Raw genomic sequence first — 144,179 nt, forward strand, 5'->3', positions numbered from 1 at the left:
GTTATTGTGGTTAAACTTCTCTCTGTCTCTCTGTCTCTTTCTGTCTCTCTCTCTCTGTGTCTGTCTGTCTCTGTCTCTATCTGTCTGTCTGTCTCTCTCTCTCTCTGACTCTCTGTCTCTGTCTCTCTCTCACTCTCTCTTTCATCTTTTGAGATAGAGTTTCCTTATGTAGCTCTCACTGTCTTACAACACCCTCTGTAGACCAAGCTAGCCTTGAACTTAGAGATCTTCCTGCCTCTGCCCCCATGAGTGCTAGGATTAAAGGCGTGCACCACCACTACTTGGCTTATTTCCTCTCTTAACAATCATTTTTTTTCTTGTAGAGAATTTTTTAATTTAATTCCTGTGGTGGTTTTAACAGGAATGGCTCCCATAGGCTCATAGATTTGAAAGCTTGATCGCCAGGGAGTGACACTATTAGGAGGTGTAGCTGTTTTGGAGGAAGCGTGTCACTGGAATGAGTTTTGAGGTGTTCAATGCTCAAGCGTCTCTCAATGCCCAGTGTCTCTCTCTTCCTGTTGTCTACTGGTCCAGATGTGGAACTCTCAGCTTCCTCTCCAGCCCCATGTCTGTCTGTATACTACCACGTTTCCTGACATGACAATAAAGGGATAAACCTCTGAAAGTAAGCTAGCACCTAATAAATGATTTCTTCTCTAAGAGTTGCTATGGTTATAGCATCTCTTCATGGCAATATGACACTGACTAAGACAATTTTATTTAAACTTTTAATTTTCTATGTGGGTAAATTTTCTGAATCTCGTATAAAGAGGCCTGAGGGTAGATAAACAAATATTAACTGTCCTTACTTCTGAGAAAAACATAATCTGGTCAGTGAAATCGACTTAAAAAGTTCAGGCATGACATGCAGTCAATTTAGCCTCAGTAATTAAGGTTTAACCTCTGTGAAAATCCTAGAACTCTGTATATGCAATTGAAGGCCAACTCCTGAGAAAAATGAGGTAGAAAACCAAGCAGCAATGAAGAGCAGTCAGTGTTTGAGGCAGGCAGTCCTGAGACCAACTTGGTCTACAAGCAAATAGAGTGCTGGATGATCATGGGTGACGTCACAAGCCTATGTGACAAGAAAACACATCAAGAAAGACTTGTGAGTAGCAGTGATGGTCCCACAACAACAGGAAAGTACTTAAGACAGGGAGGTAAAAAGAGGGAGACCAGAGACCTTTACCAAATCCCACGCCAATAGGAACAGGCAAGGGTCTGAATTTACTATACTTCATTCCTAAGACACTGAGAAGTTTTCCTTTAAAGGAAAACAACAAAAGTGCAGATGAATTGAAGGTGCTCTAAGTGAGGAAGAGAGGCCAAGCTTTTACATAAACACCTGTTAAAGTCCTGTTGTCATCTAGCTAGGCTTTGTGATTTCTGTTTCTCTTCAAGCTTGTTATACTACTGGTCCTGACCACAAAAGATGATGCTTGTTCAATTTCACCAGTTTTTTTTTTTGTTTGTTTGTTGTTGTTTTGTTTTGGTACTTGAAACCTTCTGACAAAGGAATTCCATACTTACTGAGGACTTTTCATATTTGTGATGCACTCAACCATTCTCTTCCAACTTTCAACTAGAATGGCTAATGATGTTTTTTTTAATTGTTGGTTTCTCTTTGCAAATCGTAATTCCTCCGTGAGTCACCCAACTTCCTTCCATAGCAACCAGTTAAGAGATAACAAACAGTGCATTGTCTTATGTCAGAGGAGGATATGGCAGGTAGCCAGAGCTATACCTTCACTAAACAACTTCAAAGGGAGGGACAAAAAGTGGAACTGTATTTAACTTCAAAGTCACTTATAACCCAAAGATTTTGTTGATACTCAAACACTTTTATTCAGATCAATTTTGAGTCATTAACACTCACATCTACCTCTCTAGAGGTGTGACTGACACACATTATAGTTTCTATTTTGTTATGATTGTCTGCTTGGTTGATTTTTTTTTTTACCTCTGACACTAACAAATATGATTTTTTTTGTGCAATTTATTTTTCCTCTGGAGTCTTATTTATCACATAGATAGCAAAACCAGGTTGGGTGTTACAACTACATTGTCGTTTATTCTCCTTTATTCTCCAAAAACCGCATAGTTTTTGTTGCCCCAATTATGCTTCAGTAGGTTGCAGATGAAAAGAAATCCTAGCCTGGTGTGGTGGCGCAAGGCTTTAATCCCAGCAGAGGCAGGTAGATCTCTGGGGGTTCAAGGTCAGCCTGGTCTAGTTCCAAGCTAGACAGGGTTACATAGTGGAACCTGGGAGAAGGGAGGGAAGAGAGAGAGGAGAGAGAGAGAGAGAGAGAGAGAGAGAGAGAGAGAGAGAGAGAGAGAGAGAGAGAGAGAGAGGACTGAAACCATCTAATTCTATAGTAAAGAAACCCAGGACTAGTTTTATAATGTATGGGGCTTATTAAAAATGAAAATGTTGGATTCTATATCTTAAAATTAAAGATGTCAAGGGGATGGGAGCTGAGCAGTAACCTAAGCCATGATTACTTTTTGCAGATGAATCAACAATATATCCACAAGACCAGACTTGGAAAAAACAGATGCTTTTCTTTAACTTAGATGGTCAGTTGCTGTTTAGAGAAATTTGGGTAGGACAGTAGCATGAATTGTGAAATGAAAGTGACAGTGGAAACATAACTGCTTTTAGAAAGCCACTACTCTATGGAAGCTGAAAGCTTTCCCACTATTTGCAAAATTCACCCAAGGTCAACAGGAACTGGTGGTTTCTAAAGAAACTCCCAGAGAACAGTGCCTGCTGGTATCGCCTCATGTGTCATGCCCATCCCATATAGGTTCCTCCTACACTGAAATTTGGCTCACCAACTCTTCACTTGCCTCAACCAGTAGAATGTGGCAGAAACTTTGTGTCTTTACTCCTGGCCTAGACTTTAAAAGGAAGGGTGATCTCTCCTTCCTAGCATTTGAGTATTTGCCTAGAGCCACCTGAACGAACCATCACATATAAAGCCCACCTACTCCCTGGAGATATCGAGTTGGAAGACTGAATGTAGAAGTCATATAGTGGGGATTGGAGCTGAGACAATGTTAAGGGAACCCCCTCTCCATCTCTGCATCCACACAAATCCTTCTAGGAATCTAGTTGAGGCCATGGTTTTGTTATAACTACACAAGTAACACCAAATAAAGCCAACAATGAAACCATCCAGCTCAGCCCGGTGAACCCACAGCACCATGAAAGACAGTGAGTGTGCTGTTGTTTCTGCAATTAAAATTTTAATCTAGAAAAATTGTACTCATGGTATATAATGATATTTTGATATACGTACACACTGTAAAATGACCACCTATCTTACCACCTCATATATAATTTGCACAATTCTTGCTTACGTTTTGGGGTAGATTCCTTCTAGTTGAGGCCATGGTTTTGACTATCTATCTGAATAACTCTCGTGTGTACGAAGTGTCCATCCCCAGTGACTTCATAGATGTTGAAAGGCTCCACAGACTGGCAAGCAGGGCGGCGGCACCAAATTCCAAGTTTTCAGAGAAAAGAATGCCAACAGGAGAAGCTTCTGGACGAGGCAAGGCAAGTAAGAAGGGCACAGAGGGAACTCTTCACCCACTTGCCACTTTAGCCTGGAGCAGTTCTAACAGGAAGAGCTACACTTGGGCCAACAGTCCCAGTGCTCACCTTTTCAGCGAAGTGCCTTCCCTTAGGTGAACTCAAGTTGTGAAACAGTATGCCCCACAGTGCCAGCTTTTGACCAAGCCAGGGCACGTGACCAGTTCTTCCAAGGTTGTTGTTGTTGTTCCTGCTGTTGCTGTTATCATCATCACCATCATCATCATCATCATCATCATCATCATCATCATCATCATTATAGTCTGATGGGTGGGTACTCTAGCTACTTGCCCTAAACAAGACCAACACAGATTCACAAGTCCAACTGGAAAGTGAGAAACATGCTTGATTGTTTTTGCTTTTTGTTTTTGTTTTTGTTTTTGTTTGTTTGTTTGTTTGTTTGTTTTTTTGCTCATGAAGAATCAGAGGACTCAGGATGACACAGAAGATGGGCTTTAAAAACCTTTCATTTACTCTTAGTGCTTGCATGTGAGCACGGCTGTACACACGTGCCGCAGCTGCATGGAGAAATCAGAGGACAGCTTTCTGGAATACGTTCTGTCCTTCCACCACGGGCTTTAGGATGTGAACTCAGGCCACCAGTTTTGTTTGTTTTTTTTTTTTGCAGCAAGCACTTTTGCCCACTGTGCCAGCCCAACATAGGGTATTTTTAGTTCTTACTTCATTATAACAAGGTATTTTTTCTCTATTATAAAAACCTAAAGCATTTCAGTTTTCATTGTTTACAAATTATAGTTTGTTTTTAAAAGAAAAATACAAGAATGAAAGTTTTCTAGATCTATGAAGAGTTCCCAAAAGTAATACCTCTCTTATTAATGTTGACAGGATCTAAAAGGGCCACAGTGAACCATATTGTTCCATTATATAACTATTACCTTATATAATGTCTTTAATCAGAGTGAAAGATAGTCATATTCTTGCTGGTTCTTAATATTTTCCCATCTCTACTCAAATTGTGAGGAAATACTAGCCACCACCTCACTTAATGGCAGCAATGTGTTAATATCGTAAAAGCTTCTAATATAAACTTTATTCTCTATTAGAAAAAATAGTAGAAAATTTAACACTTAAAACAGCCATTCTACATTGCCTGCTCTGAGGAATTTCTTCAGTTCTTATTCTTTTCCTTTCCTCCCCAGTCAACTCTAGTAAACATTACAGCCAAAGAGTTCCAAGCGAAGTGCAATGCTTTGATTCCATGTTTTAGGAATGATACGGATAAATCTGGAAACAATGGGTGGGTTGAAAAAATTCTTCATATGTCCTTTGGTATTACTATTTCCTTCAAAAATCTAAAAGGAAAACATGATTAAAATGGTTAATATTTGCATCATGGGTATTAATGTCATCTTTTTTTTTTTTTTTTTTTTTTTTTACAATTTTCAGCATATTATGAAATCACAAGCCAGATAAATGTCCTCCTAAAGATGCTCATTTCTCAATGACATGTGCCAAATTAGGAAAAATAAATAAAGCAGACATGAGCGTTTGCAAAACGATGTCTTCACTACTTCTTCGTCGTCCTGTGACACTGAAGAAGGCATTATGTTCCTTTGTACTCTGCTGCCTCATCCTCAGAGTGGCAATAATAAAAGCTTCGCCTCACACAAGTTGTACATACAGATTTGAAAGTGTGTGTAAACTCATGGCAAGGGCCTAGCAAGGGCCAAGTAGTGGATGCCAATAAGTAACTTGCTATTATTGACACTTAAAATAAATATGACCTTGCGGTTTTCTTTATTTCTCCTTTTTGATGTGTGCTTCTCCTCCCCAACTGCTTGTGTTTGTTCTCGTTTTCACCCTCAGGAAGTTCCCCGAAATTTACACAGACAGCAGAAGTGAGCCATTATTTCTTTTTAATAGCAGGGTTCCCCGGTGTGAGAACCGCTTGCTATAAAAAGATAAAACACTCTGCTGCCAGAGGGTTAAAAAATAGAAAAGGACACAAATATATTCAGTGCTGAGCATTTGATTATAATTCAGTAAATGTCAGTTCCCCTCTTGATGTTTTTTTGTTTGTTTGTTTGTTTTTTCCTACTAGTTTTAGCCCAGTTCTCATTCCTGGGTTCCTTGGCATGCTTCCTTGGCTTAGCTTCTCACAGCATTATTGAATCACCATGTGGGAGGTAGAGGGATTTAGGAATGCAATGGAGTAGCTCATTTTGTGAGCAGAGTTGTCTTCCCGGATGTTTTCTGTTTAGTAACAATGTGTCCTAAAGAAGCTTGTGGTCTTGGGCATCTGATTTGTACAAGCAGCAAGTCTATCTCTGCAGCAATGGTTTTTTTGTTTGTTTGGTTGGTTTGTTTGTTTCTGAGACAGGGTTTCTCTGTGTAGCCTTGGCTGTCCTAGACTCGCTTTGTAGACCGGGCTGGCCTTGAACTCACATCAATCTGCCTGTGTCTGCCTCTGCTGGGATTAAAGGCGTGAGCCACCATGCTTGGCCTGCAGCAATGGTTTTTGTTTGGGGGGGGGTTGTTTTGTTTTGTTTTGTTTTAATTTTTTATCATTGTAGAGAAAGTTTTTCTTCTGGATAGATACACTATCTTTCTCAGTCAGAGATAATGAAAGCCTCACAGCACTGCACCGCCTGGCATTTTGTCCTCCCTATTTCACAAGTGATTAAGTCAAAAAAAGGGATACAAATGTTCCCTCTGTTAAGACCAGCGTGCCTGTAGAACAGGGGTCTTTGAGAAGGCTCTGGGGAGTGGTTCACAATCAGCACTGGCAGACGCAAGATGCTGCCGTTTCTCACCAGGAAACACTCTCCAGACAGCCTTCCCCCTACCAACATAGCATCCTGTACCTTGTCCACCATGGAGGATTTCTGCCTGTACGGTTTCCATTCGATGCCCTCATCGCTGTACAGGATGCTGTAGCTCTTCACGTACATCTCAGAGGACAGAGACTTACAGCCCTGTGTGACAATGGCAGTTATCTTCTTCACTTCAAGCAGATCAACTTGTAACCACTGCTTGTTGTTGTTTGCCTAGGAAAGTGATAAAAACAAAACACTGAAATGGGGGAGACGTCAAGTGTTTCTTTTTGTACAAGGGAGATGTTTAGAAATGCACAAAGCTTTCTGTCTCCTCCCTTGGGAGTCACTGTTTTTTAGAAAACTTCCCTGTGGTTTCTTGCTTATTGTTATGAGGGGGGAGGGAAATTAAAGAGAGATTAATAGACTATGTATGACAGAGGAAAACAATGCTGAAGGGTAATGATTAAGAACAAAATGCCACAGCTAAACCTATTACTTTGTATGCCAACTTAAAAATTTTAATTTCTACCAATGTGTGATTATTTGCTTGCTTAGGTCCTTTGCTGTTCTGGTGTGAAGGCTTATTTAGATTTTTCCCCTGGTATTCATAACAATACAAGGTATACAGTTGACATGTAATAATTAGCCACTGGATAAATGTATAAATGAATTTTACTGTGAGCAAAATGAATAAAATTTCAAATTATTTGAAAGTATTAACTTTTTGAAAGTGCTATAATGATACTGCTTCAGGGATGTCTGATAAAGAACCAGGCATCTTCCTGAAAAAATGTCACAGTAATGTCCTACGTCCAGCCTTACAAAAGGTTTCATCGTGTTTGATGACATGCACCTGAAGAAAGGTCAGAAAGACTAATGTTTTTACCTTTGGGAGACACATCATGCCCTACTGTTCTCGTGCAACTCTGTATGAAACATAACCTGTTTCATATCCTCAAAGGCATTTGTATTCATGTGGATATATGTGTGTCTGTGTATGTGAATATATATCTACATATTTATATGATGGAGGTTATTTTTTAAAAGCAAATTGATTGAATTAAAGGATTAGAAATTTACTAACTTTGTGAGGTCCTCTGTGTGGCATTGTAGAGTGACTTAAAATCAAGGTTATATCAACGATACAGGATACAGGTGGATAATTTTTGTACATATCACATAGACACATACTCGGCAATGAATAGATTGACTGTGCACAACAGTATGTATTGGCTTTGATCTTCAGCACTTCCTTAGTATCATGTAAAGACATTTTATGCTAAGAGAAGGTTAGATCAAGCAGAATTTTCTAACTGAGAAATTCAGATTAAAATGACATTATTAAAAACTAAATGTAGCATTTCGTTTGGTAGGGTCTTAATTGCAATCCCAAAGACTAAAAGTTAACTAAATAGAAAGGATTTTTTAAAAAAAGATTATAGAATAGAGGGACGGGTGACAAGATTTACCATGTACAAGTCTAAAGGGCTGTCTGGGAAATAACTATATTTTTATTTTTTATTTATTATTTACATTTTGCATAAGGATGTAATGTAATATTATTATTTTAATTGTTTTGGCTTCTCTGGGTAATGGTTTTCTTCTGCAAAATTGCAGAATAAAATGTTTGGGCTGTTTCCCACAGAGGACGATGACTTGAGTCCTGGGAGAGAGGGATTCTAGCCAGGATTCCTCATTAGCACTAAGCTGAGTCGATTTACTCTGCTGTGCACTTAGACTTGGACAGAGATATGGACCAGATGCTTCACTATAAACTCCTGCTGCTCCAGCGTTCTGTGCTTCCATGATAGCCTAGAATGGGTTTCACAGCACAGGTCTTGGCTCCTAAGACACTATGTGGGGCTCACACATTTTTCTCTTCTTTCTAGTGGCCCCCTGTGAGATTAAAATCAGGACGTCTTCAGAGTCTAGGAATTGGGATGTATTTACATATATATATATTATTTGCATACTTACATATATTAATATATATACCTTAGAAGAAGGAGATGGGAAAAGACTAAGTAATGAACTTGGATTGCCTTGTTTGAAGGCATCATAAAATTATCACGCTATTGTGATCCACTATAAAGTGATGGATGAAATAAAAATGAATCAGTTATTAACAGCTATCCTGAAAGCAAATAACCTGAAAATGCTTAGTGGAGTAATATCAAAGGCAGCTTTCTGGAAAGTGTTTTTTTTTTTTAACTCACATCAGTGACATACTCCTGGTTTTATTTAGTTTTAAAAATAATTTTTTAAAATTTTATTTTATAGGTGGGAAGTTGTCAGATCCCAGGAGCTAGACAGTTACAGACAGTTGTGAGCTGCCATGTGGGTGGTGGGAATTGAGCCTGCGTCCTCTGGAAAAGCAGCCAGTGCTCTTATGCACAGAGCCATCTCTCCAGCCCCTGCTCCTGGTTTTATAACTGTGCCTCCTCCAACTGTCTTGAGGAAAGTCACAAAGCTCATAAAGAAAGGGTACAAAAAAGTGGCAAATTATGAGAAAATGTTATCAATTCTAATTATTTGTTTGTTATTAATGTTAAAGTGTCTCAGCCAGGAACTGGTAAGCGACTGCTGCTCTCATTCACTTACATGTTGACTTTCTTGTTGCCATGGGGAAAATGTACCGAGCACTGATTCTAAAGCAGGGGTTCTCAGCCTGTGGGTTGTGACCCGCCTCGGGGGGAGGAGCCAAACAACCCTTTCACATATCAGATATCCTGCATATCAGTTATTTACATTATTATTTATAACAGTAGCAAAGTTACAGTTATGAAGCAGCCACAAAAATAAATTTACAGTTGGGATAAGTCAGCACAACCAGAGGAACGGTATTAAAAGGGTGCAAACATCAGGAAGGTTGAGAGCCAGTGGCCTAAAATATTTGCTATCTAGCTCTTTGCAAACTGTTTGTCCTTTCCTGTTTTAAATCAAAGCTAGATCAAGACCTAACGGGAAGATGCGTGTCTTTTCTCAGAGTCATGGTTGGAGTTGAAAGCTGTTGATTCTGCAAGTCATTTAGAATCTCAGTCCTGGGACTTCAGAAGCTAAGACTCCTGCCCCCAGCTACCGTCATATCCCCTGTGGTGGTGGTATTGTTTGTTTCTGGAAAGTGAGAGAACTCCATTTAAATGGTTGCTGTCACCTTGGCTTGCCAGGCGTTCACACGGCCGTGGGCATTCAGGCGGGCACGGGAGGGTTCCCAGTAGTCTCCCCACCACGACTTTTTAAATGAAGATGCAGTGATTTGCTTGTTTTCTATCCTTCCATCTTCCAGGCCCAGCGGCATGGAGCATCCTGTCAAGAGGAAAGTGATGTGATTAATTACACAGCACGAATAGTCCCTGTGCTGCAGTTTGCAACCGAGGAGGCAAGACATAGCACTCCCAGGGAACAGCAGAACAATGGAAACAAAGAGCGCTTGTTCAATTCAAGTGCAAACATCACGCTGCTGCTACTAATATACTATTCAGTGCTCACACCCACGTCTATTTGACAGGAGCGGACACAGAGTACAGCGATACTCAATAGCTTGCCCAACACATGGCAGTCACAAGAACAGGAAACTGAACTTAGAGGCAGTACCCTACCCAATACCATATCCTAAGTACAGGCACTCTGTTCTTCATGCAACCCTCAGTCTGTGCTTTAAGGTAGATGGTGGCTCCGAACAAGCTATGTATCATCTGTGCCACAAAATGACATCTCAGTTAATAACAGGCCACATCAATAATAGTGGTCCCATTAGACTGTGGTTCCTGTTAGACTGGTGTGATATCACAGTTGCCATAAGTAACATATACCCTCTGTGGCTGTGATGGTGCCCACATATATCAACCTACTGTGCCGCTACATGTGTAGAAATAGAGTGCATACGATTACATACAATTCATAATATTCAATGAGAAGCTACAATGTAACTGCTTTGTGTGCCTACTACATTTTCATCACTACTTTTGAATGTGTGCCTTCTACTTATAAGAAATTGGCTTACTGTGAAACGGTCATGCTGTACTCACTCACTGTGTTTCCTGATTGTATCAAGAGACCACATTGAGTTTCTGGCCTGTACTGTCTAGGTTTGTGTAAACACAATCTATGATGTTTGCACGGTAACAGAACAGCCTAAAGACGCATTTCTAGGAACTGATTTCCGCATGATTACAGCAATGCATGGCTGTAAATAAAAACTAATTTCTTCCAGCAGAAGCCGCTGAGACGATGTTGTGGGCCTTGGCCGTCACCTTTCGTGTTTTCCTTTTCAATGTTTTGAATACATGTGCTCTTTGGGATTTTGCCAAGGCATAGTTAGAGCATTCTACGCAGCAAAGCTGACCTGTCAGTGCAGGGAACCTAGCCAGGCAGTGAGGCTAGCCGGCAACTTATCTCAGCATTGCATTGTTTTTCCTTGAAAGACACATTTTCTTCATGCGAGAGAGTGCCTTTTCTATGTGGAAAAAAATCCTAAAGGGAGCACGTACTGATCATTATGTGAGTGCCAAAAAGTGAAGAAAAAAAAAAAGTAATGCTTATACTATGCAGAAAAAGAATGTCTTCAGTAAGTGAACGGAATAGCATCTTACAGTTTAGGTTACTTAGACTGTGTGGTTGAACAAAGCTATCATTTATATTGTAATCATGGAAACAAAACCTCATGGCTTATGAATCTGTTTCACGGAGTAACCCTGCCTACACATTTGCCTTTTGTGTGGGCGCTTTTGTACACGGCTAGTGTCTAGGTGCTGGCGAGCATCCATTTCCGTATCTCTCATAAGTGCCGAGCGCAGCCTTGTCTGCTTTGGTAAGAAACTGATTCCGAAGCTCAGGTACTTTTTTTCAGAGGGAGTCAGGGGCTCTTTCCCCATCTCAGGAGATGATAATGCAGCTTCCAAGAGCATGACACAACACATGACTCAAGTCTTGTCACCCACTTAGTTCTTTAGCAGTCAGCTGTGGCCCGCCTCAGCCAAGCCCTGGGCCAGTTGTTTTTGTCTTTTACCCCACAATGCCTGGACGGTGATAGTATTTTATACATATGCCTGGAAGTTAAAAACAATGGAAAGCAGGCTTGGAGAGATGGCTCAGTGGTTAAGAGCACTGATTGTTCTTCCAGACGACCTGTGTTCAATTCCCAGCATCTACACGTCAGCTCATAACTGTCTGTAACTCCAGGCCCCAACATGTTCATGCGAGCAGGCAAAACCACCAGTGTGCGTAAAATAAAAATAAATAAAGTATTAAAAATATACTGGAAGCCTGTCACAGTGGTATATGCCTGTAATTCCAGCTCTTGGGGAGGCAAAGGCAGAGGCAGAGGCAGAGGCAGAAGAATCTCTGTCTACAAAGCAAGTCCAGGACAGTCAAGGCTACACAGAGAAATCCTGTCTCAAAAAAAAAAAAAAAAAAAAAAAAAAAAAAAAAAAAAGCAAAACAAAAAATTTTGGAAAGTCTTGCTTCAAAATCAGACAACAGTCAGTAGACTATTATTATGATTGTTTATTATGACCCAGATTTTATTAGGTCACAGGCCAAATAGAAGCTTGAAAAAAAGAGTACTTACGCAGAGTCCAAAACAAAACACAGAGCACACTCATGGTTTCAGAAATTGAAAACCAGGTTCCGACTCAAAACTACCCACTGATATGCCAGTGATGTGGCTCCTTCATTAAAATCTGAGTGGCCTGGGAAACTTTGAGAGTCAGGTAGCTCTCACTGAAAATGGGCTGATGGTGACAGTTCCAACCTAGACCGTTTTCTTGAATGGTCCTGATGATGCTCACAGCATCCAGACATCTTTTAGCGAGGTGCTGCCTACCTCCTGACTACTGGAACCAGGTTCCATCTCTGTTTAGATCACATCGAGAATATTTCTGATTGGAGCTTGCCTTGCAAAGATCCCCCCAGCCCGGCCCCGAGCCTGAGTCATTGAAGGTGTCTAAGAATTCTAGTCTCCCACGCTGCCCAAATCTTGAGTCTTGGAGCGTCCCTTACCATCCACTTCGCAGCCTTGCAGCTCCAGCCGAAGGGCGGGTCTGTTATAAGACTTGGTTGGATGTATCCTAATGTATCTAGCCACAATAGGAGGGTCAAACCGATTCTCTTTTATTGTAGAGGCATCTGAATTGCCATCAAAGTACTAGCGGGAAAGAAGAAAGCATTAGTAACAACTCTCTGAAAATTGGCTGAGTTTTAAAATTCTTATCTAACGAGTTGTGTAAGGTCCTAGCATGGGAACCGAACCGATAGGATTCGGTTTGGAAAAACTAAGTGTGGATACTTCTGCTAAGAGGAAGTTGGTGCCGATGCACTTTCCCCTGATCCTCCTGCTACATAGAAATCCGGGACTATAAAAAAATATGCAAATGAAGATGGAAAGGTGGCGTGGAGAAAACAGACCAGCTAAGCCTTTCCGGGGGACCAAGGGATAACACGGCTTTCTTTTTACTTCATATGTTCCAGGCTTAGAGGCGAAGAAGGCAGCGATCTCACTAGATAACTGCTATAAACCATCCAACTATCACAGGAAAACAGTCCAAGCACAGAAGCAATGGCTGCAGTGAAGGAATAGACTTGTGGGCTCCTGGGCTTAAAGCAGTACTAGAAACATCTGACGGTATTGGCGAAGGCTAAGGTAGGAGGAGCTTAGGAGGACTTCTACTAAGGATCCCTCAGCGACGTCAGGAGACAGTGTAGACCTCTACTTCTACGTAACAGCAGCCCGAGAAACGAGGCCTCGTCAGGTGCCCGGTGAGAACCCGGACTCTGACCTGCACCTGGCAGGCACCAGGCTGTGCCTCACCTCCCTTTCCCTCACAGAAAAGTATCAGGAAACGCCCAGCTAGAACAGAAGCCGAGAGGAGGCATCAGCAAGACTGAGCACAATTGAACAGTAGAAAGAAATCAGTAAAGAAGCCAGCACTTGGAGAAGACGAAAGACGAACTGACAGATCCACAGCAGGCCTGGCCCAAAGGCAGAAGAAGAGAAAACTTATGATTTCAGAGATGAAATAGGCAGTGTGGCTGCAGACCCTGCAGACAGCAGGAGAGTATCAGAGGACAAGCGAGACTGGACTCTACACACATGGCCAGCAGGAATAGAGAATTCATATTTTAAACGCCACACAAAGGATCACAACTCACCTAATATAAATATAAATATAAATTGACTATTCAAATGACCTTCAAACATAAACTATAAATAGACGCAGCCTCAAGGTGGTTGGTGTACTCATGGCAGACACGCTCTCTGCACTTGGACATGTGTCTTTGGAAATGAGGGAGCTATCCAGGAACTGTGACCAGGCTCATGGGGCACCAGGCAGAAGTCTATCAGTCCTCAGGCATGCCCTCTAAGACAGCCTGAGACTCAAGTCCCTCAGAGCATCACTGGGTAATCACACTCGCCATACATTAAGGTAAGTGAGATGAAGAACAAAATAAAATATGATAGTAAAGTCAAAAGTCCTCTGCGGGCAGTCTCTAGCATGGGTCCTGTGTTGAACATGGGTGGACGCTCTGCTATATACTATCTGGCAATCTGTTTCAGAGGGGTGCTTGGTTAAATGCACCCTCTCAAGTTCTGTGGCGATTTGAAGTTTTAGTGGCTCCACGTATCGTTTTAATTTGTAATATACAGCTCATCATAATATTAGCATTTTTTGCTCCCTAGGATGCTTAAAAAAAAACCCATTCATATTTCTAACTCCCTGAAACGTAATTTTAAAGGATACTACAATGGGCACCACAGGGTAAGTCTTGAGATTAAGCTAGAAACACGTGCTCAAACCATCGCATTCTTCATGCTGTTCCCTCTGAAGATCTGCCAGTTGTTTTGGTCGGAGCTGTAAGCCACTTGGAATTCCGTGATAAAGCAGGACTTCAGGTAGTGTTTAGCGCCTTGGGTCTGTATCCCGGTGACCACAACTTCTTTCTGCATATCCACCTGCAGTACAGCCAGTAAACAGAACCATCCTTGTTAGTGAGTCACACCTTACCATAGCTCAGGGTATAATCAGCTTTCTTTAGCGCTGGACGATGCCCAAGATCTTAGCAAGCTCATAAAATGGCAAGGTACGGTCTGTAGTTGAGCAAAGGACACCTGACTTGAGTGTCGGTTCAGGTACTGGCCAGCTGTGCTTTATTTTGGGAAAACAGTTAACATGTTTGTCTGGTTTTTCTTCTTCTTCTTAGATTGAAAATTACTAGAGCCACTTCTCAGGGTGAGTTATGGAGAAGCAGACAGCTGAGGGCAGTCTCTGCCACCACTTGCTGCTATTTCCTTTAATGCCATTTCAAGAATCTACCAAATCCACTGCCAGTTTTTTTCATAAAATTATCAGGTTAGTAGTAAGACATACCTGGATCCAAGTTTTAAGAGGAAATTCTAATGCAGATTTTTCTATACTCCAAGCATTATATGAACCACCATTGTTTAACCGGGCTAATTTGGGCTCCCAATAACCTAAATTCAAAAGGAAAAAAAATCGAATTTATTTATGTTTGAGAGACGGTCTTTATATAGCCCAGGCTAAACTAGATCCCACAATCTTTCTGTGACAACCATGTACTACCACATCTGGCTTGAAGTGCTCTTTTTTAAAAAGAAAAAAAAAAAAAAGAAGAAAAGAAAAGAAAACTACCAATTTCTCAAGTAAGTTTAATCCAGCAGAGACCACAGATCCTTGGAGGGTCTGTGCTACAGTTAGGAGACCAGGCAGGTGCCATGGGCATTGGCTGCTTAACCAGCCCTTAATGATGAAACCTTGGCTTCAGGCCATGTTCAGTCAGCTGTAAACCATCATCCGCCCTTTCTTGCACACAGGTCATGCTTGTTTTTTCTTGCTTACGTTGACATAGCTACTGCCTACCAGTCAGGATGATTTGGTAGAGACATGCGGGGAGTCTCATTATTCTCTGACGATGGCCTCTAGATCTTAGGAAGGTATTTGAAAATGAATAAATTTTTTGGGCAATGAATACATTTAAGAGAGGTTTTGAGCATAGCATTTCTTGACTAGATGAATGGCTGGCATAAACATTGGGACCATCCTTCCTGGACAACGGAGCTCTGTGAATGTGCCTGAAGGTTCCGTGTGTGAACCAATCTAGGCAAGATAAATGGCATTTGGAAAATTATTACAAGGTCGTAAGATTAAGCTGTTTACTTCCTGCCAAGTCCCTGTAGAGCTACTGGGCTGCCTAGGTAGAGATATCAGCAAAGCTGAGTTCTTGGTTTTTCCTAAAAAAAAAAGACCCTTTGGCGCCAACACACATCAAAAGAAGTGGAAATGATAAGTTTGTTCATAGGATTTTAGCTCCTGAAATATTTCTTCTTCCTCTACCTGAGGAGCACCACAAACAGAGCTGGTTTTTTTTGTTTTGTTTTGTTTGTTTGTTTTGTTTTGTTTTGTTTTTGTTTTTTGTTTTGTTGTTGTTGTTGTTTTTAAGCTATGGCAGATGAAAGCCTGGAGAAAGGAACTGGCCCATGCATGGGTCACTGTGTTTGGCTTCATCAGCTGCACACTGCACGACTCTACGTAGGCATCACTAGTCACAGGCTATGATGTCATTACTTACTCAGATGTTCCGAAGCCTTGATCTGTGAATCAGATATGCTACCAGTGCTTAGTCCCATTGGCATCTTGCACTCTATGAGAGACAGAAACAAAAATAAATACTTTTTGTTTGGAAAATACATATAAGCAAGTAAAACCTCTATGGCTATTGATTGCTTTCATTCACCTTTCACCACAATGACTTCCGTATGCCTGGTTAGAAAGTGACAAGGCTGGTGCTTCCTGAAATAGTAACTACTACAGAAGAAAACAACTGGAGTCTTGTTTTTTTGTTTTTCAAGACAAGGTTTCTCTATGCAGGCTTGGCTGTCCTAGACTCACTTTGTAGACCAGGCTGGCCTTGAACTCACAGCGATCCACTTGCCTCTGCCTCGTAAGTGCTGGAATCTTACAAATAGTTTTAAGCTGATTTTCATCTGGTTGGATTTTCAAACAAAGTACTTATATTAAGTACTATTAACTGTAAGACTGCACTCTTGGCTACTGACCTTGAGAGTACAAGATTATTTATATTTTACACAAGGAAGGCGATACCTGGGTGGGAACACAGTGTTGAATAGATGATTGACAGATTACTATCTATTACTGCAGAACTCTGTTCACTCTTTTGATCTACCCTAGAAACCTAGAGAGTTTCTTATGTATATTTTCCCATGGATCACAAGTCAGGAGGAGGACACTTTTGTTGTTGTTTGTTTTGTTTTTTGAGACAGGGTTTCTCTGTGTGTAGCCTTGGCTGTTCTGGACTCACTTTGTAGACCAGGCTGGCCTCGAAATCACAACAATCCATCTGCCTCTGCCTGCTGAATGCTGGTATTAAAGGTGTGCACCACCATTGGTCCCCCAGTCGTGGCATACTTGACCCATTTGTTAGGATGCTATAGATAATTCTTATGTTTTTAATGGCCAGGGCGGGGGCGGGGGGAAGCCCATTTTGACATTTGACAACAGAATGGTGAGGACCAGACAGTTGCCATCCGCAAGTTGGAAATAGTCTATTATCAGGCGCTCCCTCTCCAACAACTACGGCATGAGTGATACCCGCCCTGACCAGCAACTATGACATGACTGATACCTTTGTCTATGATGAGAAATGGTGTCTGCATGCCGGCGATCTGGTTCTCTCCAACCTCTGTGTCCAAGAGCCACCAGCCAGGCTTTGACGCCTTCATTTCAAGAGTTTTAAACGAACCTAAGACAGAGAGTGAGGGACAAAAGTACAAACTCAGTGATTAACAAGTTAATGTTGTGGTGCAGCTAAGGATCCTGAAGTCCCTGTATCACAGGAAGCTGCAGAGGAGACTTTAAAAGTGACTCATTCCTCTTGAGGCCATTGCAGATGAAAGTGAATCCAATATCAGCCACAACACCAGCACCCGCAAATTACCAAAACTAAGTGTGCGGAGGGACTCAGTCAGAAGAGTGCTTGCCTAGATTTCACAAAGCCTTGCGTTTGACCAAGAACCCTATACACTGGGCGCCTCCGAGCATGCCTCTAACCAAAGCACTCAGAAGTGGGAGGCAGGAGGATCAGGAGGTCAAGGCCGTCTGTCACTGAGTGGGTATACACAAGACTATTTTGAGCAAACAAACCATTGAACAGACAAGTAACACAAATGTGGCTCAAAATAAATCACTCAGACATGAAAAATAAAATACGAGCCTGACCCAAAGGCGTCTTCATTTATCTAAATATACTGTTACAAGTATACACTTTCAAGTTTCAAGATGACTTTGAATGACTCATTACCCAGCTTTATAGCTCTACAGCTTATTTTTTTATAGTTTACATATACAAATATTGTCTACTTCATATATATATATGGAATAAAATATCATTTCCCTTATGGTTTCAAATTCTTTTGCGAGTGTACCGACTTGGATAAAAACGTACATGAATTGTTTCACAAAAATGAAAAGGTTTCCAAAGCTTTCGTTCATTCTTGCTGGTACTTGGTGTCTACTCTGACAATTGACCCTATACTTAGATTCTGTTGACTATAATTTATGACCATGAGCCTGATTGTGAGTAAAAATTAACAGCTGATATCTATTCATCTCAAACTCGGTTAGCAAGGTCTCTCATGTTCTTTTCTGAAATGTTTTATTTGGGTTTGAAGACTTATGTGGGCTGCTCAACCTTTGCTTCTTAGGCCATCTCAGGTGCTCACACAAAGGACCACTCATTAGCTAACACTTGGTGAAAACATGGGCTGTATCTGGCCTGGTCTATCCTCTCTCTCTGAAGTCAAAGCATCATTTTCTACATCTCTCATGAAGAAGCCATTTCTCCCTCTCCTTTGTAAAACAGACCCATCTGGACCACCATGTCCATATATGAGACCAATTCACACAACGACTTCCTCACCCCAACTCCTGTGAAGAGACTGCCTCTCACTAGTTCCTCAGGCCTTAGAAGAGCTGCAGAACCCTGGGTCTCCTCCACAAAATCTATGCCCATTCCAAGTCTCAGAGACGAAAGTCTCAGTAGGCGCACATCCTAACTAGTGTCCTGGGTCTTCAGTGGCATCTCGCCCTCATAGCTCCTTTCACTAGCAGATCTCCCTGCAAACAACTCAGTGACAGGACAAAATCCTCCCCGATGAGTACAGCTTGTCTAGATCTGCATGAATCAGCACGTTTTCACACGAAAAGCTCTAACTGCCTCGGTTAGCTTTTCCAACCACCAAATGATCTTGTTCTCCAAACAGAGGCATGGATCTGGTCAGCACTATGATCCCCAGAGTCAGTTACTCAGAAAGCTCAGAGGGAAGGTTTCAGAAGTGGAATTCAAGAATCCAGAAAAGCCCAATTCATGTTTCTAATCAACCTCCCAACTGCAATGGTTTCTCTTTTCCTGTGCCTTGGTGACTTATTTTTGTCATGTACCGAGATCGGATTCTTATGACACACTGACACCCAGGAGAAACTGCACAAGACACAGAATCTCTGAAAAACCAAGTGGGGTCACAAGTCTGTCCTGTGAGATGGGAAACCTGTTGTGTGCTTGGTATACAGCATGGAAACAGCTTTGTCTTGGGATCTAGATCTGAATCATCTCATCTGATTCCCTAAATAGTAGAGGTCCAAGGAGAGAAAGAGAGGCAGTTATGGGTGCCCCGTCTTGCTATTTCTTAGCAGGGCCATCTTCCCTTGCAAAGATCTTTACCAGGCAGAAGGGGCCAGACCCCTAACTGGTGCTGTTTGGTGCTATTATCCAGCAGGGTCTGGCCATGGAAGTGAACCACATGAATATCCTGGGAGCCGCCCATGTTCAGCAGGTGTAGCCTCACCCACTCTTGCTCATACATTCTCAGGCCAGGCAGGTTGTAGATCATCCCATTAATGGCTGAAAGGAAAGAGAGTTGTAATCAATTAAAAACTTGTATACACAAGGAAGAGCCAGGTATGCTGCCCACTCACCACCTGTCTTCCTCAGTACTGGGCATCCCTAGGCCTACCCAGGTATAGAAAGGGCCCTTGGCGGGTTGGCTTCATAGAAACAATAAGGGACTGATGCAGAACTTCCAAATTCTTGGGAGATGTCACAAACACCTACAAAGGTGTGGATCAGCTCCATTTCAAAACAGTTTTCCTCTCTTTCCCCCAGATTTTGTCCCACTCCTGCTTAAGGGTTTACCCATTTGTCCTTCACATTGATAGAATAAATGTCCCTTTGCTATAGAAAAATGGAAAAGGGAAGATAATACAGTGCCCAAGTGTGACATAAATAACAGGCTCGTGTGTCATACTGTCCTTCTTGTGGTTGCTCCTCTACTCATCTCTCCGCTTAGAGTCTACCATTGCCATGTTGTGTCTACCTTCCCATTAGTGAATGGATTCTTTTGTTTGTCTGTCTGTTTTGTCTTGAGGTGGCATCTTGCTATACAGCCCAGGCCAGGCTGGAACTCACTCTTTATCCCAAGGTGACCTTGAACATACCGTCTTCCTGTCTCATCCTTGGGCACACTACCACTGTGTGTGAGAGTGTATGTGTATGTGTGTGTATGTGTGTGTGTGTGTGTGGTGTATCTGTGTGTCTGTGCATGTGTTTAAAACAGTTGATAACTGTATTCACCTTAAAAACATAATGCAAAAAGGTTAATGATAAAGCTTGGCGCTACCAAATACTTCCCTGAAACAGAAGCAAGGGCAGAATTCTCCTCTTCAAGGGGTTGCTGTAGGATTTTGGAAACCAGTGAAGAAAACTTTAGGAGGGGAAGGAGTTGAAAGTACTTGGGCACTTGTGAAATCATCCTGAGGATGGAACACCTCCACACATATCTGAACACCAGCTCTCTGCCCGTGCTTCAGTTTCTGTTAAAGAAGTAGATGGCGCAAGAGGGAAGGGCACAGGGGGTGCTCACTGTGGAATAGGGAAGGAAGGGCACAAGGGGTGCTCACTGTGGAAAAAGGAAGGGCACAGGGGGTGCTCACTGTGGGAGAAGGAAGGGCACAGGGGGTGCTCACTGTGGAAGCATTGTTCTGCGGCTGCACCAGGATGTGGGAGTGAGGACTTTCAACACTGGTACTCAATGATCATTTGTTACAGGGAGCTGAGCAGTGACGAGGTTAGCTCATTCATTCACCACTTCATACACATCCTGAGCACATGCTTTAGGAGCCAGGCACCACACTAGGGCCTGGGGACCCCTCCCATAAAATACTAAATGTTGGGATGGCCAAATGTCCACGGAGCGGGCAGCGACGTATTTAGTAGTGAAGCTATACTAAATGCATTTGGCTTTTTGAAGAAACCAGGAAGTGTTTTGAGGAGGGCACTCCTCAAGCAAAGGGCACAGCCAAGAGACAAGCCTGTTTGACTCTGCAGCCTGTGTACTGTTCTTGCTAGGCTAAGGGGATTTCTAAAGGGTGTTACTTCCTGTTCCTGGGAGCAAGCTCCAGGAATGAGAGGCTGAGGCGAGAGAGGGGAAAGTAGGGAAAGGAAGGGAGGGGGAGCTCTGTTTGCAGTCTGTCTGACAGTTGTCTGAATCAACTGTACTCTATGTAACATTTTTTTACACATTTAAATTTCTGAATCTTTAAATGCTTTTATGAAGGACAGATTCCATCCTTACCAGGTAGAATATTTACAACAAATTTTAAATCGTTGTTTGCATACTTGTATCACAAAATATTTTTCCAGGTGATGTTATTGAACTTCTAGAAGTAAGGTCAAATAAGGAAGAAGTGTGTCTTGTGTGTGTCTATGTAACAAGGAGGACTAAATCTACCTAGTCTCGATGGCTGGCAAGAGGTGGCATGTAACAGCACATTATAAAAATATCTTGAGCTATAATATTTATTCATTTATTTTATTTATTCTTTGAGACAAGGTCTCACTGTGCAGCTCAGGCTTGTGTCCACCTTTTAGTCCTCCTGCCTCAGCCTCCATAGTGCGAGGATTTCAGGCGTGTGCAACTTTCTCCGCCCCCGGAATTCTGACAGATTCAGTAGCTAAAGCAAAGGTCCTCGGAGACAGAAGTGTCAGAACGGCCACCTCCACTTCCAGTGCTGAAGACCTGTAATCTGTGTGTGGAGGCTAGACGGCGCCTGTGGGAACCTCTTCTTTCCACCCACCATGCAGGTTTGAGGGAGTGGTCCTCAAGTGCTCTTACCTGCTGAGCCACCTTCCTGCACATCGGTCTTTATTTTCTTCTCGTTTCTAATTACCATCGTTGTTTTGCCTGTGCACTACACCGTTGATTCTGCCTTTTTCTAAAACTGTTTTGTAATTTATCTGCCAACTTATAGGCCATGTTCCTTAAGGGACCTCAGAACGGAGATGCTTTCCCCAGTGCGACCTCCTAAGTGTGGGCTGTCTTGCCAGTATCTGGTCACCTGACTGCTTAGCAGTTGCTGAGACATGGAACTGCTAGAGCCACTGTGATGTCAGAAGAGACACGTGCATGGGCATTTCTTAGTGTAAAACCTCACTATTTTAGGTGACGAGAAGCAGGGTCATTAGTGTCATAAAAAACAGAGTGATTCCATGCCCAGTCCAATGTACGCTGTACCCAGATGGGTATGTGCTGTCCTGCAAGCTCTCTGTCCTGCAGGCTCTCTATGCTCTTTAGTTGTTTCCTACCAGCAGATCCTTTCCCTAGGATGCTGAGGAGCCAGGCTTAGTTGAGGTCCTGACTCCTCAGGAACACCTAAGGGCTAATCACGTGAAGGCTTAAGGGCAGGAACCACTGTGACCTGCTACCGCGTAAATAGAGTAGATCAAAGATAGTGGAAAAATACCGTAAAACTCATGGGAAACTTTCATTTCTGGAGATTCGATTCTCCATGACCTTTTGGACTTTTCATAGTACCAGCTCTTCTTTTCATCAAAGACCATAAAGAGTAAGACAAATTCTCTCATGTCCATAGGCAGGTTGCTCTCCCTGTGAAGTGTGCCTTTCCGGCAGATCAGAAGAGGACCGATCAAGCCCGAGTGGATGTCTCTCTCCTGGAGGACAAGAAAAGCAAATTGCAAACACTTTCCTTTCACTGAGATTCCCCCACCCCACCCCCACCTCTTCTGACAATCACAGCTCTTGCAGAAAAGAAAATCTTATCTTAGAGGCTCTAAACTTGAAGATCGGTAATGAATAAGCCTGGGAGGTTATCCGTTATCTGAATAATAAAAATAAAATTGACAACCAAAAAGATGTCATTTATTGAGCACCTACAGTGTGTTAAAGACTTTGCCTGTAGTATCTAATCCTGACAACTATCCTAAATGGCAAACATAAGAATATTCACTGAATGTGTGTCTACTAATCTCTCTCTTTCTCCCCCTACCTCTCTCTCCCTCCTCCTCTCTCTCCCTCCCTATTTTGGTACTGGGAACTGAACTGATTTCCACCCCCAGCCTCTTTCTAATTTTTAAAGATACGATCTCACTAAATTGCTCACACCATCCCTGAACACTCTCTGAGCCAGTTCCACAGCCTCCTGCGTGGGGGGAACCACAGATCGTTGCCACCATGCACAGCTCCTTCTTGGTTTTGTCTGTCTGTCTGGTTTTAAATTTTAGTACCCCAGGTTAAAAGAGGGGGGTGGGGCAAGTTGTTTTCCTAGTGCCCCCGCAGCATCAGAATGCTTACATCTAAGCCTAGAAGCACGTGCAGGCAGCAGGTCTGGGGTGGGATGATGCTCAATGGTAGAGTATCTGCTGAGCATCTTGAGGCCTTGGGTTTGGTGCTCAGCATTGGGAAAAAAACCACTAAACACCAACAAATAAGTAAGAAACTGAATCTGCACTCTTTCTATTACCCAAAAAAATGAAGCATTCCCCCCAACCCTTCATTGAAAAAACATGTCTGTTTACTCCAAGCACCACGTTGTTTTGAACAATGCATCTATTGTGGAATGATAAATGAAGGATCCTTGACTTTTCAGGGAACAGTGTATAAAAGCTTATAAATACTGTTCGAAGAGAATTTCAAGAGCCAAAGCATTCAGCTGCACCCCAAGGGCCGGCTCGGTGGGTGTGTGGTACAGTAAGCAGGAGACTGCATCCTCCATGACAGGGTGGTACAGGGGTGGGTGGTCAGGTCTGGTTCCCTTTACCCTTGCCCATGAGGCTAACTCTATCTGGGTGTCTGGTCCCAGAGTGGCTCGGGTAGGAACAAGATACCCACGTGGTAGCCCTGGATAGTCCATGTTTGAGTCCTTTTCTCTGGGATCATCACCAACATTCAAGGGGGGGGGGTCCAGATGGCCAGAGACAAGCATGGCATTTCTTGCAGCACTGAGTTCAGGAGGCCTCCTGGGAAGCTCTCTGCCCTTGATATAGCCTCCTTGTTACTTGAGAGGCATTTCGCATGAACTGGGGTCATCACTAGGCCTCTGATGGCTTGACCTCTTCACCTGCTTCCAAAGAGTATAGGAGATCTCCAGGCATCCATGACCATGATAGAAATTAGCCTAAGCCGCTTGTCCAGGGACGAAGAGGACTCCCACTCTCACCCCCAGGAAACTGTCTCAGTACCTTAGCCTAGCAAAAAACAAAACAAAACAAACAAAAACAAAACCTATCTTTAGTGCAAATCTGCACCCTGGCTGCCCTTTGCCAGGCGGAGGGCTAAAAGAGGCCTCTGTGTTTTGTTGGCTGTGAACCTGGGCAGAGCCCTTGGCCAACTCTTGTCTGGGTGTCTCACTGAGCAGGGGCCTCTCTGTCTCAGGCTCAGGTCAGGAGGAATAAAGGAGCTGAGTGTGCAGTAGGCACGGCATGGATGCTGGCTTCCCCCTAGGCTGCCTAGGTGCCTAAGGCCAGCCTAGAAGCCAAGGGCTGGCATAACTTGTCATGGTCAAGACAGTTGCTAGTTTGTGCGGAGAAGCTACTTGTTCCTACCTTCCTGTGGACACTGGATGGGGTGGAATGTGCCTGCATTCTTCCTCTGGGGACGCCACAGCCTCCTCCCCTTGTCCTTATTTAACTCAGAACAGGCTTGAGTTCTTATCACACTGTTCATTATTAGCAAAAACTAATTCATCAAGTAGCAAAATTAATCTCTTCATGGCTTAAGTGGAGCAGGGGGAAAAAAAACTTTCCTCCTTAAACTCCCAAGCCCAGCATGTGATCTGTAACTGCACTGTTGGCTCAGTCCTTCCCTTGTGCCCTCTCAACTCCCTGGGGTCCCCCAAAGCCTGGCGTAAGACTATACTACTTTTATGATTGCAAATCAGCATGTTTCTCTGTGAGCACACTTGGACTCCTCGCTTATGTAACCCCCTACTGTCCGTTGAACGGATGCTCTTCTCTTTGCCACATCTGATGAACTGTGTGGAGAAACCTCTGCTATTCACAGTATTGCTGCCCTTTCATGTACCCCATGAAAGAGACCAGGAGAGGTTTTGGGGGGCAGGGTTAAGTTTCGAGACAGGGTTTCTTTGTGTAGCCCTAGTTGTCCTGCAATGCACTCTGTAGACCAGGCTAGCCTCTGCCTCTTGAGTGCTGGGATTAAAGGTGTGTGCCACCATTGCCCAGCCTGCTGCAGAGGCTTTTTAGCGAGAAATGATGAACTGTGCCCATATTGTGAGGGGAGGAATCAGAATGCAAAACCTACCACATTGACTGCAGAGTAGTAGGCCCAAGCCCGGCAGGCGGAGCCAGGGTTCTCTGGCCCCGAGCGCTGGGTGGCATGCCATACATACGTATAGCTGCTATTGGGCTGGACAGCATTATCTTCCTGAAACCACTCGGGAGAGTCATCTTCATAAGTCTTTCCCTCTGAGGACTTTTCATAGGAGAGTCCATGGGCATGGAGAGAAAATGGTCTGGATGCCAAATTTTTAAAGCGAACCTGGGGAGAACAAAAAGAGTGACCCACAGGTGTATTACCAGACCAAACCACAGCACGATAGGCTGTGACAAGCAGTTATGATGTCAGAGCTAAGGAGCACTGGGTGTTTATAATTGCAAATTAACTTGTGCATACTACTTGACCTAATTTACCAATCACTATGTGACTCAGGACCCAAACAACACACTCTGGAAACACCAAAATATGTTCTTAGGCTCAGGCTAAAGTACCTGTTTAAGTGGCTACCGTAATGGTTTGACGTGTTGACTCCAGACTCAGTTATGAAGAGCTCGTCACCCAGGGCAACGTTTGGTAGCAAGACATTAGGGAGAGGACTAGATCATCTAATCCTGATGCTCTGGCCAACAGATAAACAGGCTGATCCTATTTGATCCTATTACCGGAAGGTAGTGGGAATGAGGCGATTAGACAGGGATGGGGGAAGAAGCTCTTTGGGGCGTACCTTTGTTGTGTACATCATCTTCTCGGCCCCTTTCTTTTATCGTCTATTTCTAGCCCTCCACTAGGCAAGCAGCTGTGTCTTACCACATGCTCCCCACCAGGATACTCTGCCTTAACACAACCCCACAGAGATGGAGAGGGAGGTTCTGGTGACTATAGCCCCAAACCGCCAAACCCAGTAACCAAAATAAATTTCCCCTTTTAAAATCTTCCCCTTGTATATTTTGTCATGGCAACAGAGACCTAGAATGCCCACAACTGAGATCTGAAGCTGAACGAGGCATGGTTCTTGTTCATAATAAGCTTATAGGTGACTGGCGAAGAGAGACATGTGTGAATCCGAAGCACAGATCTGGCTAGAACAGGTGCTGTTCTGAGAGTGCGAATGTGTTTGGGCGAGCCTGCCCTGGACGTAGTTGCTGGCTGAATGGTTAGGAGAATTTGGAAGGACAATGGAAAAGTTCTCAGGGAAAATGGGATCCGCCTTTGTAGAATGAACAAATCAGAAGAGACTCATTTCTGGCTTCCAGAAGAGCAGAAAAAAATGTCTGCAGGGCCTGGGTGTGGGTAGGTTGGGAAATACAGAGGTGTACTAAAAGCCCTGGTGACAAATGAGGTTATAAAATGACAATTGGGACTAGACATAAGGTCATCAGACTCGTGGAGGAGTCTCCTTCTGGTCCCCTTCCTCTGTGACCATCTAGTGACTAGTCACATGACAGAAAGCCATTGTTTCCTGGAACCATTAAGAGGCTTACTTCCTGTTATTGTTTTGTGCCCCCAATGCCATGTGTTGACGGCTTAGTTGCCAACCTGTGACACCTCAGAAGGTGAAACCTTTAGGAGATGAGGCCAAGTGCTTAGCAGAAGGAAGATAGAGCACCTCCTTTTCTTTCTGTTTGCATCCCAGGCACCATGGGATGAGACACCACTGTGTGTCCAGCCTTATTGTGGGACACAAGGCAAGAGGGTCAAGCAACCACGGATGAAGTCATGGCCTGAAAGAAGTTCTTTCCTCCTTTGGGTTGTTATCTCTGCTGTTTTAACAAAGCAACAGAAAGCTGACTAACACAGGTTTACATTGGCTTTATGATTGATTGATTGGTTGGTTGGTTGGTTTTGCTGTGTTGGAGTTCAAGGCCAGAGTCTTGCATATCACATGCTGAGTGTTTGCTCTTTGTCCACTGAGCTATCTCCCCACCCCGTGTGTCTTCTGAAAAAGAGCAAATGGTCATTGACAAATTGGCAAATATTTGCACAGGTAAAAGGTTATGTTTTGGGACAGAGAAAGGTTTACTTTAGATCCTGGGCATTTTCCCATGTGTTTTGTCTGTTTAGAGTTGTTACTGTTTGATATGAGAGGTGAGGAGGGAGGGGGAGATAAACTCTGTCACAATATAATGGGGTAAAAGTTTCTTCTTCTTGTCACAGCAGAAGCCATCTTTAACTTCTCCCACCTGCTCTGAAAAGTCCAGTAGGAAAGCACCCAACCCTGCTCTAGGGATAAAATGCCGTAGCTAACTGCATGTTTTTTTGGCTTCTGTCAAACTGCTGGCTTGCTTCCCCTACAACTGCTAATTGGGATGTGGTTGTTTTTTGCTCTTTGTCTTTAAAAATCAAGGAACTCCCTATAATATGCATTCTATGGGGCTGCTCCATGAAAAGTGTTTCTCTCCAGTCAGTCTCTGGCCTCTTAATACAGACTCTCAATCCAAATTCTGATTCTGCTGCAGAGATCTCTGGGCTTTTACTCCATAACAAGAAAAGCAAGTAATTTAGCTGGGAACTGGATGCAAGAGTTTGAAAGCCATCAATGACTAAGTCTGGTAAAATACTTAAGAAACCACCTCACTCGTTTAGGGCAGAGGGACATCTCTGCTTTCATTTCACTATCTTATCTCTTAAGAAAACACCAGGACATATTTATGAATGAATACTATTGCTCTCCCTACCTCTACCATGGAACACCGTTGACTCGTTTTCCATGTTAGCTCAAAACAGGCTGGCCAGCTAGAAATCTCAGTGTTATCTCTTCCAGATTAAATCATTTTCACTGCTAAAAAAGTGTAAGATCTTTTCTGTAGCTCAAAAATTGTCAAATAGCCAAGTAGTCTTGGGGTGGAGGTGGGCGTCTGGGAATGCAGTTATTTGTTCATTCTGGGAAGTAAATCACCAATCTCTTTGGTACCTCCAACTTAAGAACTTTTGGTGCTTGTGGAAAATCCCTTGAAGATTTATTGGGTGTGATGACTTACTTGGATCACATCATCCACCTCAGCTCTGATAACAGGACCAAGAATGCCGAGGTGCTCCTCGTATTCCCCAAGAGGAGCACGTTTGGTGAAAGTACTATCAAGGTATTTCCTGAAAATGACTTTCTTGTATGTGGTGTCCTTAGGAACGTGGTCAGTGTCTTCATTGTCCATTTCACTAAAATGACAGCAAAACAACAACAACAACAACATTCATTTAAAAGAAGAAAATAAAGACTGTTGAACAATTTAGGAGAGATGGTTCAGTGGTTACGAGCCCCTGCTGTCCTTCCAGAGAGGCTAGGTCTGGTTCCCAGCACTCACTTTGGTACCACTTGTACAAGCCCTTGTAACTCCAGATCTAGGGGATATTCTGCCCTTTGAGGGTGTTAGGTACACACATGGCTCACATACATGCATGCAGGCATTCACACCCAAACAAAATTAAAATAAAAATGTTAAAAAGAATTTATAAATAATCAATTTGGTAATTAATGTAGCATATTTAATAACCACTTCATGGACATCTTAATAAATATATGTAAGTGAAAACACAGGTGACTACATATGTTTTAATTCTGAGTTCAAATGTAATTTGTTAGGCAAGACTTCCTGGGATCTTTCGGACTATGTCATCTCATTTCTTAGATACATAGTATTATTATAGTCAACATGGAAATTCCTGTAGTAGTTCTACAGTATTTCTACAGGATGTATAACAATTCAACGGATAAATGTCTTTTACTATAAGAGTGATCATTCTTAGCTTTGATTTTGTTAAAGCATTAATTATCACCAATCTTTCAGACAGTGTCTGGGCAAGGATTTTCATGATAAGACTCTTGAGATACAGGTAACAACACACACACACACACACACACATACACACACATACACACCCATAGTCACACAATGGAATACTATACAGCCTTTACAAAGAAGGAATTTTTGTCATGTTGCTAAATGAAATGAGCCGAACACAGGAAAATAAAAAAAACACGGCACAGTTTCATTCATATGGGGGGGCAAGGTGGGATCTAAAAACATTGAATTCATAGAAACAGAGTAAAACAGTGGTTTACAGGGACTCTGAGGTAAGAGAGCTGGGAAGATGTTGGTCAAAGGATACCAAATTCCATTACATAGCAAGAGTACCTTCAGGAGGTCTACTATCTGACATTGCAGCTATAATTGATCATTGTGTATAGTCATTATGTAACATAGCCTTGATAAATTGTCAAGAGTAAGTTTTAAGGTTTCTCTCACAGGAAATAAGTGTGTGTGTGTGTGTGTGTGTGTGTGTGTAGAAGGAAATGTACGTGTTCGTTAGCTCGGGCTCCTTACATGCATAATGAAACCCCTTGTGCTGGCACCATCAATACATAGAGAAAACAACAACAAAGCTTGCAGTACATTCATATGAAACCCCCCTGAGCAACAGAAGGAACTGATGGTTAAATCATGTAATAACCAGGTGTGGCGTGGCGGCACACACCTGTTATCCCAGCACTTGGGAGGCAGGGGTAGGGGGATCTCTGTGACTTCGAGGCCAGCCTGGTCTACAAAATGAGTCCAGGACAGCCAGGGCTACACCGAGAAACCCTCCTTTGAAAAACAAAACAAAACAAAATCATGCGATAATCTGCATGAATCTCTGGAGAACTACGTTTAGTTGTGAAAACATGCCAATCCCTCAAGATCACATGTTGTGTGACGCCATTTACACAAGGGTCATGAAGTGATAAAATGACAGAAATAGAGATCTGATCAGTGACTGCAGGGTTAAGGAGGGGTGTGGTGGGAGCGAAGTGGATGATACACATGAAGGTAGTATGAAGTGTGTGTGTGTGTGTGTGTGTGTGTGTGTGTGTGTGTGTGTGTGTGTATGTATGTAGAAGAAAATGTCCTCTCTAATGACAGCAGCAGGGTCCATATACTGCCTTTAGTACACTGCAGTTTGATGAGAGACTAGCACAGGGGAAAACCAGGCAAAGCATACAGGAAATATTTTGCTATTTTTTACAACTGTGTGTGACTCCGCAATTATCTCAAAATAAAAAGCTTAATTAAAGTGAAAATTTAACACATTATTTCCCGTGGATCTCATTAACTGAGTATGAGGTCAAAGGACATGAAATTCTCTCATAGATTTAAATTTCCCAGGTCTATGGAAATAAGGCAAAAACTCATTCTTTAAACCCCTAATGGTCACTGTGTCCACAAAACTACCAAATGGAGAACCTTACTTGTGTTTCTTCCTTGTTGACCTCATCTTTCCACACAGCCTCATGGAACACATGGGGCAGGCAAAACAAACAAACAAACAAACAAACAACTCTGCCAGCAAGAAGAGCCAGTTTTAGGCATGAGACGTAAGATTTGGAAGGAATTGCTTCCTCTATTTCTATTCTATGTAAAGATGTAAAGACTATATCCTGTTTCCCTGAGGCTCGGCTAAGAAATATTCAGATTAACTAGTTTATTCCTATGTAATAATGGACACTGCACTTAAGTGAGAAACCGTGATTATGGAAAAAAGCATTTTAAAGAAATCTAAAGAGGAATGCCAGGCATCGTATGCATAATCCAAAGTGGATCAAATTGTGTTGACCTACTATAACTACACTTTAAAAATATTAGGTTGGCAGCGTTTTAAAACCACTAGAAGCTGTTTATTGCACACAGTAACATAGATATATTCTCATGAATCTGTTGTTGACGAGAGATTCTTGCTCCACTCTTCTCTCTGTCTTCATTCCAGGACACAGGGCCCAGCCCAGTATGCCTTTCTATCCCTTAGCAACACTGAATTGAAAATGATATTAAGAAAAGAAGAGTAAATGGATCTCTTAGAAACTGTTATAAATGCAAATGGAGATTTCTATGTTAATGTTTAGATTTGAATCTGACCTCAATTAAACCATGCTGGCTAGCAGATAGCTATGCATAGGTAAAGGTCTGTATTAGAACAAGAAAGGGGTAGAGCATGCGTGGTAAGTGGATATGGGCTACGAGGGGAGATTGATTTACCCATAGGATGCCCTAGACTTTCACAGTAATGGTTCTTATTTTGCCTAGGTGTCATCTAGAGCATAGAAGCTAATACTGGAAATGACATAAGAAATATCACAGGTCCAGTCAAAAACAGGGGACTCAGACTACATAAAGTATAATTTGTTCAAAATCATCTCTGAAGAACTGTTGTGGGTGATTTTCATAGAGTTGGTGGGAAAAAAATGAGAATATAAAGAGAGAAAACTAGCCAAACCTTTGTGCAAATTTGGAGTAATCCCAGGATATTTCTTCAGCAGCAATAAAATAGAATTTTTTGTTTCCACCGTAGCCGCGGATGTACCACGCTGCAATAGTGTCAGGATTTCTGGAGGAGTTGACATCTGTCCTGGTGTCTGTTTTGTAGGGGTCATTATAGCTTACATAATCATCTTCAGCATAATCTTCATCGATGCTCTCTAGCTCCTCACTTGCAACAATCTCAATGTCGCCTCCGTCAACTTTACTGAGGCCTACTTCAACAAGAGGGTTAAACATCTTTGGCGTAGAAGTGCTGTTGAGTGAAGGGGATGGAGAAGGAGACGGCATGAGATCCGGATGGGGAAGAGTCTGATTCTGTTCCAGAAGAGGTGAAGACCGATCAGAATCTGAAGGGTAGGGTGCCTGCCCAGGGTCTACAGAGGCTGTTTTGTGAGTAAGAGGAGGGCTCGTCTGGATGAGATCTGGAGAGAGGGTCACCTGATCGAGGTCTGGGGATAGGGTTATCTCATCAATATCTGAAGAGAGAGTCAAGAGCTTGAGGTCTGGGGAAAGGGTCACCTGACTGTTGTCTGAAGAGAAGGGGATCTGGTCCAAGTCTGGGGAAAGGAATGTCTGATCAAAACCTGGGGAGGTAATGAGTAGGCTACGGTCTGTGGAGGAGGTCTCCTGGTTTGGGTCTGAGAAAAGAGGCACCTGACCCAGATCTTGGGGAGAAGTCTTTTGATTGTCTTCAGGAGAAAGGGGCACCTGACCCAAGTCTTGGGGGATGGTCTTCTGATTGTCATCTGGAGGAAGGGGCACCTGACCCAGGTCTTGGAAGGAGGTCTTCTCGTTGTCATCTGGAGAAAGAGGCATCTGGGCCAGGTCTTCAGAGGAGGTCTCCAGGTTGTCTTCAGAAAAAAGGGGCACCTGACCTAGTTCTTGGGGGGAGGTCTTCTGGTTGTCATCAGGAGAAAGGGGCACCTGACCCAGGTCCTGTGGGGAAGTCTCTAAGTTGTCATCTGGAGAAAGGAGCACCTGACCCAGGTCTTGGGGAGAGGTCTTCTGATTGTCATCGGGAGAAAGGAGCACCTGACCCAGGTATTCGGAGGTCTCCAGGTTGTCTTCAGGAAAAAGGGGCACCTGACCTAGGTCTTGGGGGGAGGTCTTCTGGTTGTCATCGGGAGAAAGGGGCACCTGACTCAGGTCCTGTGGGGAAGTCTCTAAGTTGTCATCTGGAGAAAGGGGCACCTGACTCAGGTCCTGTGGGGAAGTCTCTAAGTTGTCATCTGGAGAAAGGGGCACCTGACCCAGGTCTGGGGAAATAATTGTCTGATCCAATTTTGTAGAGATGGTAAAAAGGGTTAAATCTGAGGCTGGGATTGTTTGGTTATTGTCTGAAGAGAGAGATGACTTTTGACTTTGGCCTGGAAAGAAAGGAGTTTGACCAGTGTCATCAGGGTAGGATTCATGGCTTAGGTCATAATCAGGCTCCTCGCTTGGCTCTGAAGGAGGGGATCTGGGGCTAGGGTCTGTGGTAGGGTATATTTGATCAGGGTCTTGGGAAGGCAATGTTCGAGAGTGTTCCTCTGAGGGCATTGACTGATAAAGATATACAGGGGGGCTCATCTGCTCAGTGTCATTTGAGGGGTTCTGATTACGGCCAGGAAGTGACTTGTCAATACTCATTGGAGGGGAGGTCTGATTCAAGTCTCTGGAAAGAGCTGTTTCATTGGGCTTGTGGAGTAATGGTGAGTGATTAACTCTCCTGTCCAAAAATGGGGTGTGGGCATCTCCTCTTAGGGGGTGAAAGCTCCTTGGAGATAGACGACTGTGGGGACCAAGTTTCCTATGCTTCTTCTTCCGTGTCCTGATTAACAACTGTCTTTTCTTCAAGCCACTGTCTCTTTCCTCTTGCCTTACTTGTGGAGATGCATGTCTGACTCCAGAAGGCATTGGAAGGTCACTTGGCTTTCCTGTTGTGTTTGTATGAGAGGTTCTATCTCCCCAAGGCATTGAGGTGTTCTGATTTCGAGGGCTGTTTGGCAGTTTACCAACAGCCGTGTCTTCATCATTTGCTGGAATTATTTCATAATTACCCTTCTCAGAAGCCACATGCCATTCTCTACTCAAAAATTTGGATGTGCCCTTTTGCTTTAAGAGAAGCAAATCACTGGGAATGCTCTCCCCAGACCTTCTTCTGGAATAAGTATTCCTTGGGTTTGAATGCCTCCCTGTTTTATGGGCTGCTGCTTTCATCCGGGTGAACCTGTGCTTCATCATGTAGGGTCCTTTTGTCTTGGTTGTTTTATATTTAGTCTGTTCATGGCTCCCTGATCCTTTTGCACCAAGAGGGAGTAGGTGTACCACTGTGATGTCTGACTGTGGACCTTCCATATCACTTTCATAATATGAGCTGGAATGATGTTCTGTGGCAGGGTTGAGAACTGAGTTCTCATCTAAACCAGTGAGGGGCTTCAGGAAGGTACCAGATCCTGAGCCAAGAAGTGTTCCTTGAGATTCTTTGAAGCTATTATCGGTGATTCTGCTAAGGTTCTTTGGAGATCTTGAGTCCATGACTCTGTCTGTGCTTGGAGGTATGAACTCGGAGCTGTCCTCCAGAGCCAGGGCAGTGAGATTGAACTCATCATCTTCCTGATTCCATGATGCGTTTCTGAATGACCTAATCCCCAGCTCTGCGGCCAATCTATCATTGTAATCATAATCTTCATCTTGGATACCAGGCTCATTTTCTGAAGAGTCATGAATTCTCCGAGTTGTCATGGATGTAGGTGCAACAGGTTTATAAATAGTATGTGCGTCTTCGTCGTCGTCATTCCGAATACACTTAACATCCCTGAATTTCAGTCTTAGGTTTTTGCGTCTTGGATTAGAACTCATGGAGGTTAACATCCAAGTTCCTTCATAAGAAAGACAGAGAAGAGCATACTCAGGAAAAGTTTCCAAAACACTAGGATCTGGTAGGGAAACAATTTCTAGTGCATTTTAACCAGAGGTAGCCACACACGAACTATTGACCTGGCTGGTCTATGAATGGTGAGTTACTGAGCCACAGTGACATAAGGAGAAAATCCAAGAATAAGGTGTTTAGAAATTTCAAAAAAAAGTATCAACATTATGATGGTATCTAACCATAAGATCAGTGTATTTATAAGCTAGGGTATAAGCATTGATCAGTGGAGATTAGGGGGAAAAAACCAGACCTTCAGTTTGGATTGTTCAAGAGTTGCTGTTTTAGAATATATCAAGAAAAATGGTGGGGAGCCGGGTGGATGATAAAATGGACCTTGAAAATCATTAACATCTTCTTAGCTGCACATTCCTGTCTGAGACTTGGAGTTTGGGAGATGGTGATGAGGTTGTCTTCCCACAGAAAATGAATGTTTAGGTATTTCTAGGAAATGTGGAGACAGGGTGAGTTTGAGTCACTTTGACAGGAATTGCTGGCACACTAAGGATGACCTGGGACATCTCCAGTAGTGACCATGTGTTATGTGCTAACACCTAGAAGCTGAAGCAACTGTGTAAAGCGCTGTCCCGCTTTTCATACAAGTGACTTCAGGCTTCGTGAGGGGAAGGAACTTGTCTAAAAGTTGCAAAACACTGAGTGCCAGAGTAGGATTTGAATGTGGGTCTTATATGCCAATGCTGTCTTTGAGACAGCCTCCAAAGTTCATCTAATGATTACTTACCTGTGGGTGGGATGCTTTCTACTAAGAAGAGGGAAAAAAGTGGGTCTGGGGAGATAGTTCAGCTAGCAAAAGGACCTAAGTTTGATCTCCAGAGTCCATGTGAAAAAAAAAAAAAAAAGCCAGGCACGGCATCCCATGATTGGAACACCAGCTCTAGGGAAGTCATTGGGACCCACTGGACAGTTACTATAGCCTATTTGGTAAATTCCATGCCAGTGTTTCATAGAAAGGTAGATAACGTTTGAAGGATGGCATCAAGGGTTGTTTTCATGGCTAATGTCTTTATGCTGCTTCTTCCTGGTTACAGTTATCTTCCTGCCATGGTACATCCTTACTGTCCAGTTGCCCCAGAGATACGTGAATGGAACCGACACACTACTGGTTCTATTTAAGCCCTTAATTTCCCACCTATAAACCATGAGGTCCTGGACACATGCCAGGAGTGGTGGCAATGGAGAGGTCAACAGACGTTCTCCACGTGAGAGTCATCAGCTTCCTCTCCAAGCACTCACACTCTCACTCACCAGTGTTATCCATTGTGACAGTCACAGATTCACCACGCATGGGGAACAGGGTCAAGGTGTCCTCATGCCTCTTGCCGTAGATGAACGAGTGCCCCGTGAAGTGGATGGTCAAAATCTCATCGTGAGTCCCCACACTGCAGAAGTGCCACTGGACAGTGTCATCATAACAGAATCCTAGCTTGGGTATGCTCTCAGGCACATAGCCATTGATAGCTGAAAGAGTAGAAGCCGTCAAATGCCAGTCCTGTGCAGCAAGAGGACCCATGTCTAATTATAACCGAGATGAATGGCCCTAGGTTCATCTGGCTGCATTAACGTGGTGATTATTAAAGATACATTTTATAAGGTCTAATGTGAGGATCAGTCACCTTCAGCTTTCCAAGTGATGGCTGATGTTCCCAAATTAGCTGAGGGAGAAATGTCAGGATACAGACAGAGCCTTTCATTCACATTGATTTAGGCATTCATCCACCAAGCAAATAGAAACTGTTATTTTATACTCTGCCATAAATACACCCTCATAATAGGTTCAGATTGTCCAGGAAGCCTCTGCTGGGAAGACAGGTCTCCATACAAGAGCTTTATCTTCTTGACATAGTAGTTGTGAGTAAAATGAATGTCACAAAAAGCTTGTTTAGCACATTTGTCATTGAGACCTATTATCTGTAGCCTACATTTCACCGAACAGCTTCCATTCAAGTGTTGAGTTCATATATTTTAATTATCTTTTAGGGAACACTAGTTCAGGCAACCTGTTTATTTACGTATTACTGAGTGTGGTCATCCAATTAAGATATGATTTATGTGAGGGCACAATCTATACACCCAGGTCACCACTGTGAACACAGTCCTAGTATGGTGCTGGGTACTAAAAATCTTTTTCAGTGACTATGTTACTGAACACATGTTGAGTTGCTGAAGGTGTGTGTTCCATGTGTCACATGTTGAGTTGCTGAAGGTGTGTGTTCCATGTGTCACATGTTGAGTTGCTGAAGGTGTGTGTTCCATGTGTCACATGTTGAGTTGCTGAAGGTGTGTGTTCCATGTGTCACATGTTGAGTTGCTGAAGGTGTGTGTTCCATGTGTCACATGTTGAGCTGCTGAAGGTGTGTGTTCCATGTGTCACATGTTGAGCTGCTGAAGGTGTGTGTTCCATGTGTCACATGTTGAGTTGCTGAAGGTGTGTGTTCCATGTGTCACATGTTGAGTTGCTGAAGGTGTGTGTTCCATGTGTCACATGTTGAGCTGCTGAAGGTGTGTGTTCCATGTGTCACATGTTGAGTTGCTGAAGGTGTGTGTTCCATGTGTCACATGTTGAGTTGCTGAAGGTGTGTGTTCCATGTGTCACATGTTGAGTTGCTGAAGGTGTGTGTTCCATGTGTCACATGTTGAGCTGCTGAAGGTGTGTGTTCCATGTGTCACATGTTGAGTTGCTGAAGGTGTGTGTTCCATGTGTCACATGTTGAGTTGCTGAAGGTGTGTGTTCCATGTGTCACATGTTGAGCTGCTGAAGGTGTGTGTTCCATGTGTCACATGTTGAGTTGCTGAAGGTGTGTGTTCCATGTGTCACATGTTGAGTTGCTGAAGGTGTGTGTTCCATGTGTCACATGTTGAGTTGCTGAAGGTGTGTGTTCCATGTGTCACATGTTGAGTTGCTGAAGGTGTGTGTTCCATGTGTCACATGTTGAGTTGCTGAAGGTGTGTGTTCCATGTGTCACATGTTGAGTTGCTGATGGTGTGTGTTACTATTTTCTACATCATTCCACAGGCTTTCCTAAATGGTCTAATGTGGCAGACAGTGACTACTAGTGGCAACTGAAAATGTAGATGGATTCCATTGACATGAGCTTTACACACTGTGCCACAAAGACAATAATAAAACAAATCTAATTTTCTATTACATTTAAAAATTATATTATCTTTATATAGTCAGATCTTGTCTCAAAACAACAACAACAACAACAAAAGTAGTATCTGGAATATACTGAACTGAGTAAAACATGCTCATTAGTTTTACTTATTTCTCTTTCCTTTTCAATTTTGCCAGAAAAATTTAAATTACATGAGGGACTCATATGTAATTTTTGTTTGTCTAGAATTACCCCAGCTCCACTGCTGAAAGGAAATTATGTGAAGAAAGTTGAATGTGGCACTTGTCAGTCCTGAAGCTATGTGCACAGACCGTGGGGAAGCTGACATGGAGGTAATTACACATGGAGGTTTGATACATCACACACACACACACACACACACACACACACACACACACACACATACACACACACACTTTGGAAGCAGGAGACCACTCTGACTTAAAGGATCACCAGATTTGAGTCATTTATTAACAGACCAGAGTCTTTGGCTGTGGTCTTGTCAGGGATGCTGTCACCAAGACCTTCGTCTGTGAGTGAGGAGAGGGTAGGATAATGTCACCACAGTTATTGCTATCATCATCATCATCATCATCATCATCATCATCATCATCATCATCACAGTTTTGCCTCTAGGCACAGACACGCTGCAACCACCCAGGTGGCAAAGACGGATGGAAACAGGGGGGGCTCTGACTTACTGCTCATGATGTTTGATTCATAAAACTTGGGGTCGTCCCGCTTCACCTCGTTTGGATTTTCACAAAACTTGTTAATGTTGTCCTCGATGTACCAGCTCTTGTTCTCATCAAACACCGCAAACACAACCTGCTGCTCGATGTCTGCCGCCCTCTGCAGGGTCAAAGGGCAACAGTTACAGCTCCTTGGCTGCCTATTTCTCCACTGTCCTGGTTGAGCCCAGAGATGCCACCTGTCAGGCACCTATGAGAGCCCATCACATGCCAAGTACTTGTCAGAGATAAAGCTAACACATTAAAAACAAGTGGAATGGGTCAGAGAATTCAGTTAAAACCACCCGGGGGTGGGGTGGGGTGGGGAGTCCCATGTTAGTCCAGCATCTGTAAGAACGTGCATGCTTGTAATTGAACATTTTTAAATGAATGACTGAATGTGTTCCAGATGGGTGAAAAAATGAGCAGAAGGATGCAACAGGAAAGGCCCACACCCTTCCTTCCCTGTGCCCTTTACTGCTTCAATCAGTCAGGAGCTTGCAAATATTTTGATTTTTCTAGGCATCCACCTATTTTGCCTACCTTTGGATAAGACCTCTTTCACTAGTACATAGCCTAATGGAAGTTTTAGGTGACTATTATGAGGCCTTTAATTGTCAATAAAGATACTGAAGATGTAGTTCAGTTGGTAAAGTATTTGCCTAGCATGCATAAAGTCCTGAGTTCAGTCCCCAGCACCACATAAACCAGGTATGGTGGCATGTGTCTCTAATCTTGGGACTCTGAAGGCACCAAAGTTCAAAGTTATCCTCCGTTACATAACCAGTTTGAGGCCTGCCTGAATTATAAGAGGAAACCTGTCTTAAAACAAAAACAAACAACAACAAGAGAATAAATCAAGGGGTGGGCTGGAAAGATGGCTCAAATGGTTAAGAGTACTGGCTGATCTCCCAGAGGGCCCAGCTATACACATGGTATGTAGACATGCATGCAGGCAAGACACAAAATAAGATAAAATAGAATAACCTAAAACTTAAAAAGAAAGGAAAAAGAAAGAAAGAAAGAAAAACAATTTTAAAAAGTCCAAGGCTATCCTGGGCTATATAGCAAATTAGAGGCCAAGCTGGGCTACATGAAAACGTGTCTCAAAATGGAAGTTAAGAGCATTGGCTGCTCTTCCAGAGGTCCCAAGTTCAATTCCCAGTAACCACATGGTTGCTCTCAACCATCTATAATGAGATCTGGTGTTTTCTTCTGCCGGCAGGCACACATGCAGGCAGAGCATGTATACATAATAACTGCATCTTAAATATATAAATAAATAAAAACTCAGAAATCCAGTCTCTTTGATCACATTCTTTGCTATAACTTAGTCCCACCAAGGAAAGATTTTTGACAGGCTCCAGCTTTGCGAAAGACCATGGTTCCAGCTGTGCTTGCTCTCAGGCACTCTCCTGTCTCTGTTGCTTGCCTCTGCAGACAGCAAAGATCGGTACGAAGCTCTCCCTGAGCTCCTAGGCCACGCTGCAAACATGTCTCTAGGAGGAATATTGTTACTTATTTGATCAGAGGAGACAATTAAAGGAGCCTGGATGGTGTCTTCATCACTCATTCAGTACCAATAAGCCTGGGTCCTGAATCTAAAAATAGATCCCAGCATCATACTCAAGATGTGTTTTTTTGCAGCCAGAGTCCAGAGAAAGAGACAGAGCAACACTATACAAGATGGTCCCCAGTGATAAACATCCTGACACTGTGCTAAAGAGTAATGCTTGGTGTGTTTTAGAAGGGAAACTCTCTTATTCAACTGTGAGGTCTAATCTATGCCAGACCATTCTAAAGGTTGCTTTAAGGATAAAATACCTGTATGCCTCTCTGGTCCAGGGACCTGCTCTTACAAATTAGAAGCAGCCCTATTAAGCCAGAAGCAATGTCCCTGGTAACGTCCACATCACTGTAGTATGGCCTTGTTAGGCACTGTGCGTCATTTTCTGTGGGCTCGTCAAACTCTAGAATGTTCCATTTGTAGGTGTAGGTTTCCCCTGGTTGAACTGGTCTGATCATGGTGTGATTGCCTGAAAGAAAATAGACACTGTCACTATTGATGAAAATTATTTCGCCATAATAACTATCTGCCTTAGCTTTTAGTTATGGTAGCTAACGTAAAGAAAGAAATGTTCCTTTTGAATTAAGCTCTTGACTACAGATAGCACGGAGCTGTTCAGTAATTCTCCACTAGATGCCGCCAACCACACTCCAAGAGGAGAGAGTCCCCTTCTGTCACCACTACAAACTGCACTTGCTATAACCACTGAGCGAAAAGGACAAGAAAAAAACAAAACAAAACTATGGAATCCTTTTGGGGTCTATAGTCTCCGAGAAGTGAAAAGCTCCTACCTGAAGTGGAGGAAGAGTTGCTGTCATCTTCGTACGGAGAGAAGGTCACCCCTTGAGGGTAAATACTGTAGGGCCGGCTGGCCATATTTCTGAACACAATCTACAAAGTTAAGTCATATTTATGATTTCATTATTTAAGATCTCGTGAGAACTATGAGACAAGAGGACGGGCAGCTTCCTGTGTGTGTGTGGGGGGGGGGGGGGAGGAGCAGGGGGCGGTAGCTGTACATGTGACTTGTACCCGTACATGCAGGTCTGTATTCAAGCAGTGAGAACATCAGCTCTGTTTATCCCCCCTTACCCGGAGTGAAGGAGCCTTTGGGAGAATTTTACTCACATATAAAAATGAGAAACAGAAGTTTGTCCCTGGAGGACAAGGTTAGGAGAAATTAGGTTTCCCTCGTGGCACCTCGCCCTCTCCCAGCTGGTCCTCACACCCTTCCCTTGGGTCACATCTACCCCCTTTCTTCTCTAGACCATGGCAGGCTTGTCAGGCTCCCTGAGATTTTTGTCACTGAAGTTACCTTCCTGAAGGGGTCCTGAGTTCCGAATAGACTATGCTTACACCAAAACCTAAAGCATCACTGTGGAGGCAAAAATGAGGGAAGGAAGGCACGAATCAGAGGGCAGGGAGGCTCAGCCTATTTTTAAGTGAACAAAATGGGTTTTGTCTGGGGCATGATTTTCACAAAAGCCCCTAATTAGCCTGTTAGTCTTCAGCAGACAACCTTAACCTTATCTTCTACTTGGTTTGCTGCCAAAGCCTTTGAATCATCCGCAGTCTGTAGATCGTCTACATCATAGTGTCTTGCCAATCAAAGTAACCTTCAACTTCTTGGTCCTTACCTAGCTCTGTGAGGTGATATGATGTTCAAGCAAATTGACTAAAGAAAACTTCAGGCTTAAAAAAAAAAAAGGATTACATTTAGTGGGGGTAGGGGTCATGCATGTTGCAGTGTGCATGTAAAGCCAGAAGACAATCTGTGGGAGTTGATTTTCTCTTCCCACCACAGGCCCCGGGTAATGAACTCAGGTACTCAGGCTTGGTATGAAATGCCTTTATGCACTGAGCCATCTGGCTAGCCCAAGGGTCTTGTGGCACGTATAAACACAGCTGTAATCGGAGACCAGCCTTTAGCGCCACATACTTAGACTGCAGTGAAGAAATATTCCTGTGCCACTATACTGTCTCAGATGTTCGCACTGCTGATGAGCAATGTTTCTTTTCAAAAGGTACTCAAGTCTGTGGTTTTGAGACAGATGTAGGGGTTTTGTCAAGGACACTGATTTGAAAACTCAGGGGGAAAAAGGGTCTCCTGGCTCTCAACAGTAAACTAGTTGTATTGTGTTCACAGGCATGTAAATCTTGCTCGGGCATATTTCCTTTTTACTTTGCTATAAGGTTGAGACAAACTTTGCAGACAATCTTGAGACTGTACACGTATGTTTCATCGCACTTACTTGCGGCCTCGTGCTCTTTGTTTTATTTTTTTGGTTTTTGAGACAGGGTTTCTCAGTGTATCCTTGGCTGTCTTGGGCTCGGTTTGTAGGCCAGGTTGGCCTCGAACTCACAGCAATCCGCCTGCCTCTGCCTCCCTGAGTGCTGGGATTAAAGGTGTGCACCACCACGCCTGGCTATGTCCTTTGCTCCCATATTCTTCTTCCTTCCTTCAATGCCATTAAGTCTGTTTTATTTCCTTCTGGTTTGATTATCTCTCTCAGATCCTTTGTATTATTATGCAAGCTATAAATGAATAAAATACTAAAATACTAAATAAAACTAGACCCCTTGCTCAGATATAGCTAATGGACGACTCGTTATCCATGGTTATGGGTGGAGTGGGGACTGTCTCTGACGTGAACTCTAGTGGCCCCGATTTGATCACTTCCCTATGGTGGGGAGATCATGCGAACACACAGAGGGAGGGGGATGCAGGCTATCTGGATGAGACCTGGTAGGCTGTGGTCATATGGTGGGGGGGAGGAGGGTCCCTTCTGTCAGAGGTCTAAGGGAGGGAAATAGGGCAGAAGCAGGAGGAAAGGTGGGAATGGGAAGATACAAGTGAGGAGCTAACAATCGGGATTGTAATACGAATACATAAAGATGTATTAATACTAATAATAAGTGAAAAGAAAGAAAGGAAATACTTGAATGTATTTTAAAACATTGAAATTGCCAATACCCTGATCTGTCTTTCACTGTTTGACTCTTCTCCTGCTTTCATATTCCTGGAACTTACCTTGAGGGTGTCTCTGACCTGACCTCTAATAATCGGGCCCAAAATTCCACTTTGTTTGATACTGGGATTCTCTGTGCGTTTGGTGAAGGTCTCTTCTTCATACTGCCTGTAGATAACTTTCTTATACTGTTTTCCAATTTGGTTGGAGAAATTGTCCAAGTGTAGGGACCTGTATTTTCTTAAAGTGAAATGAAATAATAATAATTTTTAAAAAAAATTTTAACTGCTTCAAGTTGCGAGTCCAACACGATGTGGTGTGGGGAAACCCATGTGCATGTAAGTTCTGCTTTGGGGACACCCAAAAGGCTACTTCTGGGGACATTCTTAGTGTAGTCTGCAACATTCTGGTGTCCTCAGTGTAGCCAACAATGAGCAATCAAGAGTCATCTCCTCCACCACTGACTAAGCCGTACATAGCTGAAGAGAAGCAGCTGCAGGGTCAGCACGTGTCTGCTTCCTCCCCCCTCGCTTTCTGATTCATAGTATTTCATTGTATAAATGTGCTATAATTGTGCTTTTCTCATTGAAGGACTTTTGGAGTTAATTCTAGTCTTTGCTTCCTGGTAACATAGCAGCAGTGAGCACCCTCTTTACACAGCAAGAATACTTTTATGCAATTAAATTCCAAGAGCACAGTGCCTGGGGTAAAGAGGATGTGTGCTCACAATTCTAACATAATTGTCAAATTATCCCACAGAATGGCTTTAGCCGCACAACGGGTCACCAGACTGCGTGACAGGTTTTTGTTTTCCTCAGCCTTGGCAGCAGACGGTCTGATAGCTACAGAGCAGTATTCCAGTAAAAATCCACTTTTGGTTTTCTCATTATGAATGTCATATGAAGAGCTACTAGAACTTTGTTTTTCCGGCGCCTTCCCTCAGCTGTGGGAACACATGAGTAGCACCGAACTTGTAGAGCTGACGGGAAACCCCGTAGCAAACATCTCCTACACGGGCTCACAGTAGCAAGCATTTAACACGCTCCGGTTTGCTGTAGCTCCTGTTACTGTCATCAGGCTACACCCCTGTGGGGAGTTAAGGGTAATTAAGTGCCAATATAGATAAGAATGCCTAGGTGGAACCAAAAACTCTCTCTTGAGAGCTGGCCACTCATGACATCCCATTTTGCCCCCCCCCAACTCTAAGGACCACTTGCCGTCTGCCTCTAATCTCTGCATGGTGGTCTGAACCCCGACTCACTTGTCTATATCCACAGGTATTACAGGTGCGTAGTTCCAAATGACTTCCTCGGCTGCAATGTAGTATTCCCACCTTTTTATGTGTCGCCTCTGCTCTCGAGTGAGAGTCTTGAGATTCCTGGTTTTCTTAGGGCAGTTTTTAATATCTATGTAAGCCTGCATCCCAGCTGGATTAGGATATAAAGAACAGCGGTAGAATTTGAGAGAGAGAGAGAGAGAGACAGAGAGAGAGAGAGAGAGAGAGAGAGAGAGAGAGAGAGAGAGAAATTTATCAAAATGTGTATTTAGAAAAAATCAATTTGCGGAAGACAAATAGTAACAGCAAAGAGCAGCATTCAGACAATTTTCAGCTGTTTTGAGTCTAGCACTCTTTTTTAAATGGGTCGCAGAAGGAGGCAAGAGTGGAAAGCCGCGTGAGGAGAAACGGTCAGAGGACAAGGTTGAAAAGGTGTTTCCTCTGTGATCAGAACAAACTTAAAACCCTGCAGCTAGCCTTGGGATATGGCTCTGTGGTGAAGTGTGGGCTCAGCATGTAGACAGCCCTCGGTTTGATCCTTAGCACAGCGCTCTCTCTCTCTCGCTCTCTCTCTCTCTCTTCTCCCTCCCTCTCTCCCTCTCATAAATAAATAAATATAAAACAAGAAAGCTCTTTAATTTTTCTTTTCCTGTTATTTGTCGCTTTGTTAAGTGAAGACTTCCATAGTGTATACTCAATATGATTATGAATTAAATAAAAATTTATACTAGTAATTGTCCTTAATTTTAGTTTTATTTCTATTAGTAACTATACTAAAGCGATAGTTTATCAGGGTCACTGGTCATCACTTCAACATCATTTTAATTGCTCATATGAAAACAAAATGATCTCATACAGTGCTTATTCCTAAAATACCTACACACCTGGGGGTGACAAATGGCTTCCTGTGGTAACAGAATTTGCTTAGATTTTTATCTCTGGCAACATGAATGTTCCTTTCAATAGTCTAAAAGCAAAAGTGTGTGATATGACAGCCAACTGTTTCATTTACATGGTACCCACATGACTCCTGCTGGCATCCCCTTGCCCCCCTAGAATTCATGGATGCTCCCTCAAGTCCACTTCTAGCGGGTATGGAGCCGCGTGCCTATAATCCCCACATTGGGAAGGTGGAGACAGGAGAGTTGACATGATTTCAAGGTCAGCTTAGAACATGAGTGAGCTTCAGGCCATTTTGGCTTACAGTATAAGACCCTATCTCAATAAAACAAACATGTCATTCATGGTCCGTTCAACACACATGGACTGAGGTCTTTTCTGTGCCAGGCTATTGTGCTCACTCCATTGCAGGGAGCCATATTCCCATCTTTGGCCTTGTCAGTCTTGGTGACTCTGTACTTCTGTACATTTGTGTATGTTTACCCTGTTCGATCTGGTCTCTAGGTCCTTTTCTTTGGCTACATATGAAAGACACCCCAAAATACATCTAAAGAGGTATTAGTTTTTCTCCTTCTTTTGTGGAAGTAGAGACCTCTTAAACCTCTGCTTTATTTTAAAAGGTCTTTGTCAATGCCTGCACCTCCTTCATCCCCAGTCAGTGGGTGACAGATAACTCTAAAAGCACAGTGTCTGATGGTGTTTTTAGGAACCAGGATGTGTGTGTCTGGGAAGGGTTGACTACAAGGTTAAAGGAGAAGAAATAAGTTAGTAGCCTGGGAAGAAGTGGTGCCCACACGACACAAGACTGTCAGAAAGGTTTCTTGCCTTGATAATGCTTTGGGGTGAGAGAAGACACAATCCACCTTCCTTCTGGGCTCACTGTCATGTTTGCGGTCGTAGACGTCGCGCTGACCAGACTGATGGTGGACACCTTCTGCTGGTTCTGCTCTAGGACTTGGCCGTTGAAGTGAATAGAGAACATCTCCGGCCCCGAGCTCATTGCAATCAGATGCCAACTGACTTGCTCGTAGGCACACAGCGTTATATCTGAGAGGAAGAGTCAACACCCAAACACACAGAGACGGGGAAACAAAGAGTCACAAGCAAGTAACAGCACAGAGCAGGGGGCAGAGCTCAGGATGGAGGCCACTCCGTCAGAGCTGCAGAGGCAGCTGAAGGACAAAGGCTAAGGGGCAGCTAAGCACGTGATGAACCACCCCAGCTTGTCCAGGATGGAGAGGTCTCTTAGGACACAGAGTTTTCAGGGTATGAATTGAAAAAGTCCTGGGAAAAATAAGGTGAAAGGTCACAGCAATCAAGGCAGCCTTACTCGGAAGAAGTCACCAGCACCTGCAATAGGCCAGAGTGTCGGCACCTAATCCTCTGGCAAAGATAGGGGTCCAGCGCTGTCAAAGTGGGAGAAAGCGTGAGGGTGTGGGGAGGAATCGTCTATTGTGTCTTTGCTGCCTTTTACATTATTTTAGCAACAACGGATTGTTGCCCGTGTGACTGGTACCCTCCCTATAAGGACACCGAGAGCTTTTCACGAACAGACTGCTAACAACCGAGGAAGAAAGAGCCACGGAGAAAGCCCAGTTTTGGCTTTCTTTGTTGTCACAGTGATTGAGAAATTGCTCATTTGATCTGGGAGAGCCAGTCTTGGCTCCTTCCCAGATCTATAACCACTAGACATAAGAGGACGGTCTGGGAATTGGCTTCTCATCCATAGAGGCACTTGTCCTTCGGGAAAGCATTGCAGACAGGAAGCTGGGAGGTAGCTAGAAGGTGTGCGTGTCTTTGTGGGTGCGTTTATCCCACTCAGAAGCAGCTCACACTGAGTCCAGCAATGGACACATTTATAGTAGTATTGTCATGTCCATTCAGTGCACGTTACCCCTGAAGACATTGTATCTACCAATGATTCCCCGCCTTTTTTTCTCTTTTGCATTTATTTGAAATTATTCTTTTTTTCCAAAATACAAATTTATAATCTCTCTGTCCTGTTCAAGTCATTTCTATTTTTTGCACATACCGTCCACTATATGAGTTTTTATATATTGAAGTGGATTACTCTCCCTGTCAGGACACAGACAATGGGATCAACGATCTGGGATCAGCATGTTGAGACTACTAGTTAGTTAGGACAACACACAGGCAGAGAAATGAATGAGGTGCCAGTTCAGATCCTCCAGGGTAGAGGTCAGTTAGTGCAGTCTTGGGTTTGGAAGAAGAGCCTGGCTTTGGAAGCCAGAATCAATGCCCAGAACTGCATGAGGCAGGCAGAAGATGGCGCCAAGTGAAATAGCATAGAAACTGAAAGCATCACCAGGTCCCGACTCTTAACGACATTCGTTTTCCCGTAAGAGAAGCCATTTGTGATACTGATACATAATGAGGTTTTTGTTTTTGTTTTGTGTACGCACATGGGCTTGAATGGCATGATTCAAGTGTGGAGGGTCAGGGGAGGACCTGTGAAAGTTGCTTTTCTCTAGAGCAAATGCAGATCATCAGACCTGGGAGAAAACACCTTTACCAGGTGAGCCATCCCTAGGGAGATAATTTTCATTTTTTCCTAAACTGAAAATATAACTAACACACACACACACACACACACACACACACACTTTCTCTCTCTCTCTCTCTCTCTCTCTCTCTCTCTCTCTCTCTCTCTCTCTCTCTCTTAGCCTATTATTTTGTATTTGGTGATTGTAAATTTGAAATGTGAGGTCTGGGATAGAAGCCAAGGCTAGACTCTCCCACAGAGCAAGTGAACAGTTTTCCAGTCACCATGGGAACAAGGAGAGAGTGAATCTAGGCTTTCTTCCTTCTGGGAGACAAACCATAGAAACCACCTATACCACTTCTTCTGTGCCCTTCTAGTGGAACTGGATTTTTCATTCTAAGTCAGTTCTACTAGAGAGGCACAGAAGAAGTGGAGTAAGTAGGTGGTTGCTATGGTTATGGCATGTCCCCTGAAAGGCTCGTACACCAGAAGCCTGGCTCCGTGAGATGAATTTCAGGGGGCAGAACCTAGAAACACGAAGCCTAGTGGACAGCACTTAGGCCACTGGAGGAGATTGATGTAGTTCTCGTGGGGCCTCGGGTAATTCCCACGAGGATGAGTTACTATAAAGCAAGGCCATCCCTGTTCTTGGCTTCCTCTATATGCAGTCATTTGCTCTTTTTGTTTCTTTGTCCCACTGTGACACAGACAAGTGGTCCCTCACCAAAAGCTGAGCCGATGAAGCTGCCAGTCTTGATCTTTCTGCTTCTAAAACCGAATCCTTTTTAAAACATCTTTTCTTTATATAGTAGTTAACCTTCAGTATTTTGTATAGCAACTTAATATTGATTAATACTGTGGCCGTCAGAGGTCCCCCATTTAACAGTTGGTACGATTTTACTTCTTACAAAACCCTATCTTCAGATAGGAAGGGAAAACTTCTACATGCCACCGACTATAGTTCATCAATAGACTTTTGAATGGCTAATAATGCATTTGAATGGTAGAGCATCTTCCTGTTCATCCTTCCTACAACTACGTTTATTTTATTATTTCTGTTGATCATTCATATTAGAGACCTTAGGAGACTCTGTACTTGAGTAAAAGTTGATATGTTCAGAACACTATGACTAGCAAGCCATATCAAATAAGATTCCTTGTTGCCTTCTGATTTATCTGTAGTATTTCTTTGATAAGACAAAAAAATGATGATAGTGATGATGGTGATAAAAATCATGAGACTCACTGGATCATGGCACAAGACTGTGATACTTTGCCACTAGGCACTGGAAACCAGTGACTGTGGTAGCTTCTACCTTAAGGAAACCGTGGGACCAAGGTAGGACAAGTGGGACACTGTCATTGCTGAATGGTGCACGGCCCCTGTGTTACCTGGCATCGTCCTATTCACAAAGCCATTGACTGTGTACATCAGGGACGGTGACTGGCTCCAGCTCTTGCTCTCATCAAACACAGCGAACAGTAGCACTTGCTGCTTGTCAAACATCTTCTGCATCCCATCCTCAGTTAGGGTGCCTGAGGAAGAAAAGGCATGCTTCCAGCACATTGCAGATGGAAGAGTACCTTTAGTGCTCCCACACATGCAAATTTGGGGCCAGAAAAAGTAATATTGATATTAATTTGAAGCATACATTTGCAGCCAGGTCTTAAAATGTATTCCTATAATCTCAGTACTCAGGAAGCTGAGGCAGGAGGATCATGAGTTTGAGGACAGCTTGGGCTACATAGGGAGTTCAAGTCCACTATGGACTATGCACTAAAACTCTACCTCAAAAGACTAAAAACTAGCAACATCAACGATGAAAGAACACCCACTTATCCAGTCTTCTAGGCCAGATCGTGCACCCCAAAGTTGAATAAAGCTTACTCATTTGTACGTAAATGGGACGTGCAACTAGAGAAATGTTTGTATCAAGATAAAGTCATCTTTATATGAGCAAAAATGGCAATAAAATAAAAATGCTTTTTATATAATTAACAGGTTTTTTTTTTACAATGCAATGCCAGGAAATTTATAAATGTATTTGTGTGATGAATAAGTGAGCTGGGATGGTACAGTTCACTGTGGTCCTTTGATTGTTTTAATGAAAGATGGGCTGAAGACTCTTAACGAAAGCAAGAAAGGAGAAAGTCGAGCGCATCTCTGAGAAGCATAGCTAATGAAATCCCTTGCTGTTGGAACACGGGGAAAGGAATGACCTATGGTGAATAATGCCTTTGAGGATTCTGGGAGAGGCTCCAGGGGGAAATGTAGGTATGTTTTATTTCCTGGATTGTTCTTAGATGTGATTTCATGCCCCTAGTGACAAAAATTTATATTCAGTTTATAAGATATGCTTATTCTTGTTGGATATTGGAAAAGAGCTATAGAGCCCAATCTTGTCCGTGACCCTGATTCTGGATATGGCCTTGTGTCTTGCCTTCGTGTTCTCCCAGATATAATCTATAGTATATGCCAGACAATCATATTTAGATTGGTCTGTCCTGAGAAAGTTCTGGGAAAGAGCTGCTCCGTCAATATTTAGTATGGGCTTAATGATGTGTATTTACATGGTTCTCTGAACACAGACAACCTTCCTCGGATCATTGCTTTGTTTCATTCATGTATAAAAATACACTGAAATGCTATTAAAAACAAGGAAATCCTGACATTTGCAGGCAAATGGATGGAACTAGAAATGCTCATAGTGAGTGAGTTAACTCAGACCCAGAAAGACTCACATGGTATATACTCACTTATAATTGGACACTAGCCCAAAAGGGATGTCCAGTGAAAGTCTTCACTAACCAGGAGATTGGGATAGATGTGGGGACTTCCTATTGGGACTCTAGGTGAGAGAAGTATGGGAGAAGGGGGGAAATAGAAGGATCTAGAGGGTCCTAGAAACCTACAAGAAGATCGTCATGACGGGCGGATCTGGACCCAGGGGGGTCTGTTCAAACTATGGCACCAACCAAGGACAATACATGCAGTAAACATTAAACTCCTATTCAGATCTAGCCAATAGACAGGACATTCTTCACAGTTGTGTGGAGAGCAGGGACTGACTCTGACATGAACTCTGGTGCCCCATATTTGACCACTTCCCCTTGGTGGGAAGGCCTGCTGGCACTCAGAGAAAGGATAAGCAGGCTACCAGGATGAGACTTGATAGGCTGTGACCATATGGTGGGGGAGGAGGTCCCTTTCTGTCACAGACCTAGGGGAGAGGAATAGGGTGAAAGAGGGAGGGGGAGGAACAGGAGGATACAAGTGAGGAGATAACAATGGAGATGTAATCTGAATAAGTTAATTAAATTTTTTTTTAAAAAATCCCCATACCTGATATTGTGGCAATAGATCCTAAAACACACCAGTATGTATAACTTGATTTTCAAAAAAAACAAAACAAAACAAAACAAAAAAAAACACTGAAACTGAAGTAAACCTGTCTACAGCATTAGACTGTAGTCCACCCATTCTTTAATCCCTCAAATTCCAGGTCTTACAGATACAGATTTGCATAGAATGGCAAAAGTCAATACTCACAAAATCTGTGAACTACACCTAAAGTGTTCAGCTTGTTTTTAGAAAGCAAGCTGATCTGGGAATCAGTATATGGTTCCTGTAATGGTACCTGTAATAATACCACTAGGGACTAGGGGAGCTAGGGGAGAAATATCACTGCAAGTTCATGGCCCTTTCTACTAAAACAAACAAACAAACAAACAAACAAACAAACAAACAAACAAACCCACTAACCAACCCACCCTCAACCAGATAACAGCAAAAAGAAAGCTGGAGTTACACATGCTTATAAACCAAATCACCAGCACAAACCTTAGCTATGTCGGTTGCACTGTTCTTTCTAGGAACTCTCTCAGTGTATAGGGTGCTAGGGTGTTGTACACTTTAAAATAAGTAGACTAGGCTCTGAGGTAAATATTACTGATCACACAAGCGCACAGGCACGATGTCAGAATAGACTTGAAGGAAGTTGCCGTGACTGAGATGAAGGAAGGTTCACAAAGGAATGGGGAAAGCCAGTAGCGGGTGCCATTTTCCCTCATCCAGGATCTAGCCTCCGCTCCCTTCTCCTGCCTCACCTACAAGAAGGTACCAAGGTTCTCCCAAGCCTCTCCCCAGTACAGTCTCCCAGCCACCCAAGCACCTGTGCTGTGGTTGAATCTGGTATTCTTGTGTTTACCTTTCTTACAGATAAGCAGAGGTCCGATCAGACCCGAGTTGAAATCCTGGGTCAGGTTTTCATAGGAGTAGTAGATGTGGGTGAGGCACGGAGGGTCATCAGGGGTGGGCCCACTGTCCTCACTGATGACCCACTGGTAGATGTATTCTTCCCCAGGAACCACAGCATCATCCATCCTCTCATCAGGGAATGTGTGGTCAGGGTAGGAAGCCCCTGCAGAAGCAACAGCGACAGAGACATCCAGATTTTTCCATCACTCTCCAGTGTGGGGAAACCAAGAGGAGCCCTCTGCAGATGGTCTGCCTTTCATAGCGACTTTTATAATCAAAGAGTCGCATGCACCTATGTCTATCCCTACACCTAGGCAAGACCATGATGACTCGAAAAATGACTGTTACCAGCAAAGATTAGTTAAGACTGACCAAGTGAGTTTTCAGGGTATCAGAGCAACGGCTTAGCTGTAAACTGAGACCCAAATCACATTTCATCAATAAACCACCTCATAAGACGAGAAATAGTATGCTTTCTTCAGAGTTCTTTACAAGTTATGCCAGCTTACTGTTAGCGTGGGATGTGTGCTGTTTACCATACATATTGTTTCGTTTAGCTCTGGAAATATCATATCATCTTTCCCACTGAAGTCATGATCAGTCTTGGTTTTGTTTTTGTTTTTGTTGTTGTTGTTGTTGTTTTTTGTCTTAGCTGCATCTTGCCACTGGACCATTCTGATCTTCTCTACCTGCTAGGGTCTCAGCATCCGGCTCCTGCAGGCAGTCTATAATTTGCACATATGCAGCCAGTCTTACGCAGAAGTGAAGATGCCTCACTTGGTTGTGCAAAGACCCACTGATAACCTATGCACACTGGGTGTTCCCTCCAGCAGCAGGGAGGCGATGTAGAAGCTAGAGTTCCGTTTTTAAAGAAGATCTTAGATTAAAAGGAGTACAGAGGGTTGAGCTATGGTGGAGATGGAGTAAGCGGGAGCAGGAAGGGCAGTGGTCAGGGTCCTAGGCTTCCTCTTTGTCAGCATCACTCCTCATTTAATCAAGTGAAGTTTTCACTGTCATCAACTGATGCTGTGATTCCTCTTTGGGATAAAGTTACCTTTGTTTGGTAGAAGGTAAGACTTACAGAGTATAGGGGCTCAATCCTGAAGTGTTCTGTATTCCGGGCAAAGGGCCAGTGGAAACTATTTTCTTAAAGTGATTTCACTTTTCAGAAGAGAAATGCTTGGTTTCTTCCCAGCCTTGTTTTCCTTTTCTCTCTTTCATCATCCCGATCCTTCTCTGTCTCCCATTTGTCATTGCATTTGATATATAATAAAGCTCACCAAATTTAAATATGATACTTGGTGAGTTTTAACCAATGTGTACAGTGTTACAGCTAATAATAGTGAATTCAGAGAATTCTTCTATTGCTCAAAGTATCTTTATGCTACCTGTAACCAATGCTCTCTCCTACCCAGGCGCAAGAAATTGTTTATCTGCTTTCTTTCACTAAAACTTTGTTTTTATATAATGTCATATAAATAAGATGATACATTATTTATGCCTTTGTGTTTGGCAGGAGTCTTATTAGGGTTTCTAATGCTGTGATGAAGTACCATACGCAACTTGCCAAAGGAAGTCAGGGCAGGACCTCAAACAGGGCAGAAACCTGAAGGCAGGGTCTTATGCGGAAACTATGGAGGAGTGCTGCTTACTAGCTTGCTCTCCATGCCTTGTACATCCTGCTTTCTTATAGCACCCAAGACCACTTGCCCAGGGGCACCACTGCTCACAACGGACTGGGCCCTCTCACATCAATCATCAATCAAGACAAGACATCACAGGCTATTATTGCAGTTCCCAGAGTTCATAGCTGGGTAAGCAGATTGCTTTCATTCCCCAGCAGTATGCATAGAACCTTCCAGTACTGTGAAAGCTAGCCAATAGAGAAGGAGCTCCTCGGTCAGCCGCAGCTTGGTTTCCTCATGTCCTATAAGTCAAGTATATCTCACCACAGCAGCTTAAGGATTCCCCTCACTGTCACTTTCACTGACACCAGAATGAAAGGTCTGCTACCATTTCTTCATTTTGCCCCTCTCTGTATGTACTTTGTACTTTTAATAGCTTTGCCTTATCATTAGTTTTTAGCTATTTGGTCATGATATGCTCTGGTGTGGTTTTCTTCTTGTCCCTACTTCTCAGCTTTGTCGATTCTTTTTCTTTTTAAAACATTTTCACACTATGTTTTAAACATATTCTTCCTTCCCCTTCAACTACTCCTATATCCTACTCACCTCCCTAACCACACAGCTTTGTCCTCTCTCTCTCCTTCTCTCTCTCTCTCTCTCTCTCTCAAAAACAACCAGGAAATAAAAAAAAATTAAAAATAAAAACTGAAAAATTGACTAATAAAAAGAAAAGTCAATAAAAAATCAAAACCAAAGAGTATACATACATACATACACACACACACACACACACACACTCACACACTCACACATCACATTTCAAAACAAAAGACTCACCCCAAAGCATAGACTTCACTTGGCCAACTGCTCACAGGCATGGGGCCTGCCCTGTAGTATGATTGATACACACAGTGTCACTCCATTGGAGAAAAATTAACTCCTCTTCCCCAGGAGGTATCAACTGTAAACACCTTCTTCATGAAGGGTGGGACCTTGTCATCATTTCTCCCTCTCAGTGCTGGAATTGAACTTGTGCAGGTCTTGTGCACTCTGTCACAGGCTCTGTGAGTTCATATGTGTATCAGTTTTGTGTCTGGAAAACTGTTTCCCTGGAGTCATCCAACACCTCTGGCTCTATAATCTATCCTTGTTCTGTTTCAGGTAAATCCCTAAGCCCTGAGGGGAGGAGCTTGATAAAGACATTTCATTTGGGACTGAGTGATCTGAAGTCAATCTCTCTCTCTCTCTCTCTCTCTCTCTCTCTCTCTCTCTCTCTCTCTCTCTCTCTCTCTCACACACACACACACACACACACACACACACACTCACACACACTCACACTCTCTCTCTCCCCCCCCCTTTGTCTCCCCACATGTCTAGTTGTGACTCTCTATGTTAATTGCCATCTACTGCAGGAAGACGCCTTCTGGAGATGCCTAGACAAGGCACTCATCCGTGCATACAACAGTATATCAAGAGCAGGCGTTTTATTGCTCTGTTCCTTTGGCAGAATAAGAGCAGAATTTCCCCTGGAGTCCATGATCCATCTAGCCTCAGGTTCTTGGCCATTTCAAATCAAGAAGTGATTGGATATTACCATAACATTTGTGCCCCTGTTGCAGCAGTTTATCTTGTGGGCAGATCAAGTCTCTGTTGTAGTTTGCAGGGTTGATAATGATTTCTCTTCTAGTAGTGTTCAGGATCATGAATGCCAGTCAGTAAGGGTGAATGCTAGTCTATATGGGGATCAGCTCAACCTCTCCATGTTCAATACCATGAGTAAGTTGTATCTTCAGCAATATGGCCTTATCATTGGGTATGTAGAATTAGCCAATAGCCTTGGCAATAGCCTATGATATTGGGGGCAGGGTGAGATCGTGTCAGAACTTTCTTCATCTGCAGGTCTGCAGTCTACACCACATCTGAACAGTTTTAAGTGATTCTTTCCTTCAAGCTTTTTTTTTCTGTCCCCATCACTTGTGAGACCCAGCTGTACACGCTACATTACTTGATAATGTACCACAGTTCACCAGCACTCTGTTCATCTTCAGTCTTTTAAAATCTTTTTTTTTGTTTTAAGTAATTTTTAAAAAATAGATTAATAATCCAGATGTGGTGCACACACCTATAATCCTAGCACTCAGGGAGGCAGAGGCAGAAGAATTTCGGTGAGTTTGAGGCTAGCCTGGTCTACAAAGTGAGTCCAGGACAGCCAAGGCTACACAGAGAAACTTTGTCTCAAAAAAAAAACAAACAAACAAAAATAATATTCTCTAATAATTTCCTCACACCGTCTAAGGGGTTGTTAATATCACTTGATATTCTTTTCATTCCATTTACTCTGTTCACATACAGAAGTTACATTCAGGTATTTTCTAATCTTGTCTCTCTCCTGACCATGCTCATACTTAGCTCTACTTCACAGAACATAATGGAAAGACTCAAAAACAGTGCCTTAAGATTTTATATTGCACCAGTGTCAGCCTCCCTAACTGTACCTCACCTCAAACCATCTTCAGAACATCTGCCCACTCAAAATGTGGCAAGAGTTTCCACAGCAGCAGCATGCACCTGTATTCTCCGGGTAAGACTGGGAAACAAGGCCCCTGTCAACAGTGCTGGGGGTTCGGGGCTGTGGTGGGGTATACTGATGTACTGTGTAGGGTTCTAAGTGTGGAAGCCACATAAAGGAAGGATTGAGAAGCCCTAGAATTACTTATTTGACAAATCTCTAACATTGATCACAGTACCACATATGATGGGTGGACCCAACTCCTCTCTGGCCTCATCATATGTGAGTCTTGCCATTTACTATGTATCACTCACCCATGCCTCCTCCATGTTCCCCAGACATGCCCAATGCTATTCTACTTGGACTCTTCGCAGATACGGTTCCTTCTGTTTAGAATATTCTTGCTCCATTTCATACCTTAGACAAATGCATGCTCATCTTTCTGAAGCCAACACAAATACCGGTTACTTCTTCTCTCAGCTCTGATTCTGTTACATGTATTTTCTTTTATAGTACTCATCACAATTTATAGTTAAATATTTGTGGTATATTCTTTCCTCCGGGGTTACAGTTATTGGCATCTGCACATTTTGATTGCTGGACTGTGGACTCCCTAAGGGCCATGCATGCTCAGCATTTCTGGTGTCTTCCATAGCACATAGGAAACATGGACTATATGCTCAACCACAGTTTCTGTAAGGTCACCACGTCATAGCTAAAAGATGTAGTCTGGCAGGATTACATGATATCAAAGTAAAGTAAATGCCACCATTAGAGAACCTAGACGTATGGTTTACATGCATCCTACATCACCGATTGCTTTAAAAAAAAAAACCCAAACAAACAAAATGCACATCTCAGAGATCTGGTAACAGCCAAACTCTGACATAAAATGTAGCTGATCCAGAGTCTTAGCTATGGATTTTTTTTTTTTAAGTTTCTGCTCACTAGTGTCCATTGTAAGCATTTTTCGTCTAACTACCCACCTGGCTATCATAGACAAGGGAGACTATGGTCCCTGTCCCAGTGTCAAGATTATCAATTGAGTGTATTTACATTGAGTGTATTACAACTATCTCACCGTGAGAGGCTTAACACTAATAAGCTAATATGGACCATCAGATAAACTCCCACCTCAGTGATAAACAGGATTTGAGTGCTAACAACAGTTAGGAGCTGGGGAAAGAGAAAAGCTTAAATAACTTCCTGTGAGTTATAACATTAACTCTTGGTCTATGAGGAAAGGCCTCAAAGGACAAACAGGGAGCTTTATCTCTGGAATCTCTGAGGCAAAAACAAAACTGATAAGGAGGGCCACCCTCCCCGGTCAGGCTTTGTGCAACCACTGGTAGGCATGTGGTTCCTTGAGCTGCTTTACATGAGGCGTGCATGCTGGTCCTTGCTGAGTGACTCTTCTCCATGGCTTCACGGGTTAAGACGTGGTGTTTCCTGATGTGATGCTCCCACTGTTTTAGCTGCTAAGACCCCATGGGGATTCCTATAGTGGGAAGCTGCATCTTCCCAACACCTTAGCAGGCTCTCCAAAAATCAGGAAGTGGTTCTCTTTGCAGGGTAGGAAGTTGTCTGAGAAGATGTCTGCCTATCTTTTAGATGTCTGATTTTACACAGCTCACTTCTCTGACTCCATGCTACAGAGTGGTGATGTTCTTTATTTAAAAATTATTTGATTGTTTTTGTATGTGCATATGTGATATGTAGATGTATACATACGAGTCTATGTATGTTCAGGTGCACATACACCTGTGTACATGTGCATGTCAAGGCTGAGGTTGGCGTGAAGCATCTTCCTCAATGATCTCCATCGTATATGTTGAGGCAGGCTCTCTTACTCGAAGGCAGAACTCACTGATTCAGTAATCTATGTAGTCTTCTTGATCCAAGGATCCCTGTGGCTACCTACTAAATCCTGGGACCTACAGGAGGGCTGCCATGGCTACATCCCCTGCTGGGCATCCAAACTGCTGTCCTCACACTTGCAGAATAAGTATTTTGCCACTGAGACCATTCCTGTCACACTTTATGGTGACGTATTTGTTAGATTATAGGACTCATGATACCTTTTCCTGTCAGGTTGAAGGAGAAGGCTTATGAACCTTGACATCAAAGTCAGAACTTGTGTACCCCTGTTAATTTGGAAACTCCTCCTCACATCCCTTTAAAGCCCTTTACTTTTAAATTAAGATGAAGTAATTCCTTTTCTAGAGATACTGCTTTTGATGGGTTTTAAGAACACAACTCTCTCTCTCTTTCTCTCTCTCTCTCTCTCTCTCTCTCTCTCTCTCTCTCTCTCTCTCTCTCTCTCTCTAACTTGTGCTTCTGATACAGGAAGAGTCACCAGGACCTTGCTCCATAGCCCAAGCCGTTCTGTCACTCACAATCCTTCTATCTCAACTGCTTGAGTGCAGACATCACAGAGCTGTGACACCCAATGGTCCCACCCCTAATACGGCCTCAGCGAGGCCCTGCAGGCCTTCAGTCTCCATCCCCTGTGCCTCAGCACAGAATGCTTTTATGGGAGTCCTGGAAATGTGAGCTCAGGTCCTCATGCTTGCTCAGTAAGCACTTTTTACCTGCTGAGCTGTCTTCCCAGACATGACTCAAAGTTTAACAAACCCAATATCATTAGAAAGGAGCTGTATTTCCCCGAAACCAGTTTGTGTGTTCTGTCAAACAAGGGAGCCCAGCCTCAACCTACTTATAGCTACAGCTTCTCAACCCTATGCTTCCTATCTCTGTCTCCACTGTTCATCGACTGAGCATTTACTGCTGAGGTAAAGATCTCGGACTCTAACAGAGCTGGGGTACCCAACTACAGAGGTAAACTATAGGCGAGGGTGAGTGCTAGACACAGAAGGGGAGACGCCCGTGTTCGGACATGGAAGGGCATGATACCATAGACAGGCGACTTGCCTGTCCAGTAGGGAAACTATGGACTACGTTCACATCTTGTTTCCTGGGGACTTTTTCACTTTTGCTACTTACCTGCGTTTACTGTGTTTCTGGGACCACAGGCACTCATACACAGTGATAGGAAGATGCAAAGACACGTGCTGGGGGCAGTTTCAGTGATATCATTTCACAAATGCTCACCGACTGAGTAACAGAAGGTCAAATAAACACGAAAGGAAGACGAATGGGGTTGCAAGGTCCATTCCGTCTGCAAACAGCTGAACTGAGGGGCAGAGTCCACAGCTTGAAGGAGTGGCCTGGCCATGCTGTTGCTCCCTTCTCCTGTTTTGCACTGCTGAACTCTGGTTTAGAAACCTGATCGGAAGACTCATCACTGTGTGAATTTGGGGAGCCTAACAGAGACTCCTGTGCACACCTCTCACCCAGGAACCTGCCACGTGTTCCAATCTGTTTCTTTGTTGCTGTGATAAAACACTGACCAAAAGCAACCTAGGGACGGGGAGAATTCCCCGGATGACAGGTTAGAGTCTGTCATGGAGGGAAGGCGAGGCAGGAACGGAAGCTCAGACCACTCAGAGCTCTGCTCATGAGTTTGCTCCCCTGGCTTGTTCAGCTACCCTTCCTGTTCACAGCCCAGGCTCACCACTCGGGGACCGCACCATTCACAGTGGGCTGGGACCACCCCCTACCAACTAACAGTCAGAAAAATGTTGCACAGACATGGCCACGAGCAAATGTAATGGAGGCACCTTGTCAATTGAAACCCTCTCTTTCCAGGGCGGCATTAATCTTAATGCCTGCAAAGCTAATGTATTTAGTTAGTAGCTGGCTTATTTACAAAATGTTTGCTCAGGCTGCCTTCCCGTGGGGTTTGTTTGTGCTGGTTAGAACTCACAGAAGCAGGGGAGGGATGCAGAGAAGCCATGGAGTTCAAGCAGATGCATTTGCCCTGCATTTGTCCGTGTGGATACATGGACTCAGTTCTGCCTTAAGCCATCCTGGAATGTACTGCTATTTCCATCTGAAGATTAACACATGGAATTCAGAGAGATGAGGTGATTTCCCCACCCACCTTATTAGGAAACCGGAACCTAACAAAATTCTGATGTTCAGGTGATGCTAAAACCATTTGTTTTCATCTCTGAAAATGAAAGTATGATCAATTTTTAGAGTTTTAATTTTCAAAAAAGAAATTTCACTAAGAGAACATAGTTAACAATACCAGTTTTTAAAGCAATGATATTTAGCAATGATATTAAAGAGTTGTACCTTTTATCTTGTCCGAGGGATAATGCATTTGTCTTACCTTCTGAAAACTTGCTGTATTTAATTCCTTGAGGATGGATGCTTACTGGCTTGTCTGCTTTATTTTTAAAGTGAACTTTCACGATGTCTCCAATCTCAGCATATAAAGTAGGTCCAAGAAGTCCTAAGGAAGGATAAGTTTGAAATTGTTCATATCCAAGATCATCAAAGATAGAGCAGCTAAGCAAGAGCAGTGTGTAGAAAGCCCCCAAGATGATCTCAATCGCTGTCACTTCTGATCCTGAGATTGTTTGTCTTGCTTCTCTTGAGCTTGACTTAAGCCGCCTTCTGCTCTTTATATCTTCGTCACCCCATCAACTCCATTATGGCTCATGACCTAACAAAAGAAAGGTGAGTCCTGGGCCCCAAGCCCCCAACGCAACTACAAAGAGGTGGAGAGAGAGTTGCTACCCACTGTCACGGGCTGTCTTTCCTTACACGCTTTAATTCTTCCCCTACTCCTGGAGGGAGAGGGGCAGATAAATCACACCGTTCTCTGGCACTCACACAAGTTCAAAACTCCCCGAATCCCTGTGACTTGAATCGAGAGCAACCTTGGTGTAGTTAAGGGAAGCCTTTGTGTCAGTCCTCACAGTACCGAGTTTGCAGTACCGAGGGAAAGATGAGCAGAGCAGAAGTGAGTGGGGGTGAGGTGGGAGGGCCTATGGGCCATGGCTGGAATTTGGACTCCTTCCACATGGAATGGCAAATTATCTGAACTTTGCGTAGGAGAGACAAGGCCTAACATGTTTTAAAAACTCATCCTCGTTAGAAAAAAAGATCATGGCAGCTGCTGTGTATGGAAAAGAGGGAGGCAGTGTAGTGAAGAGACAGTGCTGTATTGAGCCAGTGTGCGCAGCAGGGCAGTGGTGGGTCTCTGGACACATCTGGATGTCAAGCTAACAAGATTTTCTTACAGATGGAATGTAGCATGTAGGAGACGCCAGGAAAGATTCGCGTGGCGTTTGATCTGAGCCACAGGCTAAATAACACTATCAGTTACCGTGACAGGGAAGAAGTGGGGAGCTGTCCAGAGATACAGACATCAAGGCGAAGGCTTTGCTTGCTACTGCAGGCACAGTGTGAAGTTTTGAGCCACACAGATGAATAAGGACCCAGTCCTTGACCCCCAGGAGATCACAAGGTAGTGTGTATGTAGAGCACAGTAGGGGCTACTCCTGGGAGACGGACGAGATGGTCACGGGAGCAGAGAGGTTGCAGAGCCAGCTCCTTCTGGTTCCTTAGCAGAGAGCTTATGTATGAGGCCGAGCTCTGGAGACTCATACACCAGAATTCCCAAAGTGTAGTCCTGGAGGTCTCCATTTCACAGTAACCTGGTTGTCTCACTAAAAGAAAGATTCCTGAGAGACCCCCTCAGCCTCAGCCTCAGCCTGGAGGCAGAGCTTGTGACTCTGCATTTAATGCATTCTCACAAAGGAGTCCATGATTCCAGCACCGGGACCCATCAGCTCTTACTACAGTGCGGTCACGTGGCAGCAACAGCTGCTCTCACGTCCAAGCCACCAATGCTCTCACAGGATTTGTTTCTGTCCAGAATCACAGAAGCAGCAGAAGTTACCGCGTGGTTGTGAAGTTTACCCAGCATCCATTTACAGTGGATCACATTTGCGGTGTGATAATCAGGACAGGACTTCCGCCTATTGTCCCTTCCTTATGTCTAGGAACTGTGAGTCCTTATTACTAATCTTCATAATAAAACTTTAAGATAGCTACTAGCTCTTCATAGCACATGGTAGGAAAGTGAGCCTCTAAATCACACAACCAACAAAAGGCAAAGCTATGGCTCCAGGCATTGAGTTGTAAGCCACCTCTATACACCTTGCATTCATTCATTCATTCATTCATTCATTCATTCATTCATCAGATACTGAGTACTCAGACTATCTTAGGTGTCATACTGTGCTCGCCACATTGAAAAGTAGGCACTCTCTGACTTCTTAGAGCTCACAGAAACATTGTAACAAATAATCACATAGATATTTGACTACAAACTGGAGGCACATAAAAGAAGATTTCACTCAGAAGAATGAAGGTGGAGAAAGGGGGGAAAGGCATCAATAAACACGGGCAGCTCTAGCTGACAAGAAAGGCACAGACTATGCCAACAAGCACTGTAGAGAGAAGTCTGTTGGTCCAGGCTTGTGAGTAGGGAGAGGCTCAGGGCTGGCAGACACTTTCCTAAGGAAGTGATGCTTTCTATGAGGTGCAAACGCAGGGAGACAGAGAGACAGCCAAGGAGGACCAGCAAGTGCAAAAGGTCTTGGCCTACTCAGGGAGCAATTGACGGTCACTGGAGGCCTTATCAGGTAAAAGAGCAAGGCATTGAAGGTACCGTGGAGGGCACCATCTTGTGCCCAAACGTTGCCCAGGGCTGAGAAAGACACGTGGCACTTTGCTTTTCATCTGATAATAGTCAGAAGCTCTTAAGTTTTTTCAGCAAGATACAATATGACCCAGACTTAATTTTTCTGTTACTTTCCATTTAAGTTCTCTCTCTCTCTCTCTCTCTCTCTCTCTCTCTCTCTCTCTCTCTCTCTCTCTCTCTCCCCTGCCACCGACTTTGGATTAGATTTTGATTTTAAATTTTGTCTATTTCTTGAGAATGATCTGGAGAGAAACAGGGCTAGAGTCTGAGAGAAAGCTCTGTAAGAGGCATTGGTAAGATTAAGGGCACAGTGGGGGTCTTCAGCAAATATATTAGATATGTATGCTGAAGATGAAACTTTTGAATTTTAGAATTGACTGGGTATAGAATAGAGGGCTAGGGCCAACAATGTTTTATGGTGCCAATAAGGTTCCATTTTGGGACCTGGGTGAGCAAAGGTGGCATGCTTTAGGATGGAGGATGGTGTGGGATGATTCCATTCGGTGTGCGTGCTGGGCAGAGCAATGCCTTCTCTCTTCTGAACTGTAATGCCGAGGATTTGGAAGGGTGCTGCCTTGTCTGATAAAAGGTTCTGTGCATATGATTAAGCTAATGGTTAACTGTGGAAGTCAGAGACCTTCCCACGTTACCATAGAGGTCTTAAGTAGCCACAAGGGTACGCATTTAAGGGCTACAAGAGAAGCTTGAGACAGAATTTAGAAGGTGCCACTGTGCTCTGAAGATGAAGGGACGGCACGTCAGTAAACAAACACAGGCAGCTCTAATTCATGGAAAAAGTGAGAAAGTGACCTCCCGAGAGTCTCCATAAGGGACAAGTCTCTGCCAACACCTTTATTTAAACCCAGTGAAGCCTACTTTGACCCTCCACATGCAGAACTGTAGCGGTAACAGAAGAAAAACACTAACTCATGTTTTGAGGCAGGGTCTTGCCACGTAGCCCAAGCCAGGTCTTATTGTACTCATGGTTTTCTTATCCTGCCCCCTCCTGCTGGAATTATAGTCTTGTGCCAGGACATCTGGCTGAGTCATGCTTTTCCAAGGCACTAAATGTGTGGCGATTTGTCACAGCTCAGCGGAGGTCCCGCCTTCCTTGCTGTTCCATCATTCTCCTCACTCTTGTCCTGTGCCTGCCTTCCCTGCTCCTATCTAACCACTGTCATCCTGTGCCTGCCTTCCCCGCTCCTATCTTTCTAACCACTGTCATCCTGTGCCTGCCTTCCCCGCTCCTATCTTTCTGACCACTGCCATCCTGTCCGTGTTGTTTGCTCCTATCTTCCTAGCCACTCCTGTCCTGTTCCCTTTCTTGGAGCACCCATCTTGGAATTCATGATGCCTTTATGCCAGGAGCTTTTTGTTTGTGTTTCTGTTTGCTCTGAACAGGATCAAGGAGGCTGAATTCTTCATGCCTCAATTTAGAGATGGTTGACAAAGCCTGGGGAGAGTGTGTGTGCAGGAAAGGGATAGAGAGGGTGGGGCTTGGCTTGCCCAAGATTGGTCAATGGCTCCCTGGCATCGCTGAGCCTAGAATGCAGGTCTTGGAGCTCCCAAGAAAAATCTTTCCCTTATTCTTTCTTTGGAGCAAGTTAAGGCCATTCCTAGGATAGTCCAGACAGGTTCCTCTTTCTGACTCATGACTTCATCGGGCTCTCCTTGTCTTCTGAATGCTACCTTTTATCCTGGGTTATTATGAAAGGACAACCTGCCCAGGACACACACCATCTAGTACTGAGGGCCAGTACCACCCCAGTGGGCACTGTATTTCCTTGCCACGCATGGTTATTTGTTTATTGGTATCACATGGCTACAAATGCCAGTTGCCAAGAAAAACTTTCCTAGGTTATTTGATCCAGCAGGACGTCTTACTTCAGTGGGCATTTCTGACAGTTTTGGGTGTTTGTTCAACCTCCCTTCCGGCTTCTTTATAATTAAGGCCCAACTGGGGGATGTTTTTATAACTGTGACTCAAATCCCTCAGCACATGTAGCAGACTCAAGGCTAAGTATTTCCTCCTTTCTCAGACACTGATGGTTTTTTATGGGAGAGAAGGAAGGCTGCGGGAAGGAGTGATGCATCTTGGGGCTTGCGGAGACTGTATAGCATGTAGCCAATCTCAGGCGGTTCAAGAATTGGGAAGCCTGTAGGGATGAGCTAATTAGATCCACTGCTCTCTCTCAGCTGAACAAAGTCACATCACATGAGACAGGCCGCAGTTAGCAATTCAAGCTCATTTGGGGAAAAGAATTTCATAATCTCCGCTAAAAAAAATAAAAATAAAAATGTGGAGACTCAAAACTTTGAAGCCCAAGTCAGACTCCTGAAACTGCATCTGGCCTCTCCAACTGTCCACAAACCTCATCAGAATGTCACCTCTAGGCTATAACCCCAATGACTAGCCTCTGCTTTCGATTTGGTGAACTAGTCTGGGCTGCTGCAGAGATGAAGAATCGTGACTCGCTAGTGGCTCAGCTAGAGCCACACCCACCAAATGTTTGGAAAAGGAAACACAGCAAAGGTACAAATAACACAGGGCTAGAGGTGGGCGGTACTGACTAGACCTCAGCCAGATCAGAGGCTTTTTTTTTTTTCTCACCAGTTCTGTGTCCTTGGGACACAAAGATGAACACAACAGCTCTTCTATCCTTCAGGGGTTCATAGTAAGCAACTTGGGGAGTTTAAGAAGGGGCAGCATAAAAATGGATGTGTCAGTTCCCTAGTCCCCCCCAGTTAAATATATTCTGCAATACATCGGTGCTGATGGGAAAACTAACGTTTAAAGTCAAATGGCTTAAACATGATCCGGCGGGCTATGCACACCAGCTTTCAAGGTCTACTTCTGACTAACAAGGCCATATCAGGAACACACTACAAAAGACCTTCTTCTGATGGGATGTCCGTAACGGTGGTCTCCCTCTTGGAAAACCACTGGTGCCTCCTTCTATGAGTTCAAAGGTCTCCAGCCCGGCCATGGCCCTTTCTGTCACTGTGCACTCATCACAATGCATTGCCAAGCAATGGCATCAATATTTGGTGAGCCTGGCAGAAGCCACAGAGCTTTGAATAATTGCCTTCTCTTCTTGGCCTAGCGAATATGTTCCCATTAACTCACAACTTAAATTGTTCTCATAAATCTACTGAACATGCTCAGCTCTGTGCTGGAGTACGAAAACAGACTCTGCAGGAGAGGACAGGTGATCTTTTGGTTTCTTGCCCACGACCACAAAAGTAACTTTATAGGTGGCCTTAATGCCCCACCCCAGGCACTCCCAGTGAGGGCAGTAGCCTTTCTACCCAAGGCTGAAGCAGCCACAGCGTTTAATGCCAGCAGTTCCTGCTTCTCCTCTGTCTAGATGCATTAATTATTCCCCAAGTAGCTTTTCTACTGCATTAGCAAATATTACATTCCTGTGCTGTTCCTAAATATCCTGAACCTCTCATTGATCTCCAGAACTCCCCTGACTCCTCCCCATTGGGAGCCACATTTCAGGAAGAAGTATACTTTCCGTCTGCCTCTGTTTCTTTTCTTCTTCTGCCATTTGCTCCCCAAGCACCTGTCACCCCACTGCGCCAGCGCCCCAGCAGAAACCAAGTCTTGTTGCCTCTTCTATTAGTACTAAGCACCTTTGGTGCTGTTTGACTCTGCTGCTGGTGAATCTCTCTCTCTAGCTCTCCTCTCTAGGAAGACTGTCTCAAGCTTTTCAGTGTCCACTGCTTTCTTGGCTCATCCCTTGGACTCTGTTGCCCCCTTGAGCTCTGTCTGTAGCCTTCTCTTCTCATTATACCTTCCTTGGGTGATCTTGTGCCCCACTTCAGAGCTTCATTTATGACCTGGTTGTGATGTCTCCTGAATATTTGTATCTAGCTAGCTCAGTTCTCCCACCTAAAAGCAGAACTCCTACACCCACCTGCTCCTTTGATGGCACTAGGTAGATATTCTTCAGACGCCTCAGACTCCAAGTCTGGCCTCATTTTCTTCCCAAGCAAAGGTCTTTCTTTTCTTACATTTCCTTTCTTATTGAGTGGCGCATTACATTATTTATTCTACCATTCAGTCCAGAACCCTTGAAGTCAGACATAATCCCCTTCTCTTGTTTTCATCCAATTAACCACCTGTTTAGTTGATTTTAGCTCCTAAGTATCTTTGGAATCTATTTAATTTTCTCCACCTCAGCTTCCCTGCTGTCTTGTTTCCTGGATTGGCACTAAAGCCCCATTACTATTTTCTCAGGCTGTGGTCTTGCTATTCTATAATCCATTTTCCAGATTTTAACAGAACAATCTTTTCTTTTCTAATTAATTTTTAGTTAGCATAGGGAGTGATGGCATTCATTATGGCATTTTTTTTTTTTTTTTTTTTTTTTTGGTGGTTGGTTTTATGAAACAGGGTTTCTCTGTGTAGCCTTGGCTGTCCTGGAACTCATTCTGTAGACCAGACTGGCCTTGACCCCAGAGATCAACTGGCCTCTGCATCCTGAGTGCTGGGGTTAAAGGCCTGGGCCACCACTGCCCAGCCCTTACTATGGCATTTTTGTACACGTGTGGCATTGTACTTTGTTCACAATTATAGACCAATACTGGAACCAGTACCTAAAGTGCAAATCTGGGTCTGTGTCTCTCCCACTTAAATTATCTTAGTGTCTCTCTGCTCCCCTCAAGACAAAACTCCCTGACCTGGCCAAGTCTGTCTAGTCCAGTGGTTCTCAACCCCCTAACGCTGCAACTCTTTAATACAGTTCCTCATCTTGTGCTCACTGCTAACCATAAGATTACTTCCTGGCTACTTCATAACTGTAATTGTGCTACTGTTATGAATTGTAATGCATTTGTGTTTTCCCATGGTCTTAGGTGGCCCTTGTGAAGGGTCATTCACCACTCACAGGGTTGAGACCCACAGGCTGAGAACCATCGATCTAAACCCTCATGTCCTCCGTCCTTTTTCTTCTAATCTCCCCCTACCACACCCATTGCTTGGCTTTCCAATCCGCCCTTTTTCTCTTTCCTCAAAACTAAGCTGGAGAACTTTCAGCATTGCTCTTCCTTGTCACTGTGCTATAATGTTCTAATATCAGCCATCTCTAACAGAGGGCTGATGGTTGGGAGTCAGAACTTACTTTTATGTCCCCAGAGCCTTGAATGTGGTGCCCTTAGGTTTTGATTATTAAGAGAAAAGAATATTTAACTGTATTTATTTAAAGGCAAACAAATATATAAATTATAATGCACAAAAATATAAAATGAGCGAAAACAGTGCTGCATTGATGTATCTACAATATTATGCTGTATATGCCTCTAATGGAGGCATAATTCATGCCATCAATAGCAGCAATAACAACAACGTAGCTAACTCTTGTTATGCACTTATCATGTGTGGGCATTTGGTGGAAGACCCTGCTATTAAGGTTGTGGTCCACCATGCCAGATAGCTCTCCCGGCTCAGTGCAAAATGGAGGATTCCCTTTCTCATGGGGCTTCCTCTTCTCTGCCTGCCCTTATCTGAAGAGCTTCTCTAGTAGGTTGGCTCATGGTGCTGGGAGTATCCGGAAGAGAGAAGCTGTACTGACGTTAGTGAGGGGAGGGACCCATGCAGTGTCCCAAGGGATATGGCTTCCGGGGAGTAGCTGTAAAAGCCACAGTTGTGGCTGAGTTTGCAGTCTTGGAGAAGAACAAGGGTGGAGAAATTGAGAAGAAATGGGTAAAGGAACTCAGAGGAAAAACAGGGGGAAAAGTCATGAGGAAACCAAGACAAAGAGTTTAAAGGGGAGAGTGTCAAGCAGCCTAGAGATGGCCAAAGAACGAGAAAGAAATGAGGGGTACTGCCACCCTGGAGGCAGCGCTTGACAGTGACAGAGCTTAGGGAAGAGATGGAGAGAATGGCATGGCCTTCTTATGCAGGGAGCTGGGGAGGAAGGAATGGGGAGAAAAGAAAGGGTAGGGAGGGGCACGGTGAGATAGTCTCCTTTTTCTAGATAGGATTTACCTGAAAATTGCTCTGTTGTTGATTTTTTTTTTTTAACTGAAGGAAAGACTCAGAAGCATTGAAGAGTAAAAGAGACCAGAGGCGGCAGGGCGGAGCTGGGGGTGGGGTGGGGGTGGGGCAGAAGAGACAGGACGGAGCTGGGGTGGGGTGGGGGTGGGGCAGAGGCGGCAGGGCGGAGCTGGGGTGGGGTGGGGGTGGGGCAGAGGCGGCAGGGCGGAGCTGGGGGTGGGGTGGGGGTGGGGCAGAAGAGACAGGGCGGAGCTGGGGGTGGGGTGGGGGTGGGGCAGAAGAGACAGGGCGGAGCTGGAGTGGGGTGGGGGTGGGGCAGAAGAGACAGGGCGGAGCTGGGGTGGTGTGGGGGTGGGGCAGAGGAGGCAGGGCAGAGCTGGGGGTGGTGTCGGGGTGGGGCAGAGGAGGCAGGGCAGAGCTGGGGGTGGGGTGCAGGTCGGGCCGAGGAGGTAGAAGGTGAGCCTAGGAAAGACAGCAGCTCATCACCAGGGTGGGGGAAGGTGGGTGAACTGATGAGGGGACCAACTGGAAAATGTTCTCCCTGGATAGCCTCTGTGATTCCTGTAAAATATGTTTCTATAATTAAAGTCCCAGAGGGCCCCCCCCGATAAATTAGTCTTTGATTAATCAAACACTGAAGAAAAATAGAAGAGACATTTTCTTCAAATGTTGTAGAAATCGGAAAAGCTAACCATACGTAGCTCCTTTGAGTGGGTGTAGGAAGCTGGATAGAAGCCGTAACAAATTCACTCAGTTAGCGCACACATATGAGACAGCAAGCCCCAGGAAAGTCTGAGTTCACTTTGTCTACACTTGTATTCACAGTGACTAACTCAATGTCAAGTCCACAGGAGGTGCTCTCGGCTGTGCTTTGTTAGATGAATAAATACAAATTCAAACACTGAAACTTTTTGTTTGGCTTTCTTGACCAAGGTTAAAGACATGGCTGGCTGTGGCTGTGTAGGCATGTGACCTGTGCAATTCCACAGGGACCCATGCTCAGAAGAACGCCAGCTTTAAGTTTTACTGTCTCTGAAATTCTCAATAAACTGAACAAGAAGCCTCATATTCTCACTGGGTCTGGGCATACATATAATATAGCTAGTGTTTGGTAAAAACATCACACATCTTAACGGAAGATAACTAAGTGAATATTTAAGTGATTTTACAATTGTTTATTTTGGTGTGTGTGGCTTGTCCCCGTGCTATGGTACCTATGTGGAAATCAGAGGTCACCCTGAGAGACTCAGTTCTCCCCTTCTACCACGTGGGGCCTGTGCACAGAACTCAGGTCCTCAGCTTGGCAGCAGGTACCTTTAGCTACTGAGCCATCTGGTCAGTTCATAATGTGAATATTTTAGGTATATTAAAGAATATAATATCCCAGCACTCGGGAAGCAGAGGCAGGTGGATCACTGTGAGTTCGAGGCCAACCTGGTCTACAAAGTGAGTCTAGGACAGCCAAGACTACAAAGAGCAACCCTGTCTCAAAAAACAAAAAACAAAACTATATATATACATATATATATACACATATATATGTATATGTATATATAATATTATCCACAAAAATTATATTTAAAATTAAAAGAAACACAAGCTGTGCCTGGTGGCACAAGCTTATCATTCCAGCTACTTAGGAAGCTGAGACAGAAAGAAAAAAAAATCACAATTCAAACAATCCCTGAGTTATAAATCAAATTCAAAACCTGGAGACCTTTACATATAGCCCAGGGGTATAGATCAGTGGTAGAGATTTGTTTTTGTTTTTGTTTTGTTTTGTTTTTCTTCCTAGCACACATTAGATTGTAGGTTCAAACCCCAATACAAAAAAAAATTTTTTTAAATATATTTCAGGCTTACCTGAGGTGCTAGAGCGTGGTTTCTCTTTCTTGAAATATGGCTCATACTCTCTGTAGACAATTTTCTTGAAGGAAGGTTTAGAATTCAAACTAGAAATAAAATATAGAAACTAACTTGAAAGCTGTATGTGATACCTGTTTCCTTTCCATAAAAGAAGGCGTCCACATGCTCAGATTTTGTATTTGAGTAGTATGACAGTATTTTTATTGTATTTCCAAAGGGTTCATATATTTGGATAACAAGTGAAGTCAATGGAATAATCGTTGGTCTTTTCAAAGATAGTCTGTCTCAACGTGCATGCTTATGAAGTAAGCTTAACATTGCTCTAATTCTGCTTTTCTAAATCTTTTTTTTTCTATTAAAAATAGTTAAGCTTATTGTGCAGACTCAAAACTTCAGATCTAAGTTAAAAATACAAGTCAATGAGAGGAATATATGTAAATTGTTTTCCAATAATTGGACGTAACTTAGAATCTTTTTATACAATTTTGAACTATTTTAGACAATCAGATGTAATTTAGAATTTTTTTTTCACTTTCATTATACAATTTTAAACTACTGGAAAATATGGTAAGTTGGTATCCACTTGTTGGAGCTTGTTTCTAGTTGAGAGAACTGGGACAGCAATAAGGCAAAACTCTGGGGTTCCTACTGGAAATAAACCAAAAAACCTGCGCTGAGAAGATTAAGTAGCTTCCCAAAAAGATGCAGATGATGCACATCATAGCCAAGATCCAAGAGGGTTAAACCATCTCCTTGGCTTTATCCAGACCCAAGAGGCTTTGGCTCCATTCTCTATTTTTAGAGTCAAGCATCTTGATAACTATGGTACCATATTTCACAGGAGAGACGGGGACCCTGAAGGAAGAGCATCCTGTAGTAGTCTTCCCTACCATTTGTCTTTCCTTAGCAGGGGAAGACCTGCCCATATCATACACCACTGTTAGCTAGAGTCTTCAAGCTGTACATTTGATCTGAATATGTTTGTTCCCAGCCTTGAGTCCTCTGAATTATACCTACCTGTGCGGTGTCCCAGGCATAGTCACTAACTTTGCATTCTAACCCTAAGCAGAAAAATTGGTGCTGGAAATAATGTTATTTTCTTTGTGTGTGTGTTGGGGGGCATCACACACCCCAATGACAGTTTCCTAAGACTATGGGCATGACTTAGATCATCACTTTGAAAATGCAATCCTTAAAATCATTTTAATGTGATACTTCTTATTAGCATAACGCCAAGATAGAATTAATGCCTTCCCAAATAACCCAGTTACAACAACAAAATCAAAGGCTTGTTATGCATTTATACTAAAATGTTACACATTGCTTTCAAAATATTACATTATTTTCTGGCTGCTTGCTTTGGTTTTGCAATTGTAAAAGAGGAACACATCTTTCACAATCGCTTAAACTTTGATGTCAAGTAAAAGAAAAAATGAGTCAACTGGAAGGCTAGGGCTACTATCTAAAATAAAAACACAAGCAGCTGTTAATGCTGAGCAGAATCTATGGTTTGGGTAACTCCAGGAAAGCTAGCATTTAACCTTCCAAAATCAGCAAACTATACTTTGCCACTCCAGGGTAGATTTGAATAATAGTTAAACCTCCTCTTACTTACACATACATTTGAATGTCCACTTTACCTGATCTCTAACACGGGTAATATTCAGGGCAGACCAAACTATCCAGGCTAAACCATATTCCAGGAAGTAATCCAAAGTGAGAGAGGGGTAAATGAAGCCACCTTAGGTAGCCAGGAATAAGTCAATAAAAAATGAAAATACAAGTGTGTCCTCTTTCCATGAACCAGTGTTTGAAAGTCATTTATAGGAAGGCAAGGGTCATTAAATTATCTCCTTAGAATGAAGTACATAGCGGCATCTTTTTCTTTAGAAGTTAAGCCTGTGTCTACAAGGAATAATTATTATGTAACTTTTTGATTTTGAGTTTTTTGTTTATTTGTTTAAAAACAGGCTGCTAAAAGGTAAATAAATAAAGGCTGGAACACTCTCTCTCTCTCTCTCTCTCTCTCTCTCTCTCTCTCTCTCTCTCTCTCTCTCTCTCTCTCTCTCTCTCTCTCTCTCTCTCCCCCCCAGAAGCCCACCTGGACTCCACCCGAGTTACCTTTGGTCTGTGGGCTCAGGATGGTAGCTCCAGAGGATTCCCTGGGCGGCCACGTAGAACTGCCTTACTCGTGCGGCTTCTGCCCCGTGGCTGCCCCAGCCCGCCCAGCTAGTGCCCAGGACCAGCAGGAGAAAAAGGCGCGGGCAGGCTAGGAGCATGGCCCTTGTCCTGTCCGCCGCCGCCGCCGACAGTGCTCGGTCCCTGCGGTGCGCTATGTGTCCTGGCTCCCTGGAGGACTAGGAGGCTGCAGGACGCGGTGTCCCTGTCCCCTGTGGTGGCTGGCTCACCCTACCTCTCTTCCCTGCTGTGCCTCATGTAGGCAGGGGCTTGTTGAGGTCACTCCCCCCTGTGGCCAGAGGCATTTATTAGAAAGAACACTGGGGGGTGTGTACTACAGGGAAAGAAAGGACAACCCTACTGGCGGTTGTGGCACAGGAACTGTACCCAAGGATCTCTGCCCGCCCCAGCACAAAACAGCATCCCACCCCCCACCCCCACCCCGCCCCCAACCCTCCCCCACCCCCGCGGCCCCGCTCTGCCATAGGTGGGAACAGTAATCTCACCCATCCACCTTTAGGGGAGGTGGGGGGGGGGGTGATCAAAGTTTAGGTTTGCCAGATGGTTTCTGCAAGCCTCAGTAAGACCAAACTACCATCGTCTAATTCCAGGAAAACGTTACTGCTCTTTTACTAGGCCCAGAAGACTGCTCGAGGCCAAGTCCACCAGCAGGCTAGCGTTCTAAGTCGCCTTCTAAACCCAAGCGCAGACCACCAGGTAAGGGCTTGTCACCAGCTCAAGCGTAGGGGAGAACAGGCCTTAAATAACTCATTTGAGATGCTCGCTCAGTAGCTGTTTAGCCTTGGACCAATTGCTTTCTGTCTCCAGAGGACTTTTAACATCGGCAAAGGAAGGATGGCAATTCTAATTTTCCTTGATCTGATTACTGGGAGGAGAACTGTTGTAAACGGAATGGTCCTCCGAGTGCCTAGGCAGCTACGGACTGCGATCTTAACTACATTACGCTCTCTTTCTCCGTGATGCCATGTTTTTGAAGGATCCTTCGCATGCTGTTTTAGATTTTATTTTTCTGTTTGTGGAGAAACTGGGAATTATAATATCTGAATCAGCAGGATGACTTGTCCTGAGTTCCCCAGAACTCTGTTTCTGCCCATGCTTTAATAAGCTTCCTGGATGGGTAAATTATAATCTGGCTTCACCCAGGCTCCTCAGCAGCCTCCGGACTCCGACCCTTGCTTCTATTCCTCTACTGATATTATTCTGGCGATTTAGAAGGCCCGTCCCAGAGTCAGGCTTGATGGCACACGCCTGTAATCCCAGCATACAAGGGGCTGAAGCAGAAGTTGAGTTTAGGGTTTGAGATCCGCCTAAGTTCCGCAATGAGACCCTGTACCAAAAAGCAATTATTAACAGCACATGCACACATAACTACATTAAAATGAATGTCCATATCCATCTTCTTACCTCTCCGCTTTCCCGTTCTCTAAAGTCATGCGGTCTGTCCTTGATTCTGATTCTGGGTTCAAATTGACTTTTCTGTTTTATGAACTTAATCTGTACAGATCATACACACCTTTCGATGACCTTAGTTCTTCAAGATTCTCTTGTAATCACAGCTAGATTGCAATCTATTGAAGAGCACGACAATGCCGTACACTCCAGCCCCACAGTACCAGAGGCTCCCAGTGGCTGTCAGAATCCTCTGAATGCTTTTCCAAAATGCAAGTTCTGACATGGGAGACAGGGTTGAGAGGTTGAGGTCTGTGTTCCTATAACACCGAGCCTAGTGTCCGTCTATCAGTCTTTGGTCTGTCTGTCTTTCTGTCTCTTTCTCTTTCCTTTCACATACACAAATTAGATGTGGTTTGACCATGTAGCTGAGGGAAAAAAATTAAAGCAGCAAGTCTCTAAATTACCTTCACTCTTTTGCTTGTCTACCTGCTTGTGTGTACCTGGGTTACAGGGTGACCACTGAATTTCATTAAACTACACCAAGACAACTGAATTGTTTGATCCCCTAATGTTCGCATCAATTACAGATAAGCCATTGTAATTTTCAGTGACTTTTTTTATTAAATATGTGAATTAAATTACATATAAAACATGTCTGTTTTCTTCCTGCAGAACAGCAATGCAATGAAGACCTTTTCTGCTCCTTTGATTTTTTTCCTCTGTGGACAGGTCACATATGACATATATTTGCTGGCATACTGGAAGGTCCAATTGTTATCTGAACAACTATGACTGTGACCACATTGGTGACAGACAACATGAAACACACAGACCTTATTGAACAAAACATGAAGAGCATGGCTTTGTAGGGAAATTGAATTATACATTCAAACATTGGCCTTTGGAGGGGAGGTCTGCAAACAGATGTGGCATCCTGGCTCTGTTCTCAATCTTCAGTGGCCTCTGGTACCATCTAAAAGTTTCCGTGAGAGTCTCAGCAGCAGAGGTATAAACAACCTCACAGATATGAAACATGGAAGACCCAGGAGATCTTACACAGGCGTTCCCTTAAGCCAGAAGTTTGTCTGCCCTCCAGCATCAGGGAGTGGCACTCTTCAATCCCAAGAGAAAGCAGATCTTTGTTTCTCCAGAACTGGGTAGCCGGGTGATTCAGATGCCCCAGTGCCTTAGACTAAGTCCCGTTTTCAGTGACAGCAAGGTCGAAGCCACGGACTACAGCAGAAACTTTTGCTCCTGTTTCTGTGGCTGCATTGGAGGAAGATGAGGGGCAGAGCAGGAAGAAGTGGGTGGAGAGGTGGGAATGTACATAGTCCTTTCCCAATTATTTACAGAGAACCACAGCAAATGCTGAGGAGTTAAGGTCAAGTCTGACAGGAAACTTGATATCTGCGTGCAGAATCCTGAGAGATTGAATGAGGCGACAGGAGACCAAGTCTCTGAAAATGAAACAAAACTAATTAAACTCTTCTTTCCTTAAAAGATGAAGAGATCTCCACCACGCTGGACGGTGGTGGCGCACACCTTTGTTTGTTTTTCAAGACAGGGTTTCTCTGTGTATCCTTGGCTATCCTGGAACTCTCTTTGAAGACCAGGCTAGCCTTGAACTCACAGTGATCCTCTTGCCTCTGTCTCCCGGTCGCTGGGATTAAAGGCATGTGTCACTATGCGCAGCCTATCCCCAGCACTCGGGAGGGAGAGGCAGAGGCAGAGGTAAGCCTGGTCTACAGAGTGAGTTCCAGGACAGCCAAGGCTACACAAAGAAGAAGGGGAGGGAGGGAGGGAGGGAGGGAGGGAGGGAGAGGGGGGGGAAGGAGGGAGGGAGGGAGAGAGGGGGGGAAGGAGGGAGGGAGAGGGAGAGGGAGAGGGAGAGATCTGTCATCCTGCTTATCCTCTGATCTTCGAGATGGTTGCTTTCCAGGTTCTAGACTGTCTACCAGCAGGAAAAGGGAACTTCTCATTCCACTATTTGAAAAGACGGCCTCACACGATTTCTGTTCAGGTAGCACAAGGGATTTTGAGGCAAGCCCACACTGCTGACACCACTTGGCTGCCAATAATGAGATCTCAGCCATGCTGGAACAAGTTCTACACTGCTACAAGGGCATGGGAGGCCCTGGGTAAACGCTATTGTCCCTCCACTGTCACACATACTTGCTGCCAATATAGTTTCTGTCCACGCTTAAAAGTTAATGCCTATGGTATAAAGAAAGTTCCAGCTTTATAGTCTTGCCTTTCCCCCTACTGTTGTATTTTCGTCAATAATATCCTCCGAGGGAACTCACCTCAAGGGGTTGGGTCGAATGCAGCGTTGGTGAAGACTCCATACGTTCCTAGGTGGCTGAATAACAGAAACACAAGGGTGCTTCCATGAAACAAATGCTTAGTTCTCCAAACAGCCCAGCTCACAGTATCTCTAGAATAGCGAATTGTCACCTACCCTGGAATTCTGTCTATCTGAATAAGAAAAGTAATTAATTAAAAAAAAAAAAGTAATGGGGAAGCAACCTTCAAGGTCTCACTCAGAGCTCTGGGTAGTATGATTTGCACTCGACACTCACACTTTTTCACGGAACTGGGACTGGAACCCAGGGCTTCATGACGGGCAAGTGCTCTACCACCATGTCACGTTCCCAGCCCTACCTACTGCTGCTGTTGCTGCTGTTGGCTTCTATGCAGAAAACACAGTGTTTTCCAGGAGACAACCCACTGTCTCTCCCTGAGCCATTGCTCATGGATATTTACAAACCTCTGGTGGCCTCCAAACACTTACTACTGTAACACTCGAGCTTTCCCACTTGGTTCCTGTTATAAAAATCACTTGCTGCTTTATTTCCATTTTTTTTTATACTATAGCAAGGGTATCTATTGAGTAGTTGGTTTTAGCCAAAAAGTGAAGGAAAAGTGCACATACAGCAAGCCCTCAGAGACAAAGACCCTCTGAAAAGTGGAGGGGACAGTCCAGAGCCTAAAATGCTTGTGTGTTAGTTTTAGCCGACATATATTACCCACATGCTTTTTCTCAGAACAGGAAAGACACGGCATCGCGCGTTCCCTCTGATAGAGCAAGCTAGAGGGACAGACTGACTGACAACGTTTGTCCTTGCCCAGAGCATTCCAGCTTACCTGTGAGGGCTCAAGGGGGATTTTCCGTCATCTGAAATAAGTGAGAAACCATGAGTACAGGAAAACAATGAGGTGAAAAGTCACTCGTGTCAGAAATTATTGAAGAAAGCTAGGAGTCTCGTCTTCAGATATGTTGGTTATATGCAGTCTTAGGAGCCATTTGACCCAAAAAGTATTTAATTCCAAAATACTCTTGTCTTTTTTCTTTTTAACTTTCAAAAACACCCATGAAAACAAAACACCCCTCCCCCCCCCCCAAAAAAAAAACCCAACCCAAACCAAACAAACAAAACTCCCCTGTCCTCCGTGTCTCTGAGGCTTCTGTTGCTGCATCCAGCCTTTTTAGTCCCTTGGTCCTCAACTAGCATGCTAATTTTATAAGTCAACCCATAACAACACTACAGGGGATGCTTTCACTTTCCCTCCCCCATACTGTATGTGATCAGATGTCTCCTGTCTTAATCTAAACAACAGATTCTGATAGTTAAATCTTTAGGCATGGCTACGGCACTGCCCTGTTACTTGACAATAGGCCATTTTGACATCGGAAACCAAACTGGGATGATCCTAGAAACACCCCCCCCCCCCACCCCAGCTCATATACTTATTTATTGTTAGAGATTTAGAAAAATGAAAGGCTATTGGCATTTCTCTAGCCTTGAATGTGTGTGGGAACTGAGAAACAGTTTGGCAGTGGTTTGTAGGGTCAGTAGACTGGCAGAGGGTCGGGGAGGAGGTGGAAGCAGGAGGAAATGACGCAATTCTTTAGGTGAGCACACATTTCAGTGGAGGAATTCTTCATAATATTCGGCACAGCTCTCCCATCAGCAGGAAATTACCCTTCGCTATCACCAGTCTTCCACTCACGGGAGAGTGCGTGCGGAAGAGTCTGGGCAGTGGTGGCTTTGTGCGGATAGCGGATAGCATAAGAGGAGGGCACAGGACAATCTGTGCCACGAGCAACCAGGAATAGTTATCTGACTGCCTCAGTGAAATGAGAGGTCTGGAATAGTTTAACACAGCTCCTCGCAGTTATCTGGATTTGAGCTCCACTTGGTTCTCGGTACCCTACTTACTTTCTATGACTAACAGTAAGAGCCTCATTAGTTTACAGAAAAATCTTCGCAAAGCCAGCAAACCCTTGGCAGGCTGCAAGCCACAGCAGATTGAGAAAAGATGTTTGTGACTTTAAGAACTGGCCATTTCTTTTCTTTCATCCCCGGCCTGAGTTCTCTTCCTGACAACAGGCTGGTGACGTTCCCCTGATAGAGGCTTCATCCCTCTACGCACTCACAGGAGAGGATTTTGAAGTATGTTTTCAGGACACCAGTGCAGTAGCGGCTCCTTCTGCCCCAGCATCTCCTCCTGACTGGGCTGCGAGTCCGGTAGGTCTCAGCTGCTAAACACGCCACGTCAGCCAGCTGTCTAATGCGCTCCTCAAGGTTTTCATTTTTAATTTTCCTTTCTCTGCTAGAACTCTACATCTCCCCATCTTGGCCGGGTCCCTTAACTTCAGAGCTAAGCTTGAGGAAGCCTTTGTGATGTGCCAGTCAGACCTAAGAACCATTCATTACCCTATGTTCTGGTAGTATCTATACTGTACTTAGGTTCTATCAGACATCCCACACGTCAGTATGTATACTGTTTAACTTGTCTCTCCCACAGCACTGTAGCTTCCTCAGCCTTGGGTACTGTCACTATTGGCCCCGCTGACTGAAAAGGCTTATTTGCAAATGTTTATTGTATGGAGTGCTGGAGGAAAAGAAGCACAGTATGTTTACACTTCATTTTGGTTGGTCCAGAGACCCTAAGGTGCTCCATCAGAATTTTAAGGGAAGGCTTTGGAAAATTTTATATAATGGATGGTGCCACAGCTCAGTGGTAGAGCACTGGCTTAGTATGCAAAAGGCAAGCGTGCGCGCGCGCGCGCGCACACACACACACACACACACACACACACACACACACACACTCACACAAAGGGGGAAAAAAAGAAAAATGTAGAATTTCTCTATTTTCCTAAGTTCCTACAGGTGATTCTGATAGACAGGCTCAAGATCACAAATATCAGTATTATTTTCGTTAACAAGCTGTTTCTAAACAGAAACTACTGACTTTATCACTTCGCTCCAAAATCATGAACAAGAAAGAAGGATCCCTCATATTTACCTTTTTTTCTGAGACGCTTTCTTAGCAGAACTAGAAGTGTCCCGCCTGTCGCCAGACCGGCTGTAGAAGCCACTGCACCACCCAAGTAAGTCAGAGCTTGCTGGATTGTCAATGGCTCTGCTAACAAATAAACACACACGCAGGATGTAAGAATAGTGTGCACAGATCGGCCATCCTTCCTGGGGCACCCCAAGAACTGAGATAGGGCTGCAAGCAGAGTCCTCAAAGGCCCTGCCAGTGCCAATAACATGGTAGGGAAGATCTCCAAGTCAGAAGCCCATGGCACCAGACCAGGAACCCAGGCCTGATTGCATCCCAAGGCATTATTATCTTGATTAAAAAATCATGATTTCTAAAGTGGACATGGTAAAGATCCCCTGAAAGGAATTCATTAGCAGATACAAACAGCTGTGCATGATATTTGGGTAAATGAAATATATGATCAGATAATTTATCTTTATCAATCAAAGATTTGGATATGTAACAAAAAAATCATAACTGCTAAGGGAAAGTGAGGGGGAAGTCGGGAGCTGAGATAAAGCTTGCCAACAATGGAATATAAGTAAAGGATGAGAGGTGATGTCAGAGGTAGGTGGAAAATAAAGGTCTGAGGTAACAAATTAGGACTCTGTGTGAAGCTCCCTGAGTAGTTTATTTTGAAGTGCCACGGTCTGTTAAGCAAGGCTTATAAGAAGTGGAGGAATTGGTTTTACAAATCTAAACAATGAAAAGAAATGGCAGGGACTGGACGCACACAGTCTCCAGCTTCACCCTGGGGGCTCTGAATAAAACCAAAGGGATCCTTTGTGGCTCATCGTGAAATATTCATCAAGTGTAGGGGAAGGGAGTAGTGGAGGGAGCAGAAGCCACTGTGAAAGGTGTGCAGGAAAGAAACGGGGGATCCTGTTCTCCCTCTCCACTTCAAGGTGATATTCTAAACTGTATGAGGAATGCACCTTGGCAGGTTGGCATGGTGGCTGACCAGTGGCCGTTCTCTTGGCATGTTGCCCTTGCAGAGCCATTCAGCAACTGTCCCTCTGGACACTGGAAGGTGCAGGTTGATCCGTAGCTAAACTTTCCCCAGGGATTGGAACAGTTCATCACTCCTGTGTCCACGTGCAGTTCTGAGCACTTGACGGCTGTAAGGGGGACAGGGAAGGGATGTATGAGAAGCAGACATTGGGGAAGGAAGGCAAGTAGGACTGTGGAATTGTCACTAGATAAAATAGATGTGAAATGTCATAAAGGAGGTCAGCCCCACCCAAGAGTCATAGCAGCTCTTCAAATAACACCTCATCAAAAATATTTACTGAAATAATACTAGCCAAGGTACCAGGATGACACATAGCATCCTATAACACACATCTGCGAATGCACTGACCTGGTCTCCAAAAAGTCTCTTTACAAAATTTGCTCTTCAAAAAATGCTCTTGAATATGAATCTGTGTGTTATTATTAATACATTGTGATTGACTGGCCATGCCAGCATAGGATTAACAAAATACTTAGTTTGTCTCCCTCACGGCTGGACAGAAGAAGTTGGAAGGAGAGACCACAATCCTCTTTAAACTATATTTCAGGCAACTGCAGATGAACCTTGGGAAATCAGATTTAATTCAAATAAGTGCCATAGAGCAGTGGCGGCATTTGTAAAGCTCAGTGCTGTGCTTTGTGGGAGATATCAAGACAAAGAAGACTTGGCGGGGGGTGGGTCCCACGCTTTGTGAACAGTGTTGTAGCTCCTTAAGAAATGTCACTCCGGGCTGACATCTTAGATTCCAATCGTTACAAACGCACTGCAGGTTTTTCCTGTCACCTAATAGTAACTTGCAATTTATACTTCACAACTCATTGGGCTGGCTTTACGGTCGCACGCTTTTAGCTTTGACACATGTAGGCGTAAGGACCAGGGCGCTTGGAAGTGGTTTAGGGAAGGGCAAAGCTGGAGCAGGTGCAGCACATTTCTTGGGCTTGGGCTTGCTGTGGAAGTCACGGAGGAGTGAATGCTTGCTTGCCCTGGTTGTTAGGGCCTGGGGTAATTTACACAGGCAGGAAGATAGCGTCAGAATCCCCTGCTCCTGTGTACTCACCTCTGCATGTGGGCATTGCTGCTGTCCATTGTCCCGAAGGCCCGCATCGTAGTGAGTTGGTGCCTCTAAGTGTAAATCCAGTTTTGCACCCAAAGTAACAAGCCGTGTTCGGACCAAAGCTCCCCAGGTGGTGTTTGCAGGACATTGTTCCTTGTTCAGGAGTCGTGAGTGCAGGACATTTTACCTCTGGGATAGGAAGTGATGTTACCCCTGTCACGAGAAAAAAAAAATTTTTTTTTCCAATTTAAAGTATTCAGTATGTTTGCAGGCAAAAGGATCACACCGGAATTAAAGTTGTCATGAAGGAACTGTCTCCCACTTTTCCCTTAACAAGATATCTCTGTCAATTTATACAAAGGAGCTCTGAAAAAAAATCTATTAATCTCAGTTATGGAAAATGCAATGAGGAAAATTATCGAAGGGCTGGGGAGATGGCTCGGTGGCTGAGAATGCTTGTTTTGAAAGCAAGAGGACCTCAGTTCAACCATAGGGTCCACACAAAAGGCAAGGATGACTGAGTGTGTACCTCAAACCTCAGTGTTGGCAGGCGGAGACAGGTCGATCCTGGGAACTTGCTAGCCAGTCAGCCCAGCCGAGAAGGTGAACTTCTGGCTCAGTGAGAGACCTTGTCTCAGAAACTAAGGTGGGTGTAATTAACAGAGGGGAGACACCTGCTGGCCTCCTCTGGCTTCTGCACACATGCACATGGGCACTCACACCGGCTCATGCGTGTGCACACACACACCACACACAGGTAAATAAAGGATTTAGAAGAAATGGCATTAAACAGTGCCCACGAAAAACCATTGTCCGGGACATAAGAAGAGGCAGAGTCGATATTACTGATAGTGTTTAAAAGGGGGCAGCAGGAAATCTAGCAAGTCAAGAGAAGGCCACAGTAAGCACAAGCAACTGCCTGTGCTCCCAGCTGTGTTGGAAGATACGTTATCCCGTGGCCCACGGTCAGCATGAAAGATGAAACGGAAACGATGTCACTGGCTTGATCAAAAGATTGCCATGTGATAAGATGAAAATGCTTGAAGTCTCTGTGTCTTGATCCCTTGGTTCAAGCAGCTGGGCCCATAACTGCCACCCAGCATTCTGAGCACTGTAGCTCTGCTCACTAAAGACCTTTGAAATAAATAGGCTTAAAAGGCATGAACAAAATTTTCTTCATAAGAATCAGTGCGTCTTTTATTCGTGAACAGAAAAGTTCTGTTGCATCTTAGAAAGATTTCTGTTTTGTCTTATTTTATAAAGGTTTAAAACCTATGACTGCATTGAGTGCGCTCCACTAATAGTGTAATACGTACTTGTCACATAATCTGTGTGTCATCATTGTGGGAAAAGTGCAACTTATCATTACCTTTGCAGGTCGGTGGGGAGGCTGACCATCCTCCAGAAACGGTGCATTCCACATTTCTTGAACCCTCTAGCTCAAAGTCCTCGTTACAGGAGAAGTGGCAGGTGGAGCCAACACTGAAATCTCCGTGAGCGTGATAGCAATCCAGGCTGCCTTGTTCTGGGGCGAAGATTTCTGGACACTTGATTGCTAGAGTATCGAACGAGAACATCCCAATACCCATGCTTATTCAGACATTCCGTATTTCACAAAGTTTATTCACTCAGTAGTTGAATAACAGTTAATTGACTTCCTACTGTATCTCAGGCCTGTTGCTAATCAGTGCTAATCCCGCGATGTTTAAACCACTTTTACCTCAGGAAGGAAGGGAGGATGGGCTTGCAGAAAGGAGTATAGGGAGAGGTCATGAAGAAACGGAAGTCAAGCACTCAGTCTCGCGAAGGCAGTTGGCAGGGCTGGAAGACTGCCCAATGGGAAACGAGCTTGCTCTTGAAGCACAGGGTCTGAGTTTGGATCTCAGCACCAGTGTGACAGCTGGGCAGGTGCTCCTAAACCAGCGGCACCTGGGGACAGGAAGCCGGTCCCAGCGCTCAGCTGCCAGCCCATCTAGCAGAAATGGTGAACGCTGGCTTTAGTGAGAGACCTTGGTTCAGGAAGGTGGGAAGTGATTGAGGAAGACACCTGAAGTTGGCTTCTAGCCTACACACACACACACACACACACACACACACACACACATGGGAGGGGGCTCCGTTTCCTCATCTCCGCCCTCCGTTTGAGTGGCCTTGTAGCCTCATTCAGTTCTTACTATCTCCTCAACCAGACACAATCCCGAGCTTTCCTTTCTGCCCTCCTTCCTGTGTGTGTTGGACTACTTTTAAGACATCCTCCCATCTCCTCAGATCCTACACATCTGAAACTATACCAACTCCTTCCATCTAAAACATTTCCTCAATTTGGACTCCCAAGCCTATTAAAAAAAAAAAAAACTATCATAGTTCCATGCCAGCAAAAACCTCAAATCTCCCAGCCAAGGCAAATGCCTAGCTGACCCTGTGCGGTTCTGCCTCCGCCTCTTGGCTCACAGTGCCTTGTTCCTTTCCATTTCTCATGACTGAATCCCACGCATTCTCCAGGATGTGAATGCAGCGCGGCCTCTCTGGTGCTGTTGGCAGTCACCACAGGTGGAACAGCTTTCTGTGAGCTTGTTGTCGGAACTTGTTGTCGGAACTCATACACTGCATCTCTAACAACTGTATATAAAGCTTCTACCACCCCCCCCACCATTCATTTTGTCTGACATGATTCCCACTGTAGGGATCTCTGGGTGTGGGGGCGACACCCCACTAGTGCAGGCCAGAGAGCAGGACAAAGGGACCCTTCTAACTGACTCACCGCAATTCCCCCTGAAATTGCTCCAGCGAATGATTGAAGATACAAATATATCTTACACTTACATCTTTTTTTATGATTAAATTATCTGATATATGACTGTCATTTATCAGTAATTATTCATAGCAGAGTGGCTCTTGTTTCTTCAAACCCAATGCCATTCTGAAGGCAGCCGTTTTGATTCTTGAGGCTCTTTAACTTTTATGTACTACCTCATGCAAGAGTACGTTGGCATATTGGCACAGGTGTTTGTAGTAATAGGCTGTGTGTAGGTGTTTCACAGATCCTTGCATCCGTCCATTGAAATAGTCAAAGAAATGAAGGAAAACAGAGAAGTGAACCATCCTAGGATTCAGAGGGCACATGCCCACTGTGTTTTAGTACCTGGATTTAGATAGACAGACAAAGCAGAAGGGCGGAGCTGCAGGGGCATGTAAAACCAGGTCTCTGTGTCCTAAGAAGATTCAGCCAGGCATCAGGGGCTGAACCTGGTGGCCAGAGGAACAGTGAGTGAGGAACCTTGTTAGTGATGAGGAGAGTCTGTGTCAGGGAGGTGGCCTACAGGTGTGTGTGTGGGGGGGGGGGGGACACAGCAACTGGATATAAGCAATCCAGTTCGTAGACAGCATCGTGAAAATTAGGTTCATCTAAGTCATTGCTAGACTCATGGAGACAATTTAACAGCCTGAAGGATAAAGGCAGGAGGAGACAGGAAACATAGGCAGATCACAAGTCCCAAGGGGCTCAGGGAAGTAGTGTTCTTACCACAATGGAAATACTTGTAGAAACACCCACCCAATAGAAAGCTTGCTGCACACTGAAAAGAGAAGCTGGGGCTCCACCTAGTGATGACCCCAAGCCCCTGTGGTCCCTTCTAGGGCTCTGAAAAAAATACTGCATGAGAACTGGTGATTTAGAAGCCCTGACACTAGGTGGCAGTGTGGCACAGTGATTAAAAAAAAAAAAACAAAAAACCAACCACACCACCCTGTAGTCAGTCACTCTGCCCTTCTTACAATGTGCCTATTGACAGTCCCATCCAACCCCACTCTGGTTTTTAGAGACAGAGTTTCTCTGTGTAGCCTTGGCTCTCTTGGACTCGCTTTGTAGACCAGGCTGGCCTTGAACTCACAGCGATCTGCCTACCTCTGCCCCCCTCAACCCCCCAGAGAGCTGGAATCACAGGCATATGCCACTGTGCCTGGCTCAGCCTCATTCTCTTAATACTCCATTGTCTGTACAAGGGGGATAACAATAGCTTCTTTAGAGGTGGCGTGTGTAGACTGATAAGAAAATGTATGTGAAGTGCTGGCCTCATTATTATTAACTCTGACTACGCTCGACAATAAATAAGAACAATGGCCCCTTTTGAAACCAAACAGGAACTATAAATTAACTAACACAGTGCACTTCTTTTGTAGAACATATTATATCCTTGTAGTATATGTAATGCATTGTGCCTGCTGGGTACTACCAGGAAGCTAAAGACAGGTGTGGTCTGCCCTGTTTTTGAGAGTCCCACCAGTTCCCGTGGTCAGTGGGGCCACACTTGAGTGAGTGTTACCAGGAACTGATCGGCCTCAGTTCAACAGGTGCTTGGTACACAGTCATTTGGGTTCCATCTACTACTGCAGCTGATACAAAGGTGAAGGAGGGGCTGAGGAGACGGTTCAGTGGGTAAAGTACCTGCCAGGCAAGCCTAGGAACCTAGCTCAGACCTCGAGGCCTTGTGTAAAAGTGTGGTCGCACACATCTGTAATCTAGCACTGAGGGTGTCTAGGCAGGTAGATTCCTGGAGGTTGCTGGCTAGTTAGAATCGCTAACTGGTAAGTGCTGGGTTCAGTGAGAGGCCATATGTCTAAAAGTTAAGGTCAAAAGCAATAATGGAAATCTCCCAGCATCATTTTTTTGTATGCATGTGTGCGCATATGCACACACACACACACACACAATGGAGGAGGCACAACTTCTGCTCTCAATGAGTTTAAAGTCTATAAAGAAATAGAAGAAAACATGAAAGTCGGGGTAGGTTAAATCACACCCATCTGCAAAGGAACTACTAGGCTAAGACTTAGTGAGGTTGGTGAAGGTGGATGTGAGAATAAATGGGTAGAAAATGGAGAATACAGCAGAAAAAAAAAAAGAGAGAATAAGTCCTTATAAGAAAATAAATGCATCTGCGAGTAGCTGGGTATCATTGTGAACGGTGAGGACCTTGGGCTCTCACCTCAGAGTCCATGTTTCTTTTTCATCTGAAGCACGGAGAGATGCCACTGACTTCCCTTGTTATTCTAGAATGCGCTATGATGATGTGAAAGCATTGTTATGGCTGGAATGTTGTACTCAAAATTTTAAAAGCTTATTTAGGGAGAAAGAGATTTTTTTTATCTAGAGTCTCCTGCCGGTTGTTTAGCTTGGGAATGCCTTCATCTCTGATGATTCTTCCTTCTATGATGGCATCTGAGAAGTCGCAAGAAAGGATAGACCCATGTGCCTACCTTCGCACAAGGGTGGGGTGCCTGTCCAGTGTCCAGATGAAGAACAATCCAATCTTTCTGGTCCAGATAGATAAAATCCTTCATCACAGGTGAACTGGCATGTGGATTTGTACGTGAAATCTCCATGAGGCTGGATACAGGTCATAATTCCATTCTGGGGGCTGAGCAAAGGAGTGCAGGTGACAGCTACAGCGGGAAGGACGAAGTGGGAGAGGAGACCATGAACATGTTAGAACTTGACATTTGAAACCCATCTCTCTCTCTCTCTCTCTCTCTCTCTCTCTCTCTCTCTCTCCTTTTCTCTCCCCACCCTCTCTGTGTGACTGTTGTCTGTCTGTCTGCCTCTGCTTGCTAGTTTAGCATTTAGCTAAAGGTGATCTGTTGTTGTTTGCGTTTATGCCTTTTTCTCTTTAAGAAGCCAGGGAGCTGGGTGACAGCTGCAGCCTACAGTTGACTGTTATTCTGAGCCTCACCCACACAGGGTTTCAGAGGTGATTATAAAAGGGACTCGGTGCCCTTTGGAGGGCTAGTTTTCAAATGTTATAGTGGATATAAACATGTTTTTGTTTTGATCCCAAGGGTGAGATGGGGAACAGACTTGTGAGAGATCAGGTGATGTTTATCCTCTAGTAGAGGAGCCACCTCGTGCAGGGGCTTGTTTGTTGTCAGCTGAAACACATCTTAGCACGGATTATGAGAGGAGAGTTTGGATGCCCTTAGACCCCAGGGAAAGTTGTTTCCTTGATTATATATATGGGTGAGAAATAAACCAATGATGTTTCCAGCAAACAATGCCAAGAGATAAAAACTGAAGTAAATTTCTTTCTTTCCTTCCCCAGCAGGTGGTAGAGAGAATCTGGGTCTATGTCCTAGCTTGTGCTATGCACAGTGACCCCTTTCCAGCCTTAGCTGTTTTATTTTCAATATATATGAAAAACTGTAACTCTTGCCTTATAGTACTTTTAAGTATATAGCAAGTCACTTACGTCACACTCAGTGATTAAATGTAAAAGAGAATAAGGTAGGCACATATTTCATCAGTTGTCTGTAACTGCCAATTTCTATCTCGTCCCAGAAGTTTCCACTTACAGGACCAGGCATAAATGATCCTCCAAGTTCAATTTCCAGTAAGAGTTAAATCAGCCTGCACAGTTATTTGGCACCATATATATGCACAAGTGTGAAGTGCTAGGAGACGGCTTGGATTGCATATCATGCTTTGGGTGTGTGGGGAAGTCACTTAACCTCTCTGAATCTCCCTATCTTAAAATGACTTCGTCAGATCAAGAGTGAATGGAATCTCAGTGCCAGTGTTGGTAGCTGTCCAGACGGTCCTCTCCGGATTCACAGAGCGAGGGGGCCCAGCAGAATCATGCTGATGCTCGGAAGGGAAGACTAGGTGTAACCACAGTCTCTGGGCTTCTTTGCTGCTCTCCTGGTTGTTTAGTGTGCGGCTTTAAGCCAGAGAAAGTGGTACAGCTCTCCTTGGTCAGCTAACTCAACACCATGAAGTTTTAAGGTGTACCTTTCTCGTCCCTTCATTCCCTACCCTCTGTCTTCCTGTGTTCTGTCTCTGTCTCTGTCTCTCTGTCTCTGTCTGTCTGTCTGTCTGTCTGTCTATCTGTCTGTCTGTCTGTCTGTCTGTCTGTCTGTCTCTCTCTCTCTCTCTCTCTCTCTCTCTCTCTCTCTCTCTGTGTGTGTGTGTGTGTGTGTGTGTGTGTGTGTGTGTAAGAGACAGACTAACTGACTGACAGAGACAGAGAGAGACGGAGACACAGAGAGACAGAGACAGGGATGGGGAGGGATGTGTGGGCTGTAAGCTGGAAATGCAAAGGGGAAAGGGGTGTGGGTCCTTGGTTTGGTGAAGTCATCCTGGAGTCATTTCCAGCTCTCTTGTGACTTTGCAATGAGGAGTGCAGAGAGCTGTGGGGACAGTGACAAGGGAAATGATCTGATAACACTCTCCCTCGGAAGTGGCACAATAGCTTGTGGATTTCAGGCCTCGTGGTACCTTCCTGCCTCAACCACAAGTGGGTATTTCACTTGATGTGCACCCAGCAAGAAGAGGAGAAAGTTCCCTCAGAGTAAACAAAGGGCTAAGAGCAGAAGGGAACTGGAAGGTCACAGGAAGCTGGGGTGAGTGGCAATCTCCTGGCTGTGAACACCCACAGGCAGGACTATGGGGCAATGAGCAGTGTGGCTTTCCTGGAAGGGTCTGGTCACTCTGATAATCCTGCTTTGGAATTCTGAGCTCTTCTTAAAGCTGAATGGAGGTCAGTGTAGTGAGGATGAGAGCTGAACGGACAAGCTCATAGCCTCACTCTGGCCTCTGCAGACCCAGTTCTTCATTTTCAACCCCAATTCCAGCAGCTTGCATAGGTTCTGACGCCTGGCATGAAGGATACCCTATTATGTTGTTAATCGGTTAATTTAGTTACACATACATGTATTGTTGGCTTTACAGTGGTGTGTGAACATGTGTGTGTGCACTTGTGTGTATGTACACTTGTGTGTGTGAGCGCATGCTGAGTACATTTGTGTGTTTGTGTGTGTACACTTGTGAATATGTATGTATACTTGTGTATGTGTATACACTTCTGTATATATGTATACACTTGTGTATGTACACTTGTGTGAAACAAGCGGTTTTCTCTTCATGAAAACCATGACCTCCTTGCCTTTACTCAAATATTGAAAGCCTATACAAAGTTAAATAATACAGAAATATTTCATATTGCACATATTAAGTATGTTGTTAAAACTGAATATACACAATAAAAGTACAAAGCAAAAATGCATGAGGACATATCAGAAGCACTTTTGTGTTTGAATGCTATTTGGGAGGGTTGATATTTAAGAGGATATTTTAATTTCTCTGTTTTCTTATCTATTTATAGGTTTTATAAGTGAAAATCTTGTTTTATTAAAAGTGGCTTTCAAACCAAACTTGGGCTGTTCTAAAAAACAAAAAACATTTTATGAGTGAAGAGTGGGGACTGACTTTTACATGAACTCTGGTGCCCCATATTTGACCATGTCCCCTTGATCGGGAGGCCCGGTGGCACTCTGGGGAAGGATAGCAGGCTACTGAGAAGAGACTTTATACCGTATGATCATATACAGAGGGAGGAGGTCCCCCTCAGTCACAGTCATAAAGGAGGGGAATAGGGTGAAAGTGGGAGGAATGGGAAGATAAAAGTGATGGGATAACAATTGAGATGTAATATGAATGAATAAATTAATAAATAAAATTTTAAAAAAAGTCAGCACTTTGACATCAGCCTAGGTTCTCTGTCATAAACCTTGATAAAGTATTGGGTACACTGAAAGGAAAAGAAGTGAGAAAATAAATATGAAAATCACACATTTGTTGTTAAGTCAGGCGACTAGACCTGCTCCACTTCACACAGGATGTTACGGTGCTCACAGCTCATGACGGCCTTCTCACATTAAGTCTAATGCAGACGTAAAGGGTCTTAATGAGGCTGCACCTTGCTGTCCTCTGAGAGTGCACGCACCGCCAGTTCACTGCACGTATTCTCCCCAGTCCTCTCCTCTCTATCCTAAGCTTCTCCATCACCATACAGATGGTGGAGAATGCTTACAACTATAGATTATGTAATTCTCCCTTTGTCATTCCTCCAGGACATGTCATGGTCCCCAAGAAGAAAGTATTGGATCTGCTGTGGAACACACTACCAAGGCTAATTTTTCTTTTCCATCTTCTTTCTGGATACTATGCTTAGTCAGCGAGTACCACCGTGATAGGATCCTGCCCAGTCTTGATTTAGACTCTGATGAGGACAGTGGAGCCTACGCAGTCAGCACCTCAGGCACAGCCTTTAAGAATACTGCCTCAAACCCACTCCCGAGAAAATGAGGAGAATCTATCCTTACCTTGGCATTCCGGAGGATCCCAGCTCCAGTGTCCAGTAGACAGGCATTTTATTGCACTTGGTCCCACCAAGAGTGAGCCTTCATCACAAGAAAAGTTGCAGACTGACTGGTAGCTCAAGGCACCAAAGGGGTCCGTACAGTTCATGTGGGTTTTACTTGGAACTGAAAACTCCGGACACTGCAATGCTAAGGGGTGAGGAAGGCAGGGAGTAAGGAAACAGTCACACATCAGTGTTGTCGACTTCGACCCATCAGCCCTACTCGTGTCTACCTCAGTGTCATTTATTTTGCCATAAAATGTTCGCCACCACTCTCCAGGACTCTTTTCAAGGTCTCAAGCTGAATTCTCCTCCCACTAACAATTCCTCTTTCCATCTCCCTTATCATCCTCCTTTCTGTCTCCATGGTTTTACTGTTTTAAACAGCGTATGCAGATAAGATCATAGATCACTTGATTTTTGGGCAACTCGGTTCACTGACCACGGTCTTTAAGAATTTGTGAGTTGGGCTTGTTTAACTTAGAAGACAAAAAGGTTGCCATTAATTGTCGATGATACTTGGTGGATTTTATAAGGAAAACTGTTTGAACCAGTGATGGCTGAGCCGGTGTAGAGCAGTTTGGTAATATGTACCAATAAATCTTGAGCTTTCATACCCTTGCGCTCAAGAATCTCTGAACAGCATAAAATCAAGATGCACAAGGAAACTCTGAGATTTTTGTCAAGACATTGCTTGTAAGGGTGAAACGAGCATAGGTGGGGCTGAAGGTAAATGGTGGATTCATGAAAGGAATATTCATGATTCTTAAAATCCATGTTTTATTTGCAGAAAATTTTATAGGTGTATCTCTGTATAACATCCAATAGAAAAGCAGAATAAAATTATGATTATGATCAAATTGTGATTTTTTTTTGTAAAACAATATTACTTAGCACACAAAGCGATGTGCTTCATTATGACATTTTATGTATACATACATACATGCACATACACACATCCATATATAACGGTGCCTTACTCGTTTTCATCCCCACTGCCTTATCTAGTCTTCTCTCACTATACTATAATCATTAAATATATAAGATTGTCCCATCTGGAGAGAACACACCTATTTCATATTTTTCACCTTTTAAATATGAATGATAGCTTTCACTGCCTCTTGTCATTAGACTATCTGAGATCAAAGGAAGTGCTCAGTAAATCCTGGCTGCTAGCCACAGCAGCAGCCACAGAGGCGCAGGCAGACACCGGAGCTCGCCTCAAGGCTGTGCTGCAGTTGTAGACCTTGACTACTGACCTAGAAACACCAGCAAGGACTATAAAAGGAGTTACTAAGGCTTCGGTTCCAGATGCTTAAGAAAACATCCAACCATCTGCTCTGGATCATTTGATATTTACTTGCCGGCAGACAATTGCTTGAGCAATCCCTTGTGAGCCCTTTAAAGACTGCACAGGGCTTAGCATGTCTGTGTCTCCTAGACAACACACACATTCAATCATCTGCACTGTTTTACCACCGTGAGGCATAAACCTTTATTCCTCCGCTGCTTGCTTTTCCTTTCAGCGTTTTCGTTATGCTAAATACATGCAGCATTTATTTTTTTGTTTGTTTTTCTTTATTAATTTATTCTTGTTACATCTCAATGGTTATCCCATCCCTTGTATCCTCCCCTTCTTCCCTCCCTCCCATTTTTCCCTTATTCCCCTCCCCTATGACTGTTCCTGAGGGGGATTACCTCCCCCTGTATATGCTCATAGGGTATCAAGTCTCTTCTTGGTAACCTGCTATCCTTCCTCTGAGTGCCACCAGGTCTCCCCCTCCAGGAGACATGGTCAAAGGTGAGGCACCAGAGTATGTGAGAAAGTCATATCCCACTCTCCACTCTACTGTGGAGAGTGTTCTGTCCATTGGCTAGATCTGGGTAGGGGTTTAAGGTTTACCGCCTGTATTGTCCTTGGCAGGTGCCTTAGTTTGAGCGGGACCCCTGGGCCTCTTCATAGCCTTGAGCTGAACTCCACTAACTCTTTCCCTCTCCCCTGTCACACTTTCTGTCTCCATGATTTTGTTGCTTTAAATAGCATATAGAGGGAGAATCATAGATTACTCGAGTTTAGGGTGATCATTGTCTTTAAGATCTATTCATGTTGCTGCATATGTTGGAAGTCCTTTTCCAAAGCTGAATAGTATCCTAGGATATCTGGATACCAGAATTTGTGTATCTATCCATCCTTTGCTGTTCACTTGATGCTCATTTTACTATTTGAGCAGTGCCACCATGACCCTGAAGATACACATATCTCTTCAAGTACTTGCAAATCTCTGGAGAACCAATAGCTTTGTTCAAAATCAGGGCATTCATAGACCCAGGGATTCACACAGCTGTTGACGAGTACCAGTAAATGGTGACATAAGATGCTATCACGTACTTCCAGAACTTGGTTTTGTACAGGTACCCTTTGCAAAATAAAGCAATCCCAGTGACCTCCTTGTGACTTGGTTTTTATTTTAGAGCAGAACACTGAAAACATGAAATACTGCAAAAGAGTCATTTTGTCAAATAAGATCACAGACTTAGGATTTACAAAGTAACTGTTTCATGGAGGTTTTCTTTATGTTTATAAAGTTGACAGCACTGTTAGTGACTTAAAAACATCAGCTCACAACTATTGGTGATATAAGTGGGTCAAATTCGTATTAGCTTCTCATTTTAACAGAAGTCACAGAACTCAGAGAGCCTAAAAGCTTGCTGACAAAAAATGAGAGACTTAGACTAAGTTCCTTGTCCATTCCTTTTCTACCATTTCATGCTGTTCCTCATGCTGTTCCTCATGCTGTTCCTCAATGCTGATCTTCTCAACCTACTCCAAACATGCGAACAAAAGCAAGTCTCACAGTGATTGCACTGTCGGGAACACTGTACTTAAAACTTGCTCTGCCCACTGTTTGATCCTTGGCACAAAACACCAAGAGCCCAGCACGTCTCAGGCACTCTGTGAATGTCTGACAGACAAGTGAATGGTAGTGTCCTTCACTGCCCATAGTGCCTCAGAGGTGCCGAGGAATGGCTGAGAAATGATTTGGTGTCACAGTACCTTCACAGACTGGGGCTGGGGCTGTCCACTGTCCCAAGTCAGCACACTGAACGACATCATTTCCTGTCAGCGTGAAGCCCTCCTCACAATGGAAAATGCAGCTGCTGTTGTACTCCAGGACTCCTGAGGACGGGGAGCAGTCCACACTCCCGTGGATGGGGCTCTCCAGAGGTTCACAGGCAATGGCTGAAGGGGAAAGTGGCAGATGCTAAGCCTTTTTCAGAAGAATGTACTGGAAGATGCTGCTGCTTTCCTGCCTGAATCGACTATGCATTCAAAACCTCAAAGCTTTCTTTTTTTTCTTTTTTTCTTTTTCTTCTCTTTTCTTTCTTTCTTTCTTTTTGTTTGTTTGCTTGCTTTTGTTTTTTGAGATAGGGTTTCTCTATGTAGCCTTGACAATCCTGGACTTCCTTTGTAGACCAGGCTGGCCTCAAACTCACAATGATCTGCCTGCCTCTGCCTCCCAAGTGCTGGGATTAAAGGCATGTGCCACCACTGCCTGGCTTTTAACCTCCATGCTTTCTATGTCCAAAGGAAAGTACCATTCCCATGTCCCTCTTTGTCCGATTCACTCTTCAGATCTCAGTTGTGACTTCTTTTTTTCCTTCAAAAGGCTTCCTTGTCCACGTTAACTGCGAAGCGGGGACTCCCTGTGTGAACTCTCCCAGAGCCTGCACTGCGCTGTTTATGCGTTACTGTGTTTATGCATCAGATGTTCACACTTATGCACTGAACCATTGTCCCAGCCCCTCGCAAACATCTCAGAGCTCACAGTATTTGAGCCTGGCTTGCAATCCTGATCTGGGAATTTACTATTCCAGTCATCAGTCTCCTCCTCTCTCTGCCCTATAAGATGGAGGGATGGAGCAGCTGCGCATAGTCCAGTCTCTGCGTGTTAGGGATGGAGCAACTGCGCATAGTCCAGTCTCTGCGTGTTACGTAATCACTCGGAGTTGCACCACAGCTGTTCTTTAATGCAGGTTCCTTTATCCCTTTGCAGATCCTACAGCCAAAGATTTTTGCCCCAGATCTCATTATCCCTATAGCTACCACTTTAACTCCTTTCCAAGTACAGGACAGTGCCCTGCAGAGGCACAGCCAGTGGGACACGAAGGGGATGCGTTTGAAACAGGCAGAACCTGAAAGAAGCAAGTGCCCAGGTCTGTCTTCTGTATTTTATACTTCCCACTGCTTCTCTTTCCCGTGTCTTTTCTTTATTTCATGTTTTAGATGTGGTGTCACTATGTAGCCCAAGCTGGCTTCCACCTCCCTGTGCAATGCAGGTTGACGTTTACTTTGCAGAAACCCTACTGTCTTAGGCTGTCAAGCGCTGAGATTACATCCACGTGACACCACGTCCTGCTTTTCCTTGCTATTTCATTGCGTGCATTTCGTATGCTTAATTCTCACAAGGCACCTGGTGGTTCTTAGCCCTGTTTCACAGATGAGAAACCTCGTCACACGCGGCGGCTGAACAAATACAATCCCAGAGAAGGCTGCCTTGACATTAAGAGTCCTGGGTCATTCCACTATGACACGACTCCTTCTAGGCTATCTCAAAAGCTGGTAAAAAAACTAATCTTACCTTCACAGGTTGGCAATGGATTAGCCCACCGGCCAGAGCTAGTGCAGCGGAGCGTGTCTGAGCCCCTCACTTGATATCCAGGATGGCACTCAAATGTACAGCTGGAGCCATAGGCAAAGGCAGCATGCGGGTGCACACAGTCCATGGTTGCATGGATAGGAGCTTCCAGGCTCTGACACTGCACAGCTGAACGGAAAAACCCAACAATAATGAAAGGTCAGACGGATGGAAGTCACACATGCAGGGGACAGTGTGGCTTTGCCTATGGAAACTGGGTGGAGCTGGGAAGATGTCCAGACATGGGGTCCCAGTGCTCAGCGTACCCCGTCCTTGACATTCTTTATGCTTTGGGTAATTAAAAGCCTGTTCCAGAAGGTCATCTAGTGTTTATGCGTTGATGCATATGCCCTCTGCTATAAAACACATGAGTGATGTATTATAAGCCGGCCCGAAAGGTGCACACATTGATGTAGTTGACCTCTTGTATGAGATGTACGAATGACACCATCCTGAGACTGTTTATAGCATATTATATGGGGGGGGGAGAGGAGATTTTTCTATTTTGAAATAGCAAGATCAGCTCTCGACTCTTCCACACACTGAGACTGTTTTCCCATTCCAGATTGCTAGCTCTGAAGTGGGTGGGAGGAAAATTAAAATTTAACGATTCAGAATGGCTTTTCTGCAAGGTGGGGCCCGAGCTGTGCCCACCCCTAGTGGGGCCCAGGCTGTGCCCACCACTGGTGGAGCCTGAGCTGTGCCCACCCCTGGTGCTCCCCTGCTCCATCTCTGGCCAAATTCAGTGAGTCCCTCCTCACAACAAAGCTCCAGCTAGGTTGGTGCTGGAACGCTCCTGCAGGACAGACGCTAGCCAGGCTTCACTCCTTGAGGACTGTTCAGGGCGAGGCCAGGAGTAAGCACCGAGCCATGACGTTTGGTGTGCATTCTGGGACACGTTTTATCCAGCCCTCCGGAAGTGTTAGGCTTCTGTGGAATTTATCCTTTCCCAAAGTGTCAGGCAAGGTCATCCTTAGCTGGTTAAGCAGAGCTCAACAGCTACTCAGAGATGCACGTATCCATGGTTTTGCTTTAGAAGACTCAGATGCTCAATTCTGAGCCTCATCACTGCTCACAGCTTGCTTTACAAGTAACTCAAGGAAAGAATTTCCTTTGCAATGTTTTTGCCCAGGGATGGAAAAAAACAACTATCACCTCTGTACAGGCAGGAGACGCATCATGAAAAAGAAAATCTAGGTTAGCCTGATTGACAAATAATTGTGGTAGCTAGAATTTCCATCTAGTGTAGACCCTTATTATTTCTCTAGTTTTTATTTTTTATTTTTTAATTTTCATTTACTTTAGATGACTTTATGTGTGTGGGTGCTTTGCCTGCATGTATGCCACTATACCACATGTTTGCCTCATGCCTGCAGAGGCCAAAAGAAGGTGATGGATTCCCTGAAACTGGAATTACAGATGGCTATAAACCACCATGCACACAGATGCTGAGGACTGAACCTGGGCCCTCTGGAAGAGCAGCCAGTGCTCTTAACCCCTGAGATGTGTTTTCAGCCCCTATTTCTCAAGTTTTTAAAGCTGTGGAAAGCTCACTATCCCCATATGTAATCTCCCAAATTCTAATGACTTAGTATGGAGGATGGAAAATGTAAGGTCTATGTACGTTTACACTGTGGAGGGCTTTCGGCCCAGATTCCGGAAGGCAAACACTCCACCTGGCTGGGGCCATTCAGCTTGTACCCCTCATCACAGTGAAAGGTACACCATGAGTTGAAAGAGATGTCCCTTGGGGGGTGGCTGCATTTCATGAGTGCATGTTGTGGGATGGCAAACAGTCCACATCCTTTGACTGTAGGGGATAAATGTTGATTTTTTTTTTCCCTTATTGTAGACTTAAATTTTTTGCTATATCTACAGCAAGTTGCAAATCTCTTTACATTCTGTTTTTACACTCCTAACCCTGGCCTTCCCTCTTAATCTGGTTCCTTTTATTGCCATCATCTTAGAAAATCATGTATATTTTTTGACAGCTCAATTTACTCACCAGTTTGGTTTTTTTTTTTTTGAATAGGTAAAATTAACTTTAAGGCTTTCATTTTGTTAAAAAAAATTCAGTGCTTATTTTTATTTTGTGTGCATTGGTGTTTTGCCTGCATATATGTCTTTATGAAGAAGTCAGATCTGCTGGAACTGGAGTTATAAGCAGGTGTGAGCTGCCATGTGGATGTCGGGGATTGAACCTGGGTCCTCTGGAAGAGCAGCCAGTGCTCCTAACCACTGAGCCATCTCTCCAGCCCTAAGGCTTTCATTTCATCTTCCTATCTTTGTGTTTCTCTTTTACTCCTTGAAATATCATTGGTGAATGGTCTCTTCAGGAACAAAGTGGGTTTTATCCCAGGTGGTTTGAGACAACCATATGGAACAGGCAGACAGACAGCACTGGGGACCTGCCGCTTGTCTTATTTGCAAGAGAGACTCTATCACAACTTTCTTTCTGGAACCATCTCTCACATAAGACCAATGTTACTTTAGCCCCAGCCTCACCGTTTGCGCAGTCTGGCCCATAGAAGCCCGGATAGCAGGAGCAGGTGTAGTTATCAATAGTCTCAATGCACTCCCCTTGCTGGCTGCAGGACGTGTTATGGCAGGAGGCTGCGTGGATACAAGAAAGGTCAGAACCACAGGCACTCACAGGACCCTCTCAGGAGCCATGCAGAGGGTCAGCCTAAGTCCTGTGGAGGGACAACAGAAAACTGAGGGCTATAGAAGGGCCTGGCTGCCAAAGCGCCATGAGGGCGCAGTGTGACTAAATACTAAATAGACAAACAGCACACACGGAATTACATAAGGTGACCCCGAATGCAATTAGTGTTCAGTACTAGTGGGTATTCGTTACAGTAGTGTCTCTTAGGAACGGTGATGGATTCCTCTCAACCTGTACCTTCTTATGCTAATGTGTCATGGTGTAGAAAAAGTTCTAGACGTGAAGGGTAGGAGGCTGACTTCCAGTACTCTAAGGCTCCTGTTGGATGACACAGTTCGTATTTCCAAACAAGGGCAGAGCTGTGTGTAGACCGAGCCACAAGTTCAGCCACAAACAGATGTGTGGACAGAGCAACTCTCTCATGTGGAGCATAATGGGTTTCATGTTTCTAACCAAAAATATCCCACACCCTGACCCCAACTTTTACTCCAAGACAGTTAGATTCGGTGGGGGTGCTCACACACTGTTTTCAGGCAACTTAACAGCATTTATTTCCTTGGGTCTCCAGGAAGGAGATTAACAGAGACTCAAAAAATAAATCTTCTCATGATCATGTGTGCCGAGACCTGAAAAATCTTACAGATAGTTATTTCAGCAGCTAACTTAATATCTCATTGCAATCTTCCTGTCTATGTGTCATCACTCACCCAAAGGAAGCCTCTTTACATCCTAGAGTCCAAAATGTCAGTCAATGTCAGAACTGTCTAGAATTATGGGTTGTTAGGAATGGATCATATCGGTGTTTTTGGAAAATTGTACCTAGTTGACAGGTACAGAAATAGCAACCACTATGTCAGTAATTTTCAATGTATTTTCTATCTTGTAAAATTTTTTTGAAAGCCTCATGGCCTTTAATCCCAGCACTAGGGAGGCAGAGGCAGGTGGATCTCTGTGAGTTCCAAACCAGCCTGGTCTACAAAGTGAGTCCAGGATAGCCAAGGCTACATAGAGAAACCTTGTCTCAAAACAACAAGAAAGAAAGAAAGAAAGAAAGAAAGAAAGAAAGAAAGAAAGAAAGAAAGAAAGGAAGGAAGAGAGGAAGGGAGGAAGAGGGAGGGAGGGAGAGAGAGAGAGAGAGAGAGAGAGAGAGAGAGAGAGAGAGAATTGCTGAGTATTGTGTCCTCAGTAATAATGAGGATGGGGTAGGCAATACTAACGTCCCTTCTAGTTTCAAATAGATGGTTTTCTCTAATCTTGATCTTATATTCTCCAAGGTGCTAAGGGATGCTGATGAGTTCCGCCCTTTCTCGTACCTGACCTTGTGACCCATGTTACTAAGTCAGTGGTTACACTCCTCAACAAGAAAAGGCGTGTTTTTAAGAGATGCTATCGGCTGAGCAGCGGCGGCCTCACCTGTGTAGCACAGGGCCCGCTTTCGTTTAGAGCAGGGCTCGTCGTTCCACTTGCCAGGGGCCACCTTCCGCTTAATGTAGATCTCCACGCAGTCCTGGTTGTTGCCCTTGTTGTTGGGCTCGTTGTCGGCCCAGTTCTCAGCCTCCTCCGTGAGAGTCTTGTTGGTGCCCACCCACGTCCACTTATTATTGATCTTTCGGATGCCGATCCAGTAGTAAGAGCTGAAGTACGGGATGATGTTATTGAGGTAATCGATTTCTTCCCAATTCTGGATGGCCACTAAGTCTGTGAAGTGCCTCCTGCAGAAGGCCCGTGACAATTTCCACGAGTACGCCGTTCTGCTGTAGTTGTAGGTCCACGCTGCCACTTCCTTCTGATTCACAAACTCTGTGGGGTGGGGAGTGGGGGATGGGTGGAAATAAGCGCCGGGTTAGTATCACTCACTGGCCTCAATCTGTTTCCAAGCTTATTTCTGCAAGTAAGATGAACAGCTCACCAGAAGATGAGTGCCAAGAGCAAGCCTATTTTCCGACTGATGTTATTTTAGGGGAAAGGAGTGTCTTCTAATTTTTTCACTTAAAAGTGCATATAAAGCCAGAACAGGAAGACATCGTCTTCTAAAAAGACTAGGGCTGTTAAAAATTTTGGATCCCAAGATACCAGAGGCAGAGGAGAGCTTAGAGTCCATCCAGTCTACTCCCGTTGCACAAATGAGTTGTTTGTGCAAAAGCTCACATCACAGGGCACATACATGTGTGCTGGAGGTGCTGCCATGGACCATAGAGACTGAGGGCTCCTGCTGGCTCAGTCTCGGTGCCCACCGTGTTTACTTTCTCCCTTGTAGAACACCTACTTCTTTGTTTATTTTGTTTTGTTGAGTCAGGATCTTACAGAATAGCACAGGCTGGTCAGGAGCTCCGCCTCCGTCTCCCAAGTACTAGAGTGACAAACATGTGCCACCATGCCTGGCTACTTCCGACTGTGCTGGTGACCCTCCGCCTTCACCCCTGGTTAAGTTCCCCCTCTTCTGGCTTCAGGTAAACTTTGTCTTTCTTCCTTCAGCCCCCCCACTTCTCTTCTTGCCCCATGTTGTAATACCAGTTTCCATGAGGGGGACCCACACCCACCGCTGTGCGCCCAGCTCTTGGTCTTTACCATGAGTCACAGTGTTTGACCCTTCGCAGTCATTCAGTAGATGCCTGCTTTGACAGGGCTAGGGTGAGAAGCATCTTCCGACCTGGCAGCCGCACACTTGACTTCTCTTAGCTGTTTCTCTCTGATAGATGACCTCCTCCAAATCTGTTTATTCGCGCATTAAAATAGACCTTTCCTTGTAAGTGCGTGTGATAGCAAATGGGTTCAATGAAGTATGTTCCCTTTGATGCAGAGGCTGTTACGGGAGCCCGAGGGAGCTCACGAGCTACAAGAGGCCGTGTCCCCCAGAAGAGGTGGACACTGGCAGCAAGCAGGCCTGGGAACAACTCCTTTCCTGTCCACACAGCTCTGTTTCTGTTTGACCCTCTCCTCCACTGCCCCGCCAGGGTCTGCCATACTAGCACCTCGAGGCTTTACTCTGGAGGCAGGCAGGCATGGCGGTACACACCCATAACCTGAAAACTCGGGAGGCCGGAGCAGAAGGATCATAAGTTTGAGGCCAGCCTGGTCTGCATAGTAAGATCTTGTCTTAAAAAGAAGAAGAAGAAGAAGAAGAAGAAGAAGAAGAAGAAGAAGAAGAAGAAGAAGAAGAGATTACTTTTGGCACAGCCAGTATTGCACTGTTTTCATCAGCCAAAGAAATTGATAAATGTGCTAATACCACATATAAAATCATTTACTTCAACTTTGAAAAAATTTTACTTTTATTTTTGTTTGTGTGTGCGTGTGCCTGTGAGGGCTTATGTGCACTGCTTGTGTACAGTTATTGGCTGAGGCAGGAGTGTCAAGTACTGGAGTACTGGAGTTTCAGGAGGTTTTAAGCCACTTGATATAGGTGCTGGAAACTACAGTTGGGTCCTCTGGAAAAAGCAGCGGTTTTGAACCGCTTGAACGGTTGAGTCATCTTTCCAGCCTCCAAAATTACATGTAAAGAAACTCAGATATTCTTGTGAGTCTCTGAGAATGTGGTGGGCCGGTGCCTTATAATGCCTTATAATGATGTTCATCATGGATATATCGGCTCGCTGTTTCTGAAGCTTTGTACATCAGTGTGATGGTGTGAGGTGTGCTTTTCCTGTGGGATGTGAATGGTTTCCCATGTCTCACATCATGCTATAGTCCCACACTGCTCCCTCTTGGCCCTAGGATCTCTCCTAAGTACTCAGGGCCATGGGGAAGAGTTAGTTAACCTAGCATTTACCAGAGATGAAAGCGCTGAGCCAGATGAACTGAGCAGCTCCCAGGACCACACTCCCGAGTCTTGGCTTCCAGGAAGTGTTTAGGCAGCCGGCCTGAAATGAACAAGAAAACTTTCTTTTAGTGTCTACAAACAACCAGTGCCGCCATACAAATTTGGGTGAGAATCGTTGGGATGACTCCTATTGCCGGCAGGAGGGTGCTGCAAACCTTCTACTGCCCTCCGATTTATCATCGCTCTCCTGAGTCCTATCTTAAAGAGGCTGTGAAGACGGTACCAACCTATTGGCTCTTAAAGATGCTTTTACACAGGCAAGTTCTAGAAAGGCTCCTCTTGTCCAAGTTCTTACTGCACGCAGACCTGTAGCATCTAAATGACATCTTACAAACGACAGCTGCAGACTTTGGACACAGGCACTGTCTACTTGACATTTTTACCTTCAAAATCCTCTAAGACTACAAACTGATACTGCGTTGCCTTTGAGGCTGCAGAGTGTGAGGCATGACCAAGCTGAGCAAGGGTACCAGTAACCGCACCCCTACCCGCAGCTGCTCTAACATTATCACCAATAGAAAAACAATGGCCTTGTGTTTAAATGTAGCCTTTCTACTCCTTCAGCGAGATAACTACCTAAAGCCATTACTGTGTACAAATTCTGAATTGCCAGAACCCACATCTCTCCAGCCCCAAATCTGTAGTGTATGTGTTACAGCCTAATTGTGCGCTAAAAATAATCATGCTGATGAAATTTAAAAAATTAACCTGTGGAGATTTATGGTCCCAGATAATTAAAAATATTTTACTTTTATTTACTACATTTTCATTTGTATAAATAAGCAAGAAAGGCCTTATGTTTACAAATATATGAGGTTAGCTAGGCAGTGCTTGTGCATACCTTCAGTCACAGGGTTCAGGAAACAAAGGCAGATGGATTTCTGTGAGTTTAAGGCCAGCCTTGTCTACAAAGTGAGATTCAAGATAGCCAGGGCTATGCAGAGAAACCTTGTATTGAAAACCCAAATACATATGTATATGTGTATGTACATACATACATACATACATACATACATACATACATACATACAAACACACATGTATATCTATGAGGTTAAAATTCTGTAGAGAAAGTAGAATGGGACTCAGTATCTCAGGAGAAAAAGTGAATGGTAGAAATGGTCTTATTATTAAACACTGCTTATGGTTTATGTTATCAGCTCACTCTAGTATTTAAAGAGCTATGCTTATAATATTCTGGAAATATAATTATAATTTTACATTTCAGGAAGAAAATCTTTATCTCTCCACTTAAGAAGGAGGGCAAGTTGCACAGTTTTCTGAAAAATTGAGGAGGTGTGGAGTAAAGCTATTACTGATGAGCCTGACGCAAGGACCCAGTGTTTGGCTTTGATCCTGAGCTGCGTTTCCACCCTGAGGAAAATGACAGTTTTTAATCCATTGCTATTCTACCTGTGCCCTTGAGAAGCAACTAGTCCCACTGATGTTATTCCTAAGCATTTTGGATCTCTGGAGTATGCCTAAGGAGTGTATGAGAGTAAGTTGGTGAGGCTTCTATTTTGTTTTTAATCATGATGCCCAAATTTAGTCACTGGTTTCTATATTAACTTACCGAAACTTCTAAATAATCTTTGGTTTCAACACAATCCCCAGTAGCCTTATCTCCTATTCTGAGTTGTCTGTTTATTTGTATAAGCTTTTAAATAGGATTTTGTTTAAATTAAAATTTCCCTAACCAATTCTCTATTGCATGGGTGTGTGTCTGTGTGTGTGTGTGTGTGTGTGTGTGAGAGAGAGAGAGAGAGAGAGAGAGAGAGAGAGAGAGAGAGAGAGAGAGAGAGAGAAATATACTGGTTTGAAGCGATGCAAGGTTTTAGAAAATCGGTAGGTGCTCTAATCAAGTCACAATATCTAAAGAAGAAGAACGCAAACCCTTGTGCACCATTTCAACATGATACAATTGTTCTTCACAACCATCGGGAATACCAAGACTTGTCCTCCTGGGCTAGTACAGTCCCATGGGAGATGCAAGGATCACTGCCCAATCAACTCGGTGTTTCTCAGGCATTTCAGCAGATGTTCTAGTCAATAACTCCATAGTTAGCACTTCCCATCACTGAGCCGAAGTGATTCTCCCATGTTGGCTAGCCAAGTAAACACCATCAGGTCAGCATATCGATCTTAGTCTCACAGGGATCATGAACTTGGGAGACAGTGAAGGAAATGCTTATTTGGAATGGTTAGACTCCAAAAGGCTTGTGGATCCATTTGTTCTTTTGTAGTAATTCTCATGTCATCCAGACTAACTTTAAATTTGTCATGTAGCCAGTTCCTTGGCCTCTTGTCTCTATCTCCCAAGGGCTGGGATTAAGCCACCATGATCAGGCGGATGGATTTCTTTATTCTGCCCTCACTTAATGGACCCCAATGTTAAGCTCAAGTATCAACACAAGGCCTCACTTTGACTTAATGGTAGCTGGCGGGGGTTTATATGTGGGTGCGAAGGGTAGTATTTGAAAGTCCTACTTGTAATCATTTTCCTTCAAAATGTCATTTGTGGGGTGGCCTTCTGTAACTGACCCTGCTCCACAGCACAGCTTTGTATTGGATCTGGGATGCTGAAGAATTAAGGGACCTGAATACTTGACTAACCAAGTTAAGTATTGAAACAAGAGGAAGTGTCTCTCTAGGTGAAGTAGCCATGTGCCCTGCTAATCTTTAATGCTGTCTGGCAGCCTGTTGCAAACTGGAAGCAGCTGGAAAAGAGTCTGAGACTGGGTCATTAAAATAACATCCTGTGACTACGTAAGCCCGTGTAAGCACCCTGGTTGTTTGTAATGCTACTTAAAGTGACTGTGGAGAAAAGGAGGGAGCAGAGAGGAGGTGGGAAAAGAACCTTTGTCTTTTAGCCTCCCATTTGCAGGAAGATGTGTGCAGGAGCACCACTGCTTGTAGGTGGCATACAGAGCTGGCCAGAGAGGTAGGACCACACCTCTGCAGTTCAGAAGCAGAGGTGATGTCCCTTCTTGACCTTTGTCTGCCTGCCTAGATCCTCTTGGCTTCCTCTGCTTCCTCCTTAGCTAAACATTCTTAACTCCCCTGCCTCCTCTTTGTTTTCTAGCCCACGACTTCCACCTTCTTATCAAACTGCTCTTTTGAACTTCATCATGAAGTTGCAAGTCACCCAACTAAAGGACAGTTTTCTTTCTTGAGCTCAGTGCAGCAGTTTTTTTTTTGCTGTAGACCAATTCATTTTGCTTAATGTGCTGTTTCTGTAACATCTTGAGCAATTTTTCCTACTGTTCCTTTCAATCTCCCTCAACTCTGTCCTTGGTGCGTTCCTGCTTTTATGGTTCTCTTCTCTTCTCTTGCTAGACCTTATGATCATCTACTTGCAAAGGTCTCCCATCAGCATCTCTATTTCTGGCCTCACTCTGGAGCATGAGGCCCCCAGCATGGATACTGAACAGACACAGGAGCGTGCAGCTTCTCAGCTCCCAAAGAAACTGGCAACATAGAAAACAAATGGCTAACCGTGGTGTCTGTTAGCATACCAAAGTGCCACCAGCGTCTCTCAGCTCCTCTCAGGGTGCCTTCTTCCCCAGCTTCTGATTCCTATAAAAACCTGTCACTTCAGCCATGTGTTCTTCGTCCTCCCTCCCTCTCTCTTCTCTTCTCTTCTCTTCCTCTCTTGCTCCCTACACCCACCTCTCCTCTCATGGCCTGGTTCACTCTGGCTCCTTCCAGATGCCCCTGGCTTACTCTCTCTCATATCTACAATATAAACTTACTCTTCAACCATCCCTTGGCGCCATCTTGTCCTCATTTTTTGTCACAGGTAATGTGACATGCTGGTGGCAATGCTCAAGAGCAAGAACTGTACACAAGTGAGCAAATAGTTAATGATTGACAAGAATCCTACCAGCAGATGGATGAATGGGCACATGAAAGAATAATGACCAGGAGATGCCTACACAAAAGATGGAAATGTGTTAAATTAGTAAATAAGTGATAATCATAATTTAGTGCCTATGATGACAATAGAGATTGTGTCTGAGTAAAAAAAAAAAGTGTTGTAGAACACGAGGAAGATGTGAAAAACAATATTCTGGCCATTTACTCTACTCATGAACATGGAAGATGTTTTGAGAGCCGTGCCAAGAAACCTAATGCGCAACACGAGCACTATAGGAAATAAAAGGACTCCTGTTAAATGAGACCTTAGCTATTCTTATCACAAAAACAAAATTAAAAATGAGCAACTATGTGAGACGATGGATATAAATTTGCTTCATATGGCAATTATTTGACTACCTGTACGTATCCCATTACCTCATGCTGTATACTTTAAATATTCACAATAAAACTTATTTTAAAAATGAATTATGTATATATATGTATATATGAGTGAATAATGAAATTTGAAATAAACTAAATGAATCAATATAAGTAAAATAACAATGGCAAAAGAGTGACTGGAAGTAATGCAGATGTGTGCTAAATAAGGAGATATCACAGGAGAGCAAAAATATGTCCCTGGGACTTTCCCTCATTCTACATGATGTGAGAGAAACAGGAGCATGACGGTTCTCTCTCTTACATCCTCAGATGAGCTTGACTGACTCTCTTAACTCTATGAAGATAGGATGTAGGGATAAGGCGAGGAGAAATGGAGATGGAAGGATGCGCCATAGGTGGTATGCCTCAGGAATTCTAAAGGACATGAAATAGCAACCGCTCTTTAAAAGAAAAGCAAGTTTCAACGTAACTTTCTGGAAGGCTCTGGCATGAAAGGACAGTCATACAACCAATGCAAATTCTTCTGATCAAACAGTAACACTGACCTGAGCCCCTTCACCTACATCTCCATGACGACCTGAGCCCCTTCTTCAAGAAGGAGCAGGCAGGAAGGACCAAGAATTTTTACCTTATCTGAACCTTTTACAATAACCTGTCAGCAAATGCTAATGACTTTACGGTCTGGTGAGAAACCTGGACACTCTCCAAATTTTCATTTGAATTGTCTTTTCTGGACCTGAGAAATCAGCCTCTAATTTGCCTCCTTTTTTGAATACTACCTAGTTCTTTCTCCAAAATGCAATCAAAATACTTCTTTCCTTCTTTCTTTCTTTCTTTCTTTCTTTCTTTCTTCTTTCTTTCTTTCTTTCTTTCTTTCTTTCTTTCTTTCTTTCTTGTGCTGGGATCAAACACAGGACTTTATGAATGCTTGGCAAGTGTCCTGCCATTGAGGTATATCCCCAGCCCAGCATGACATGTATAACATAATAGCATCTTGTTTATCTACTACTCAAAAGCCGTCAGTGGTTCCTCATCTGTAAGCAACGCTTTTAAACTCCTCAAGATGCACATAGAAGACCCTTCAAAACATGGCTCCTTCCTGTTTGACTATTCTCTCCTGCTGCTACCTCTCAATTACCTACTTCCTTCTCACAACACCACGGGGCAGTTATAATAAGAGATGCTATGATTTCCATAATGTATTTATGTTGCCTGTGTTTTTACAGCAAGAGTACCCATGTGTATCGACCCTACTCCCCGACTCTTTCATTGTCTCCTTAAAGGAGCTTTGCTATCAAGACCACTTCCTTCTCCACACCAAACAACCACTCTCTTGTTACTCTCTGTGGGTTATTTTCCCATTAGTTATTTCAACAATGACTAAGTTCCTAAAATACCTCAGGGACATTTCCACGGAGAAGAGTTAAAATAAGGAAAATAGGCTCAGTTTCTATCCTCACAGAGAGTACATGATAGCACTACACACACATAAAAATGCAAGACAGTTCGGGTAAGAATTAAAGTAGTATTCTGTGTGTGTGACAGAGTGGCTGGTGAGCTATGTCAGACAGGGACTTGGCAGCAGCCCTCTTCGGGAAGGTGGCATTTAATTCAACAGCAAAATGATCAGAGAAAACTGCCGAGTGGGAAGTGGGGAGAAGGCCGTGAAAGCCTTTAGCACAGGAACAAGTGTAATGTCAAACAACATAAAGAAAGAAACGAAGCTGGAACGGACGGCATAAACACAGACAAACACGACAGGAAAGCAGCTGAAAGATGATGCAGGCTCTTGGAACCAAAGAAGGGATGAGAGCTTAGTCTAAGTGCACAAAGAGTCCAGGGGGCAGCTTTAGGAGAAGTATGATGAGGTCAGAGTGATGTTTAAAATGCATATATATATATATATATGCATATATAAAAACAAAAATAATTTTAAAAAAAGAAAGAAAATTGGGACTCTGGAGATTAATTGGAAAGGTAGCTTGGGGTCAAGTCTTGTGTCAAATGCCAGTCAGCAAAAGGGAGCCAACTTCAGGACTCTGAGTAGAGCAGGCCCATGAAAAGATGCACCTAGCAGTGTTGTCATTGTTAAGTAGGGTCACGAAGCCTGAGCTACAAGATGACAGGCTGTTACCGTGGTAAGAGGGACTGATGTACTGAGCCAGTGACAGTGGAGAAGGGCGGGGAGATAATGACCTCCTCAGGGATGAAGAGCCACACAACCACGGAGTTCAAAGCTCAGATATTGCAGGGCATTGCGATGCAACAGTACCAGTCATGATGCCTTTGAGTTTCTCGATGGGGGGGGGGGAGGGGCAAGATCCTAGCAGTGTCTCCCTCCCGCAATAACACACACAGAGAAAATAAATCGTCTCTAAGTCAAGCAGATTTCAAATAAACATAAGACGAGTCCCAATATCTGACCACTCAGAATCAAAGCTTATATTAAATTAGACTAGTCATACCCATTAAATGTGCTAAATGAAACAGTATCATTAAAATAAAACACTCGGTTAATTTTTTAAAAGACCATACGATCTTAGATGAGTTACATCCCTAAAAATACGAAGTATTTTTCTTTGTGTTTGACATTGTAAAGTGTCTGCTTTGCTTGTCCAGCAGAGGTGGTAGACAAGGGAGTGGCTCTCATTATAGAACCAGCCTCCCCAGCGGTTTTGCTCAGCACTGCCTGCTATGTCAAAAGTCACTTGATTTTTTTGGTGGCTTTACTAAGAACCCTCTCTGTATCAAGTTCTAAAGATGCAGACTGCAAAAAGCTGATTGGCAGCCTAATACGATATGGAGCAGAAATAATAGAAGGACCAGCAGAAACTGGAAGCTGGAGCCTGAGGTGGTTAAAAATTCACACGGAGATCCTGAGCTGCTCCTTGGCCCTCTAAAGCCTTAACAGACCTCTGGATAATTTAACTGTAAGTCCCTGAGCAGGAGCAGTCCCCTGTGAGCTGATTGAACTGAACTTCCTTCTCTCAGGTCCTACCTGAAGGCACTATCCAACCCTGAAGCAGATTTTATACAGAGGCGCTGAGGTCCCTGAACCTTAAAAGCCAAATGTGCTCTTAGAAGAGGAAGAAGTCTGTCCCTGAAGTGTTATGCTCAATCTCAGGGCTGGGGCCTCGGCACCTCATTGCATAGCGCCAGCCTGGTTTCAAGGTGAAAAGCAGGGAGCATCTGAGTAGAGCACAGGAGGGAAAATCTTAAGGGTCTTCTGGAGCCTATCCGGAAGTCCAGGAACCTCCTAAGATTGTCTAGAAAGGTCAGTTTATGCGAATATTTGTATTTTCATCTAGAGAGAGGAATTGTAACTTTCACCAGAATCCTGAACAATGCCACCGTCTGGGCCACTATGTCTTTGAAATAGAAGAGGATGCCAAAAAGAATAGAAGGAAGAAATTGATGATTCATTTGCTTACGTCAAGCAATTCTGAAGAATGATATGCAAAAAGACAGAAGAAATTCCATTTTATGTGCACACACGCAGGCACGCACACACGAGCACACCCACACCCACCCACCCACCCACCCACACCCACCCACACACACACACACACACACACAGGTGAGGTGAGATTCCCCTCCCTTTAAGTACTGGAAAGGTGTATTGCAGTAGAGAGTGGGGCGGAGGGATGTACCATGTGCAAACATGGTTTTTGTCTGTAGCACTGTAGGAAGAAGATACCTAAAAGTTAACACCAGTCTATACACACAAAAGTACCCAAATTATTCGTGTTCTACGCAGAGTCATTACACCAAGTTCAAAGTACATGATTTTCTTTGGCTCTTCCCTCAATCCCCAACCTCACAGAACCTGTGGAGTTTTCTCTCTCACCTAAACATTAGCTAGAACTCGCTAATCGTTTACACATGAGCCTTGGATATAAACGCTCTCCAGTGCAATCTTATTGAATCTTTACTATGATATTGTTTAAGAATGTTATTATTGCATCCCATCTGCAGATGAGGAAACTGCGTTAGTGACACGAAAGATAGAAGTTTACGTCGGAACCATGTGGATATTCTAGGTTCGTCCTAGAAAACTACTGGTACTTAGAAAAAGAGTTAGGAAAGCTGAGAATTAGAAGCCATTCAACTATACATATGTCCCGAGGCTCTTTCTCGGCCTTCTCTTTATCCAACGGAGAAAGGCAGACTTAGCGAAGAGCTGATAGCCTTGCCAAGATCTCCTCCAAGGAGCCCTGCAAGCTTTAGTGGAAGAGCAGCAACTATGCAGAGGGAGAATGAGCCTCTGGATGCAACACCATCAAGTCCTGACAAGCATGTAGTCACGGCTTAAGTGCCTGCCCTGCCCTCTGTGAGCCACAACGGTTCTATTTGTGAAATGGAAATTATCTAAATGCTGGAAGAACCAAAACGGTCAGCCGGCTCTTTAAAATGCCTGCAAACTGGGTGTGATGAAGTGCACCTGCCGGCCTTAGCTATCCAGGAAGCTGAGGCAGGAGAATAGTGAGTTTAATGAGTCAAGGTATCAAGACCCCATTTCAAAGAGAGAAGAAAATGCCTTCAAACTCTAACAGGCTTTATTTATTAATTTATTAATTTTTTTTTTTTTTTTAGTTCAGTATAAAGCCCCGTGACTATAGCTCTTCCTTACTTTCTGAATCTTTCTTCTGTCTGCTTCAGGTACAAAGCACTTCACCTCTTCAACTTCCCATAGAGAGAAAAAAATGAACTTACCATCTCTTTTGCGACTCCACTGGCTTTCCTGCGTCTGGCCAAGCCACACACTTCTTATTTATACTTTTGCTGCCTCCCCTCGGTGTCAGACTGCCTTAAAAAAAAAAAAAAAACCAACTTCCTATTCACTTTCCAGAAATTTATCACAGCCTTTCCCCTAAAGTTTAGAATGTTGATACTGCAGAGGCAGTGTTGGCAGCTTGGCAGGAGCTGTTGCCAAGGGGGCGCTGGGTCACTCCTTCCATGGGAGACTGTCTGGAGACGGGCACAGGTGTGATTCATGCCTGGACATCCCAGAGGGAGGGAGGGAGGGACAGGACCCATGCACCCAGGGGTCAGGTTTCCTTTGATTATGAGATGAGTTTCAATCTAAGGTCGTAAGGTTTGAGAGGCTTGCTTTGAGCTATTCACAAATTCCCAGTGTAAGTTCCAGTTAATGGGAGATGCCAGAGAATGTTTATAATTCCAGTACACTTCTGAAGGGACAAAGCAAAAATAGAAACAAAGAACCAAGCAGGTAGAAATGGGAAAATCCAGTGTGAGTTTCTGACACTCGGGGAATATTGTTGGAAACCGTTTTGAAGTGACAGACGGGATGGGCATGGGATATCTGAAAAGAACTGTTTCTCATGTCAAGAAAGGAAGAATGGAAAAGTGTGGTGGCATGTGCCTATAATCCCAGAAGTCAAGAGATAGACAGAGGAGGATTCTGAGTTCTAGACCAGACTGGGCAGGATAGGCAGGCCCTGCCTCCAGGAAAACAGGAACAGTTAGCATTTTTCTTCTGACAGAGTGTGTGGTGTGCAGGCCAAGAACTCTGCTACTGTGATGATTAGGATTTGGTCCGTACATTTAAACCTCTCAATACCTATCCTTATTCCAAGTGTAGTCATCCATTGGGCAAAGGAATGAATGAATGAATGAATGAATGAATGAATGATTAATTAGAAACTAAATTAATTAGATTCTTTACACTACTTTTTCAACTGTGAATCAGAATGATAATAATGGATTTTGTCTCATGGGGTTTTGTGAAATTACATGGATTGATACAAGCAGAGGGCTTGAAATGATAGCAGACACACAGTAGGTGGTCTCAAAAGGTTGCTAATCATGGCTATTTTCCATGGGAGAGGGTAGCAAAATAAAAACTAAATGTTTTGCATCAAGTTGGAAAGAACCCCACAAATTTGTCCTTCTAGACTTCTAGTTAATAGTGTTGGCCATTATTTTTTTTTTCACTGTCTCTAGGATTGTTATAGTTTCTGCACAGACATCTCATGGACAGGTTCAAAACTAGGGGAAATGATATGATTCAATAGAAAGTCAAAAGGTAAAAGTGAGTTAAGGGATGTGTAAACCTGCCTTCACACTCTGGGATGCAGGACCAAGGCAGAGAGCTCGAGTACGCAGTTAAGGTAGGGAGGCCATGTAAGGAAATGGTCATGAAGCATGACCTCAGGGGACTGTGGGAAGGGGGGTGAGAAAAGGAATGGGGGAATTCTGAGTTTGCATGAAACAGGGGTTTACAGTCCACACTGTAGAGCCAGACTGCCTGGCTCCACTGACTGCCAACTGCATGAGATAAGCCACTCACTTGTTCATGACTCAGTCTCCTTGGCCATATGAATCAACCAGGATCACACGTCACCACGCATGGGAGTGTTAGGGCAATTGTATGAACTTAGTGTTTGGGATTACACCACGCATAGCCTTACGTGTGTTGCAGGCGGTGCTAGCTTGCACAGCACTCACTTCCATCTCCCTCTAGTCTTTTTTTTTTTTTTTTTTTTAATAAAGACTTATGTGTGAGTGCTCTATCTGCATGTACACCTGCAGGCCAGAAGAGGGCACTAGATCACATTATAGATAGTTGTGAACCACCATGTGGTTGCTGGGAATTGAACTCAGGACCTCTAGAAGAGCAGTCAGTGCTCTTAACCTCTGAGCCATCTCTCCAGCCCTCTCCCTCTAGTCTTGCTTTCTTACTCTCTAGTCTCTCTGTTTGGCATTGCGCCATTAAAAGAAGAATCTCAGACAAGAATGAGGGAGGATAGCATTGTCTAATAATAGATACCTACTGAAAATGTGGCCATTTTCTACTGAAAATGTACATAATACTAAACTGCAGCATTAGAAATGCAGAAATTTTCTAGAGAAGTGATGTCTGCAAGACGGTGGGATACAAAACTCTGTGCACCCCGATATCCTCCCCCCAAGTATAGACAGCTATCCACAAATCAACACAGCTCTGGGAGGACACAAAAGCTCATGTACAAATCTTCAGTACCACAATGGAACAAAACACTGAGGTTACATACACCGAGAAAAAGACAGGAGATACCTGGGGATGCAAGGAAATAAGAAGAGAAGCAGAAGTGGTCATCATCAGCCACAGAGGTCCCCAGTGTCCCTTGGTGGCACCACTGTCGACAGCAGACATTACCGTGGTTTTCTATTGAGGTAACTGACCATGATTCCTATGGCAGGCCCCTGGAAAAGAAGACAGAGCTTTTCACACCCATCCCAAGGAGCAACCGCCTGTACCATCCTGGGACTGGAACCAGGGCCACCGCTTCCCATAAGGCTGTGTGTGGCCTGGACCTCTGCCAGCATCCTTACTCCAGATCCTGGTGCTGTGGTTGCATGGTGGTTTTTGTTTTGTTTTGTTTTCACTTCAGATGCCAGAGCCATCGTAATCTACTTCTCACCTTAAGGCCTGGACCCCAGGTGTCTGTACCTGGAATCTTCTCAAGATACTAGCTAAACTACCACAGAGAGATAGCTGGTTCCCCAGTGCCTGGAGTCACTGTGCCTTTATACGCACCCAAGCTCTGGGCCCTAGCTCTGAGGCAGAACTTTGTGTACCCAGGACTCAGACTCTATCCGTCACCGTAGACAGATGTTCTGTACCCGGAACACAGAGCCAGTAGCTCTCTGCTAGGGACAGTGCTCTACACATCGGTGTGGTCATCACAGGGAGTTAGCCCATGTCCCAGACACCACAACTGCTATAATAGAAAACTCCAGCTCTGAGGTTGATCCCCTTGCAGCCGTACTGCCAAACACCACAGTGAGTGAACTCACGCCCTGGGATCCCAGAGTCAACGCTGCTCTGTCTCAACCCACATTTCAGTGACCAGCTTAGCCGCCAAAGAGATCTGCCCCGTAGCCTAGACTCTGAAACCAGAGAGCTCTGCACATAGCCACATTCTAGCCTTTGGCTCCTCAGCTGTTTTGGAAGACTAACACCGTGTACAATATTACCAATATGGCAGCAGTGATTCCTAAGTCGCTAATTTTACTACTTCCCTGAAGCCAGTGCTTTGGTCCATCCATGGATGCCTGTGTTTTGAGCTTTGGCCCGGGCTACTTCATAAACATGTGGACATCAGTGTCTGTCTTACTTGGAGCAGACTCAGGAGCCAGATGGAGTGCCAAGAGGAAATGTTTTGATACTAAGTTTCTAGGTTAGAGGAAAAATATAGGGTCAAAGGGGAAAAAAAATAAGTGTAAAGGAATGAAAAAAAAACGTACAGAGTCACGGGAGAGCACCAAGCCATGCGCATCTTCAGGGTGGCTTTTTATGGAGAACGGAGAATGGGTCTGAAGTTTATTGGAAGGAAGGAGAGTTGAAAATTCTTAAATTTGAGGGAAAGTGTGATTGCTTAGGCTGCAGATCAGTAGTGAGTGTCTTCCTTCAATCCCTAGGGCATCTTGGTTTTTGAGACAGCATCTCTAGCTGAACCTGGGGCTCACTGATTCAGTGACACTGGCCGGCCACAGAGGCCGCGAGAGATCCCGTCTCCACCGCTCCAGTGCTGAGATGGCCACCGGTGAAGCCCTGTGCTGCCGTTTTTGATGTGGGCGTGAGGAAATCCTAATTTGGGTTCTCGTGCCTGCACACAAGCACTTTCCTGACTAGACCATCTCCTGTTAAAGAGAGTTTTTTTTCTTTGGGTGGTGAATGTATGCCTGTGTGCACACGTGTTCGAGTTGGTGTGCATTTCTATGTGTGCAGAGGCCCAGGGAGGGTCCTAGGCACCTGCTCCATCACTCAGGGCTTTATTGCCTTGAGGCAGGGTCGCTCACTGCACGTATAACTAGGCTGGCAGGCAGCGAGCCCTAGCAGGTTGTCTGTCCCCACTCCCTCTCCTCATCACTGTGGGTGCAGGAGTGTGCAACCATACTTTGTTGGGATTTTTTGTTTGTTTGTTTTGTTTGAATCTAATTTCTTTAGAATTGAAAAGAAAAAAAAATCCCCACGGCAGGAAAATAATAAATTAGCTACTGCCTGAAGGGAGATAGCAGATAGAGGAGGAAGTGGGGGGGGGGAGGGGAGGAGGAGGAGGAGGAGGAGGAAAGCTTTATTGTTTGAGTTAGGCAGGCATGTAGGTCAGCCACAGGGCATACAAGCAGTCACATGGTTGGGGGGGGGGGATGTTAGAGAAAGTGTGAAGTCCACATGTTAAGGAAAGCATGCTTAGAAGAGAGATAGAAAGAAGAAAAGGAAAACATGCTTTCTGAGCCAGGATGCAGAAAGCAGGCAGACCCGGTGGAGACTCATGGTGGACCTGTAGCAGCTGTACTAAATGTTGAGACCTCTGGAAAGAAAAGGGACACTATCCCATAATAAGATAATGATTCCTCGGCAGAAGGTGAACCTGCCTTCCTAAGAGGGTGGTCTCCTGGCTAGGTGATTGATCTGCCCATTTGGGTTAATAGTTTCATATTTTGGGTAGCTTGGAATTCTAGGCCTCTATTTAGGCTAAAGGAAAATCATTCATAAACCAGATCATGGGCCAGTGCCCTTAAATTGGAAATTTACCTAAAAGTCTGTATTGTTATGTCAAAGGCATCTGAAACTCATTTGGAATTCGCTGCCCTTTGTCACTCAAGTATGAAGGAGCTTAGATTGTGCTTCAAGCTGAACTGCAGAACTAAAACAAAACAAAATCTCTCTCTCTCTCTCTCTCTCTCTCTCTCTCTCTCACACACACACACACACACACGTATACACACATACAAGGAAAATACATAAAAACATAGAATCGAATCTTGTATAATAAAATAGGAACTAGGAATGCAGCACTTGAGGTCCTGGGCACACTGTCCAGTACAGTAAAATGAATTCTAACCAAGAGTCCTGGCCAAGCAAAGTGGTCTCTCTACTGTTCCCTCAATCCCACTAGAAGCATTTGTATGTTATGGAATGTACCAAAAAAAAAAAAAAAGACTTTTATTCCAAGGGGATTTGTTCCAAGCCGTTCACAAGGACATAGTGATTTTAATGTTTTCTCTCTCTCCATATATATATATGACTCAGGAGAGAGAGAGAGAGAGAGAGAGAGAGAGAGAGAGAGAGAGAGAGAGAGAGAGAGAGAGAGAGAGACTCTGACAAAACAACATTATGAGACAATGAGACAAAGACACCTTTGAGTTCTTTTAGTGTTGGCCATTTATTGCTGGGCAAGCAGGGCCCTTAAGTAAGACTGCCCTTAAGAGTAGTTTATCTCCCCAGTGAGACATCCTTGCAGAAAGCTAATATTTTTCATTCACAAGTGGCTATCAACTGGTGATAGCTCTTGGGTTAGGGGTTGGCCACATGTGCATCTCTTCTCTCAGCTCCAGGATCCCATCTAGCGCAGAACTATGCAGGCCCCGTTCATGCCGTCCCGGTATCTGTGCGTTCATACGTGTGCAGGTCCTGCTGTGTTTGGAAGGCGTTGTGTCTTTGGTGTCCTCCATTCCCTCTGGCTCTTACACTCTTTCTGCCTCCTCTTCTGCAGAGTTCCCTGAGTCCTGAGGGGAGGGATTTGATGGAGACATCCTGTTTAGGGCTGAGTGTTCTGAGGTCTCTTCGCTCACTGCATATTGTCTGGCTGTGGATCTCGGTATTTGTTCCCATCTGCTGCAGGCGGAAGCTTCTCTAATGCTGGCTGAGCAGGACACTGGTCTATGAGTATAACAGAATGTCGTTAGGAGTCACTTTATTGCTATGCTCCTTTAGCCATAAATTTATTTTTGCTAATCTTCATAGCTATGCATTTCTTTTTTCATTTTAAAATGTTAACTTATAATTTAGTCAGATTACATCCTGAATGTGATCCCCCTTGTTAGTATCTTCCTGTTCCCCCTCCCTCCCTCCTCCACCCCATTCCCCTCCCCTAGAGCTCTGACAGAAGGGGACCTGCTCCCCCACCACATGACCACAACCTATCAGGTCTCATCCAGATAGCCTGCTTCCCCTTCCTCTGTGTGCTGCCAGGCCTCCCCACCAAGGGGAAGTGAGTTCATGTCAGAAACAGTCCCCACTCTCCCCAAAACCATGGAGAACAAGCTGTCCGTTGGATAGACCTGATATGCAGAATATCTGATATGTGACCCCGGTGGGGTCACGACCCACAAGTTGAGAACCACTGCTATAGGTCTAGTCTAAAGAATGGTATATTAGCCTGCTTTCCTATACAAGCCCAGGACCACCTGCCCAGGGATGCCACTGTCCACATTAATCATTAATACAGAAAATGCTCCACAGACTTGCCTACAGGCCAATCTGATGGAGGTGATTCCTCGTTTAAGTTCCCTCCCCTCAAGTGTGTCTAGTTTATGTCAAGATGACAAAATCCAAGCAGCACAAATATTAAGTTAATGTTTTAAATATTCTTACAGCAAAACGCTAAGTAAATGAAGCAACTGATATACTAGTTACCTTCACTTAGCATTCTACAAAGCAACATTAAACATATTGTATGTTGTAAATATAAACACATTTTATCTTACATTAAATACACATTCACAGAGACTAAGAGAGATGGAAGAAGGGATGGTGAGGAGAGAGAGAGAGAGAGAGAGAGAGAGAGAGAGAGAGAGCCTGAGAAAGAAAAAAGACCTCCAAGAATAAGAATGATGTAAATATAATACACGTATATGAATTTTTTAATTAATACACTTATTTTTAAAAGGAAGAATGGAAAATAAAGGCTAGGAGTGAGAAGGAATGCTACTATTAGATTGTGTTCAAAAGATGCTCAGGTTGAATAACATTTGCTTATGTGGATATGATACATAGATAACATAGGTTGTTTAAATTGTGTTTAAAGCATGATATAATTTTAGTTCCAATATAAGTTAATTAATCATGTCATATAATATGATCCAATTATCTTTGAAATGTAATATAATCAAGATAAAATGTTGTTGTTATTATGGTGTAAATATGATTATTTAAAAATGTAAAACAATTGTGTATAAACTATTATATAATTTATATATAAATTAATGTTGTTATATAAATTTTAATGTTACTCATCTCTCCAAATTGTAGAAAGTTTCCAACTCTCAGGGACCCTTTCCTAAAATAGCTTTCAGCTTTCCAAAGTGTTTAGGAGAGATCAAGTAGACACTCAGCAATCATTCCTTAGATGGGCGAGAGCAGGTAGACACAGTGGAGAGCTTTCTCCTATCTCTCTCTCTCTCTCTCTCTGAATGCTATGGTCTCATTGCTCTGATCCATTCACTTATACCAGAAGTGCTGAAGACCCTCTGAGGCTCTTGGCAGTGTGCAGTCTTTGGGAGTGCAATAATGTTGGAAGTATTGTAGCCTGATGTATTTTGATGCTAATTACTACTTGCTGTCTCTGAGCCCCACCTGGTACCTTGCCTAAGAGACTAATTTGTTTGGCCAATAAAAGACCATCACACCTGGGCAGAGCAAATGGGATAGGCCTGGCTAAGGTTCCAGGGCTTGGGACGACAGAGAGATTCTTGGGAGGAGGAGACCGGAGGAGGAGACCGGAGGAGAGGAGAGGAAAAAGAAGGCTGGGCCATTGGTTAGTGGAGGAGAAGCTCATGGCCGGCACAGATGGAGACCTGGCCCAGGTATAGGATACCTGCCCCCCTGTGGAAAGTAGTTTAGGGGATTAATATCAGCCCTGCCCCAGGTTAACTAAGGCTATTTTAAAATATAACAGGTGTCTGTGCCTTGATTGATTGCTAGCGGGTTAGAAAATACTACTGTAATAATAATTATAGGCCTAAAGATAAACATTATTAGGCCATATGGGTAAAATAACTTCAACATAATCATGAGCGAATCCTCATATGGCTAATAATTTTGTCATGAGAGAGAACACACATCGAAATTAAACCAAAATTGCATCAATAGATGTGGGGGGTGGGGGGCAGGGCGGAGAACACACTCCAGTGAGACAGTATGTTGGGACTCAGCCTAAAGCCGACTCCCCTGAGATAACGGCCACAGAGCCGAGATGCAGGAGCTGAGAATGTTTTACGTCAATTAAGGCCTCAGAGGTGTCTAGAGACAGACATGGTGGCTGTGGGGGAAGGAAGCAAACAGGAGCAGAACAGGCTTTGGCTATGTTATATTTTTTCATGTGTGCTGTCTGTTATCAATAAAATAAGAGGGAGCTCAACTTGCCAGCTCTTCCCTCTGCCTAGAGAGCAGGGAGCTTTCCTGCAGAATCGGTTGTAGGATGTGAAGTTATGATTAAAAAAAAAAAAAAAAAGGAAAAAGAGTATATAGGTTTCTTTTTTAACTCTTTTTGCAAACAGTTAAAAATTTAGGAAAACCACCAAATGTTGTCACCAATGGGATTATTCATCATTTTAAATCTGATTTTTATCATTAGATGAGTTATCATCTGACTTTCTTATACATGCGAGTACACGCCTGCTCTAACTACAACTTGGTCCACTCAAGTCAACACACAGAAGGATGAATACATAGATATCAATATAGATCTATAAATAACACACACACACACACACACACACTAATAGATACGACATAGAAATGAGGCCTGAGGGGTGATTTTGACTTCCCTATGGTTGAGCATGGAAACGTCCAAGGCCTCGGAGCCCCGCTGGCCGCTGTGTCTTAAGTATCTGTTCCTTGCTTTGATGTCCTCCACTGTGCTGTGGACGAAGGTGCCAAGGAAAGCGCCAGCCCTCCTCGGGTGGCTTTAGGAAGCTATCTCACACATGCTTCATTGGCTTCTAACTCTTCTTGTGAAGAGACTATTTAAGTCGCTCTTTGCTCTGTGGTGTTACACTTAAGCATTTCTTTTCTCTATCTTTGCTCTCCAGTTTTTGAAAAGGAAGGAAAGGCAAGGAAATCAACTGGCTTGGCAAAGATCCCAAAAGACAAACATGAAATTTCAAAAGACTATCCACCCACATAACCTTAAATAGAAATGGGATTCTCAGGACACATTCTATGTTGCCATATTTATACCAACTTAGACCCACAGAGGAATTCATTTGTCCATTTTGTGGTGTGTGTGTGTGTGTGTGTGTGTGTGTGTGTGTGTGTGTGTGTGTGTGTGCCTGTAATCTAAGCTATGCTCTAAAGACACGAAATAGAACAAGGCGTAGTCCCTGTTCTGAAGGATCTCAAAGACTAGTTTGGAGACAGGCAGATCACAGTCTAAGCATAGGCAATATGGTGACGGTAATATCTGCAGGGATTTGTGAGAGATCCACCCAGGACATCCAGTGCCTTGATGGTGGTAACGGACTGGCAGTTGGAAGACTATAGAGAAGATTCTTTTGTGTGGAAGAAGTCAGTCTTCTGTGCTAGCAGCATGATTTTAGACATATGCACACAAAAGGCTCTAGACTCAATAGATGGTTAGGAAGTGGTTTTTCACAGTAACAACACTCTTACCCGTCCAAAAGCATACTGGCATTGAAAACTTTGAGCAGAAGGGTGCTGAGACAACCACAGGAGGCTTATCCCCTACCCTAAAGCAGTAGAACCTGTTTACAAATGAACACTGATGAGTAGAAATATTGTAATACTTATGGTCTACCTATCTTGAACATTTATTCTTGGGCTGGAATCTATGCTAAGCATTTTTTAATGCTGTCTCAATCCTTATAACCAATTCACAGGACAGGTATTTTCTGCAGTACTCGTCCGTCTATCGAAAAATTATTTTGACATCTATTTTAACAGAAAGGAAATTGAGGGTTGGACTGTTAAGTAATTTAACACGACACAGTTCTTAAGTGGAAAGGATGAGATCTAGCTGCATGACAGCACAGTTGAATAAAAAGTGAAATATTTCTTTAAGCTCATTACAACATACTGACTTTCTAAAGAGAGAAACCGTTTGTTCCTTTTATCTTCTGAGGGATATTCTATTATAAAAATCTCTAGCAATTTCAGGCTTAATAAGAGTGAGATTGAATTGAGTTACCTCTCATATCCAGGCCAAGGAACACGAGCCCTGTCTCAGGACAACATCTTCTGTATAACTCAGCTTCCCAGGACGAAATGACCTTGAATACAAAGGGGACTTTGCCTTAGCTTGTTGGGGAATGTGCGTTTTATCTGGAAACACAACACATCAAAAGAGTTTTCTATCTGAGCGGAAAAGGCTCGGTGGGATAGGAAGTAGAACTGGCAAATTTCTACTGCTCCGCACAGTCATTAAAATGGGAAGGATTGTAGTTCTGAGCTGCCTGCAACTTTTCAGTTAATTTCTACCATTTCCCATTAGCGGCTGTAGTAAAGATTAAAGTAAGGACTAAAGAGCAGGTAACATAGACTACAGCTTACATAATGTGATTTGTTTTCTGCTCCTGCAAGCAGGGGAATGTTACTCTAATGATGTTTCAGTCAGCAGTTCTCTGCAGCCATTCATTTCTTTAGAGTTATGACTCAGAAGTGACAAATAAATTTCATATTTATGAAATGTATATAAATTCTTAGTTCCTCCTTCCTTTCTTTCTTTCTTTCTTTCCTTCTTTATTTATTTATTTATTCCAATGGACCTGGTTTCATTTCCCAGAACCTACATGGTGGTCCGACACCCCCTCTGGCCTCTTTAGGAACTGCAAGCATGTTGTGGATAGACATGAATGTAGGCAAAACATCCACATACATAAAATAAGATGAAAAGAAAAATATGAATGAATATCTCTCTCTCTCTCTGTCTCTCTCTCTCTCTCTCTTTCTCTCTCTCTCTGTCTGTCTGTCTCTCTCTCTGTCTGTCTGTCTGTCTCTCTCTCTCTGTCTGTCTCTCTCTCTGTCTGTCTGTCTGTCTCTCTCTCTCTCTGTCTCTCTCTCTCTCTCTGTCTCTCTCTCTCTCTCTCTCTGAGAAAAGTTTTTACTGTTAAGTTCTGGCTGGCCTGGACCTTACTACAAAGACAAGGCTGTCTAAGTCACAGAAATTGCTTGCCTCTGCCTCCCAAGGAGGGTTAAGAGTAAAGGTATGTGTTAATATACCTGGCTTGTATTGAAATTTTTAATAAAAACATTTATCTAGCTAAAATCACTTAGTAAGTTGGTTATTACGGTCTCTTCTCTGGGTCTGTTTCCTCTATAGAGTTCTAGAGTTGTGGCAGCCAAATACAGAATTAACAATACTAAATTCAACATTCAAAAGCATTGCCAGGGATTGAAGGACATTCCCCCAGTTAGAATTTTTGTTTAGACATCGACTCAAAAAGGGTAAGATCCAAAGGCAAGATTTGAAACTCTAAAAATCCTAAAGGGAACTGTAGGAGAAAGACCCCAGTGGTGGATTTTTGAATACGAACTAAGTCGCAGGTCAAAGAAGCGAAAGTAAACAAATGGCAGCTACAGCCCCAAGGACATTTCTGTACAACCAAGGAAATAACCGGCAATGTGGAAAGAGTGCTGACAAATGAGGAGGAAAGAATTAAAGAGTACATATTAAGGTCCACATACAAAACGTATCAGGAGATACACAACTTAACAGCAGAGCAATGAATAACCACATTCGGAACCTGGCAAAAGACTTTGCTGTGGTTTACAACTCGAACAACATCCCCCAAAGCCTCGTGTGATAAAGCCTTGGTCCTGAGCTCATAGTATTGTTGAGAATAACTTCAAATGAGGCAGGAGAGAACAGCACATCCTCCCACACGTACCTGCACGTACACTTTATATGTTGTTTTCGACTACAGGGAATTCTTATAAATTTGATAGCTACTTTCCCTTTTTCATTAGCATCTTCTCGTCTTCTATAAAGTCTTTGCTGCATAGACTGAAAGGGAGACAAATGCCAGTGGGTGAGTTTGTCTATAGGCCGGAGCAGCTCTGAAAGGACAGCAAGGCTGTGAATGTGACCATTCATATGGGTGCCAAGTGCCCTGTTGGCCTAAACCCACATTAGGTTTGATCATTTGCCTCCCTTAAGAGGCAGGACATTCTTTGCTGCAGAAATCACATAGATATCTACATAGTGCTGCTCTGTACTGTCCTTGGCCAAAAGTCAATGCAAGGTGTATTAAGCTCACTGTACCTGAGAGATTCCTTCTTGCGATGAACTATTTCTGCAGTATAATTTTCTCTACCTATACCAGCCATTATTTCATGGCCCTAGTGAAGGTAACCTTCTCCACAAATCATTTAGCACACAGTTTATGTGTTTAAGAAAATTAAACTAGTATTTTTCATTCAAGAAACTTGTTTTCATGTTCTTTTCGTCTTCCTGTCACACATGAAGTATGAATCTGACCAATTACACAACTTTTTCATGTGAAAGAAAAATGTAATCAAACTTAAGACATACTTGATTCTTTCCAAATTCTCTTGAAGATGTGGTTTGGGCAATGTCCTTTTTAACAGCATCTCTGCTCTGAAATTATGGATAAGAAGAAAAGCTTGATGCCATCTGTATTCTTACTAATAAAAATGACAGTTTCTCATATGCAATGTCAATGGAACAAAGGTGACTTTAAATTGTTCCTTTCACTAGCCCCAATGCCCTTTGGTGATCCTTGCAAATAGATACATAACTCTGGGTTGTGTTCCAAAATTTACATAGCTAATTAAAGGGCTTTTTTTTTTCAGTTTGTAAATAGATTGCTCATCAAAATGGATACTGCGTGCATAAACTCCAACTGTAACATTAAACAAGAAATCATACTAAAATAAAGAAACGGAAAAGTGGCGACCATATAATTATTTAGCTGGAAGTAATCAAACCAAGTCCAGTTTCTAAATTCTCAGATAATTCTGTGATCCTTGCTCCTGATAACAGCAAATTTTCCTACCAAAAAAAATAATGGTTCCCTGGAGACCCGCTTTCCTTTGAACACTAAGGAGGCAGGAAAAAGCAGTGCTGGAGATTTGTGCTGGTGAGTTGTTTATGATTAAGCTCTGCTTAATAAATCCTCTTTTCCTATAGCTAGACTTTTCGTTATTCTCATTGTTGTTAAATAAAACTTTTTTAAAATTATAGCTAATGGTTAGTTTAAAAAAAAGTCTTCATAGCAAAAATAAAACCATGGAAGTAATTTCTTTCTTAGTTTCTTTTGTAACTAGTTATCATTCAATAGCGTGTTGTTTGTTCTCTGTGAGTCTGTAGTTTCTATCGTGGTTGATATTCAACTTTATTAAACTTTTTTATGATTAGATCAAGTGATCAAGTGCAGAATATGATTTCAATTTTTCTATATTTGCTTTGTGTTCTGATATGTGGTCTATTTTGGGAAAGTTCCAGTAGCTGCTGAAAGGATATGTGTTTTTTAATATTCAGGTAGGGTGCTCTATGGAATGTCTGTTAGGTCTATTTTATTTGAGGTATCATTTAACTCCAGGGTTCCTCTTTTCACTTTTTTCCAGATCACCTGTCTATTGGTATGATGGGGTTTTAAAGTCATCTACTGTCATTGTGTTGGGGTTAATCTGTGGTTTTAGATCTAATGGTATTTCTTGTCTGGGACTGGGTACTCTTGGGCTTGTGGTGTGTATGTTTAGCATTGTAATGCTCCATGGGATGGTTCCTTTAATGGCTATGAAGAGACCCTCCTAATAGCTTCCAGTCAGCTTTGTTTTGGAGTCTGTTTTGTTGCATAGGACCTTTCAGCACGATGAGAGCTTGCCAGGAGAGATAAAACATCCAGAACCAGCTTGGCATTTCCATGTTTTATGACTCAAGTATGCGGTGTCTTCAGAAATAAGGCCTTACTGTCTAGTGAACTTGCTGCTATATGTCTTGTCCATCCATTCAAGAATTTAGGACACCTGTGATCCTCAAGCATAAAGTAGCATACAAGAGTAAATGGGCAATATAAGCAGAAATGTGGGGCTTTTGTTTTGGGTGGTGTTTTGAGACAAGGTCTCTCTGTGTAGCTCTGGCTGTCTTGGAACTCACTTTGTAAAGCAACCTGGCCTCAAACTCACAGAGATCTGCCTGCCTCTGCCTCCCCAAGTGCTGGCAAATGTGGAGATTTTAAGACATGTTAGAGCTTAGCACCATTGTGATAGACATAGTAAATGCCTTGTTAGTAAACTATATCCAGCTAAGAAAAGAATCAATAAACTTGAAGATAACTTAATAGAACTATCCAATACTGAAAGTCAGAGAGCACAAGCATTGACTAAAACAGAAGGGAGTATGTGAGGGCTGTAAGTCAAACACAAAAAGAATATGTGCTTGAATGAGACTGTCAGAAAAAGAAGGAAGAAGCTGGACATGGTGGTTCATACCTGTAATCTCAGCACTCAGGAAGGCAGAGACAGGCAGTTCTCTGAGTTCGAGGCCAGCCTGGTCCACGAAGCAAATCCAGGACAGCCAAGGCTATACAGACAAATCCTGTCTCAAAAAAACCAAAAAGAAGAAAAAAGAAAAAAGAAAGAGGGGAAAAGGCAGCTAGATACTTGCTGTAGGGATGACTGGTAATTTCTTTCAAATTCTTTTCAGGTACAAGAAGACCATCAGGGAGGCTAAATGTCCAATCAGTTAGATTTAGGTGTACCGTTTTCAAAACATAGAAAATTAATCTTGAAAAAAAAATCTAGAAGTCAGAGCTAATGAATAGCAATAAGAATTACATCTGCAATGTCTTTCTCATCACATTAGGCCAATAAATAGAACATAGTATCTCTTTGACACAAATGCTAAATAAAAGGATGTTCCCATTTGAGGACTGCATGTCCCTAATAAACCTTTGAAGCAGCTGTTACTGGGGAAAAAGTAAGTGAGGAAAACATCCCTCACCTCCTTTTCAAAGAGTTCAGGGTGTATTAATGAAAGCCTGAAAGACAGGTCTGAAGGATTTATCTCAGACCTGAATTAAATTAAATGTCCTTAGGAAGGCACTAAGCAGCTTGAGCTGATTGGCCAGTGCTGCCCACCTACGAAAAGCAGCTTTACCTGTGAGCCAATAGCTACAGGAGAGAGTCCCTTCACTACAACTGTGTCTCTCCAACTCTTCACTGTTGGGTACCTGGTCTCTGCTTGTGAAGATGCTGCAAGTACCATTAAATAAAGTAGCAAGGTGTAGGACAATCTGGCCAGCTTCCAGCACATTGCTTGCCTCAGTCTGCTGTCTGGGCCCCGAAGAAAATAGACCCCAATTTGTGAACTCTAACTTAGTCACATGTTGATCCTTGTATCCTCTTCTAGATAAGGGTGATATTCAAGACTGGGCCCAGGATAGAAGCCCTGTGTTGAGGGTTGCCTCAGTCACAGCTGAAATAGCTATTTAATTCTGTACCCTGCCAGTTCTGTCAAGTCTACACACATAGAAAATGGTTCTCCAACTTACTCTTCTCTTTCCATCTTGTGGTGATTTGAATAAGTATGGCCCCCATAGATTAATGTGTTTGAATGTTTGGCCATAGGAAGTGGCACTGTTCGGAACTATGGTCTTATTGGAGAAAGTGTGGCCTTGTTAGAGGAAATATGTTGCTGTGGAGGCGGGGCTTTGAGATCTTAAATGTTCAGGCTATGTCCAGTGTGAACACTCCAGTCTCCTCCTAGCTGCCTTCAGATCAAGATGTAGAACTCTCAACTCTTTCTCCAGCACTGTCTTCCTGGATGCTGCCTTGCTTCCCACTGTGTTGGTAATGGACTGAAGTTCTGAACCTGTAAGCCAGTCCCAATTAAATGTTTTCTTTTATAATAGTTGCATTGGTCATGGTGTCTCTTCACAGCAATAAAATCCTAACACACACACACACACACACACACACACACACACACACACACACACGACTTAAATCTGCTTTCTCCTTAAATACCATGTAAGAAAAAAAGTCAAATGGAATGTTGACTATTTAAAGAAAGTTTCCACCTAGAATCGTGTGCCCTGTAAAAATCCCCTTCAAAGGGAAGAAGAAACAATGCCTTTCTTGGGCAAAAATTGAGACAATTTGTTGCCAATAGCCCCCTTGCCTTACAGTAAATGTTACAGGAAGTTCTCAAAAGAGAAGGAAAAAAAAGAAAACTCCAAAACTTAAAAGATATCAGGGGCCAAAATCAATGAAGATGGGAAACTCAACATCAGAAATGGGTAGGAAGATATTTCCAGATATCAGTTCTTCCCAGCTCTTTCTGTAAATTCAATGCAGTCCGAATCAAAAGTCCAGCAAACAATTTTGTAGCTACTAACAAGTTGACATTAAAGCATATACGGAGACATGGTCTAAATTTTTATACCCCACCTAAATTTATTTGTTGAAACCTAACCTAAAAGTCAAGCTATTAGGAGATGGTATCATAGGGAGAAAATTAAGAGATGAGGACTTTCCTTTTATGGATGGAATTAATGCTTTTGTTAATGATACTTGGGAGAGTTAGCTCACTTTCGTAGAAAGTGCCATCCATAAACCAAGAAATGGGCTCTTACTAGACCCTCATCTATTTTAGTACCTTCATCTTGGCCTCCTCAGCCTCCACAATTTAAGATATACATTTCTACTGCTTGTAATTCAATTATTATAAGGTATTTATTGTTGTATCCCATAAGACTACAACTTGATGGAAATAACCAGTGAGGTATTAAGAAGAACAGGGTTGGGGCATTGACACAACCTGATTTTAGGACTTACTGAACTCTAAACTAGCTGCTAATTTAGTGATAGATCAGCAGAGCAGACCCAGAAATGGACTCCATAAACACAGCTGTGTGGGGTTTTGTTTTATTTTGTTTTTTGGAGACAGGGTTGGCTGTCCCAGACTCAGTTTGTAGACCAAGCTGGCCTCAAACTCACAGAGATCCGCCTGCCTCTGCCTCCCAGAGTGCTGGGATTACAGGCATGGGCCACTCACCAAAGAAGATAAAGAAATGGAAATCAAGCACATGGAAAGAACTCCACACCAGATACCATCACAGAAGTGTTTTGTGAAATGAGCACTCAGTTCTCACTAATCTCTGTAGCCTCATAAGACTGTAGCAAGGAGCAAGACAGGAAATGACAGACCATAAAGACAACTCACACCAAGGAAAGCAACATGCTTACAATAAGTGATAGCTAGCGTGGCAAAATGATACGTACTGTGTAATTGACGTTTCATAGATGGTAAAATTGAAGGCTCAACAAGTTAAAGTTGCCTTATAGGAGACTGAAGAGCTAGTGGATGACACTGCATTTCAATCCGAGGGCTGTACGTCTACTTTAAGGCCTACATTGTTTCCATGCCAACATTAAGGTTTCCCAGACAATTTGGCCAATAGCTCAAACAGATTTGGGCCTCATTTGGTTTAAAGCACAGCTCATTTATTGCTGCACCTCTCTCTAGAGAGTCATGGGTGACTCTGAAGTACCCACACTGTTTATATGACCTGAGGACACGGCTGCCAGTCAGGGGCTACAGTGCAGGGAAGGCCACAGTGAACGTGAGCTGTATGCCAGGATCTCTGGGCTCTGCATTATAACAGCTGTGATATGATTTCAGGGACACTTGTTCTCTTTAGAGACCTTTCCCCTGGATGTCACAGTTCCTAAAATGTTTCATAATTTGGCATTCAGGCTGCAGGATCTCTAGGAAGACTGGGGATAGGGTAATAGCAATAGTCACCTTGTCTATGCTGCCAGCACTTTATAATTTAACAGCACATTAGTGGCTGTTCTTTTTGCTATAGTAACATCCCTGACAGAAGAAACTTAGGAGATAAAGGTGTTACTTTGGCTTACAGTTCAGATTACAATTTGTAGCAGTAGGGAAGACAAGACACCAACCGGAGCTTGAGGTCGGTCGTTAGTCACATCGCATCACAGTCCGGAAGCAAAAAGAGGTGAATGCTTGTTCTCAGCTCACTTTCTTCTCTTTAAGTAGTCCAGCCTAGGGAGTGGTGGCACCCACAGTGTGCACAACATCCCACCTCAATTAGCCTAATCATGATAACACTCCACAGGCGTGCCCCGAGGCCCTTCTTCTGGCTGACTCTAGACTTCATCAAGCTGGCAATTGAGTCTAGACTTCACAAAGGGGAACCACAATAGTAATGACACAAAAGCTCCAAACTGCCCCAGAGCTGAGTTGGTCACTCTTGGCCACTTTGCCTTCTCTTCTAATTCAACTAATTTCAGCAGAAAGATATATTGTCAAGGGAATGGCTGCAAACAATACCCCAGAATCAAGAGCCAAACACTAACTGTCTCTGACTTGTAGCAAATGAAACCCTAGCAACCCAACTGGCAGGGGTCCAGGGCTGCCACTCCTTACAGCCAACTGTTTCATCCCTGTTCTAGAAAGTTTCAAATAGGTCTGGCTGTCCTCTGAGAGAAGTAATGTAAAGTTATCTTCTCGGATTCATGAATATCGATGAGGATCGGCAAGTCGAAATCGTGAAAACTCAATAGTAAGGGAAGCAACTGCTGCAGAGGAGAGAAGAGGAACGCCAAAGCTGGCCAACATGTTCCTCTCAGGATTTACTGTACATATCAGGAGAACATTCTACACAGCTGCCTGTTCACTGCTCTAAAGGAGATGAAAGCAATGACATCAGAAGAGCTTATGAGAAATACACGATTTGGTGAAACATAAGCACAGGAAATAAAAGCCATAAGCAGTAAGAAAAAAGTAGAATAGTTAGTTAATACAGAAAAGGAAGTGGTCAATGCAAGAAGAATGTGTCTACTGTAATGATTTAGAACTCGACAGGCATATTTGTCTCTAATTGAACTATAACTCTGTGTGTATTCCTCATATGAGACTGGACAAGTTATTGAAGCTCTAGACTCTCTATGTAAGCTGAGAATAATGAACAAAATAGTGTGTTTCTAGTTTAATATAATACCTGACACACAGCAAATACCACGTAAAATAATGCCTCTTTTTACTTATATTCCAACTTATGAAGTCAATATTTATTTGGATGGAGGTTTGGGATCCTTTTCTTACAATGTCAACATCACTAGAAAAGGTAGACATTGCAATATTATCACTATTTTTTTTTAAAATATCTGCCTTCTTTAAGGCAAACTTCTCAAGCAATGAATGTTTTCTAAATAGTATAAAGATACCAAGAACCCCAGAAGAGGAAAACAATTTATTCTGAAGTATGGAGTGAGTTGAGTTCCCATTGTAGCCTTGAGTACCCTGGGTCAAGGGTGATACAGAGGGTAGCACCATCATTTTGGCTCCTCCCACCCCATATTCACCCCAGAAGACTGATGATGCTACTATCAGACCCGAGTCTTCGGTTTGTGATAACAAGTTGTTTTCCATTGCCTATAACAGATTCATGTCTACATGAAGGTCCCTGATCTTACTTAGGTTAGTCAGCTTAACTTTCTTCTCCTTTGAAAACAGTTAATTTTGAATTATTACACACAAAGATCAGGGCATGGGCCAGGTAAACCACTTTAACACATCTTCTCTCCACACCACTGGGTGCAGTCAGTGCCAGGTAAACAACTACAAGCCAGTGAGTTAAATCACTTTTAGGGTACCGTCTGAGTATGAGTGAAGAAGAGGGCCATCATCATAGCTTCCAGCAAATGAGATGAGATCCAAGCTGTGATGGAGAAAAGGGAGCAGTGATTACTACAGACCAATTTAAACCACATGCCAGTCAAGTTGGTCATAACTGGTTGGGACACCAGGGCAGGAATATTCCAGCAGCCGCATCCTTTCCTGTCTCCAAGCATCCAGGGAGTTAATCAGGAAGTCAGACACCGCTGAGCACAAACTTGGATGATAAAGTGAGTTGGCCTTTCCCAGGCAGCACTGAGCTTCCCTTGTTAATTTGTCCCATTGTGACAAAGCTAGATAAACAAGAATTAACGGGAATCCAATATCTTCCTCTCTATAGTAAAAAGTTTCCTTGCTTTAGTCTTTTAGGAAATTCCACTTTAGAGGGAAGTTTAGGAGGCTGGGGGAAAAAAAGTCTTGACATTAGTGAACATTAGTTTTAAATATGAGTGTTGAAAATGAATATCTAGTTTTTAAAAAGTCTTACACATACAGCACAGACACATATATTTCAAAGAAGTTCAAATGGTAATTTCTCACATTGCAAGGAAGATTAGGCAAGGAGCCTCAGCATTCTGGTCAGTTTCATAAAAGATTCTTTAAGTCATGGTAAAAATAGGCAAATTCCAAGAGTTTAGGGTGAAAAAAAATTCAGATATGAGTTTGTTGGGTAAGACTCTCTGTATATTATAGTGTTCTAATGGAGTCTAAGCGTTGTGCCTCTTGTTGTGAGAAAGACAGGAAGACCTACCCCCAAGGGTCTTTGACCAGAAGTGACATTTTGTCAGAACTTATTAAAGAATAATAATAGTGTGTAGTATCTAGTGAGGGCTTGGGTGTAGCCGTTCCTGATGTCCTTACCTGCCTGAACCTGCCAGACACGAGCACGTTAGCTGCCCGACAATTCTCAGATCCTCCTCTATACCTGTCCTCTGGTACTACCCGGGTACAGAACTGACCACTAAAGGGAGCTGGATAAAGAGTGCTACTGTTGTCTTCCTCAAATTCTGCTAAGGCTACGAATGATGTATTTGCCTCTCCTGAGGAGTCCTGGTAGCTACAGCAACCACAGCTTCAAGCCCACCAGTTTCCTAGTGGCCCTACGAGCTATAAATTAAACAGTTGCTCTTTCATTGTCTTGCCAGCCAAGGCTGCTGTGTGCATCTTGGGGGTGGCTTAGAAGATTTGGACCCATCACTGAATACAACTACAAACCAGGCATAGATGCTCTGAAGGGATCTCATCTGAGTCACGGGAACCACAACTGGTATATTAGTTCAGTGCTATAGAAGACATATATATCTTGCTAAGGAATAGTGTAAAACTAAATTGATGTGACAGGGATAGAAATTTTCAACTTCTGGTTCCCAAACTCCTGGAGATGGTTCTATCTGCTGCCCTTTTCTTATCTTTTACCCTAAGACCTAGTCCCAAGAGCAAACTGGGATCTGGGCATGCTCCCCAGGGTGTGCCAATGATGTTGCCTTAATACATTTGTTCAAAGTGTGTGTGTGTGTGTGTGTGTGTGTGTGTGTGTGTGTGTGAGAGAGAGAGAGAGAGAGAGAGAGAGAGAGAGAGAGAGAGACAGAGACACAGAGAGACAGAGAGAAAGAGAGACAGAGACAGAGAGAGACAGAGACAGAGACTGACAGAGACACAGAGAGAGACAGAGACAGAGACAGAAACAGAGACAGAGACAGACAGAGAGAAATGTTCTGAGGTACATACCTGAACATTTATATTAAAACAAAATTGTTAGTAGAGAAATTAACACTTATTGGGCAAAGAATCAGGCACTTTAGATGCTTGATGCTTAATCTCCCACTAGCCTTTAATTGTGTGACAACACTGAATTGTTGATATATCCTCCACTTTATGTAAAACCTTAAGGACAAAAAAAAAAAGAGTCTGTTGTCACCATTTGTCTAGGAGGTGGAAGACCTGGAAATTAAGTGAAATTCTGAATGGCTTAGTACACTGGCTCATTGTGATGTGGTCCTCTATTAATAACAACAACAACAACAACAACAACAACAACAACAACAACAAAGCCTTCCTCGTGGTCATCTCATTTAAGTTAGCAAATAGTTATTTGAATATTTGAGGCTTGTTGCAAACTATTACTCAAAACTTTTAGCATAGTACAAGCTCCTTTTAAATTAAATTTTAGGCTAGCATACTGTATTAGCTACTTCTTGCATAGCTATGACAAAATACCTGATGAAAGCAAGTTTAAGAAGGAAGGTTTTCTTTGGGCTCACAGTTTGAGGGGTAGTCAGTCACAGTGGAAGCGTTCCAACGGTAAGAACTGGAGGCAGCTGGTCATAACTCGGATAGTCGGGAAACAGGGGGATATATGCTTGCACTGCCTTTGTCCCTTTTTTAGGTTTTACAGTTAGGAAGAAATAGAAAGTCCCCACAGGCATATCCAAAGACCTCATGCCAAGATGATTCAACACTCTGTCCAATTGGCCTTCGTTATGAGCCATCAGACTTGCCAACTTGACACCTAAACATTTCAACCTGACTTTGATCCCAGAGCCCCGCACGGTAAACGGAGAAAACCAAGGACTATACGCTTTTTTTTTTTTTACTGACCTCCACACATGTCCACTTGCATTTACACATGTGCAGAATAAATTAGCAAGTGAATAAATAAATTAACAAATGCAGTACTGTGCCATCTTTATACGTATTTGTGCATTAGGCTTTGTTCTCACTCCTTCCCCTCCCGACTGCTCTCCTTCTAGCTGCTTCCCTTTCCCCAAGCAGCTAGTGCCCCCTTCTGCTGTCTTCTGCGTGTCCCATTGCCTTCTGTGTCCCCACCCTCCCCATGATCTCTTCCTCTTGTCTCATGATCCCTTTCCAGTTTCGTGTCCAGCCACACACATGTACACGCATGCACATACACGACTTAAAATCTAAATCCCCTTAGTTAAGACAAAAATATGTGGTATTTGTCTGACTAGACTAACTTCTAGCTGTATCCATGTTTTTCCGAAAATACCATTGTTTCATTTTTTATGGCTACATAAAATCCCATTGTGTCTATGTGCAGCATTTTACGTATCCATTCTTCTGTTGATAGGCATCTGCGCTGGCTTCATTTCCTGGCTATTGTGAACAGTGCAGAGTGAAAATGGAAGTGTCAGTATATATTATGGGATGTTTTGAGTGAAAAAATTATTCAATAACTCAGACACCTCACCGAATTAATTATATTTTCAAGTGATTTCAACACAGAGGAAAAATCTCATGAAACAATATGTTGTCTTTTTCATCCCTTTAGGCATCAATATTTTTTTCCTTCTTAAACCCACTAAAATATATTTTAATAAAAAACATGTTTTAGTAGTACATGTGATATTTTTCTAAAATGAAAACACCACTTTTAGAATGACGGATATATTATTTTCATTAAATTTTTTTTTTTTACTATAGATACACCGATAACTATGTATGGCACATGTTTGTATTCCTAGCATGTAGGAGTCAGGGAATCATGACTTCAAAGCCACTTTAAGTCATAAAGTGAGTTCAAGGATAACCTGGGCTATGTAGTAAAACTTTAACTCAGAGGACAAATAACAATGAAAACAGTTAATAGTAAAATTGCACAGAATAAAATTTAAATATTTTTAAATTCCGTCACTCACAGATATATGTATAAGTACATATACACACACGGTCTACACTTATGTATAAGCACACATGTACCATCATAACTTTCTTTCTCCATGTAAATACAAAGATAGTAATAAAAACTAAGAGTAATGGTTATTGGATAATTAAATATTTTATATTCTTTAATTTTACACAATGACTTTTCTTTATAGGATATATCATGGCAGTCAGTAAACGATCATTTTTCTGACCATCATGCAAATTCTGGAAATAGTCGTGGCCTGAATTTTAATCTCAGACCTTCCATCAGCCAGCCTAGCAGCCCTGAGTGAGCTTCTTTCGTCAGTTTTGTTTTCATTTGTAAGATAACAGAAACGAAAAATAAGTGTCTGTTTTGCAAAATTACTGGGGGATTAAATGGTTGTAAAGCATTCAGAGCAGTATCTGTCATATACTGAACTCAAACTCATTTGCTGCTTCTTATTTGCTTCATATTTTAATTTTTTCCATTAAATGCTATGCATGCAGGGACCATATCAGTCTTGTTCCGTGTTGCCTCCTCATTCTGATATACAGCATACATGAAAAAGTTATGGGGTATTAGTGAAATTCAGCAACTTCTGACGGACTGGAGAAATATCCACTTACTGCTGCTGCTGTGTGAGATTGCCAATATAGTGAGGAAAAACTCAAAATGTAAAATCACACAGGCTGCAAAGCTTTGTTATTTTGTCCTTAACTTATCTGAACTTTCCTGAGACCCAAGTTAAGCATCTATAAAATAGGAACGAAGCCTAAGGAGTCAGCCTCTGGCCACCCCACGCTGAACATACCTGATGTCTTCGAACCCCAGAAATTAAACAGGGATTATCCCAGTGAGTACACTGGTGAGAGATAATAATTCACCTTCACAGTGTAGCTTCTAATATGTGGATTTAAGAAATTGTGTACAAATTTAAAAGCGGGTGAAACTTTTATCATTAAAAGGCGTCGAACTTTATTGCAGGCTTTCAGCGTATCCACTGAACTCGGTATATTCTCGGCATTTTGTCCGATGAATGTGATTCTTTAGCTTGCTCTGTTTCCGTGATGAACACCGTGACCAAAAGCAGCTGTTTACTTGGGAGGACAGTGTTCATTTGGCTTATAGACCCCCATACCAGCCCACCAATGAAGGAAGTCAGAGCAGGAATTCAAACGAGGAGCAGGAACCACGGATGAACACTACTCACTGGCTTGCTCTCGTGGCTTGCTCAGACACCTTTCTTAAATAAGCCAGGCCCCCAGGCCCAGGTATGGTGTAGCACACAGTGGCTGAGCCCTCCCACATGCATCAGTAACCATGAAAACGCCAACAGGCCAATCTGCCGCAGGCAACTCTTCAATTGAGATTTCCTCTTTCCTAGATATATCTAGGTTTGTATCAACTTGACAAAACAACCTTGGCAATGATGTATGGTATGTATTGATTTGCATCTATTGAGCTATCTTTTCATTTGTATGATAAATGCCACTTGTTTGTGGCATTTAGCCCACTGCTTTATTACAATATTCAGTTTGCTAGTATTTTCTCAAGGAGTTTCGTATCAACACTCAGAAAAACTGACCTATGCTTCCTTTTACTTTATTTTACTTTTATTCATTTAATTGCTTGGGTTTTATATCTGGGCGATGCTGGTCTTACAGAATTGAGACAAAGAATTTTCTCTCTCTTAAAATTTTTAGACGACTTTGAGAAGCATTGGTCCTGGGCTTTCTTGAAAATGGTAAATTCTAAGCCTTGCAGCTTTTTGGCTGGAAAGATGTTTTATTATTGACTGAATGTCATGGCTCATTATTGCTCTGCTGTGGTTTCTGTTCCTCATGGCTCAGCTTTGGTCTGCCTGCACGTCCAGGAGCTGATCCTTTCCTTCGGTGTTTGTCAGGTTTGGGGATCATAGCTCTCCTCCTGGTCCTCGATTGTCTTTTCTATTTCTGTAATGGCATCTGTAGCACTTCTTTATCATCACTGGTTTTTATTTTTGAAGCTTCTCTTGGTTTTCGTGGTCTAGCTAGAGGTTTGTCAATTTGGCTATCTTAATTTTGTTAGGAGTTTTCTAGTTCTTTGTGCTTTATTTGAACTTTATTGGTGTTTATTTGAACTCTTTCCCTTTTTAAAAAGATTATTTATTTGTGTGTGTGTGTGTGTGTGTGTGTGTGTGTGTGTGTGTGTGTGCCTGCACAAGTTCAGGTGCTCCGTGCAGATACAGGTGTCCATGGAGGCCAGCATAGGATGCTGTGTCCTGTAGTACTGGAATTTATAAGTGGTTGTGAGCTGTCTGATGTGGGTGTTGGGAACTGGACCCAAGTTTTGTGCAAGAGCAGTGTTCTGACTAGTATTGTGTTACCTTGATACAAATCAGAGTCATTTGGGAAGAGGGAAGCAGAGTTGAGAAAATGCCCCTATACGATTGGCCTGTGGGAAAAATCTGTGGTACATTATCTTGATGATTTGATCTGGGAGAGTTCAGTTCACTGTGAGTGATGCCACTCCTGTGACTGTGCTCTGGATGCTCTAAGAAGCAGGCTGTGCAAGCTGTGAGAAGCAGGCCAGTTAGCAGTGGTCCTCCATGCTTTTTGCTCCTTGTCCTGCCTCCAGGTTTTTGTTCTGTTTGGGTTCCTGTGGATAGCCACAGATAGCAGCGCCCCCTGCTGCTTCCCTGGCGCAATGCGCCCCTTTTGCGCATGCGCAGTGCGCCCCTTTTTGCGCATGCGCAGTGAGTAAACCTTATGCGCATGCGCAGTGAGCAAGCCCCTTATGGGCATGCCTGAAGGCATGGCGTGAGGTGGCGTGATCCGAATGCACCAACCAGAGGGGACAACGTGGCAGTCTCTGATAGGACCAGGCACACTATAAAGGTTCTGTGGGAGCTTTTCCCGGGGTCACTCCAGTAGTCCAGGATCCTGAATTAAACTGCAGCAAGAAGAGTTCCCGGTGTTGGTGTCTTTCCTGCTGGATGGGGGCGGCATCGACAGGTTCCCTTAGTGATGAACAACGATGTAGAAGTGTAAGCTGAAATAACTCTTTTTTATCCTAAATCGACTTTGGTCATGGTCCTTATCACAACAAGCACTCTTAACAGCTAAGCTGTCTCTCTAGCCCCTCTTCCCACCTTTTGACATAGGTATTAGTTGCCATAAGCTCTACTTAGTAGCTTTTTTTTTTGTACCTCATAGCATTTGGTATCTGTTTCTCTGTGTTTACTTGATTCAAGAAAAAATAATTTAACTTCATTTTTAATTTCTTCATTGACCCACTGGATATTAAAAAATGATATTATTTGATTTTCTGTATTTTTTAAATTTTTCACAGTTTCTCTTATGGCTGTGTCTTATTTTATCCTATTTTTGTCAGAGAAGATACAGGCCATAGTTTTTGAAATCTTTAACTTGTAAAGACTTTTTATGTGATCTGTGATCTAACATGATCTGATCTGAAGAAGTGCAAGTGTGGCATAAAATGCCCTATAAATGTATTGGATTCATTTGTCTATAATGTAGTATAACTTTGTCAGTTTTCTCTCTGGATGATTTGACTATTGATTAAGGTGAGAGTTGGAGTTCCTAGTTATTGCACATGCTGGTTCTATCTCCCTCTAGATATGATAATTTTTTTGTACATTGGATGAGCTGGTGTTGGATATCATCTTGTTGAATCAATCTTGCTTAGTGTACAGAAACCTCTTTTCTAGAATTCTTGTTTTAAAAAAATCTGTGTTTAACTGAGGAATATTTATTTTAATTGAGAAATCTAATCCTTTTAACACTAAAGTTATTACTGATAGCAAAAACCTATGCCTGCCATATTGTTAGTTATTTTGTTATTTTGTGTATCTTTTGCTCTTTTCTTCCTCTCCTGTTGTGAATCATTGTGGTTTGGTGGTTTTCTGTAGTGAAGAGCTTTGATTTCTTGCTCTTGCTCGTTTGTGTACCCACTCGACCAGTGAGTTTGATGATTTTGCATGTTTTCCTGATGGCAGTTACTCCCAGGGGTAGTTTGGTTTGTTTGTTTGTTTGTTCTGTTTTGTTTCCAAAGGTAGTTTTTATAAATCTTTTGTAGTGTTGATGGACTTCCTCAGGTTTTATTTGCCTGAGAAAGGCTTTATTTCTCTTTCATTTCTGAAGAATATCTTTGCTGTGTATAGTACTCTTCTGTGGCAATTCTTCCTCTAGTACTCAGAACGTGCTCTCCTATTGTCTTTAGGGCTGCAAGACTTCTGAGCAGCAGTCTGCTGTTGGCTTAAGGAGGCTCTCCACACATGAGTTTCTCTTAAGGCTTAGGACCTTCACAGCCATTGTTTAACCACAGAGACTTTCTGCGCTCGCTTCTGAAACTCCACAATGCAAGTATTTGCATATTCAATGGTGTTTCCCCAACACTGTTCTCTTTCCATCTCTTATTAGGTTAATTGAAATAAAACCTACCTTTAGGTTCAGGTAGTTTTCCCTCTTTTTAATCTAGCTTGTTATTGTGACACTTGATTATTTATTTTAGTCACTTGAGTTTTTCAAGAAAAGGAGTTCTATTTGACTTGTCTTTATAATGTCTGTCTCCCAGCTGAATTTCTCATTTAGATGGTGAATTGTCCTACAGATGCTGTTGACTTTTCCTCTGTACTCTTTTTATCTCACTGATACAACATCATCTCGAATTCCATTTTTTATCTCTCCTTTCTTTATGTCTGTTACTAGATAAATATTAGATTTTTTAGAGATTTTTTTTCATGTTTTCTGTGTCCCTACACTTATATCTGAACATCTAGTGAAATAAGTGCATCTTTCAGTTTGGGGAGTTTTTTTTTTTCCCATAAGAGGCACAGCTCTTCCTGTGACATGTACTGGCGTACTGGTGAGTTGAAGTCAGTTGGCTCTGAGTCTGTGTATAGTTGGTGTTGCCTGCTTGACGGTTACTCAGCTATACTCCTTAGAAAAGGGTTATACAGTTGTGTTAGTTGATCAGAGTGTGTGTGTCTATAGCTGTAGTTGACTTCCTGGGGGTAGGATCACTGTCTGGGTACTGTGAAGCTGTAACAAGGTCCCTACAGATGGTGTAAGGCCAGTGAGTGTGTGGTGGTCTCTCTTTCACGCAGCATAAAGCTATGTGGGCCAAGCCTTGCCAGCTGTGCAATGGAGCCATGGGGAGGCTGTCCTCTCAGTTCTGGTTCTAAGACTATTTCAGGTATGTTTGTAAGTATTGTAGGTTAGCTAACTGTACAGAGGGCATTCTGGAGGGCTGGGGTTACTACTTGGTTAGCTTGGGGGCCATCACTGTATTGTAATGATGACGTTTGGGGCAGGACAATTGTATGGCAGACTCACCAAGATGGGCATTGCAACCACTCAATAGCTGTCAGATTGAGTTTGATTGTACAGTTATTATGGGCTGGCCAGCTATGCAGTGGGAGGGGAATTTAGATTATTGTTGGGATGGTGGAAGAAGGAAAAAGGTGAACAGGCTGAGTGCCCATGTAGTGTTTAGCAAGACACCAAGGCTGCTACCCAGTTATCCATTAAGCCGGGAGCCCTGTGTGAGCTACAAGGTCTGTGTCAATGTCTCTTTCACTAAGGTACACATGTCTGGGGGAGATGGGACATTGCATATATTTGGAAGCCAGTGTAGAGGCCGTGCTGCTGGGACTGGGCCAAATAGTTGGGGTTATGGGGCTGCTGATTACTGTCGATTGATGGATGTCTTTAAAATGGAGACATGCTATGGACAGTAGCTAACCTCAGGATGGCTGCACTCCACCAGCAAGGTGACTTCACACAGCACATAGATGCTCAGATTAGGTGTGAACTACATGAGGGCTATGTGAGCACACATCTTGAGCCCCCCTCGGCCCCACTACACTCAGAGACTGTGGTGGAGAGGGGTCTCCTGGCAACAGAAGCAGAAATGAGGCCATATGGCATTTCCAGCTTACCTTCTCCCATACGAATGCTGGCTCTGAAATGACTTTCAGGGTGGAAAAATGCCTGATGCCTTACTCTCCTCTCTATGAGGCTATGCTGTGTTTTCAAGACCCACAGGATTTCAGCCACTTTTCTACAATTCTTTTATATACTCTCCCATTTATTCTTTCCTGTAGAGTATCTGTCCTCTGTCTTCACCTATTGCCTGTGGGGTGGGGTGAATGCTAGGTAACTCTACATAGCTCTCTTGCTGATGTCACTAGTACTTGCATTTTAAATCGTGGAATCAGAGACAGACCGTGAGTTCTAGACCTAAGTTTACTCTCCAGTCTGTAAAGTCCACTGTATCCAGTGAGCTAGGATGAAGGTGATTTTTAAGCAACTTCCTGAGAAAGTAGTTAGTGACGTGTTTGTATTGTATATTTATTTACCATTCTTTCAACACCTTTCTAGATGTTCATATCTAAGGGACAACTGACAGTATTCTATGCCTTCTCTTTCCATGTATCTAGAAATAGATTCAGAACAGTTGGTACCTTTTGATCAGTGGTATTGACACAGAATGGGGTTTCATAGCACAGCTAGCTAGTTGTCTATTTCATGAACAATAGATGAATCAATAGCTCATCAGATGAACAGGATATGTGGCATAACAAATGGCCACCAAGGGAAAATTAGTCTGTTGGCATGCTCTGTGTCATCAGTACAAAGTGAAAGGCTAAATTTATCCTTGGTTTGTACTAGTCCGCCCTATTGCACAGATGCCTTGTGCGTTTGTTTGGCTCTTGTTGCCTGGCTCATGAATCAAGACCTAAACCTACAAGTTTCCCCAGAACTTAATTACGAGCATTGTCTTAAAGCGTTTGGGAAATATGGAAAATTGCCACAAGTTAGTACACAAGAGAGCTAACCTAGGGAATTGCTAGGGCGTGGCCAGGGTTGCCGTGTCACTATAGAGGGAAGTGGAAGTGGTGGCCTGTGACCTCAGGGAATGCTGCCAAATACCCAGTCCCCTCTCGCCTATCTCTAACATTCTGAGAGCAGTTGTACCACTTTTGTGAGAAAAGCAAGCTGAAGCAGCCTTAGCTGTCACCCTGGGCCTGGAGGTGAAGTTTTCAACATCACCAACTTCTATGAAAACTCTTTAAAGTTTTCAAATGCTAGCAGAAATAAATTCTCTCCTTTCATCTGTAGCTACAGTATTGTCTGTGAGTCAGCAAGAATCACAGCAGTCAGGGCCAGAACGGCTTCAAAAACACACAAAATACACAAAATACACAATGGGCCAGTGCTCCTTCAAAAAATACAAAATACACAATGGGCCAGTGGCCTTCAGAAAACAATACTATAGATTGCCAAAGCCAGACTCAAAGGAACTTCTGGAATGCCAAGCTAATTAAATGTTAAACATTTCATTGTTGTTGCTGTTGTTTTCAGGAAGAATTGTGCCTGAAGAAAGTAAAAGTCTCAGATGATCTTGCAGTTAACTATGACTCTGAAGGGTTTGGAGCCTGCACTGATGCCGCATTCACTCGGTGAATGAATAACACTTGGTGAATGAAAAGGTTTTCTAAGCCACAAGACCCAAATTGGTGGATCAGGGTACTATTTTGATTCAACTCTAAATTTCATAAAGCACAGCTATGGAATTTGGGGGTACTTAAATTTGGGGACTTGGGAGATTTCCCCCTTCAAATCCCAAGCTTAGCTCCCAGAGATTGAAGATTAGAATGAGTAGAGGTGACAATGACCCAAGATAAGAAGACAGAAATGCAGGCAGAGAATTCAAGGTAACTGTTGTACTGTGTATAAAACACAGACTTGGGAAGCAGAGGCTTCTGGGAAATGCACTGGCCAGATTGCTAGTATGTAATGAAGCATGGGACAGAGCAGCAAGAATTAATATGTTTTCCAAAATGCATGAACTAAGAAAACCATATTCTTCCTCGTATCTAGCTCTCACATTCTCTCCACGTCTCTTCTATAATGTTCTTTGAGACTTGGGGTGTGCATGCGCCCACGTGTGTGGGGGGGGAAGGGAGTGATGCAGATGCCCCACTTACAGCTGAGCATTCACAGTCATTTATTCTCACACTTTGAGCACTTATAACTCTCCCTAAACCACTAGTCACAAAAGCATCTGTTTTTAATTTTACCTTACAAATGAAAAATCTGGGTGCTAGAAATAAGCCTGAGTCTGAACTAGGCACTTAGAAGGTACTTTTGAAAAAAAAATCATTGATTGATTCCTCATTGGGACTTACAATTTACCTTGAACCCCAAAAGAACAAAACTTTATAGGATAGGCAGCTATCTGTGATAGTGAGGTGGGGCGCTAGAACAGAGAATTAATAATAATTGTCGGACAAGACTTGACCAGGACTCCTTAATTCCTCAGACCACTTGCCCCTCGACTCTACTTCTTCCTCTGTTTAAGGATAAAGGTTTGTTTTGTTTTGTTTTATATTTTGTTTTGGTTTGGTTTGGTTTGGTTTTTCAAGACAGGGTTTCTCCGTGTAGCCTTGGCTGTCTTGGACTCACTTTGTAGACCAGGCTGGCCTTGAACTCACAGTCATCCACCTGCCTCTGCCTTCTGAGTGCTAGGATTAGAGGTGTGAGTGTCAGTAGTGTGACAATGGGTGTGTGGTCACTGGATCCCTTTATTTGTTCTCTCTCTAGTGTGGATGCATCGAGTAAATCTCTCTGTGTTTCACCACTGCTGGGAGAGGGCTCACACTAGGTCTCTTTAGTTGGGATAGTGAGTAGTAGAGAAGCCCAAGTAATGTACCCAAGAGCACTCTGCTATTAAACACCAGAAAACCAAATATTTGACATTAATGATAATAATTATGGTATCAGCAGCTGTTGTTTATCTAGTGCCTACTGTTTTCCAGTTACTTCCCTAAGCTTTTTGCATGTATGAACCCATTTAGGCCATGCAACTAACACATGAAGTTCATACAACTAGCACATAAAATTGAACTAAACTGACCACCACCACGTAGTGATAAGAAAGCTGGCTTACAGGGCTTCAGTAACTTGCTCAAGCCAAGTGGCACAATGAGACCACAACGTTGCTCAATTTGCTGGCAAATGTTAAAAGCACGAAGAGTCCTGAGGCCACAGTTATTACAAATTAAAACAAGACCTAGGAGTTAGGGAGAGCAAGGGAGAGAGGGCTGGTGAGAGAATGGAAATCAGAGGTGGGGATGCAGCTCTGGGCTTTGCCAGAGACCTGGGATAACTAACTGAGGCCCCAGGAAGTCTATGGGGGTCACCCTAGCTGAGACTCCTAACAGTGGGGGAAATGGAGCCTGAAGGGGCCACCTTCTTTAGCCAGGCAGGACTCGCACTGAAGGGATAAGAACATCAGCCAACAAAACCTTTGACCCAAATTGTGTCCTACCCGCAAGATGTGCAAGGACAAAGATGGAGCAAAGACTGAGGGAATGGCCAACTAAAGACTGGCCCTACTTGAGATCCATCCCATGGGAGAGAACCAGTCCTTCACACAATTAATGCTACTCTGCTATGCTCATAGACAGGAGCCTCGCATAACTCCTCTGAGAGGCTACACCCAGCAGCTGATGGAAACAGATGCAGAGACCCACAGCGTAACATTAGACAGAGCTTAGAGAGTCCTGAGGGAGCCGCAGGGGTCAGGACTCCACAAGAAGACTACAGTGTCAACTAACCTGAGGCTCACAGCAACTGAACAACCAACCAAAGAGCATGCGTGGACTGGTCCTAGACCCCCTGTACGTATGTAGCAGATGTGCAGCTTGGTCTTCATGTGGATCCCTCAACTACTGGAGTCAGATCTCTCTCTGACTGTGATGCCTCTCTTTGGATCCCGTTTTCCTGACTGGGCTGCCTTGTCTGGCCTCGGTGCAAGAGAATGTGCCTAAGTTCTGCAGGCACTTAATGTGCCAGCGTGGGTTGGTAACCATAGGGGACCTCCCCTTTCTCTGAGGTGGGGTGGGGGAGGTACTGAGAGGAGAGAGGGAGGGCTGCAATCAGGATGTAAAGTGAATAAATATTAGTACTGAAAGAAAACAAATGGAAGAGTTCTAGAAAGCCCCATTCCCCCTTCCTCTTCCCATCACGGCACACAAGATCAGGAGATAGAGGTCCTGAGCTGCTCAAGGGTGTTTTGATATGTAAATCTCCAGGGAAGCTCTGATCTGCTGAAGCATGAGCAAGCCCTTGAAAGGACTGCATGGTGTAAGGTGAGGCATCTTAAAAACCAAACGAACCACAAAGCGTCTGTTTATTGTTGCTCTCAGCAAGAGAAAACATCTCTCAAAATAGGTATCCTTGGTGATGGGAGTATGGTCAGAAACATTGCTCAACAACTGCCAGGATTGCTCAGTTGCTGAGTTGTGACCAGCAGATTATACA

General features: G+C 43.5%; 2 protein-coding genes across 4 annotated transcripts; both read right to left on the reverse strand.

The window, feature by feature from the left end:
- Positions 1-3,227: 3,227 nt before the first annotated feature.
- Positions 3,228-72,614, reverse strand: F5 (coagulation factor V). 2 transcript variants are annotated; one of them, XM_084773989.1, is made up of 26 exons: positions 72,284-72,614; positions 70,160-70,248; positions 59,908-60,030; positions 51,484-51,696; positions 48,668-48,811; positions 45,598-45,819; positions 43,858-44,023; positions 42,659-42,836; positions 40,419-40,518; positions 39,885-40,096; positions 38,031-38,181; positions 35,459-35,671; positions 32,473-34,142; positions 31,238-32,418; positions 27,973-28,147; positions 25,019-25,255; positions 22,206-22,413; positions 19,129-19,308; positions 17,035-17,151; positions 15,961-16,032; positions 14,742-14,845; positions 14,171-14,326; positions 12,376-12,520; positions 9,530-9,681; positions 6,424-6,606; positions 3,228-4,911 (listed from the first exon to the last, which is right to left on the reverse strand). In XM_084773989.1, exons 1-26 carry the CDS (start codon positions 72,439-72,441, stop codon positions 4,765-4,767), a joined length of 6,696 nt encoding a protein of 2,231 aa, XP_084630115.1. In that variant the 5' UTR covers positions 72,442-72,614; the 3' UTR covers positions 3,228-4,764. The 2 variants fall into 2 exon arrangements, with proteins under 2 accessions (XP_084630115.1, XP_084630114.1); XM_084773988.1 differs by having other exon boundaries at positions 31,238-34,142.
- Positions 72,615-74,334: 1,720 nt separating this feature from the next.
- Positions 74,335-110,598, reverse strand: SELP (selectin P). 2 transcript variants are annotated; one of them, XM_084785970.1, is made up of 15 exons: positions 110,500-110,598; positions 101,476-101,566; positions 99,120-99,506; positions 97,547-97,654; positions 94,985-95,170; positions 93,400-93,585; positions 90,307-90,492; positions 86,410-86,595; positions 82,523-82,708; positions 81,157-81,366; positions 80,023-80,205; positions 79,067-79,183; positions 76,898-76,928; positions 76,057-76,112; positions 74,335-75,210 (listed from the first exon to the last, which is right to left on the reverse strand). In XM_084785970.1, exons 1-14 carry the CDS (start codon positions 110,500-110,502, stop codon positions 76,058-76,060), a joined length of 2,115 nt encoding a protein of 704 aa, XP_084642096.1. In that variant the 5' UTR covers positions 110,503-110,598; the 3' UTR covers positions 74,335-75,210; position 76,057. The 2 variants fall into 2 exon arrangements, with proteins under 2 accessions (XP_084642096.1, XP_084642095.1); XM_084785969.1 differs by having other exon boundaries at positions 79,067-79,186.
- Positions 110,599-144,179: the final 33,581 nt, after the last annotated feature.

The sequence above is a fragment of the Acomys minous genome (genome assembly GCF_964271855.1).
Source record: "Acomys minous genome assembly, chromosome: 1".
NCBI classification, from domain to species: domain Eukaryota; kingdom Metazoa; phylum Chordata; class Mammalia; order Rodentia; family Muridae; genus Acomys; species Acomys minous.

Coding starts and splice junctions, on each gene's coding strand:
- F5 (XM_084773988.1), bottom strand. CDS start 72,441: ATGCTCCTAGCCTGCCCGCGCCTTTTTCTCCTGCTGGTCCTGGGCACT. Junction 70,249..72,283: donor CCTGAGCCCACAGACCAAAG/GTAACTCGGGTG, acceptor TTTTATTTCTAG/TTTGAATTCTAAACCTTCCT. Junction 17,152..19,128: donor GGTCTGGCCCCTTCTGCCTG/GTAAAGATCTTT, acceptor TCTCTGTCTTAG/GTTCGTTTAAAACTCTTGAA.
- SELP (XM_084785969.1), bottom strand. Junction 80,206..81,156: donor AGCAATGCCCACATGCAGAG/GTGAGTACACAG, acceptor TCCCCCTTACAG/CCGTCAAGTGCTCAGAACTG. Junction 79,187..80,022: donor CACCATGCCAACCTGCCAAG/GTGCATTCCTCA, acceptor TTTATTTGTTAG/CAGAGCCATTGACAATCCAG.